General features: G+C 45.5%; 1 protein-coding gene across 3 annotated transcripts; it reads right to left on the bottom strand.

Annotated features, from left to right (window-relative positions):
- Positions 1 to 31,030: 31,030 nt before the first annotated feature.
- Positions 31,031 to 103,356, bottom strand: LOC144822997 (3-galactosyl-N-acetylglucosaminide 4-alpha-L-fucosyltransferase FUT3-like). Of its 3 annotated transcripts, none has more exons than XM_078681097.1 (4): positions 103,313 to 103,356; positions 85,751 to 85,805; positions 35,025 to 35,067; positions 31,031 to 34,915 (listed from the first exon to the last, which is right to left on the bottom strand). In XM_078681097.1, the coding sequence occupies exon 4, from the start codon at positions 34,905 to 34,907 to the stop codon at positions 33,849 to 33,851; it is 1,059 nt and encodes a 352-aa protein (XP_078537223.1). In that variant the 5' UTR covers positions 34,908 to 34,915; positions 35,025 to 35,067; positions 85,751 to 85,805; positions 103,313 to 103,356; the 3' UTR covers positions 31,031 to 33,848. The 3 variants fall into 3 exon arrangements, with proteins under 3 accessions (XP_078537223.1, XP_078537222.1, XP_078537221.1); XM_078681096.1 differs by lacking the exon at positions 103,313 to 103,356 and adding an exon at positions 94,796 to 94,913; XM_078681095.1 differs by lacking the exon at positions 103,313 to 103,356 and having other exon boundaries at positions 85,751 to 85,852.
- Positions 103,357 to 144,179: the final 40,823 nt, after the last annotated feature.

Here is a 144,179-nt window from a genome sequence, read left to right as displayed (position 1 = left end):
CTTTCTGAACCAAGAACTACCTCTTTGCCAAATTTGGTGTAATTCCGTTCAGCAGTTCGAGCTGTAGCCGTGTCTAAAGTTTCCTATGGGAAATTGCATTGGGAAAACACGTTTTGGGACCTCCTTTTTTTCTCGGCCCCTGCTTGACGAATCATCCCGAAGCTTTTAGGATAGGAGCGGACCGGAGCGCCCCTGGAGTTTTGAAAATTTTGCGAAGATTTGTCAACCGGCGCCAAAGTAATCGGAAATAGAATGTTGTGAATTTCCTATGGAAAATAGGTCCTATCTATAACTACCTACTGGCGACCTTCTTTATATCCACGTAAAAAACTTTATAATAATCTCCATCAATTGGCATGGTATAATTATATTGTCTCGCTCTTTAGTAATAAATAAGATGCTACAGACTCAGTACCCACTCAAAGCCCACAGGTTTCAATAGGTTGGATGGTAGGTAGCACTGAGACTCTAATAACAGAAGTCAAAATAAAAAATGTCAGGAAAGATCACACAAGCACAATAGCTTTATTCAGGAATGCATAGTTTAAACCCTCCTTTACAGTCAGGAGAGGCAAGGCTTGGAAAGTAGTAAAGATTGGAACTTGGAAGCTAGGCTAGGTTTTACTTCTAGGTTGTGGGCAAGATTTCTGAAGTCTTAGGAGTCAGTGAGTATAAAAGGCTGATGCAGACCCTGGGCCATTGCCTGGCAATTTTTCCCAGTTGTTTCGGTTTACTTTGCTTCCATCAGTTTGTCAGTCAGCATTAGCAATACCTCGTTTTTGGTGGTTTTAGAAGGACACCCTACGGGGCTTATTTACAGACACTTGCGCCACTTTTGTGTCACTTTTCCCATGTTAAAAGTGACGCAAAAGTAGCGCATGGGGCTTGTAAATAAGCCCCTAAGTGTTTAAGTTCCCTTTTGTATACTTAAGCTATTTAGATAATCTGTGATACGGGGGCGTGGCTTGCAAACCGCACGAGATGGCGGCGTAGCTGCGAGTCTCCTTCATCGACCTCTGCTCCTGCTCATTTTTCGGCGGCACCATCGGGCTGTTTCCAGCAGCAAAGCCACATTTCAAGGTCTGAAGATGAGGTGAGCCCAGCGCTCCCATATTTGACACGTTTTCAAGTCTCCTGCACCTGTAATTCGGCGAGATTCGTTCCACTCGATTCCGGCCGCCATTTTGTTTCCTCCTTTGCGCTATTAAAGCTATTGGCGCGATGTTCTGTGGAATACTTTCTGCCTCTAATGACGTTTTTCATTGGAAGGTATTTGCCTCTTTCACCCTTTCTATGCTGTTGTCTGCATTTGGTGCATTTTTTCTCCTCAATATGATTTATTTGAAGCTGGACCTACCGACATTTTGAATATTTTCTTCATGTTCTTCTTTAATATGCGCATTTTAGTCTCTTTGGCACTGTTTTTGCAACCTGTGGATAGGAAATAGAGCTTATTTCAGACTCCCTATTTGCATTTTTATGGGGAAATTGCGCCATATTAAGCTTTCTGCAGCTACAAAGTCTACTGTTTGTTCAGACTCTGACTCCAATTTACAAGATATATAAGATAACTCTACGCCAAAATCTGATTTTGCCTCAGGATTAACTTCTAAAATGCAATCTTCCAGTAAACTTCCAACAACGACAGCGGCTACCAAGCGCTTAAAGAAAGACCCTCCTTCACCAGGCTCTGCTTCGACCTCGTCCTCCATGGATCTAATTTTAGAGGAGATTCGTGCTCTCAAACCATTCATGGAAGAGACCACGAAAACGTTACAATTTTTGCATGATAAATGGTCTACACTGGAATCTCGTGTTCTTATTGTAGAACAATCAACAGAATCTCTTCAGGCCTCGTGCTCTCGTATTTCTTCAATGGAGGCGGATATACTTCAACTCAAAAGACAAGCAGAGGATTTGGAAAATCGAAATCGCAGGAATAATCTTCGCCTTTACGTACTTCTGGAACTTTCTGAAGGGTCAAATCCCACTGCCTTTTCCCAATCCTTCCTTCCAAAAATTCTAGATTTACCCACTTCTTCTTCTTTCAACATTCAGAGAGCCCAGAGGCTTGGACCCAAGATATCTAATAAACCCAGAGGTGTCATTATGCTGTTTCTGCAATACACTGATCTTCTACAGGTCCTATCAGCCGTCAAATCCAACAAACAGATCATGTGGGAGGGTCACCACCTTTTTCTCTCACAGGACATAGCTAAGGCCACAGCTGATCGTCGGAAAAAGCTTCTGGATATGCGTCCACAGCTACGAGCCCTTAATGCCAGATTTGGTTTGCTTCATCCTTGCCTCTTCAAGGTTACTTATAAAGACAAGACTACCACATTTGAAGATCCAGCGGCCTTACAAGAGTTCCTTCGTCACCATGGAGCGGATTTTATGGACACCTCAAGAATTGTTTAAATTGTTTCCCATGAAGTTGGTCTAGTGACTGTTTTCTCGTCACGTTGGTTTTTCTTGTTTGTCCATTTACTTACCCTTTATATAGTTGTATTTTAATTGTTGTCTTTTATCTCTCTTTTTCCATGTTTTTTCTCCATAATTAGTTTTCTTTTCTTTTCTCTTTTTCCAGGTGTTGTAACCCTTCCACCTCTCCCGATGTGCACCATTAGTTACGTACATTCCTGATGTTTTTTGCAGCGGTTGTTTGGTGATGTCTGCTCTCATTGTTGTCATCGTCGTCTTCTGGCGCCGTCACCCTCGTATTGGTTTTGTATTTGTAAGTATGTTTTTCAGTCGTCTGTATTTGACTTGTACTGTCTCCTTGTTCCTTGCCTTTTTCTCTTCTCTATATATCTCACCGCTTTTCTCCTCTTCTTGCTTGCTTTGCTCCTACCTTCTCTTCTCTTTTATTCCATCTTGTTTCTCTCCACATTTTTCCTTTATAAGATTTCTTGGATGCTCTAGTAAGCATAATTTTTTGTTCATACTGTCTTATTGATCTACATTCCGAGTAGTTACTACCTGGAACGTTAAAGGTTTAAATAACCCAATTAAAAGGCAGCGGGTGTTGTCTCATCTAGCTAAGCTTAGCAATGATGTTGCCCTAATTCAAGAATCCCACCTTTCAGAAAACGAGGCCTCAAAACTCAAGTGATGTTGGGTGGGTCATGTATTTAGTTCTCCTGCTGTGGGTAAGAAAAATGGTGTTGTGATTCTGTGCCATAAAAAGTTAAATGTTTTTGCTATTTCTCATGAATGTGATATTGATGGTCGCTGGGTGATTGTTAAACTGCATATAGATAAGATTCCTATAGTTATTTTTAACATTTATGCTCCTACTGGTGTTGACAAATTTTTTTGGCCTAAAATTTCTGAAAAATTGTACTCGCTTCATGATGATTATATCATCTTTGGTGGTGATTGTAACCAAATCCTTAACCCCATAATAGATAGAAATTCCAAAGTTAAATTTTGTACATCCAAAATGCACAATTAATTTACTGCTTCCATACATCATAATGCTTTAGTAGACATTTGGAGATTATGTCACCCTGACCTTAGAGAATATAGTTATTATTCCCCTTCCCATCATTCCCAATCCTGCATAGATTACCTTTTTCTAAGTAAATCATTAGCTCAACATGCCACTTCCTCTGACATTGGTTCCATTTTAATTTCAGATCACGCTCCTGTCCATGTGGATATTGACCTCATTCCCTTTTCTCCCCACCCAGGCCGATGGAGGGTTAACAACTCTCTACTCCTTGACCCTAAGTTTTGGGCCAAATTCAATGCTTTTGCCACTGAATTTTTTATGATTAATCATACCCCAATTTCTTCCTATGTTATGGTGTGGGATTCTTTTAATGCGACTGCTAGAGGTTTTATTATTAACTTTTCTCCCAACGGAAAAAGCTTATGGAAGCTAAATCGTCTCAACTTCTTAATAAAATTAAACTTCTTGAATATACGTATTATCACTCTAACACTGAATCCTCCCTTAAAGAACTTATTGACGCTAAATTCACCTTTAATAAGTTAACCACAGACGCGGCCTCCAATTTTCTCTTAAAATGTACTTACCGCTATTATGGAGGACAAAATAAAATGGGCAAATTATTAGCCAATTATCTGCAGGTGTGAAAAGAACGGACTAAAATTGAATCTATTTTAAGTCCTACTGGTGTCTCTTTATTCAAAGACAAGGATATCCTAAACGAGTTTGTTACCTTCTATCAAAATCTTTATACTCCTGAGTCCGTCCCAGACTCGGCTGATCTTCTTTCCTTGTTTCAAAATGTACCCTCACCTCCCTCTACCCATGTAGATTTTGAACCCTTGGAAGCGGACATTTCTTTAGCTGAAATCTCGCATGCGGTTTTGGTTTTACGTCATGGGAAAGCACCTGGTCCGGATGGTTTTACCATTGAATTTTATAGTCATTTTGCTTCACTTCTATTGCCAAATCTTTTACTTTTATTTCAATCCTTTCTGGCATCAGGCTCTTCGCGAGGTACGTTTCAAGAAGCCTTGATTTGTTTAATTCCTAAAGAAGATAAAGATCATTCTTTGTGCAAAAATTATCGCCCTATTTCTTTAGTAAATACTGATTATAAGATTTTTGCCAAGGTCTTAGCTCTTAGAATGGATCCACTTTTACCTGATTTAATTGGTCCAGAGCAATCGGGTTTTGTCAAAGGTAGACTTTCTTCTGACAATTTGCGCGTCTTTTTTAATGTTTTAAGTAAAGCTTCTTTGCTTAATCATCCTTTGGTTGCTATTTCCCTAGATGCGGAGAAAGCATTCGATAGGATTAGCTGGGATTTTATGATCAATGCTCTCAAATGGGCTGGCTTTCCACCTAAATGTATTTCTTTTAACTCTTTACTGTATTCTCGTCCTCAAGCTTCAATCTTTGCTAATGGTATGGTTTCCGATTATTTTTCCTTACACAGAGGTGTTAGGCAAGGCTGTCCTTTGTCCCCTTTATTGTTTGTGTCAACTTTAGAACCCTTTCTCACTAAGATCCGTCTTGATGATAATATTTCTGGTTTTCATTTTGGTTCCCAACAAGTTAAAATTTCAGTTTACGCAGACGATATTCTTTTATACTGTTCTAATCCTCAATCCTCTCTTCCTTTCTTCCTTCAACAGGTCTCATCTTTTCGAACATTCTGGTTTCTCTTGTCAACCTTCGAAGATTAAATATTTGGGAGTTTAGTTCGCTCCTCTTTTGTCTGACACTCTAAAAATTAACTTTGATTCTATAGCCCAAAAATTGGATACGGCTATTTCCAGATAGAACCCTCTTTTTCTATCCTGGTGGGGTTGTCTCGATTCAATTAAAATGATGTTATCACCTCTTATACTATACACCATCTCCATGATTCCTATTCATATTCCTGACTACTATTTTAAGAAGATCGATTCTACCCTTCTCAAATTCATGTGGAAATGCAAACGTTCTCGTATAGCCCTTACGGCCCCGAAGAAGGATAAATCTCATGGTGGACTGCGCTTCCCTGATTTTAAATCTTACCATCAAGCTTTTTCCTTGAAACAGGCTGCCTATTGGATTTCCACTGATCTCACCTTTTATCCTCCTCTCTGGCTAAAAATAGAGTCCTCCTTTTTTACTCCCTTTGAGTTTCGAGAAATTCTCTCCTTCACTTCTAATATGGCTTCTCTTCGAAACCCTGTTATCCCCCATTCTCGTAATCTCCTTATGCCTTTTCTATCCTCCTCTTATCCCTCTTTCAATTCCATTCATCTACAGCCTATTTGGCATAATAAACTTCTCCGAATCCGTAATCGTACCATATATTGGACGTCTTGGCATTCCAAGGTCTACGATGGATTTCTCAACTTCTTTTTAACAACCAACCTCTTCCCTTCTCGGTCCTCCAATCTCAATTCTCCATATCTTCATCATCTCGTTTACAGTATAATTTACTTTGTCCTATCCTTGTTCAATATATTCAATCTTTACCTGTTACCACTGATATCCCCACTGTATTTCAACCTATATCCTCTGCATTGGACCATTCTCCTTCTGCTTCCTTTCTTTATAAATCCTTTCAATTTCTTTTAGACAGACCCAAAACTAAAATTGAGATAGCTTGGGAAAAAGATCTTTCTCAGGTTTGGACGGTTCCTATTTGGGATAAGATATGGTTAAAGATTCATAAGACCTCTAGAGCTGCTAATGCCACACAAACACTTTTTTTCATTTATAATCAGATTTTATTTACTCCATTGATTCTGTCCACCTTTTCATCAGACACTCCCTCTACTTGTTGGTCTTGCCCAAACTTTTCTGCTGATTTAAAACATATGCTATTTGAATGTCCCCCATACTCCAGTTTTGGAAACTTGTTTGGTCCCAAATTCAGAACATTTTCAATGTTCAGATTCCTTTCTCCACCATTCATGTTTTCCTAGGTACTCTTTCCCCTCTCTGGCCCCATCTCCACAATATAAGCTCCTTGACCGTTTAATAGCTATTGCATTCCATCTCATCACCTCTAATTGGAAAGAAGCAAATAATGTCACTTTTCGCGCTTGGTGGAACGCGGTTTGTTTCCATCATCGGCTAGATACTAATTATGTTTCCCCCATTTCCTTGGCAATCAAAAGAGATCTCCTCTGGCTTCCCTTAACCAATTATTTATCTTTAGTTGCTTCCCCGTCTACGAATTCTCAGTCTCACTCAGATGATGTACAGAAGCCACCTTAATTTCCCCCATTGCCTTTTTTACCACTTCTCTAATTTGCTTACCAATTATCTTTTGACAATGTATTGTTTGATCTCCTTATTTTCAGACATAGTTATGCTTACGAGGATATTTCTATTTGTACATTTTGATTGACTTCTTCTATGAACTTATATACTTTGTATTACTACTATTAATTAGGTTTTTATCATACAGCATGTACAGTTGTATCAATTTTTTCTGTTTCTTCATTTTTATTTTCTGTTTTGTTTTTCAATAAACTCAAACTTAAAAAAAGATAATCTGTGATACAGCTTCATTTACCCAAGAGGTAGAAAATACATTTTTTCCAGGTGTCCTGTATCAAACCTGCAGTGAATACGGGAGGAACACCACTGCCTCACATATTGGTTAACAGGTCTTAAGAATATGAGGTGGAAACTAATATTAAATACAATATTCATTTTGTCAGCTCAAGTATTTAATAGGATTTAAGATCCTGGAAAGGATACGATACCTTGAAGCCTCCCTCCTTAGCCCGCATTCCTCAACTCGTGTCTCCATTGCATCAACAGTATCCAAAGAAAACCCCTCCTTTAAGTTCAGAAGAGGTGAGGTCTGGTGAGTAGGGAAGGCGGGGACATAAAACATAAGCTAGTTCTCACTTCCGGGTTGTGTGCAGGATTTCTGGGCCTTATCTGTCAGGGGCTATGAATGGTCAGTGAAGGCACTGCATTGGTGCCCATCAACTTCTCCCCTGTATTTTACCTTACTTTGCCTCTGTCAGTTAAAAATTCAGCATTTGCAACACTTCACTCTGTGTAATTTGTAACCGTCTCGGTTCCCTGACACTGATTGTCTTCAGAACCCTCTGGTCTCTATCCTCAATTACTTTGTGTGCCTACTGAGGTCTTTTGCTCCTTTACTCTCTATCCAGTGGTGAACTGCTGCTCTCCATCCCAGCAAGACCTCTGTCTCATTTGTATCAGCTCCAGCGCTAACCGTTGCACCATCATCCTACTGAAACAACATGCTACCTCACTCTATTCTTGCAGTCCCAGATCCTTTTCACTGTCCTTTGGCCACGCACCAAAGTCCTGGTAGATTTGGGGCTGGTCACAATACGAATTGGCTGAGTGAGAGTTGAGCTATGAATCCCACTGATGTGATATATTCAGTGTTTGATGCCTCATGCTGTTTCTTTGCCCCTGTCTCTCAAAGATGTTTGAGCAGTGGTTCTGAGAGGATCCAAGTCTGCTGGTGGAGCCATTCAAATGCTGTGTCTCCGGTACCTTTGCTCTCCCTCAATTTTTTCCCAGGTTCCTAGCCGATGTATTATTCACAACTTTGGTTGGAGCAGGTGGACAACTGGCATTGTCAAATATACTCCATAAGAGGAATGACACTATTCTTTTATAATCCTGTCACCAATTGAATTTGTATTGCATTGATTAAACCAAGCTCTTAATTTCATGCCCAATGACTTTCTATTACATTTCAATCAGTATTGATTTCGATGGAAGTATCTGAATCTCAGAGGAGCAGTATTATTGTGGCAATTTTTAATAATGCTACAGGTATTTTATAAAATTATAGGCTAATATAGTTGATGGATGCAGAAAGTAATCTCTTTGCAAAGGCACTTCTTTATGATCTGGAAAACTAGAAAGAAAAGAAAAAAAAGCAATTTCAACCTTCTGATCAACTGGATTTAGATAGGTGCTTCAATCTCGGACAATGTGTTAACGCTACATTTCATAGCATCTTTGGCACTGTCTGCCCAACAAAGGCTGAATTGTTTTGTTGACTTCAGTGTGGCTTCCGATTGGGTAGACAAGGCCATTCTTTGGCACAAACTAGACAAAAAGCTACAGGCTCTGTTTCATTGCAACTACTCTGTGCCCCACTTTCTGATAATTGGCCTTGTACAAGATTGCCTATTTAATTTTTATATATCAGGTCTTACAAATCACCTGCCAGCTGCAAAAGGTTTTCCTCATCGCTTTGGATTAAGACATATTTATTTACCTGCAAACACCTGTTGATGGTTTATTTCTTATTCACCAGGCACCAATTGGGGTGCAAAGATTACTGGATTCATTAGTGAAGTAACGCCGCTGCTGGGGCAAAATCATCGAGAACCAACTGACCTCCGCCCTCGCCCTGGACCCTCCAACTGACCCCACCGACCCAGACACCGCCGCCCTAAACCTCAGACAGTGGATCGAAGACTGCGCCAACACCCTCGCCCCGCTAAAGAAGCCCTGCATCAACCACTCCAGCAAGAAAGCTGCCTGGTTCACCGAAGAACTCCAGACCTCCAAACACACATGCCGGATGCTAGAGAAAAAATGGCTCCAAGACCGCACGTCAGACAACCACGCTGCCCACAAGGACGCCATTCGCAGACACCACCAACTCATCAGAACAACCAAGAGATCCTCCTTCAAAGCCAGCCTGGACAACAATGCACACGATTGCAAAGAGCTCTTCAGCATCGTCAAGGAACTCTCCAACCCCAGCGCCAACACCAACGACATCCCGCCCTCGCAAGAACTGTGTGACTCACTGGCCACCTTCTTCCACCGCAAGAACATCGACATCTACGACAGTTTCAACGCACCGCCAGCCCCGACCACGATAGACCCCACCCCGAACACCACTTGCACCAACCAGCTGACCTCCTGGGCCCACGTCAAAGACGACGAGACACAAAAGATCATGAACTCCATCCAGTCGGGATCGCCAGCAGACCCCTGCCCACACCACGTGTTCAACAAAGCAGACCCCACCATCGCACCCCAACTACGAAAGATCATCAACATCTCCTTCGACTCAGCGACATTTCCGGAAAGCTGGAAGCACGCCGAAATCAACGCCCTCCTCAAGAAGCCCAAGGCAGACCCCGAGGACCTCAAGAACTTCCGCCCCATCTCCCTGCTCCCCTTTCCGGCGAAGGTCATTGAGATAAACACCAACATACAGCTGACCCACCACCTCGAGGACAACAGCATCCTAGACCCGTCACAATCTGGATCCAGACGGAACCACAGCACCGAGACAGCCCTCATTGCCGCCACAGACGACATCCGACGCCAACTAGACAACGGCGAAACCTCAGCCCTCATCCTCCTGGACCTGTCAGCCGCCTTCGACACAGTCTGCCACCACGCACTAAGAACACGCCTCCAAGAAGCCGGAATTCGGGAGAAAGCCCTGGACTGGACCACTTCCTTCCTCTCCGACAGAACCCAGAGTGTCCGCCTCCCACCTTACCGATCAAAAGCTACCAATCTCATCTGCGGCGTACCCCAGAGCTCATTCCTCAGCCCGACGCAGTTCAACATCTACTTGGCCCCCTCGCACAAGTGGCCCGCCAACACGACCTAAACATCATCTCCTACGCCGACGACACCCAGCTCATCCTCTCCCTTACCAAGGACCCACATACCGCCAAAACCAACCTCCACGAGGGTATGAAGGCCGTCGCCGAGTGGATGAGGAGCAGCCACCTGAAGCTGAACTCGGACAAGACGGAAGTTCTCATCCTCGGCCCTACCCCGTCTGTCTGTGACGACTCCTGGTGGCCAACAACACTAGGAACAGCACCGACGCCCGCGGACGACGCATGCAACTTGGGATTCATCCTCGACTCCTCCCTCTCCATGTCCAAGCAGGTCAGCGCCGTCTCCTCCTCCTGCTACAACACCCTCCGCATGCTTCGTAGGATCTACAAGTGGATCCCGATCGAAACCAGAAGAACGGTGACCCAAGCCCTCGTCAGCAGCGGCTGGAGTACGTCAATGCACTCTACGCAGGAATCCTGACCAAACATCTACAGCGACTACAACGCATCCAGAACGCCTCAGCCCGCCTGATCTTCAACCTCCCCCGACGCAGCCACATCACCCCCCACCTCAGAGACCTTCACTGGCTCCCCATCAACAGGAGGATCACCTTCAAGCTCCTCACCCACGCACACAAAGCACTCCACAACTCCGAACCAGCCTACCTGAACAACAGACTCAACTTCTAAACTCCCGCCCGCCAGCTCCGCTCCGCCAGCCTCGCCCTCACCGCCGTCCTCCAATCCAGCGTACCACCTCCGGAGGTAGATCCTTCTCCTTCCTCGCTGCCAAGACCTGGAACACCCTCCCCACCCACCTGCGGCAGACCAAGGACCTGCTCACCTTCAGGAAGCTCCTCAAGACCTGGCTCTTCGAGCATTAGCAGCAGCCACCCTCCCCCCCCTCAGCGCCTTGAGACCCTCAACGGTGAGTAGTGCGCTTTACAAGTTCATTGATTGATTGATTGATTGATTGAAGTACGATTCATTTAATTTTCTGGCAACGAACAGTATAGAGACAAGGGTTTTTACTTCTGTGAAATGCCATTGCTGTCCCTCTTGGTTTGCAGGTGGGTCATAGTTAGAAGGAATGTTAATGTTATCAATTACTTATAGAGCGCACGGTCACCAAAGGTTTCATGGCGCTAATCATGACTCAAGTAGTAGCTTGAGGACCCATTTAGAAGGCTAGCCCAAACAGCAATGTTTTAAGCGCCTTTCTGAAAACAAATAGGTTATCACCTCATCTCATTGTTAATGGAAAAGAGTTCCAGAGAATGGGTGCCAGGTAGGAAAACCTGCCGCCTCCATAGCGTTTGAGTTTAATAGTCGGAACAGAGAGAAGATGGAGGTGAGATGACCGTAGATTACGCCGAGGGGCATGCTTATTATTCAAGATATTGATACATTTTGGACTATTACAATGTAATGCTTTGAAAGTTAGACAGCCAGTTTGAATGCCGCACGTTGCTCCATGGGTAGCCAATGGAGCTTGAGCAGCAAAGCCTTGGCCGAGTGCCATTTTGGCGGCTTATAAATTAATCTTGCCGCCTGGTTCTGAACTATTTGCAAACGTTTTAACAGAAACTTGGGCAGACCGATGTTAAGGGAGTTAGAGAAATCCAGACGTGAGAGGACCAATGCTATCACCACTTGGATTAGGGCTGAATGGGTCAGCAAATGAGCGATCTTCCTAATTTTACGTGGTTGGCATAGACTGGTGGAGATCACAGCACCCACTTGTCCTCTAAGTGAGAGGTCCACGTTGATTACAACCCCTAAACTTTTTACGGAAGAGGACACGGTGGGAGGGGGTCCCAGTTTACTAGGCCAGAAATGCGGTCCCCAGCAGTCCTCACTCTTCCTAGGCAACACAAGTTCTGTCTTGCCTGGGTTGAGATGGTTGCTATTCATCCAACACTGAATGTGAAGCATGGTGCTTTGAAATTCCACAGCAGCATTGGGAGAGTCCAGAGGGAAAATCAACTGCAGGTCATCTGCATAGTTGAAAATAGTTACTTTCCGATTTGTAAGTGAGTGGAGCAGGGGCCTCAAGTAGAGATTGAATAGCAGTGGCTACACGGATGAGCCCTGCGGCACACCTCAAGAGGTAGTAGCTTTGGGTGCGGTAAGGGTGCCAAGAAGTACTGTTTGCGTTCTGCTAGTAAGAAACGACTTAATCCAGTTATAGGCCGGCCCTTGGACGCCTGCTTGTTCAACACGTTCAACAAGATGTTATGGTCGACCGTGTCGAACGCTGCCGACAGATCCAAAAGCACCAGGGCCTGGGGGGGTCCCCCTATCCGAATTAGCTCTTAAAGTATCCACGACAGCAAGGACTGTGGACTCCGTTGAATGGGCTGGCCGGAAGCCCGCTTGATTTGGCTCCAGATATTCCGTTTGTTCGATAAAATTCGATAAACATCTGGCCACATGGGCCTCCAAAATTTTGGCCAAACATGGGAGAAGGGATATGGGGCGGTAATTAGAAGGGATTAGAGGATCTGCCCCGGGCTTTTTCAGGAGAGGAACTACCGTAGCATCCTTAAAGGTCCTGGGTACCATCCCCTTGACTAGAGATTCATTCAAGAAGGGGAGGATACTATTCGGCAGTGCCGAAAATACGTCCTCGAGGATGGAGGGTGGACATCAGTCATTGGGAGAACCCGATTTAACGCGGGTAGGAAGGTCGGACAGGATTTTAGGGCTAACAACTGAGAAGTGGTTCATAGTGACTGAGTTTCTGAGAATGTCATCCTGGGTTTCCATATTAATGGTAAGGGGAATACTAGACTTGATGATGGCAATTTTTTCCAGGAAATAGTTATTTAGAGAATTACACATCTCTTGAGTGGGGGCCTCATTGGGTAATATTCTCTCATCACTACTAATGTCGTTGACAATTTTGAAAATTTCCTTGGTTTTATTATTGAGTATTCTTGCTGAAAAATAAGCAGCTTTGGCGTTCAATATAGCCTTTTTATACTCCGTACGTGCTAGCAGAAACTGATGTCTATCTTCCATGTTATAATAGTGCCTCCATTTCCTCTCTAGTTGTCGTAACATACGTTTTTGAACTTTTAATTCAGTGGAGAACCATTTATGAGCCTCGTAATATCTAGTACGAGAAAATTTAGTCAAGGGGCGTGTCTATCACTAGCCAACCTTAACCAATCCGCAATATTGGTTTCCATGGCATCGACATTCGGATTGAAGGTGGGAAGAGAACCGGCCAACGTGTGAATAAAATCTTGTTTATCAAGAGTTCTCCACTTTCTTTTTAGTCCTACCGCCACCTTGGCTGTCTTCAGCCTGCCATTGAGGCTAGCAGTAAAATCAATCAAGTGGTGGTCTGACCAAATGCAAGGTGATATCAGGGGTACTGACAAAGTGAGATTATGGGACCAGATTTGGTCCAGTATGTGCCCTTTTATATGGGTTGGAGAAGATAGGAGCTGAACCAAATTTAAGCAGTTCAGCGAGTTCTATTGCCTGAGGTCCACCGCGTTCGTCATTGAACCAATAGTTCAAATCCCCTATAAGTAGAACCCTTGAATAGTTTGTGACAAGATTAGCCATTTGTTTACTTAAAAAGAGCGGAAAAGAGGACATAGTCTGAGGGGGACGGTAGATAAGCACCAGTGCAAAGGAACCCACATTAGAATCAAGTGAGATAACCATACTCTCTACATCTGGCAGTTCAAGTAAAGTCATAACAATACATTTAAATTTCTTATATATAATAGCAGCAACACCCCCGCCCGATTTTCCTGGGGGCCGATTCACATTCAGAATATAATACTCAGAAGGGAGGGCTGCTAAAATATCTGGCACAGAATCCTGGGTCAACCAGGTTTCAGTAATCAGCAGTACATCTGGTTTTTCTGCAGAAAGCAGCAGAAATATATCTAACTGGTGCTTAACCAAGGACCGAGTATTGAGATAGAGGAACCGGAGATTAATGGCATTGACAGGAGCAGGACAAATAATGGGGGAAGAATGATGATCCAGGAAAGGAGGGGTGGAAGTGCCAACTTGAGCTCGTGAAATTCCGTTAGTCCTGACGCGGTTAACTACCGCTTTAGGTAACTGGGTGTGAAGTGGCGCTACGGCTCTTAGGGCCGAAGACGAATAGGTAAGAATTTGACCAGGATTTATGGCCCCTGGACTCGTTAGGGCGCGGACGGGCGCAGACGGGCTTGCCTTTGGCGTGCCTTCGGCGCGCCGCCGGCGTGCCCGCTGCCCGCGTCTGCTGCGCTTCCGCGTAAAGATGTCCATTTATGCACCGGCCCCACCTCCAAGCTCCTCCTCCTACCGGCCGATTGGTCGAGGCCTATCGTGGGGAGCTGGAAGCGTCAGGGAGAGGCAGAGAAAAAGCGTACCATTTTTTAAAACAAAGTTCGCGATTCGGGTAAGTTAATTTTAAAATTATTCCAAATACAGTTTCAGCATTTAATCAGAAGCGCCAGCAGGTCAGGTACGCGCGGCTACCAGAAACACAATGTCTCGTAATACATTTCTGAGCATTATCCTTGATAGCTGGACGAGTTGACATGCACATTAAACGATTTGTCTATTTGCACTTTCAGAATTTGTTTGAGAATCTTTTGTTTTAATTCCAATCATCACCTTGGTACCCACTATCTATACTTCCCCCACACTGCACAGGAACAGCTGGAGACCAAGCAAGGCGTCTACGCTATAGCTGGCTTCCCACACATGTTGGGGGTAAATGACTGCACACTTGTCCTACTTGGGCACCCTGGCAACACTGCACACAATAACCGCGACAGAAAACACATGTATTCCATCAATGTGCAGGCAATAGTGGACCACTGGGGACACTTCACCATCCTGGACGCCAACCACCCAGGCAGTGTGCATGATTACTACATCTACCCGACAGTCCATCATCAACTGGAACTTCCAGGATAGCACCTAAGGAAATGTACTGCTCGTTGGCAAGTACCAAATGAACACACCACACACCTCAACTCCACATGCAACTCACAACACTGGGAATTCACATGTTACAAACACACATACAACATTCAAAACAACGTGCCCACTCACCAGACACAACAGTACAACTTACTGTGGGGACCTGGGCCAGCCATGCACATAAGCCATCAATGACATGGCACCTCAGCCACATAATAGCAGAATGTGGGGAAAGGTGGGGACCAGGCTCGTGCGAAGGAGGCAAGTGACTGATGAATGAGAATGTACACCATGCCAAGTGTGTCGTGGATGTGCTGGACAGACTTCAGTATGCAGACCACACACATATCCATGACGACATACACCGCTGGTGGTTTGGAGTGTAGTGGACAGTGGACGCACCCATGTCACCCCAGCCAGTGGGGAAGCTCGCGGAAATGTAGCGTGAGCGGAGTGGCTGGCCCAGCATACACCAGGCCAGCGTAGGGGTGTGAATAAAAAGCACTTATCTCTGGGTGTGGTTCTCTTCCGGAATGCCAAATGTCTCTGCCAGGGCGGCGCCCCTCACCCCTCCATGAGGCCAACGCCGTCGTCATGAGCGGTGTTGGCTGCGATCCTGTGCGCCTGCTGCACCCCAGGCTGCTGGTCCCCAAACCTGTCGTGCCTGCCACTGCACATCCAGACCTCACTGCTCACCTGCCGACACCGGCGTGTGTCAAAGAGGGCCCACCACGTGCCTGTGCAAACTCCAAGCCCGAGGCCCGCGACCCTGGCAACCTGCTACGACAATCACGGCCTCTGCGAGCAAAGCCCGCAGTACTCCTTTCTTGTTTACGTACTCTACCGGCATACACAGCATACTAGTAGGTCACACATTTGGAACTGAGTCTTGATTACACTATGGCAGAGAACATTATTTATGGCTGATTTTATGTCACTGTACCACCTTTGCTGTTGGAAGTCTGTGCATAGCATTCCAACCACACGTGTCTGTAGGCCCACGCGGACTACTGCCCTCGGACCACACTATGCTCGAGTAGGTCACACATTTGGAACTGAGTCTTGATTATGCAATGGCCAAGTACACATGGCAATGCAGACTTTAAATTACTATACTCCCTTTGATGTGGTGCCACCAAGTCTTTGTATAGCATCACAACCACATGTTTCTGTGGCCCCTTGCTAGAAACGCCTTTTGCATACACTGCGGTTGAGTTGGTCTGAAATTTGGAACTGAGTCTTGATTTAGCAATGGCAGAGTCCATATCATTGTACCGGCCTCATCGCAGTCTGCATCCCCTCTCAGCCCCGGTGCCACTGAGTCTGTTTCCCGACATTCATGGCCACTCTCTGGTTGAACTTTTGTGGCGTCTGAGTCTATGGACTGGGGTTGTCTTCATCCTCATGTAGCTGATACAGACTTGGTGATAAAAACGAGGCAGTAGCATTCCACTACTCAATTTGCCGCTTCCGGATGGCTTCTGCCTTCTGCATCATGCCCTGGAGGACACCTTCCACTGTCCCCCACAGCCCTCTGCCACATTCCCCTTGAACGTCGACAAGGACATGCTCAATCCACGTGGCCCTACCTCAGTGCACCGCAAGTCACCGTCCCGTGGCGGTGTGCCTGTGCTGGTCGCAGTGCATCCGGGGTCACTGCAGCTCAAGTCAGGGACCCTGTCTTCTGAGATATTGGATGGCCTCTGAGACGATGGCCTTGGGTCATCAACTCCATGTGTCTGTGGCCCTGCGCTGTCTGCTGCCTCCGGCCTACACTGCGGTCCACCAGGGCTCACACATCAAATCGAGTCCTGACCGGCCAGGACGCCGCATCGCCGCAGGAGGCACACGCCACTAACACCAGAACCACCTTCAAACGCCCACTGCCAGAGTCGAAACAGCCGTACTGGCAGACGAACGGAGTTGCTCACACCGTCATGGATGCCATCATCTGCCTGATACCCTGCTCAGCATTCCAGGTGCCACTAACTCAGTGCACCACGAGTCATCATCCATTCCTGTTTTGGTTATGTGCTGTGGAGAGCTCATGCAGGTCTCCCACACCTCAGGCAGTGTGGGAGACCTGGGACGATGATGAGGAATATGATACAGGTGTGACACCCCCCACTGCAGCTGCATCAGGAATATCCTAAAGGGACACAATCCTAGACATTTTCTAGATTCCCAACCTCAGTGCAATGCAACTCACGGACACTTCTGTTTGCTCATTGGGTGACCTCTGTACTTGCTCCGGCTACCACCATGATGCTCCGCTGTTGTCTCTGAAATGCTGGTGTTTTCTGTTTCCATTTTAATAGTGTTCACTGTTGTAGTTGTTGCCAGCACCAACAACTCCGTGAGGGCTGTCTTACACTCACCCCGCACACATCCAGCACAGGCATCACTGCTGTACATGTGACCCTGCCAATAAAGGGGCCGGGCGCACATGCCCATAGCCAGTCCCACCATCTATATAAGTGTGTCCGTGTGGTCATAATGTATGCATTCGGGCCCCGGGCACTACAACATTACATTGTGCTGTGTACAGTGGACGCAACCGTGCCCCCGCTGGCAGCAGGTATGGACTTGGACATTTAGCTTTGTCATCAGCCACTCAATACGTAAGAGGAGTGGACCGGGAGCGTGGATATGTGAATGGTAATTCCGACGTTCTGGGTGTGGTTCAGTACAGGAAATTAGCAAATGCATGTGTCTCTGTCGCAATGTGGGTCCCCTTTGTGGGGTGTAGGTGGTCCCTGATGGGACTTAGACACCCCGTATGTGATGTAGTCCGGCTTGCATGAGCTCTGACCCCACCTGCACCTGTTCGACACCTCCTGTTGGCATTCTGAAACCTGGTTTCAGAATGCGATATGTGCCTCGGTGGAGTGTTGCCAAGCAAGCGAGGTACATTTTTTAAAACTCGCTGGTGTCTGTTCTGTATGAAAACTGTATGAATAATTGACTTTGCCAAAGCCAAGGAAGCGAGGTGAATTTTTACCCGCTGGTGTCTGTTCTGTATGATTCCGCTATTTAATTGTCCATTGCAAAAGACAAGCAAGCGAGGTGAGTTTTAGGAACCCGCTGGTGTCTGTTATCTGTTTTTAAGCATGCCGGTCAGTAGTAAATTCAAGAGGTTATGTTGTTGTATGTGTACACAGGACTCCTAGCTGGAAGAGGCCTGCTCGCTTCCTCCAGAAGGAACTCCTAGCCATACTATGTATATTAAATATGGCCCTGCTGCCATAATGTTTTCCTCGTTGTGGGTGAAATACACCAAGAAAAGTAGCGCGGAGTTACAGTGGCCATTTTTTGGCTCCTTTGATTCCCAAGTCCTTGCAAACTTAGAGGAACAATTAATTAAAAGAAAAATGCGCCTGTCCATGCTTGAGTCTGTTTGATTTTGGAGGGAAGAGGTAGAACAGAGAACTAGGAAACAAAAGGCGCAAGAAAGAAAACAAGAACGAATGTCTATGGCCGACCACGCCAGAGAAAATTTGCAAAATAGAATGACCAAATCGGTAGAAATAGCAGATAGGGAGCATGGGGCCCGGGTACAGAAATGTTATCCAGTCCGTGAGGAAAAAGTAAAGGTCCATGTAAAGGGGGGAGAAGAAAGCGATTCTTTGCTTGATACCATGCTAGAAAGCCCTCCTGCCCCAATGTACCCTGCCCTGACGCATCACACCCCGCATGTCCCCCTACCACCACCCGCTCCAGCCCCCACTGCCCCTCCTACCGTTTCCCCTGTCATACCAGCCCTCCCGAGTTTTCTCATGACTTCGACCACACCCATTAACTCTGTCCTCGCCGAGGGAATGACAACAAGTCACCACCAGTCCAACCCTAGCGGCTTTACCCCTACCCGTCCTTCTCCTGCTTCCCCGTGGTCTACAGTCAAACAAGAATTATGTAAATTATTCAATTCCCCCCGATTAGCCTCTTTACGCTCAGCAGTCAGCTTTTCGTCCCTTCAAGAGAAATACCTACAGAGGCAACAATGTGAATGTTGGATGAATAACAAAAATATTTATTCTTTTAAAGAAATATGGTCCACCTTTTCACAATGGACAATTATGGAACAAACCACCTGGGCTGAATACATATGTGTTTTGATCATGCAAACATTTGAAAATGTGTCTGTTCAGATACCTACCGGATTGATGGACCTTAGCTCACAAGTAAAAAGGGGTGATGTTCAAGGAGAGGGGATGTTTAGTGCTATATCTGTTTTAGTAGCTTACAGTGACATGACTACCTTTTCAAATGCTCCTTTAGAAACAGCTATGCCAATGAGAGAGGCGGCCCCTGTCTTTGTTAGTGCACTTACCGACGCCCAAAATAATGGTCGAGGGGATGTCAAAGCACACTGGCGCAGGCTTTGGGTTCATGTCCCTTGGAAAAGTTCAGAAGTAATGCAATTAAAAGTTCAGTTACCAGATCCCCGAAAGAATCCGGCTGCCTTTTACCGAGAGTTAGGCCAGATTATATCCGCAGGTCCTCTTGTTCTGGAGGATATAGATTTACTTTGGTACGGTTGTCCCCACTGAAATTTGGGATAAGATTCGGCATACCGATCATGAAGTGGCATTGGGAGGTAAATGAGCCGACCTAGAGGCTAAGGAAGAAGCAAGGATATGAGGGGCTAAACCAGAAGCTGTCATCCTGACTTTGCCCCGAAAAATAATGACGTTGATGAAAACACTTTTACCGGAAACTGTCATCAATTGGGATAAAATAAATGCCTGTAGACAGCGAAAAGATGAAAATGTGGCTGACCTCTTTGCCCGTTTTGAGACTGAATACAAGGGACATAGTGGTCTGGATCCCCGGACTCCAGGTTCTGGCCCAGTGTTTGTCGACAAATTTGTCAGCAACTTACTTCCCAAGATCTCTGCCAGGCTTAAGAAGGTTTAGAGTACATGGTCTGCTCAAACTATGACCGGTATCTTGGCTATGGCTCAATACCACGAGAATAGGGAGAACGAAGATAAAGATAAGGAAAGTAAGAAGGTTAGGGATCTTAAGACTAAGGCTCTTTTACAGCAAGCTTATCCTCCCCGAGGTCCCGATGCCTGCGGAAATTTTAGACTGCAATCCCAACCCCCTCCAAGGGCTCGCCAGTCCACCCCCTGCAGTCCTCAAGGTACGGGAGCCCTCCAAACCGATCAGTGTGCTTATTGTAAGGGGTACGGCCGTTGGATAGATGAGTGTCCTGTATTAGCAGAAAACGTAAGAACAGGGAGAACTCGGCCTCACACTCCCAGGGAAGCGAGGCCGACTCGGGATCATGGCTCGCCCCACCCACAGGATAAAGAACGTAGGCCCAGGGATAACGCCCCCATCCGACAGCGCCCGACCAACAGGTTTGATGGGAACGAAGCAACACGTACTTATTATAATGATGATTATGATGCAGTTGATGAGACAGGATCCTACCAAGCATAGGACAGCCAGGAAAGGGGTATTACCAGAGTGCAAATTCCAGTGGATCAAAGGGGCCAGTATGTTAAAATGTCAGTTGTGGGGAATGTTAAGAATTTTCTTTTGGATACTGGGGCCACCAGGTCTTCTATTGCACGTCTGTCAGTCCCGGAGGCACCCCTTTCTGGCAATATGAATGTCTCCGTGGGTTTTGCAGGGACACCCGTGACCAGTCCTGTCTCTGAACCCCTCCCTCTCGACATTGGCCCTGCACCTGTTGACGCTCCCTTGGTCCTTACTACAGGTTGCAGTGAGAACTTGCTAGGTTTGGATTTACTAAAAGCCCTGTATGCGACCATATCATGTAGTCCCCAAGGTGTATCCCTAACAATCTCCCCGACTGCAGCTTCCTACATGTATCTGTCCGGTCCTCTCCCACTAGAGTTGCAGTCTTTACCTTCCTCCCTCTGGGCATCATCAGACACTGATGTAGGGTGTCTCAACATTCCCCCTCATGTGGTACGCATCCAGCCAGGTGCACTTCTCCCCCGCCTTCGGCAGTATCGACTGCCGGCGGAAGGAGAAATGGCCCTGTTGACAATAATATCCGAATGCTGGACAAGGGCGTAGTAGAGGAGACATGTGGCAATATCTGTAACAGTCCCATTATTCCCGTTCTTAAAAAGACTAATGGAGATGCTTTCTCCCCTAAAATATACAGATTTGTGATTGATCTAAGAGCCCGTAACAAAATAACAATACCCCAATATCCTGTTGTCCCCCACATCACTGCCCTCTTGATGATGGTTCCCTCTGACGCCACACACTTCTCTGTCATACACCTGAAGAACGCCTTCTTCAGCATACCCATACATCCTGACAGCAGACAATTTTTGGGTTTCTCCCTTGGTGGGCAGAGTTCCAGATTCTGCCGCGCCCCCCAAGGATTTACCGAGAGCCCGAGTATCTACAGCCAAGCCCTAAAAAGCCAACTAGATTCCTTGGAACTTCCTGACAAGTCAACACTATTGCAGTATGTAGACGACCTCTTCATTGCTGCAAATTCTGCCCCAACATGTAAAGAAGCTACTCTCTGTCTGTTACGCCACCTTGCCCTCCACAATCACAAGTCTCGTTAAAAAAGCTTCAGTTTTGTCAAGAGAAGGTGACCTATTTAGGTCATCTCCTCTCGAAGGAGGGAAGGCAGCTCACCGTTGATCGTATAGCCATTATTAATGCTATGACGGCCCCACGAACACAAAAGCAGGTACGAGCTTTCATAGGCCTACCCTCATACTGTAGACAGTGGATTTCAAATTTTTTGGCCATGGTCAAACCCCTTCTCGCCCTCACCATCAGACAGTTCTTTTCCATGGACTACAGAGCATGCGCAGGCCTTCGAAGATTTGAAGAGGGCCCTGTTTACTGCTCCAGTCCTCGGTACGCCTGACTATAGCAAACAATTTTTTCTTTTTGTACATGAGACAGATGGCTGTGAATGCCCATTTCTGACCCAGATGTTTGGAGGTCACCAACGGCCATGTGCCTATTTTTCAGCCACCTTAGATCCTGTTGCGAGGGCTCTCCCAGGATGCCTACGGGCGACAGCTGCGGCCGCCCTCATGGTCCGTCAGAGTGCGGGAATCGTCATGAACTCCCCTCTGACCCTGATGGTCGACCATTCTGTAGACACCCTCCTTAACAACACCAAGACACAATACCTCACTAGCGCACGACCTACAGGGTATGAACTAACACTCTTTGCCAGCCACATTAACATCAAAAGATGCACTGCACTAAACCCTGCCACATTACTCCCACTGGACACTCCAGATGCCCGCTTAGACCCACATGACTGCATATTAAGGACAAAGGACGAGACAAAGGGACGGGTTGACTTACAGAATACCCCGATAGAGGACCCAGAAGGTACACTATATGTAGACGGATCATGTCTCAGAAGGCCAGATGGTAACACTTCAGCTGCCTACGCACTCACAACATTAGAAAAGGTAGTCGAAACAGCTCAAATTCCGCAGTGCTCTGCACAGGCAGCAGAACTAGTGGCCCTCACTAGAGCCTGTGAGTTAAGCAAGGGTATAACGGTAAACATCTACACCGACAGCCAGTATGCCTTCGGGGTGGCCCATAACTTCGGGAGGTTATGGAAAAAAAGGAATTTCCTTACTTCCCATGGGACCGAGATCCAACATGGCCTCCTAATACACCGACTGTTAGAATCTCTGTCACTCCCCAAAAAGGTGGCCATTATGAAATGTCAAGCCCATAAGGAGGTGACAGACGATGTAGGGAAAGGCAATGCTCTTGCTGATCAGACAGCCAGACAAACAGCGCTGAGGAAGAGGGAATGAATGTATGTAGGAGGTCCCGCTAGGTGGGTGACAGAAGGGGGCATGGTTGAAAATACAGTACAGAGTGTGCTGGACATCCAGTCCCATACTACTCCTGAAGAACTAAGAGTGTGGGAAGATCACTTAGCAAAGGAGGGAAGTGATGGTTGCTGGGTCCATACAACCACGGAGAGACAATGGATGTTGCCAGACAGTCACGTGCTGGCCGTAGTTACAATGGCCCATGGTCCCGCCCACATTAGCGCGAAAGGAATTTGCAAACTATTGGAACCTACATGGCACAACTCCAAAATACCAGCCTATGCTGAAAAGCTGGTTAAAACATGTATGGTTTGCCTAATGTACAACCCTGGAAAAGGCACCGTTACTCCTAAGGGAGGATTCTCTCCTCCTACCTTCCCGTTTGAAGTCCTCCAAATGGACTACATCCAGATGGACAGGTGCGTATATGTCCTGGTAGTGGTCTGTGCATTTAGTCGATGGGTGGAAGCCTACCCCGTCAAAGACTGCACTGCTATCACTACTGCCAAAGTACTACTCAAGGAGTACTTCCCACGCTTTGGTTTGCCCCGCTTGGTCTGGAGCGACAATGGGACGCACTTTACAGCTCAAATCATGGATCATGTCTGTACAGCACTAGGCATAAAGCAAAAATTTCATGCAGCTAACCACCCCAGTCAGCAGGTCTAGTGGAGGTATACCATGGCATCCTAAAAACTAAAATGGCCAAAATAGTAGCTGAGTGGTGACCGGTGTCACTTGGGTTGATGCTCTGCCCTTGGCCCTACTGTCCACTAGAACAACGGCCCACACCAGGATAGGGTTATCTCCACACGAAATTGTATTCGGGAGGCCTGCCAATGTCTGGGGTGTCCCTCGACCTAAGAAACTGTCAGATGTTGAATACCCTGTATTGACTGATTACCTGTACAATCTAACCCACAACTTTCGTACTCTTTATCACCAGGTGCACGAGGCCAAACCGGACAAAAGCAAGGGCCCAGGACACGTCATCCAACCTGGCGACTGGGTCCTGAACCGGAATTTCCAGCGGACCAAGAGCCCCGAGCCCTCCTGGACACAACCACGCCAAGTCCTGTTGGCCACCCGCACCGCTGTGAAAGTGGATGGTCGAAAAAACTGGGTCCACTCTACCCACTGCCAGCGTGTCCCTCTGCCTCTCCCCTATGAACAGTGGGTGAGGGAAGGACTGGGAGACACAGAGACAGAGACAGTTCCAACCTTCATCCCATTCAGCGACGCCAGGCTACATTCCACATCCACTGAAGCGGAGAGTGACAACATTCTAAAAGGAAGGGTGGAACCCTCCCTTAACACTGCTCAGCATCACGGACAACTGTTTCCTGATCATACTGTCCCTGCTTCCGACAGATATAATCTACGTTCCAGAGGGAAGGCTTGCCCTTGACTTCGCCAGGTGCCAAAGGCTGTAGGGCTGTGATCCTCCCAGGCTGAGAGTAGTGCCGTTTTTAAGACCGAGGTAAACCACAAGGGCCCTCAGCCCTCTGCATTCAGGTGAAGCCTACCACCAATCACAGACAGCCACTAGGGGTCCCTGGCTTAGCACAATGGCCGCCTTCCCGTATCCAGAAACGAGATGCCAGTCTCCGACATAGCAGATGCTTCCTGGTCACCGTGGTGACGCTGTTTGTCTCCCTCCTCCTATCTATCCTTGGTTGGCTCTTACTGATCTTCCATCCTGCTACATCACCGACTCCTATCCCAACTCCTGCAGAACATCAGTACTATTCCTTGCCAGCCCACGAATTACCCCGCCGTGCAGAATTTTTCAATAACACCTTCATCCAAATGTTGCATCACCACCAACTCATCATGAATACTTCCAACTGCTGGGTGTGCGGACTGATACCACATTCCATGCTACATCCTGTCCCTTTCTTTCCTTATCCATTCCCATCTCTGGGTCTTGCCTTGCATGGTGGATATTGATGCAGGAGGCCTTCACTGTCAATGGCACTGCCCATCCTGTCCTTGGAACATTCTGTGAAGACTTCTGTCGGAACAGATCTGGCAATACCAGTGCTCCTTTTTGCCCCACCAGCTCTTCCACATTGCTACTACCACCAGATGAACTCTGTGAGATGGTAGTATTCAATTCCACCACTCGACAAACATTTTCAAGGTTCCGCCCAAGAAAGATACTGCCCAATGAAAGAGACACTTTGAACGTCATAAATGTACAAGGCCGTGTCTGCATCAATGGCCTAGGGACTAAGACAGTTGGCACCAGTATATGTGACATCACTAAGACACTGAACTCCACATCTCCTCCGAAGTTGGTGGCATTCCCCAGCACCTACTTTATCTGTGGAACTGCCGCCTACACTTGGCTCCCCCGTAACTGGTCTGGTACCTGCTATCTGGCCTTCCTCCTTCCACCAACATATTCCAGCCATGGAGGTTACCATCTGACAATGAAGGGCACCCTGCGCCGCTCATGTAGAGGTGTCATATCAGCCAAAGATACAGCAGGCCAGGAAGCTGGGGATTTCTTCAAAGGTATGCTTCCATTCTGGGGCCCCATGGCAAATAGTCGAGCTATCCGAGGACTGACCAGGGTCCTTGAGGCCCCCATCACAGTAACAGCTGGTGCCCTCTCCAACATCACTGCGGAGCTGCAGGCGGACCGCCTCATAATGCTCCAAAATCACATGGTCCTGGACGTCATCCTGGCTGATCGTGGTGGCGTATGTAAATTGATCGGCTCCAGCTGCTGTGTGTATATCCCGGACAACGCACCTACAGTGTATGATGCCATCCAACGTCTGCATCGTCTCTCTCCCGAAGTGCCTCTGTATGAAGGCAACTGGTCCCTCACTGGCTGGATCTGGGGCCTTCTTTCCCAGTGGGGTTGGAGGGTCCTCATCTTCCTTGCCCTAGGAGTAGCTGTCCTGGTCTCCTCCTGTGATCCGTGTTTTCAATGCCTGCCAGTGCTCTGTACTATGTGTGCCCAGACCATCAAGCCTCCGCCATCAAGCATTCACAACACCAATATGATGGTAATGGTCCAGCAAGAAACAGATGGGCTTATGAACATTGGCATTTCATAACGTGCCAAGACGCCCTTGGGCATTTGCGCGCTCTATAAATTCTATAATCGAATCAAATCAAATCAAATCATGAAGTATTTGCCACTCTATGGCAAAAGGAGGGTCTGAGGAAATGTATTTTTGAACGGCAATCATTTTCTATAGGACTCCAGTGATTTTTACATTGCCATCTCGTGGCAAACACTTTCCACACGACCCACCTGGTCATTTCTCATGATGTACGAGGAAAATCTGTCGACACGACAAAAAAACATTTCTGCAGGCCCACATCCCTGATCAGGAACCGTCACCCGCCCAAGCCCTCTGTTCTCTGCAAAGTCATCAGAAAGTCACATGACCCTCACCCTGAGTAAATGAATCATTCTTTCACTCCTGCTCCCAGCATGATAACACATCCTCGTCACCTTGATCAGGTTATCTGGACAATGGTCTGACTGCTGAACTTTCATCCAGACAATCGAAGAATGGCTCGTAAAGCCGGGGCTTTTGATCAAGACACTTGGGCAAAGAAACCTGAGGAAACCAAGCCCTGATCAAAGCAAAACTAACATTTGGCTGTGTACCTTCCCTTGACCAGGTCACCAACTGCAAACACCACCTGGATCCGGCTAATCAACAATAAACACTGCTCTGATTGTATAATGGTCTTGCAGCCAAAAGGCTGGAGTATGAAATGTATAAAAGGCTTGTTAGCTACGGATTTAAGGAGCAACCTCCTCTATCGTGTCTTTGACTGGCTTTGGACTCTGTTCCATAGCCCGGCTATTGAAATAAATCTGGGTTCCTCCTGCAGACGAAGGCTCCTGTGTCTCTTTTTACTACGTATAAAGGGTATGGGAGATTTGAGCGGTTCCCCCGCTGCCGAGACCCTGTAAGTGGGTTATTCCGGTTCTTCACTTTCCTTGTAACTCCGATACAAGACGGCTGGCCCACTTCTTCCTATCTAGCCATGCAATTAACTTCCCCGCCTTATCTCCCTGTTCGTAAATTCTGCTTTGTCTTTCCCTCCCTTGAGCCTTGGCTCTGTCAGGTGCTAGGGCGTTGAACTCATCTTGTTTTAGATGCAAGAGGTGCAATTTCTATGAGGTTATTGTCAGTTCTAGCTCTTCTTCCAGTCTAAGTACCTCGTCTTCTGCCTGCCCCATGTCTTTTTGTTTGTCTTTTTTCTTACCCGCGATCAGGGACAGGGCTTGCTTGTGGATTACCGATTTGTAGGCTTCTCACAATGTTTGGGCAGATTCCACTGTACCCTCATTTTCATGAAAATAATGGTCTGTGGCCTGGGTTATTTTCTTTTGGGTGTTAGTACCACGGATTAATGGGAGCGACTCTCCCAGTACTCGTTTGGCCTAGGACCACATGTATCCAAAGTGGTGAGTGATCGGAGATACCCCTGCCTAGGTGGCGGATCTATCAAATATTGAGTGCTTGCGATGCTGGAACTAGGATATAATCGATGCGGGAGAGGCTACGATGAGCCCCCAACAAGAAGGAGTATTGGATCCTATCTGGGTTATTTATCCTCCACCCATCCACCAACCCCATGGCCTCGAGGAAGTCGGTTAGCCACCTATGCAAAGGTCTGATGTCTCGTGGGGGGTGCCGATCCAATACTCCAGAGACTACTACATTAAAATCCCCCCCATCATAAGGAGACCCTCTGGGAGTGACAATAGGATTGCACCCAGGTCTCTAAAAGTATCGCTCTGGAAGCCTGGGGGTAAGTACACTGAAACAAACGTAATGACTCTACCCTCCAAGAGACCTGAAATTCCTATATATTTGCCCTCGTCAACGGACCATGTGGATTGTATGGTCAAAGGAAACGAGTTCTTGATTAATATGCCTACTCCTCGAGACCCGGTTGTGAAACCTGCGTGTGCCGCCAGTTTGTATCCTCCCCTGTTCATTGCCTTACATGTGTTGCCCACCAGGTATGTCTTTTGTAAGAGGATAATGTCAGGGGCCTGTCTCTTTATGTACTGTTGAACTACGCTACGTTTGACTTTATCGCCAAGCCCGTTGATGTTCCATCTGAGGATCGTAACCCCCGTGTCCCACTGTGTACCCATCTGGATTCATGCAAGTGTACTGCTCCTGTGCTACATTTTGGTGTTGTCGATAAAACAATTACCCAATAAAATTTAAAACTTAACAACTTTAACGTCCCTTCCCAACCGCCCCCCTCCCTGCGTCCCTGCACTCTAGGCTTCAAACTGCCCATGATTCAACTTGCAGAGAGCCTGTCGCCCCACAATTTAACTAAATATAGAAAAGTGGGGTACGTGATGCTCCCTCCCACTTCCCCATTACAGATATGACTATCGTGCGATGCCCTTATGTGCAAGCTGGAATTTACTCAATTTTGTACTTTAGGAAGGTTCTTATCTTACGTATGAGTCCCACAGCGTGTTCCAGCGCATGTCCCGATACCACGTCACGTCCTGATATACCTTACAAGCCAATATTGCCATTACCTTTGTCCGTCGGCTCACACCAGCCCGTCCCATTATTGTTACCCCACATACTGCACGGATGGCTGTTCAGCGGCTCTCCAACCAGTCCGCTGCTGATTCTGGATGTTCGAAGAACCAGGCCTTACCATCAGCTTCCACCCAAAGCCTGGCTGGGAACAACATGGCATATTTGTATCCTTTGTCCTTCAGTGTCTTTTTGATTCCCAGAAAGGAGTGTCTTTGTCTCTGGACCAGCTGGGTAAAGTCTGGAAAAAAGGATATGTCCTCGTTGTCGTACCGAAGTGGGGGTCCCTTTTTGCATGTTGGAGTATTAAGTCTCGGTCCCGGAAATTGAGGACCCTAGCCAGGATTGGACGAGGAGGGAACCCAGGTTTCGGACGGCCCCCAGGGACTCTGTGGGCCCTCTCGATGACAAAGAATTCCCAAGCTCCTTGGGTGGCAGGTGGTTGAGGATGAGGTCTTCAGCGAAGAGATCCAAGGCCGACCCCTCCGATTTTTCCAGGATTCCTGAAATTCTTACGTTGTTGTGCCGTAGACACCCTTCATAGTCATCCAGTTTGGCTTTCGCGAATTTCCGAAAAGTTTGCAATTCTTTGATGTCTGATCGGAGCTGGGATCTATCTTCCACGAGGCTCGCAGTTGTGAGTTCCACTTGTTTGACTCGCTCACTATTTTTGTTTAGATCCGCTCGTTGCAGGTTGACTTCCACGGTGATTGCGTCCATTTTATGTCCCAACGATGTCTTGATCCCCTCAATTGCCTCCAGGACGTCTTTGAGTGTGAGCTCTGGGTCCTCCTTGCCCTGTGGTCCTCTGTTCTTGTCCATGGGTGAAGGATCAGGCAAGCGTGTTTTGGGGAGAGTGTATCGGTCCAGCTTGTTCTGCTGCACTGGTTTGTTGCCTCTAGTGGATGACATCGCGCCTCAATCAAATGTCTCAGGTGTTCTGTTAGTGAGAGGATGCGGCAAGGCCAGCAATCTGTGTTCACTCTAGGCGTTGAGGTCGACAATTTCACCCTGCTCGGGGCTGCCATTGGTATCGTGGGATTGGTCTTGTCTTAGAAGGATGCCAGGCAGATGGTTGCAGTTGGGTATAGTACCTTGTGTATCTTTCCGGCCACTAGCGTGAGTTGCTGACGCTTTTACCTGAGGGGGTCTGGAGTGCAGTGGCAGTAGGACGTTATATCAAAGGGGGAAGTCAGTGGTGTTTTTAGAATGGTAGAGCCCAGTATTTATGCCCTCTGGATAGTCACGGGCTGATTATTGCTCCAGTCCAGTAGCCCATGAAGTGTACTGGCAGCTATGTACTCAGGGGAAATGTGGTTAAGCGGAGCTCACTCTGGACATAGCGTTTTTGTATCCATGGCAGTCCTGATGTGCGAGACTACCACGTAATCTCCATTGGGGTTGCCGTGTGGTGCTGGGTAAAGCGGGCACTTCTGTTCTTGTTGTGGGGCCACACGGCCACTGCTCTCTCTTGGCCTGCCTTGAATTGATGGCCTGTGAGCAGATGGGATTTGGAGCCAAGCGGTGCCGCGGGCGCAGGATACGTGAAATTGCCAGGTGAGGTATGTGCGCACGCACGCTGCCTCTGCCTCTACGCAAGATCCCGGTGCTTGTTACTCTAGCAGGCCGCAGTCTCGGTGCGCTGCTATCTGGGGAACAGAACACTTCACAGCTGTCGCTGCCCTGGGAGGGGACATCGGATGCTCACCGGTCGTCAAATTTGGTTGCTGGCTGTGCCGATCCGAAGTTTGTGGCTCTGGCTTCCGGGGTGCCTGGGCATGCACGTCATCTCAACCTCCATGCATGGTCAAGGTGCGCGCACCATCAGCAGGCTGCAGTCGAGAACGTGCCGTTTTCTGGGTCTCTGGTCGAAGCACAGAGCCCGCTACTGCAGGATCGAGTACCGGAAGCCTTCCATTAGAGAAATTCCATTGCTGGACTACGGATAGATGTAGCGGATAGGCGGGGGAAGATAGGGAGTCACAGAGCATTGCTAAGCTGCGGCCATCGCGCTTCGCAGCTTGGCCAAGCCCCCTTGCACAGTATTCTTAATGTAATTGATGATGTTTAAAAATCTATATGTGCATATTTTATGTATCAGTTTTAATGGCACTTTTTTTGTTTGAATCAGATTTTAATGATTTTCATTAAACAAAGCAGACATACACAGTGCAAATCACATTCTTTTTTAGCAATCTTTCGCGAATTATTTAGTAGACAATTTACATTAGTACAGGGGCGACACGAAATATCTGCACCACTAGTGTTGGCGATCATTTGAGCATACTGAATTAATATACACCTTTTATGCTGACCTCTGGTGCTATGTGCAATTACTTAGTTCCAAGGTGCATCCCATTTGTTTTCTCACTAAGTGCTGACTGTGTGGTGGTCTGCTAACAGCGGAGGTGGGCAATAATGAAATGGGACAAAGTAAAAACAAAACAGGTATTTGTTTGTCTAACTGGAGTGCTTCCTGGTCCCCCACATCAATGTATCGTCTCTGCTCTTGTTCGTTGGATCATTTTGAAGTTCACCCTTAACCCCTTCCACGCTCATGACGAGCTGGGCTCGTCATGAGGTAGCCTCCTGCTACGCTGATGACGAGCCCAGCTCGTCATGGAACATTTGTTTTTGCATTTTCCAGCACACAACGGGAAAATGCACCGCATCGATGCGGTTAAACCTGTGTCAGGCGATATATGAGCGCGCCCACCAGTAATGGATCCTCAATTACATCTGTGTCAGGGCCTATGTGTCTGCCCCAATCTGTGCTCGGGGCGTTGTTGTCATTTGGGGTCTGGGTGCCTACTAAGGTGTTATGGCTGCTGTGCAGCTCACTTAGAATCGCATCCCAGTTTGTGGCAATTGGGGTCCTACAAATGCCCAGTGTGTCCTCCTGATGTAGCACTGCGCTTTCTGCTTTAGCCCACGTGAGTAGAGAGCGCCTCCAGGCCAGTGTGTGAGGGGTCTCAGGGGACTTACATTTTCTAGTGATGAGCCACTTAGCTACTGTCATTCCCAGATCTGAGAAGCAGGAAGTCACCTTGTGCTTTTTGCTTCTACGGTAAAGGTGAAGGAAAAAGGTCTTCCATTCAAAGGAAACGTGCATTCCATGCAACGAGAGAGGGCATCCGCCACCGCACTCCAGTATCCCCGAAAGCACGGACATCCGCCCAACATGTGCAGCAGGTCTGCATCTATGAGCAAGGGCAGGCAGCATCTACACAATTGAAATAGCTATTGATTTTAGCTGGGGTGACATATGTTCTCTGCATGATGTAGTATTGTATCTGGTGGAAGCGCACATTCCTAGGGAAATGTACAGGGCCATCCAGTACAGAGACCCACACGGGGTCCATGAGTGGGTGCTTCAGGTCCGTCTCCCAGTGATGTCTCAATGGTGTCCATATGATTGCAGTGTGCTGTCCAAGGGAAGTGGCAAACCACAGAGTGAGGTGTCCACCTTGCCCCATCACATGCAAGTACTGCATTGTGAGATGTGGTGCGGGCTTGTTGGTCATGTTTCCCCCTTTGTCGGCTAGGGCTACTAAAAGCGAACAATGCGACAGGAATTGGCCTGGGTGCCACCATTAGCGTGGCATATGGTATTAGGGCACCCTCCCGATACAGGGAGGGTCTTCCATGTTTAGAATCCCCACCTCCCACACAATTTAGTTGCCGTAATTATCGATTGCCTTCTAGGCGTGCCCTGCAGCGGCAAAGCAGGTGCATATGGTGTAACACTCCGGGTGATATATAAGCACCTTCGATAACATCTGTATGCCGTATTGAGCTGCAGGGGTGTTAGTGGCTCTGAATTCGCACAGGGGTGGAACAGGGTAACCAGGGGAGTTAGGAACCATGGCCAGCCACCGGCCCACCCATTGCAGCTGTGCCACAAGATAATATTATTCCATATTTGGCACCACAAGACCTCTTTGTTCTGTCGGCAGGTAGAGTTTCTTGATAGCTACCTGGTGGCAGGAACTATCCCAAAGGAAGTCTCTGATTGTTTTCTCGAGAGCGTGAAAGAAGGGCGGAGGGATATAAATGGGAACGTTTGCAAAATAGTAGAGGAATCGCGGTAGGACCACCATTTTTGTGAGAGCCAGCCAGCCTGCCACAAATAGTGGCAGCGTCTCCCAGAAGAACTTGTGGAGGCAGACAACTCTCAACGCTCTGCCCAGGTTTCCTTTCTGTGGGTCTGTCTGCTGACGGTATTTCCCTATGCCCAGGTAGGAGAAGGCATTGGACTTCCACTGTATGCTTACCCCATTAAGTGTATACATCAGGTCCGGACATGCGCTGTTGAAAGGATACAACTATGACTTTGCTACATTAACTCTCAATCCCGACAAGGCAGAAAAGTCTCCCAAAGCGCGCACTAGTAGAGGGGGGATCGATTGGATATCTCTAACATACACAAGGATGTTGTCCGCGTACAGTGAAATCATGTGTATGCTATCCCCACGAGGGATGCCGCAGTCTGCTCCTCCAGTGCGAATTGCCCCTGCTAGTGGCTCTATGGCTAATGAAAAAAGGAGCGGGACAGCGGGCATCCTTGCCTAGTTCCCCTTCCCACCATGATTGAAGCCGATATATATGTATCAGTCCTACCCGCACCATAGGTTCCCTAAAAAGTAGCTTATTCATCCAGATAAAGGTTTAATCAAGGCCATAGTGGGTTAGTGCGGCAAATAAAAATTCCCATTCCACCAAGTCAAAGCTTTCTCAAGATCTAATAATAAGCATCCTAAGTATGGCCAGCAACTAGCCGACTATGCATCGCCTCTACTCTTTCACTTGAAATAGGGTGGACAGACTCGCAAACTGAAAAATAAAGGTATTTTCTAAAAAAGGCTTCAAATGTCTACAACTGGGATTGGGAGGGCAGAAAATAGTGGCACTCACATCCATCTATGTGCTCAAAAAGTGCCTATATAGAACAATGAATCAGAAATTTTAAAATGGGTCTCCCTGTGCAGACCCACATGCATAGAAATCTCTATGCTCTGCTGGAACTTGTCTTGATCCTATGAAATGCACCATTCAGAAAGCTATTTCATGCTACAGCTTGAGCACATCCAATGAAACGTGCTGTCCTTTTTCAGATGGCAATTTGAGCAAGTAGGAATATGACACATCTGTAAGTGACACGCAAGTACATAGAGCTATTTTACCTGCCTTGAGCAAGTTGAGCAGGCTAATGTGTTACAATATACTTCACATTATAAAAGAGGCCTTACAAATGAGGTATAAGCAGTAGAGTGTCCTGCAACCCCTCAAGTATCCCAGCGTGCTTGCCTCCCAACCAATATGCCCACCCGTAATCACTTACTGTCGCTGAGATTTATCAATAATAAGTTTCCTCACATAGTCCTCTAATGCTCTGTGCTTATCTCCTTTACAGACAGTCACTTAGATCATTATTAGTGTTCAGCATGGATCAAAGCGTCCAACATTGATCAGAGTTAAGGATGACTCTTTCTCAAACCTGATGGAGTGACTTGACTGATCATACAAACCACTTGGCCACGCTAGGGATCGTTTTGTATGATGGATTCTGGCTCAGGTACTGACATGCTTTGCAATAATAAATACTCCAGTCGAATTCACCTATAACTTTAAAATTCCTTCTCCAGTCAAAATAGCGTTTGTACCTCTCATCGTCTGAGTCTAATAGTGTCAGGTAATCTGCTAGTTCCTGGGCACTTGAAAAGTCATCAACATGGATGAAGGCCTCAGCAGGCAGGAAGCGCTCATAGTTTTCCCGTGTGGGACCGAGAACAACTGGCACCGTTCCAGAGAGCAGGGCATTGTCCCAAAGCTTCTCTGTAATGTAATCCTGGTGCTCAGAGTTCTCAAAAGACAAGTAGAATTTGTACTGGGAAATGGTGGAATGTTTCAGGTCTTTGTCCAGTGGTTGAGTCGTCCGCCCAAAAACATCTACTTGTATGTGCTTCTTCAGCTCCTCATAGTACTGCACACGTCGTGAGGCTGGGTTCCAGTTACTGACCACCCATGACACGAGCTTGGATTTGGCCGGGATGCTGAAGTTCTGAGGTTCTTTATGCATCACCAGCCAACCATAAGGGGTGAAAATATCAGAGTCCTGTCTGTAGCTCATGGTGATATTAAGAAGATTGTTCATTTTATCTAGGTTTCTGACATTGCTTGGGGACTCCATATTGTACCAAACCCACCGTTGAGTGGGGAACCTTGGCTCTAGGAGGAGCTGCTCTCTTGAATTGAACACATCCCGGTGATGGAAAATCACAGCATCTGCTCGATTGTACCAGTTTCGGTCTTCTGTCAAGAAACAACCTGAAATCCCAAAAAATGAATAGCACTTATCCAAGGGAAACCTCTCCCCAAATGGCCAAGTCCACAAAAGGATGTTTACCTTTGTCATCCCTTCATCCGTGACAGGTTTGTCCATTTCGGAAGGACAGGCAAAGAGCCTAGAGTTACTGGATATTTGAACATAAAGGAACACACAGATGGCAGTGACAAACTGCAAGAGGAAAAGGAATAAGATCTTTCGTGTAGAAGGTGTGCTCGACGCTAATTCCATATCTTGGCCTGGAGAAGAGATAGAAGGAGGATTTAAATCATTAATCAAGCCAGACCGACCTTCAGCATTTAGAGTCGCTAAATTAATTTTCATTTATTTTCAAAGTACATTACTCACCTGCTCAGCACCCATTCAAAAGTGGCAAGTCTCAAGTGGTTGTCTATTGAAAAAAATGATAAAGCTTTGTGAAATTCTGTAATAACTACAGAACAGTCAAACATAGACGTTATTAGCATAACATAACTATTAATATTAAAAGCTCGGTTACCAGTAGGACAGGTTCATCATCCGATCCGTTAACCCATAAGTAAAAGGTAACTTTTAAACTCCACTACTGTGCTTGAAGTGTTGTCTAAATATCCAACCATTGGAAAGACTCTCCCCTCCCACACCGATTGCAAATGGAATCAGTATTTCAAAAAAATGCCCCTCCAGTTTTTTTGCCATTTCAAATTTTGTAACTGTCAGCCAGAAGAGATACTTGTCCCTGAAACCCATGGGCCCAAATATGATTTTAGGACAGACAAAGGGGCTTTAAGATGTGCTGCAATATGGTTGAGGCTGGCTGACTTTGAACTAGATGAGGCAGGCAGTGTAAACCAACAAGATGGAGCAGGAAATGCGTACTATGATCATTCTTCTTGGTCCTAACAATACCTACAGAGGAAGGAGGGGTGATTTTTGCAGAATGGACAACTGGAAAATGGATCAAAGCTATCTCCGTCTGAAAGTTTGAATGCTGCATCATAGAAGGCTTCCTAAATCTTGTTGGTTGAGCATAGTGCTGCAGCGTTCTCCCGAAAGCTGATGATAGCAGTGGTGACCTGGTTATCACGAGGTTTCCTGACAAGCAATTTGGTGAACCCAACAGTGCAACGAGTACAACGGGAGCGTGGGACAGCGCCTTTTTTTAAAGGTGAACTCAAATGTTAATTAGCATTTCAGTGTGAATGGCTCCTCTATGGCAATGTGACCAGTTGACAGCTACCATCCCTGCCCCTTCTGTGGGTATTGAATATTACATATTTACCTTCAACTGCACTCATTTCAATAATCATGCTAGATTATTTCAAACGTCTGGCTGATATGGTGAAATCTGTCTCTCATCAGGTGAATGTGGCAACAGAATATTTCAAGGATACATCATGAACTTAAGGTGTGTGACTTGGAAGTAATTCACAAACATGTTCGTCAGGGCTGCCTGAATGAAATGTAGAAGGGAACCTGATAAAGTGATGCTGATGACCAACACTGCTTTCAAATGTGTGGATGTGCCTCTGTGAATCCAGGCGGCTCACACAAAAAGAGTGAGAATAGCTGAAGCAGTGGATGAGAATAATCAAGGTATACACTATTTGCTCAAAGTCAATCTTGAGTTGACAGAGTGAATCGGGAGGGGGTGAATATTGTTCTGGAACTGGTGAATATGAATTGCAAAAGCAAAGGTCTGAGGTGAATGGGCATTCTGATAAAGAACCTGAAACTTCTGAAGTCCAGTTACAGACTAATCACAGTGAACAGCTGTTGCAGTGCAAAAGAGCAAAGCATGAGTGGCAGCAGGAAGAAGAATCCTCAGATCGGAGCAATGACAAATTGAAGTTGAAAATGTAAGTGACAAAGACCCCTTTCAGGAAAAAGAGATTCACTGTGTATGAAGCAGAAAGAGATAAGACTAATCAAAGTGCAAGTTTAGGTTCAAAACAGAGTTCAGGACTGGGCTCAAGTGAAAGCCTTTTAGAATACCAAGCACTAAAAACTGTTGTTGGAAGAGAAATGACTGAAGACAAACAAAAGTACTGTGAACCGGAGAGAGATCCAGAGGGACAGCTTAATTCATAGACTGATGGAAGTGAATCACCACTTGGCCGAGAGTGTACACTTCCCTGGGCATTTGCTGGCGCCGGCGACCTGGGGCGGCTCCTCAACTGAAGGAGATTGCGCTGAGAATGCCTGCAGGGACTCAATCTACCAGGAGTCCCTGCTTCATCAACACCACCTGGTCCCGCGTTGTGACTCTGCCCTCTGGATCCCTCCTGTGACATATCAGTAGCCCGGGCACCCGCTGCGCGGGAGCGTCCCGGGAGAAGCCCGGGACAAGGGCGGGCCGTCTGTGGCCGTCTGGGGCTGCCTGAGGCTGGGCTGGTCCACCCCCCCCAATTTGTACTCTAACATATTTCCATTGAGTATTGCATTTGTGATACATCTTGCAGCTTAGCTGTCTGGTGGTAGTTGTTTTGAAGCTTAGTGTGCCTGCTGATGCCAATGACAACTCGATCTGGCAAGGGAAAGGGGGCTGGGGGAGGTACTGTAATTGGTGTGATGGACCAGTTTATTACCAGAGCCTTTTCTGTTATTGAAAAAGAGATTGCCATCACAGAGGGCCGTCTTTCACATGAGGTCCTTAGTCAAAAGCGCTCCTCCCTAGGACCCCTGGGTTTGGTTGTATCCCCAGTGCAGATAGATGAGCTGCCGGACGAAGCCACATCTGGTCCAGATCTGACAAGAATAGGAGCTATCAGGGCCAGCCTGGATAGGCTTAACGCCCTTAATTGTAGCATTTATCCGTCTTCACAGCCTACATTGGGGCTTGCTCTGAGTCCATCTGTAGGGGGCCAAGTTCCCCATAGCAATTTCATATCCTCGAAGGAACCCCCTGTTATGTTATGTTATGTTATGAGGCATTTATTGAGCGCACTGTCACCATGAGTTTCCTGGCGCTGATAGGATCCTAAGATTGGACAGAAGGAATTTAGTGGAGGTGGGAAAAAAGCAATGTTTTTAAGGATTTCCTGAAAGAGAGGAGGGAACAGGAAGTCTTAAGTGAAAGTGGGAGAGAGTTCCACAGCTTAGGGGCCAGACAAGAGAAACTGCGACCACCAGATCTAGTAAGTTTAAAGCGGGGAACGACTAGAAGCTGGAGGTGGGTGGACCTCAGGGTACGAGAGGGACAGTAAGGAGTAATTAGGGACTTCAGGAAGGCAGGGGAGGGACCAGTGAGAGCCTTGAAGACCAGGCAGTGGACCTTAAAGACTATTCTTTCACTGACTGGTAGCCAGTGGAGTTGATGTAATAAGGGTTGGGCCGACTGCCATCTGGGGATTTTGAATGCAAGCCTAGCAGCCTGGTTCTGAACGATCTGTAGCCTGGACAGCTGGGATTTGGGGAGGCCGTGGTATATTGAATTAGAAAAGTCCAGCCAGGACATCACCAAGGCTATTAAGACTTGTAACAAGGCTTCGGGAGTCAGGAGGTGGGCAACTTTCCGGATCCTGTATAGCTGGAACATACAGGAGGATGTTACAGCACTCACCTGGGCCTTGAGAGTGAGCCCAGAGTCAATGATGACCCCGAGGCTCTTTACGCACCCAGCCGGAGAAGGAGGTGTACCGAGCTCAATGGGCCAGTACTGAGGGCCCCAGTAAGGGGCACTTCTCCCAGGAAGGAGGAGCTCAGTCTTGCCCGGGTTGAGCTTTAATTGATTTTGATTCATCCAGTGCTGGATGTGTGTCATGGCCGTCTGAAAGTTGGTAGCAGCGTCAGGGGAGGTGAGTGGGAAAATAATTTGCAAATCATCCGCGTAATTGAACACGGTGACGTCCCATCTACCTAAAGAGTGAAGAAGGGGTTGGAGATACAAATTAAAAAGAAGGGGGGACAAGGAGGATCCCTGAGGGACCCCGCAAGATGACGGAACGCTGGTGGCGCTAAAAGGACCCAAGCTAACTGCCTGAGACCTCTCCTCTAAGAAGGATTTAACCCAGGACAAAGCAGGCCCACAGACTCCGGCGGACTCGACACGGTGGATTAGGATGTTATGGTCCACCGTGTCGAATGCCGCCGATAAGTCAAGTAGGACTAATGCCTGGGGTAATCCTCTGTCAGCGTTGCTTCTGAGGTTGTCCAGCACGGCGAGAATCACAGCCTAAGTAGAATGGGCTGGTCTAAAACCGGCCTGGTTAATTGCCAGGAAGTTGGACTCCTCGATGAATTGCGAGAGGCAGGTCGTGACATGAGCCTCCAAGATCTTAGACAGGAAGGGCAAGAGGGAGATGGGCCGATAGTTAGCGAGGACCGCTGGGTCAGCACCAGGTTTCTTTAACAGGGGCACCAGTACGGCCTCCTTAAATGACCTGGGGACTATGTCGGAGTTAAGGGAGGAATTAAGTAAGGGAAGAATGCATTGTGGAAGGGTGTGACAGATATCGCGGAGCAGAGAGGGGGGGCAGCAGTCCTTGGGGGAGCCAGATTTCACACGGGTAGACAGCTTGGCAAGAGATTCCGAGTCGAGTGTGGGAAACCGGGACAGGGTAGAGTTATTGACGGGGGAGGATGCTGCTGTGGCAGTGGGAAGGGAATGAGGAATGGAATTTTTAATTGTGATGATCTTGTCGATAAAAAAGGAGTTTAAAGCATTGCATGACTCTGAGGAGGGAGGCAGATTCGGGAGTGTCCTGGCGTCCGATGTTAATTCGCCGAGGACCTTGAAGATCTCTTTGGATTTGTTGGGAGCTGTTAAAATTCTCTCGGAGATGAAAGCAGACTTGGTTATGATAATGGCTTTTTTATAAGCTTTCCGTGCGGACACATACGCTTCCCTGTCAGAGCTAAGGTAATTACGCCTCCATCTACGCTCCAGTTGGCGCAGCTCGAGATGTTGTTGTTTCAGGGCAGGGTTGTACCATTTGTGGGAGTTATTGAGACGGGTTCGAGGGAAGCAGGACAAGGGTGCGAATAGGTCGCTAGCCATCGTGAGCCAATGGGAGATGTTGAAGTCCATGATGTTAACATCTGAGGTGTCAGAAGTTGGAGGCTGGGTCTCAGCAAGAGAGGAAAGGAAGGCAGATGAATCAAGGGTCTTCCATTTCCGAGAGGCCCCTCCATCTAAAGGAGGAGGCCTAACCAGACCCTTTACAAAAATGGAAGATTAGATCAATGAATGATCGGACCAGACACAAGGGGAGATAGTCGGGCCAGAAAGCGACACCGCGACACCCCCTGTGTCCAGATGTGGTCTAGGATATTACCCCCGGTATGAGTAGGGGAGGTGACGTGCTGAGTCAAGTTAAGGCTAAGAAGCGCCTCGAACAATTCGATGGCATGAGGGCCAGCGTCAGCGTGATTGAACCAATAGTTGAAATCTCCAAACATGGCGACACGGGCTGAAGAAGTCATTAAGGCAGAGAGCTGCTCGCAGAGAGTGGCGGGAAACAGGGGCATAGGGGTAGGGGGACGGTATAGAACAATAAGGGTCAGGGCACCAGCTTCAGTTGCCAGGCTGATGACGAGATTCTCGACATCAGGGAGACATAGTGAAGAAGACGTGATGAAAGGTAAGTCTTTGCGTATGACTGCTGCCACCCCACCGCCACAGCGGCCGTTAGGCCGGTTGGCGTTCAGCATGTAATAATTAGGGGGTAGGGCAGCCAGGATGTCCGGGAGGGAAAGATCAGACAGCCAGGTCTCAGTAAGCAGCAGGATATCAGGATTCTCGGCCGTCAACAGAAGAAAGATATCGGCATGATGTTGAGGGAGAGACCGTGTATTGAGATACAGGATACAGATACAGGTTTCGGGCGGGGTGGGGACAGACACGAATGCCCGGGTGAGTCTGGGAGCAGGCAGGTCGGCCGAGATGCCGAGAGACACCAGACGATCCCAAATTGTGGATGAAAGGGCACAAGAGGGCCGCTGGAGATTTCTGAGAGAAGCAGGGGAGTAGGTGATGGAAAGGGCGGCATCTCGGGCCCTGGGCCCGTCCGGTCGCAGACGGGCGCAGACGGGCTTGCCTTAGGCGCGCCTTCGGCGCGCAAACGGCGCGCCCGCTGCGCCCGTCCGCTGCGCGAACGGGGGAAGCACATGATATATAGGGCCGTTCAGGGCGTGTACCCTTAAAGGCAGTGTCTAATAGCGGACCTAGATTTACACCCATTAAACGGAAAAGAGTTACAGACTATGAAAGGGTTGGTCACTTAAAACCCTCAAAGAAGTTTAAGGGCAAACGTTTTAAGGGCAGTGTGAAATCGACAGTGCGGGGGGAGGATGGGAACCACCACACTAATATTTTTCCGCAAGGGTTTCCTCCGACTGGTGCTCAGGCGACACGTACCCTGAGAGAGCCAGAGAGCGGAAAGCTAGCGCCCACTACCACATTGGCTACCCCTGTCCAATTGCCCCCTTTAGACCAAATTGAGAAAATGTTGAAATATCTTATACTCCCGGTTCTCGAAAGGGTGAAAGTTCTGACCGAGAGGCTTGATCGATTTGAGCAGGCCACCCTTGATAACTTTGTTTCACTTAAGTCCTTACTACCTAAAGACATGCAGTTGGATTTAACATCTCCAAAGGAGAGGGGGCGAATTGTACCAGAGGAAGGTACAGGGCTCCCGGTGTGCGTCAACTCCCCTACTCAAGGTGGATCCACTCAAACCAATGTCCAAACTAGTAAGACTTCTATTTTGGATAAAGGGTCCAAAAGGCGCCGCCAAAGTTTGACTGTCCAGACAGAGTAAGGTCTCCAACATTGCAATGGGAAATAGCGAGGGCCTAAATGGTAAACAATCTGATCTAACACATATCCCTATCATAGCTAATAAAGGCAATATTGATCTCCCCCATATTAACTTACCTCCAGAATGCCAGCCGTATGTAGTCGTGCTTACTGGGGTACCACCTCGCAAGCCTGGCTACCAGGAATCGTACAACGAACTTAAAAATAAAACGATGTTCTGGCTAAATGAAAATAGACCTCTTCCCAATTCATTTGATGGTCAGGTTCTCCATGTGAGAAGTGTTAGTTGGGTTGGGAATAGGACTAGGGATCTGTCAGGAGATTGCATTTTGGCTAACTTTAGGGATCCTAGGGTGGTTAGGTATATCTGCAACCTTCAGCCTAGTTTAGGGAATTCAGGAATTGGCACATACGAACTTAGCCACTTCCAAACTCTCCCCGGTTTTCAACCCATTGCTAGTTACCAACCTAGGGGCCTGAGGGACAATATGTTCCATCCTCAAGCTGATTATGACTACCATCAGTGTCATATGCCCAAGGGAGGTCGAGCGGTACACAGGTTGGGCTATGGCTGGTGACACGGTTCTCATTCCACTGTTAAGCTAGCTGAGAGCCCTCCAAAGGATATGGATTTGTATGGGGAAATTGAGGTGTTCGAGGTCCCTGAGGGCTGGGTTTCTGATCGGCCCAATCCTGTTGCTGGACCGCTGGTTCCCCAGAATATTTGCAGGACTAGGGAGTGGAAGGACACGTTTATGGAGACTGGTGTTGGGCCTATTCCGGTTGCTACTATGCACCCCGCTGAGGAACCAATTGTGAGTAATGATGTGAGGATCCTCAGTTTTAATATAGCAGGCATCTCTAGGAAACTAGCTGTTCCTGATTAGAACCAATTTATCGAGTCTTTTGGGATATGTATCTTCCAAGAGACTTGGAGTGTGGAACCCTGCCACAAGGTTGGTTACACTACGTTTTTCGTACCAGCAACCCTCCCCCACTCCCGGAGAGGTCGCCCTTCAGGAGGCCTCCTCATTTGGATTAGTATTTCCCTGGGCTGCCACGCCAGACACCTTGTATCCAAATCCCCTGATATACTAAGACTGTCAGTCATGGGACCACGTAGAGGGCGCACACTGGAGATATTTAACATTTACGCTTGAGGTATTAAAGGTGGCTCTCAATCTCCAACTATTTCCATGCTTGGAGAGGAGCTTAGCAAGTGTAGCAAGAACTTATATGTCCTGGTTGCAGGGGACTTTAACTGTACCTTTGAGCCCCTTGCAGCTGATGACATTCTGGGCACTTCCGATGCGGATGCTATAAGGGGTATTCCTGCCCTTACTATTCCGCCTATTAAGAGATGGTCCCAACGGTCCATTCAGCTTAACATCTTAACCTTAGAATTTTGTTTGAGGGCAGCGAACGGTAGAACACCATCAGGCCCTTCAGGTGCCCATACGTTCAACAGGGTAGACCACTGGTCACGGATAGATTACTTCTTACTCGATCTGAAGCTCTGGAGTTGCATGCGTGACATGGAAGTCTTGTCTGCCGTGGATAGTGATCATAATCCGCTATCCTTAAGTTTAAACTCGTTGTGGCTGTTCACAAATGATCTACATGAGCCACAATTAAAAACTACCTCAGAAGTTCGCCCTTCAAATGGAGGGAGGCATCTTAACCGCATGCGTGCGGGCGGAATTCCGCTCGCACGCTGAGAATTTGTAAAGCGCATGTTACATGACGAGCTGGGCTCGTCATGAGCGTGCGAGGAGGCTACCTCATGACGAGCCCAGCTCGTCATGAGCGTGGAAGGGGTTAAATGATGCACGGTGGCCCTAGATATGGGGTTGGTGCAGAATATAGGGGCTTTGATGGAAACGGCCATGACCAGGCTCGACACTTTCACCTTGGATCCCTCAGAGGTTTTTGGTCTCTTTTGCTATACCACCAATGCTTTGGGAAACCTATTTATAAAACCATGTAGGGATTCCCCGGCAAGGGGGCACCAGAAACCAAAGTCTAATTCGGGCTGGTTTTCTAAAAAGTGCCGGAAGTCGAAAACAGCCCTGGTAAAGGCTGTTAAGCTGAAGGATCCAGAGCTGATTCAGGCCGCTAGAAAAGATTATAGGCTCGCCATTAGGGAGGCAAGGAGGGACTTGGATGACCAGTTTTGATGCGATCTAAAGGCAGCCAGTGCGGGGAGGGATGCCGGTGGCTTTTGGAACTTGGTAAGGACCAGGAACAGGCCCGATAGCACTCTTATTACATGCAACATTACTGGGCAAGTATGGTTTGATCACTTTTCCTTACTCTATTCTGCCCATCTAGTTGATGGGCAGGGGCAGATTACATTACCATCTCTGGGCCCCTCTGCGGAGAGCGAGGCCACGCCCTTTACAGCTAAGGAGGTGGAAGATGTGATCAAATCTTTGGTGCCAAATAAAGCAGCAGGCCCGATGGGTTACCGGGCGATTTACTCCGCCTTAATTCCAAAGAATGGGGAGGCTTATCTCAACCCTACTTAATGCTACCTTTAATGGTGCAGCGATTCCAGTTTCTTGGAAGGGGGCCGAGGTCGTCCCGATTTTTAAAAAGGGCATTCGGGACGACCCAGCAAATTATCGCCCTATAAGCCTTATAGATTCCACCCAGAAGGTAGCTGGCAAGGTGATTCTTGGGAGAGTGCTCCAGTGGGAGATTGAGAACAAAATCCTTTCGAATTTCCAAGCTGGATTCAGGTCAGGCACGGGGACTATCGAGCAGGTTTTTAGACTGATGCTCATATACTGGAAGGTGGTTGTTCTAGGCAAAGGCAGTCTTTATCTCGCTTTTATCGATTTGAAGACTGCCTTTGACCTGGTGCCTCGGGATCGCTTATGGGGGATACTCTCTAACTTGGGGATCCCTGCATACATTCTGTCCTTAATGGTGAAATTGCATACTGGGAATTTTGCTCAGGTAAGGTGGGGTACTCAGGGCCAGAAGACCGCTAAAATCACAGTGAATAGGGGTGTCCGCCAGGGTTGTGTTCTTGCCCCCACTCTGTTCTCATTGTATGTGAGCGGAGTGGTGGAGCATCTTTTAAATAAACCATCTGATGCTCCCTCCCTGGAGGGCAAGAAAATACCAACTCTCCTATTCGCTGATGATACCCTGCTTATCTCCAAGTCCCCCATGGGCTTACAGAGCCTTTTGGACAATTTTCAGTCTTTTTGTACCAGCAGGGGGCTCATAATCAATGCCGATAAAACCAAGTATGTGGTATTGAATCCACCCAGGAAGCTTGGTCGACCACCTGTATTGAACCTCGTGCCCCTGGAAAGGGTAAGGAATTTGACTATTTGGGTATCCGTTTATCTCATTCCATGCAGTGGGGTCCTCACCTCCAGAAAATGTTGCTGGGCCATAAAAGGGTCGTGGGGGCTCTACTTAAAGAGCAGCGCTCGTCATCATTTAGACCTATTGCCCCAGTTTTAGACATCTATAGAGCAAGAGGAGTTAGTGCAGCACTTTATGGGGCAGAACTCTGGGGACTAAACAACATTGATCATCTCTCCAAATCGAAGAATACATTTTTTAAGTATTTGATGTCCCTCCCCCAGAGCACCTCTACGTTGCCTCTGCTGCTTGATATGGGCTGCCGCTCGATTAGAGACCAGGCCCAACTTCGCCTGTTACTATTGTGGGCTCGTTTGTGGAGGGTTCCTGAACTTGCCAGTTATGCAGAAGGGCTGCTGGAAATATTGTCACTGCCTAGCTGGTCTACAATTGGGTGGCTCAATGATGTCAAAACATTGCTTGATGATCTGGGGCTTGGGGATGCTTGGGTATCTAGAAGTGCTCCCCCTAAAGCTGTCCTCAAAAATATGTATTGGCAGTGGGTAGGTAACAAATTAAGCTCCAATTCCAAGCAAAGCAGGACAACCACTGAGTTCCTTAGGATAAAGGATGTGGCCCTCTGCGAACCTTACCTGGACTTGATCTCAAAATCCCTTGATAGGGCCTTGTACTTTAAGTTTAGGGTGGGTTTGTTACCATTGAGAGAATTGTCTGCTTGCTGGAATATCCCGGCACAAACTTCTCCCTTTTGTATATTTTGTATTTCCAGAGTGGAGTCTGTTGCCCACTTTTTATTTGAATGTCCGGCTTATAAAACCCCAAGGTCTAGGTGGCTAAAACCCCTATGTAGGGAGCTAAGCACCAGACATCATATAGTCGCTTTGCGAATTTTGATGTCTGACACCCGGCCCCTGTATGCTTGTGCCATGGCCAAATACCTCGGCTCGGAAACATCCTTTACAACGCAACTTTTACCACGCAGTGCCTCTACGACACAACTTTTACAACACAAACCATTACAATGCATTGCGCTGGGGGGCGCTCTAGGATAGGGAATAGATTTAATTTACTATCCAACACCTTCCCTACTATCCATGGGGACTGGAGTTGGAATAGTAAATTAAACTATTCACTATGCAGCACCCCAAAGCGCTATGCGTTGTAAAGGCATGCGTTGTAAAAACCGCGTTGTAAAGGCATGCGTGGTAAAAGCATGCGTTGTAATGTCATACATCCACCTCGGCTGGGCTTGGTCAATCAGATTTAAACGGCTAAAAGTAATTGTTTAATTGTGGTCATGTATTTAGACCTTTTTTTATCTAATTTATTGGAAAGTACATATTTTTAATCGATTAGCCAATGGACTGTACATATCATGGTTTTTAATTGTTGTTTGATGTAATGCTTTTAAGATATTTTTCTTATCGAAATAAAGCTGATTGACTTGACTAGTAGGTGTTGTGTGTGCTTACCTTCCTATATTAGCTGGAGAAGTCTCATCATATGTCCAGACAGAAATGTCATATTCACTATCCTGTAATATGTTTGCTGCTGTTTTTTATCATGACCAGTTTCCTTTTCCTTGACTGAATTTAATGTATCTCTAGAAAATGTGCCCATTAATGAGAATAGAGAAATTAAGCATAGTGAGTATATGAGAGTGCTTGAACAAAAGAGGCTTGATACTAACTTGGAAATACATTATTTATGTATTTTGAGCAATGACCAGTGTGATTTTATTAGAGAATATAATAAAAGAGGAGTGAAAGTGAAAAATATAGCTGAGCAGAAAGTTGTTTTGAAAGTAATGAGTGAATAATAATTAGGCTTTCAGGTTTACATCCTAGATTGAGAAAGGAGCAAGAAAAGAAAAGTGAGATGTGTATGGTAAGGTGTAGTTCTATGAAAAAGAACAAAGTAGAGTTTATAGGTGAGTGTGTGTGTGTGTGACAGATCTTATGAAATCAGCGGGGATCATTTGTTTAGAGGAGAACCCACTTAGGGGAATCTCTTATGTCTGTGAGAAGGCTACTAATGGGGTAATGTTATTTGGCTTTAGTTTTTCCTAGAATAGATCATGCAGATGGGTAGATGGATGAAGATAGTTTGAAGAGACTGAAACAAAGATGTGGACAAGTAGTTTTCGATATTTTTGGGGCTATTTTTCCTTTTATGGGTGTGGCATTGAATAATGTGAAGATTGGGTAGTTGTCTACAGTGGTAGATAGACTGGCTGTAAATACAGCAGATTATTTTAAATTAGTAAATATAGAAATGGTACCAACTGGGGCTATGGTTATGCAGAGTCATTTTGCTTTAGCTATTCTTTTGGCGAATAAAGGCTGTGGGGCAGATTTATGATGACTGGCGCATCCCCAGGGATGCGCCAGTCATATTGGGCCGCTGCTCCGTCTCCCATGGTGCGCCGCATTTACAATGCGGCGCACCATGGGCAAAAACGGCACGGATGCGTGACGCATCTGTGCCGTAAAGGCGGCGCATTGCTGGAGTTGCGTCGGAAGCGCGACGCAGCTCCAGCAAGGCTCGGGGGTGCCCTATCTGACCAATGCTGCATCAAGACCTACGCCTGCTTCAAGCAGGCGCAAGGTTTTGACGCAGCATTGGCCTGAAAGTGACTGAGTGAAATCTCATAGATTTCACTCAGCCACTTTTGCGAGGCGCACCTGCCCCGGAACGCCCACCCTGCGCCGGAACGCCCACAAGTGGCGCAGGGCTTTACAACGTGACGCATCTGTCTAGATGCGTCACGTTGTAAATGGGTCGTAGGGATGCGCCACGTTTACGCCGCAGTTGCGTGACGTAAACGTGGCGCATTACCATCATAAATCTGCCCCATAGTTTGTAAGGTAACTAAGGCTAAGAGGTGTGTTACTCACATACCTGATAATAGTGGAGCTATTGATTTTCTCATTACTTACATAACTACTTCAACTCACAAGATTAGATTCTTGGAGGAACCATGTCCATGGGAATCTGTAGGATCTTGGATGAGTGAGGTAGGAAGCAGTTTTGGTAGAGTAGGTGAATGGTTAGGTAATATTGGTGGTGGTGTTTTTCCATCAGTCTTAACACCTATAATAATCATAGAGATTTGTGCAATTATTCTATTTCTTTGATTACATTTGTTGAAGTGTGTGGTTAGCAGACATTATAGTAGGATTAAGACTAAGAATACATTGAGAAAAAGGAAGAGATTGAAGGATTTGGAAATGGAAGATTACAAGGATCGAGTGTATCAACAATTAAAGATGATGGGGGAAAATGTTTGACTGCCTAAAAAGAATGAGATATCTACTAACTAATGGCTGATTAATCGATGGGATATTTAGTGATTATTGAAAAATAATGAGAGGGGGGAGGTTGTCAAAGTTTTTTATGTGCAAATTTAGAGTGACAAATTATTTGAGCAAGTAGTGATTTTAATGATGTATATGGTCATAACTGATGACCTAATGGAGATGCACTTGAAATAACCTGATTATATTGACAAGAAGTGTGATGAATAAAACAGTATAGTTATGTCACATTTTTGTGCAAGACTCCATTTTATTAGAATGGATGAAATTTCTTGCGTTCTGCTCATCTTGCTCCTGCTCATTCTGCTCCCTGATCAGAGACCCGTCATGAGTCTTCTCTCCTCGCCGTTCCACAGAGCACAGAGTGCTATGATGTAAATGCTGATGGTCTTTAGAAATCATGTATTGTGAATAAAGCTTTCCTCTATGTACTCTATGTATCAATTTGAAGGATTTCCTCTCGAAATTTCTATGTGGGCTTGGAGTAAAACATAATTCTACGAGCTTTTGCTTGTCAAATGTTTCATAACGTATTATACATCTCTGGAGTGCAGTTGCTGAGGAGGCAAAATGAAGGATTTCTTTAACTTTAAGAAATAAGTAAAGTGCTAAGAATTTTTAATTATTATGAAATTGATTTTGATTTGCCAATGTAATCTGACTATGATTATCCTGTGCTGGAACCGCAGCTTTTTTTGATTGTTCATGAATAAAATGTGTATAAAAACCTCGTGTTTTGAAGGTTTAGGGACAACTTCTCATTTTTCTCCCAAGACTCTGTCCGACTGATTTGAGACTTTCTTCTTCTTCCTTAGAACGCTGTCAGGATTCTTTATAAGTTTGAGACTTAAAATCTGTAGATATTTAAAAGCTTAAATACAGAATCTGGATCGGGGTCTGATTGTGTGTTCTATATCTCAGCCTTCATGACAATCTATATATTTGTCTGTATCATTTCTATTAAGAATTCTGCAATAAATCTTTTAACTTATTTTCAATCTAGAACTTAGATTTTGAGTGGTCCCAGTTCATATTTGGATTTTACTTTGCTAATTAGTTGGTTTAATGCCAGCATGGGTGGTCTACTTTACCGCTAGATCAACATGAACAACGGAGCTGGATTGCCAGAGGTAAAAACTGGGGTGCATAAATTATTGGGGTTCAGTAGATTATTGGGGTTCGGCTCTCACAGTACCTGACAACATTTGAATCAAGGGTCTCATTACCTTCCTACTAGAATATTCTACAATGACTGCATCGACAACACATTTCAAGAGCCTCCATTCTAGGCATTGATTTTTAAGGGTAAACATCCTTTACAACGCAACTTTTACCACGCAGTGCCTTTACGACGCAACTTTTACAACGCAAACCATTACAACGCATTGCGCTGGGGGGCGCTCTAGGATAGGAAATAGGTTTAATGTACTATCCAACACCTTCCCTACTATCCACGGGGACTGGAGTTGGAATAGTAAATTAAACTATTCACTATCCAGCGCCCCAAAGCACTAAGCGTTGTAATGGTATGCATTGTAAAACTTGCGATGTAAAGGTAGGCGTTGTAAAAGTATGCGTTGTAACGTCATACATCCATTTTTAAGGCATAGCAGGGTCGAACCTCATGGCTTAATCTTGGGAGGTTGGTATGATGGTTGAGCATCTAGTTGGGGCAGCACAATCACTCATACTAGACTGCCATAGCAGTGTCATTTTCTAAAAAGATATAGGATTTCTAAAAAGATATTAGATTAGAGTAGTAAAAATAACATTACATTGGCAATCTATCATCTATTGATATTTGTGCAGCCTGAAGCATGTTAAGCAAACATGCGCAGTAGCTTTAAGATCTAGGGCACTGAGTTACTTGGGGTTATGACAGTAAATATATGTCTTACGCCTTCAATGATAAGCAAGGGGGAACAGGAGAAGGAAAACTGGCTTAAAAGTATCAGTTTAGCAGATTCATTACTTAAGCGCAGAGTTGGCTTCCTCCAAACGCTTTTTTTGTGTGATTGTCCATAGCATGCTGCTGTGCAACTTGGCTTAAAGTAAAATAAAATAAATGATGGTGTTATGACGTGGCCAGAATTGACCACATCATACCTTTGTTCCCTATAAGCCATGCTGCACAGTAGCCTGTGCTGCTGTGCAATATGTACAGGAATGGATAGGATGAGGAGGGCATGGGGTGGTTAAATAGAATGGACAGTGGGAGCAGGGATGGGGTGGCTATACAGAATGGGCGAGGTAGTGGCTAAACTGAACGAACAGTGGGAGGAGGACCTGGGAGTGATTAAACAGAACAGGCAGTGGAAGGAGGGTGGGAGTAGATAAACAACAGATAGCGGGAGGAGGCCGGATGGGTGGTAGAATAGAAAGTGCAAGGCTGAAACAGAAAAAAGACAGTTGGAGGAGGCTGAGGTGGAGGAACAGAATGGACAGCAGAGGGATGGGGTGGCCAGTGAACAGACAGCAGGAGGACAGGGTGTAAGAAAGGGAATGCAGACACATGCAATCTATAAACGTGCATGTAAAAACATAAAAGAAGAGTGCCGGCATTCGCTTGTGGCCAATGGAAGGACACTGGACCGCAGACAGGAGGCTGTACTTGGTCCATGCTCCATCGAAGGTACACACACGATCCCCCAGGAGGAAGCTAGAGGTGCTGACCAATAAGAAGCAAGGAAATAAGAGTGATATGGAAGTCAACTAATGGTAAGTAATGGGTGGCAACTAACCCAGTTTAAAGCAAGCGCTGTGTAGGTCAGAACTAAACACCTGAGCAGACTTACACCAAATTTGGCACGCAAGCAGAACACGTCTCATAAAGCATGCTTTTTTATTTGATGTAATACTGATCAGTGTTTTTTACAATAGTGATCGAAAAACTTGATAAACAGGCAGCAAGGAGTTAAAAAAAATTAGAGAATGTTTGGCTGTTAATCTTACAATCTTGAAATATGTGAGTTCTTTCAAACACACTTACATGTCTTGAAAAATTCTATTGACTGATTACTTGCTTCAATTATTTTTCCGCCATTCTGACATTTGCAAATTTGGCAATATGTGGGAGTTCTGCATGGGAGGGAAAAACACTTTACAAATGAAAGGGGTGGCATGATGACTTGTTCTAAGTGCTAATGGGGACATAGGATTAATCACAGAAGTGTGGACCATTTGTATGAAAAAAGTAAAAAATGCACTTCTTGTCTGGGAAATTCACAAATATTGTGAAATTCTGGAGAATTTGTCTTTCATTTTACATTCAATATTAGGCACCAATATCCTGAACTTTTGAGTTTCTGAAAAAACATACATTTTGGAATTCAAGATATTCATGAAATTCACAATGGTTTAAAAAATATGTTATCAGCCTTATCTTCAGGGCCTGGGCCTGGTTAGAAGAAACAGTGGTTGGGTGCGAGATTTGGCCAAAGAGCAGTTCGTTGCTGAAGTATTACTATGGTTCTTTATCAAAGAATATAGACCCTTGAAATTCACTATCTATGATCTGCTACACAAACTTGAACTATTTTGCCCACCATAAAAACTATAATTCTCCCCAAACATGGACTTTCATCATTTCACATATCATGGTACAAATGCATTCCAAATGATATTGATGACATCACTGGTGACATCAGAAAAATTGCTGAAAGTATTTGCCCCAAATTTGGGAGGAAGCTAGATCTTGGTCTGTGGGTTGTGCTTTTTTGTGATTTGGTGTAAATCTGTTCAGTAGATAACAAGGGTAAAAAATACCAATATTTGGACAGTTGGGCTCACAAGAGTCTCGTTAGCATCCTGTAAGAGTGAATTAAAAAATGGAGCCCTGTGATTGGTCGAAAGGCCCATTTTCCCTTGAGCCTTCATGCTCTCATGGAGTGTGAAGGCTCCCACTGGTCTAGTGAGAGTGAACACTCTGATTGGCTGGCTGTTAGAGTTTAGAAATGAAATGCCCGCTGTTACTGTTTACTGTGAAAAAATGTAGGTGATGTGGAAATGAAGTAAAAAAAGCTGTATAAGGGAGCACCAGAAAGGCATCCTGTCCCACTAGATTTGGAAAGGATGTCTCTAAGGCATAACAGCTGTGATGAAAATAAATGTATATTGCTTTTAAAAAAAATCCGGATCTTGCGGAATCGTGAATAGTAAAAAGGATTAGGTGAGTTCTCAATATACTCCACTAGTAGAAATGCATATTGTTGACCTTGTTATTGAGACCAAATGTGTAAGACATAAGTACTGTGATGAGTTGACGGAGAAGCCAATCACTCCCTATGCACCTTACTACGCACACCTGTCATCTGATATTGAAATCTCAAAAGAGAGGCCAGTCCCTCCCCACACCCTACTATGCAAACCATTCATCTGAGAGAGAGGTCTGAAAGGAGAGGCCAGTCCCTCCCCACACTCTACCATGCACATTATCACAGAGGGTATGCGTAGTGTGGGGTTGCTTGCCTGCTGGGGTTTCCACAAGGCCAAAGCTGTGCACGGCGGGGGTTGCATTTAAGTATGGTAATGAAGTATCACTTTATGTTTAAAAAAAAAAACTAGAAATTCAATGAAAAACTAAAGGTTAAAGTGACATTATAGTTAGGTGAAATTTTCAGTGACAACATTAAAATTTGGAACAAAAAAAACTGAGAAATTCACTAGTTATAGTTCGCAGCTATAACTGTAACATGAGCCCCCATGCACTGCTTATGATCTCACATATGATATCGCTCATGACATGTTCTATGACATCATTTATAACATCACTGATGACATCTCAAATGACATCACTGATGACATCATCCAAGTTTCGTTTCCAGAAATATTCTCGATAAATTGCTATGGCAATAGACACTTGAAAGTAAGTACAAAATAGCTCAAAAGAATATCAGGCATCATTAGTGCCATCATCAGCAATCAATGACAGATGTATGGGAAACCCTCACTGAGTAGAGTGTTCAATCTGTACATAGCCAAGCCAAGTTCCTACACATAGTGAATGTCAGTTCCAAAACAAATGCCCTACTGCAGACAGCTGTTATCTGTATCCAACCCCTGACAATCACCAAACCTACATTGAGATATAAAGTTGATATCAGTTGAGAATTGGGTACTGTAGAAAATGTTTACTCTATGGAGAGAGTCTATTCTATACCACACTGTTTGTAAACAGTGAAACTCTCATGAGAAATACACCAGAAAGTATTAAAAAGAATCTACTAAGAACAGTGTGCACTGTATACAACAATTGTCAAAAAGGAAACTATTTGCTCAAAAAAAAACAAGACAATGCTGCTTTCCATTTGGAAACTTTTTCTGAAGAACCACAAAACGTGTGTGAAAGATAATTAATACAAGTCAACTGTCACCTGCACACAGATAGACATTTAAATGCAAAGATTTATAACATGTTCAATACCGCTGCACATCTATGTTGCATTAGGACCACATGTGGTTTGTAAACATTTACACACATTTGCTGGACCCAAGTTGTACAAAATTAGGTAGAGATGTTGTATAGCACTTACCAGCCACTATGTTAACTATAAACAAACTAACACACTAATTGGAAGAGGCCATCAGTGTTGTCATCAGTGATGTCATTTGAGTCATCAGTTATGTCATAAATGATGTCATAGAACACAGCACGAGTTGTGTCATATGTAAGGTCATAAGCAGAGAATGGCAGAGGCACAAGTTATAGTTAGCACTGCTAACTGTAACTGGTGAATTTCTGTGTTTTTTTTATTTCAAACCATTAATGCTGTCGCTGACAAATTCACCTAACTAGAGCATTACTTTACCCTTTGTTTCTAAGAGAATATATATGTTTTTTCACTGATAAAACAAAGGCTACAGGGACCTAATAGTTAGGTTCACTTTTTACCCACACAAAACCATAGAAATTCTGCAGTTCTAGTAATTTTTAATTTTATATTTATGCTAGGAAACTAGAACTCATTACTTAAAATTGCTTAACCGCCCGAGTTAAAAATTCTTCAGATGAGTATAACTATAATTATAACTGCAGAAATTCTATTTTTTTCTGCTGGGAAAATGTGGCCCTAAGTATAACATCCCTGTAACCTTTGAGTTTTTTCAGTGAATTTATTTTCAACGTAAAGTAATATAATTATCGTACATTGAGACAGCCACCACTGCATGCGGTCTTCGGTGGAACATGGTAGGGTTGGCCGCAGCCTGCAGTAAACTACCCCACATGCACCCAAACCCAAGATGCGCATGGCCTCTCACAATGTGCAGGTATCAGAACCACGGACCCATCACAGATTTTCACTGGTGATCCCACTGAGAGCTCTGGTGGATCAGTGGATAAGAAAATTAAATGTGGACAATCTTTCACCCATGATGGGTCTCTCAGAGACCCCTCCATGTGTCCTACTGGGTGATGATGCCTCTATCCTGTCCCATTATGTGTGGTTTTATTTATGTTTCTCCCTGAGGGCCTTGCCAAGAACCAAAATGGCAGCCTCTATTTATTCAGGTTGCAGCCAGCCAATGAGGGCCTTGCTTATGGCTCTGGATCAGTGGATCCCCATGAGTGGAACAGCATCCCTAGATATACAATGTTAATGTCTTAATTAACTAAAAACATACTGAACAGATTTGCACCAAATTACAAAAAGATCTTTCTAGACCAAGATCTAGCTTTCTGCCAAATTCGGTGTAAATCCGTGCAAAAACCTTTTTTTTTAGAAGTACAGTCGCCCGCGCTTCTTTGTTTTTCAGACCCCGGTTTGGGCCTGGGTCTGGGGGCATATTATAATATATATTTTTGAGAGGCCGGTGCATACAGCTCCACTCCCTGTGGCCGATATCACACCAGGAACCGCCTACTCCCTGGGGCCAGGCCAATATAGTAAAATGAAGGAGGTGGACCGCATGGTTCTCCTCCTCAGGACACTTACGGCCCTGGGGGATGTCACCTCCCTGGGGTGAGGCCACAAACATGTAAATGAATGGAGCGGGCCGTGTGGACACCGCTCCATGGCCCTTTCAGGCACTGGAGAACACCACCTACTTGGGACCAGGCTGATAGTACAAAAAGGGGGAGGGTGGCTTTGCGGCCCCCTCCTGGGCCATTTATGGCCACGGGGACCACCACCTCACCGGGGTAGGCCCTGTAATGACAAAGGAGGAGGACCACGTGGCCCCCCCTCTGAAGCCATATATGGTCCTGGGGACCGCCACCCCCTCAAGTCCGGCTCCCTACTTCCAGAGGAACCAGCCCCCAGGACATTGCTATTTGCTCTTGTTTGGCGGACTCCCAGTTGGTGGGAGCAGGAAAACTCCTCCTGCTCGCTTGGAGCAGACTTTTCATCGAAAACAGATTAAAGAACTGCTCACACATGCTGAGAGCAGCATTTTTAGCTGCTCCTTGTGTGTGGAAGCAATGTGGCTCCCACTGGATGAGAGGAGGCAGTAGGGACTTCAGGGGCATTAAGGCTACCCCGTGGTCCTCAATGCTGCAGAATGGGTGCCATAGGTGGGCTTCAGGGCACCCAGGAACAAGAGGCTGGGCCCTTGGGGATGAGGTCCCTGGGCCAAAACCTGCCTGGGCAGGAGGGCCGCGCAGTCTCTCTTACCCATTAACTTTTGGCCTGGCCCTGGGGATGGAGTCCCCGGGGCTGAAATCAGCCCAAGTAGGGGCACCACGCAGCCCCCTCCCCTTTTTAATTTATAAGACAGAGTCCATGGATCTCCCTTTAAATTACCCTGAGTATGCAAATGCCCCAAATCATCTGCAAGCTACGCTCGTTTGGCCCCACCCCAGTATGCAAAGATCTTCTCATCTTTTCCCACGTTGATGGACAGCTTACCAAAAGACAGCCGAACGCGTTTCCCTCCGATTTTGGTGACGTGTTTTTGATCCAGAGGAATGCGAGGACATCTCCAGACAAACAAGAAATTACTTCATATAGTTAGGAGAGAGTACCCTTGTTTGGTAGAGATTCACCTCTCTGTAGTCTTGTCGTCTTCTCTTGAGGAGTATTCATTTTATCAGAGATTAATAGTTGAAGATGCTGCAGGGACAATCACATTGCCAAAAAAACATACACACAAGGGTACTGGAGACATTGCCTTGTGGTTCTTTACACAGCTGTAGTGTAGATTATGTACTATACATTTACCCAACGAGGTAGAACTTACTAATTAACCAGTAGAAAGTACTCCAGTTTGGTAGACAATTTCGGCATAACTGTGGACTCTTCTTGGAAAAAATGAGGGGTATATTATCAAGGGGTTTTATCTCTGCTTTTTTGGCTTTAAAAGCCAAGAAAGCGGAGATAAAATTATCTCCCTATTACCAAGCTGTCGCTAACACCAGTTAGCGACAGCTAATAGGAGATAGCGACCATCATGGGCCCCACTTTGCATGTCAGTGATATTTATCACTAATGACATGCAAAGTGGGCGTGCCAAGATGTTAGCCACTGGAAACAGTCGCTAACATCGCTATCTCCTATTACCAACTTTTGGAGATATTCGCGCTAAGCGCGAATATCTCCAAAAGCTAACACCTGCCCTGAGCAGTTCTTAGCCATGTTATCCAATGGGAGGTGGATAACATGGCTAAGAGCATTTGCTCGATAATGCATGAATATCGCTGACTTTTCAGCGATATTCATGCATTGCGGCCGTTTTTTATCGCATTTGCGATAAACCTTGCTAATAGCAAGGTTTATCTGCGATAAAAATCGCCGATTTGCGGCGATAATTTTTGTCTCTAAACAAGTTAGAGACAAAAATTATCGCTAGTTGTTGGTAATATACCCCTGAGTTTCTATTCCGGCCTGGATTTTCATTTCACTGAAATTTAACCTCAACAGGAATCACTTACAAATATATACACAGCAGGTGTCCCAGTTGAAGCTCCACTTCTATAAAATTCAAATGATCCCAACTTCTTGAGCTTGGTGAAGGCAAAGCAAGTATGTTCCCTCTTGAATTTCCATGTTGAAAAATAATCAGAAATCCTTAATGGAGGTGAATGCATTGTTGATCTATTGGAGCGCAATCTGATCTGTAGTGACTGTAATGAGTGGTTTCTTTCTCGTCTTTAGAACAGAGTCCATGGTTCTCCCTTTTAATTACTGTGAGAATGCAAATACACAAAATAATCTGCAAGGTCCGCCTATTTAAACCGCCCCATTTTCCTTAGCAGGAAGGGAAGGTCTTCCTACCTTTTCCCACTTTGATGGGACAGCTTACTAAAAGGCCTCAAAGCACATTTCCCACCAATTTAGGTGACACGTTGTTGATGCAGAGGAATTTTGAGGACATCTTCACCAAACAAAAAAACAGTTACTTCATATAGTTAGGAGGAAGTACCCGTGTTTGGTGAGGATTCCCCTCTTTGTAGTCTCGTCCTGTTCTCAAGACAAGGATTCATGTTATCACAGATTTGTGAATAAAGACGCTCGAGGAACAATCACATTGCTGAAATTACATGCACACAAGGTCAATTGAGACATTTCTTTGTGATCCATTTAGCAAATGTAGTGTAAATATGCACTAGTTATTACCAAATGAGTGAACACTTTCAAATTAACGAGTAGAAAGTACTCCAGTGGGGTAGAAATGTTGTGCAAAACTGTGGACTCTTGTCTTGAGATTCCGTTCTGGCCCAGTCACTCACACAGCTACTGGCACACCCACAGAGACACTGAGAGACCACGTATCCATTCAGCCACTCACACACCTTCTCACACCTGCGAAGCCACTAACACAGCCACTCAGAGACCCATACAGCTTCTCACACACCCACATAACCACTCACACACCCATTCAGTCACTCACACACCCAGAAAATTACTCATTCACCCACTCATACACCCATATGACCACTCACACAGCCATTCAAACCCACAAAACAAGTAACACAGCTATTTAGAGACCCATAGAGCCACTCACCCCCCACTTACAGATCCATATAGACACTGAAACACCCATTCACAGACCCAAACAGCCAATCACATGCCTACTCACACACCCATACAGCCACTCGCATAACCAGTTACACACCCACACAGTTAATTATGCACCTACTCCAGGCCCATAAAGCCACTTAGACACCCAGACCCCAATCCATACAGCTACTCACACACCAACTCACAGACTCATACAGCCACTCCCACAACCAGCCACTGATCCATACAGCTAATCACACACCCACTCACTGACCTATACAGCCACTCACACCCACTCTCAAAGGTTACAGTTAGGAAATATATTTTGTTTAAAACCCTTAGTAATTCACAATAAACTGTTTCAGGGATGTTATAGTTAGGAAATAACATTTAAAAAACATAGAAATTCACTGAAAAAAATAAAGGTTACAGGGACTCTATAGTTGAGCTGAGATTTCACTTGTACAAAAACAGTGAAATTTAGCAGTCATAGTCACCTGAGCTAACTATAACTTACGCCCCCCCTAATGCACTGCTTACGACCTCACATAATGCATCACTCATGACATTGTCATTGACATCACTGATGACATCTCAAATGACATCCCTGATGACATCAGCCACAGAACCAGTCACACACCCACACAGATCCATACAACCACTCTCACACCCATAGAACCATTCACACACCCACTTACATACCCAAACAACTACTCGTGTACCCACTCACCCACACACTCACACAACCACTCACACACCTACAGAGCTACCCAGACACCTGCTCACACACCCTTAAAACCACTCACAAACCCACTTACACACTCAAACAACCACTCACACACCCATACAGAAACTCACACACCCACTTACAGACCCATACAACCACTCACATATCCAGAAAAACACTCACAAACCCATATAGCCACTCACCCAGTGACACAATCATACAGCCACTAAGACACCCACTCACTCACTGATACAAACCATCAAAACACCACTCAGATGATATATGTTAGAAACAGTATCACTCATTAGTAGTACAGAAAGAATAGTAATTTAACATATGCCGTAGTTTAGTATATATCTTTAAGTCACAGAAAAGTCTCAGAAAGGAGTATGAAACACTTACACTCACTAGATGATGTCATCAGTGATGTCATTTGAGATGCCATCAGTAATTTCACTGACCATGTCATGAATGATGTAATATGTGAGGTCGTGACAGTGCATTGCAGGGCAAGTTATAGTTAGCTGAGGTAACTCTAACTGCTGAATTTCACTGGTTTTGTATGTGTGAAATATTAGCCTAACTATAACATTCCTCTAACCTTTGGCTTTTTCAGTATATATAAAAATAATAGAGTGGTAGCCACTGTGAAGTTTTAGTTAGGATTCCCAGAGAAATAATTCCTCAGATTTTTGCTCATTAATCCCTTTGCTACCGTTTGACAAATCTCCAAAAACCCTTGCAGACTTACTGCTTTTTCTACGTTGCCAGATGAAAAAGGGGCCCCAAAACATGTTTCTCCACCAATGTATTTTCTATGGATTTTTAGACTGATGAAGTGGCAAAAAGGCTGAAATGATTCTCATGAAATTTGGCAGGAATATAGATCATGGTCTTGAAAGATTTCTTTTTACTTTTTCATGAAAATCCTTTTGCCAGTTTTGTACTTATACTGTGGCCTGAGATAGCACTAAGTTTCTGTGCCTTATAATACTTAATTTCATGGTAATTGCCAATGAAAAGGAAGCATTTGATTGGCTAATGGCTGTCTTTACACAAGTGAAAGGCAGCCTTGTTGTTTTTACCACACTTATGCTGTGTTCTGGGTTAAAGTCTTAGATATGGGCAAGTAGTAGTTTTTATATGTTTCCCTACCCATTCCCACTTTATTAAAGGGATATTAGGTAGAGAAAATTATTTATATTTTTCTATGTATTAAAAAAACGTTTAAGCAGTACCATGGTATTTCCTGGGAAATTATGCGGCATTTGAAAGAAAAAAAACAATGTAAAGAAAATAAAAATACGCTACACTATATTTTATAAATATATTATATTAAAGTGTATTTTCAAACTTAAACATATTAACTTTAAAAAAAATGTTTATGAAGTATCGCGGTACTACCCATAAATCACTGCCCTACTTGAAGTTTACAAACAATTCCGTATGCAAAAAGTTATGTAAAAAACACTACTACATTATATTTAAGTGGCAGGATATTGTACTACAGTGTTTATTTAATTGTGTCCCTTTTTTTAACTTTACTTTACATTTTACGCATAGGGGCCTATTACGATGTTGGTCATAACTCCACTGACCTCAGGTCAGGGGCCGTACGATCGCCATCATCTATTTCAATTCCGACCCGCTGATTTTGATTCAGCCAGTCGGAATTGAAACCGTCCAGTCATTCCGGCTAGCTTCCGTCGGGCTCAGGGAGCCCATTGGCCAATTGGAACCATCCCGTAATCCAAATGGACGGCAGTTTATGCTGTTCGGATTACGATGCATGGTTTCCGGCAGGGTCTCCATACCAGCCTTTCCGACATGGAAACCATGTCTGGAAGCATGTTTGGGGGCTCCTAGAAGGGCCTCCTTTCCTTTACGGCATCCGGTTGGTTGCCGAGGAGGCACCTATGGTGACCTCAATTAATCCCTGCACCCAGTGGCAGGCACCTTGAGGTGCCAGCCACAAGGTGCAGGGATTAACACCACCTCACATTTCCCTATGGGAGCAAGTGCTACGGCTGGTTTACGGCCGTAACACATGATCCCCTAGGGAAATGTTGGAATCCGACTGCACTATGTGCATAATAATGAGGCAGTTGTGACCGTTTGCATCTGCCCAACATCGTAATAGACCCCCAAAGTCTGTGTCTTAGGTTTTAAGGGTAAATATAGTGTAGTGCGGTGTACTTAAAAATAATAAAAAATTGGAACATTTTTAGAAACACTGTACTACACTATGTTTCCTCTTAAAACCCACACTAAGTCTTAACTATATTTTGCACTTTTAATTTTGGAAGGTTGAAATATTGTTTAGACCAGACAGTCTGCATTCTGGGTTCTAAGGGGAAATATACTACAGTACAGTGTACTTTAAAAAACTATAAATAACATGTACACATTTTTAAAAACACTGTATTACACTATATTTACCATTAAAAGCCAGAGCGCAGACTATATGTGGTCTGAACAATATAGTAGTACTGTAGTACTCTGCAAACTTTAAAAAAAATATTTGAAGAAACTAAACAATTTTTAGGTACTTTTACACACTTATATTACCGGACTCATTCCTTCCTATACGCTAATAAAACAGTAGGGCATTATATTTACACTTACAAAACAGAACACTGACAAATTATGATCTGAGCACTATGGCTGCCTTTTACTTTTGTATAGGAATTCATTAGCTAATCATATAGGGCCTCATTTATGAGGCCCTGCGTCAGTTTTGCGCTTCCGATGAGTCACTTTTTGTGACGCATCGGCGGCGTAAAACATGCTTCCTGTTGCGCACTATTTACAAAGTGACGCATCTAAGCAGATGCGTCACTTTGTAAACCCCTGTGCTGCATTATACCTGCGCCTGGTATAATGTATGCAGTAGGGGGGTGGGCGTTTCCCCGCAAAAAGCCTCGTAGAAGTGACGCAGTGAAATCTATGAGATTTCACTGCGTCACTTCCAGGACGCCATTGCATCAATATCTTGCGCCTGCCTCACAGCAGGCGTAAGACTAACACAGGCCCTTTCACATGGGGGTTGCCCCATGTGAAAGGACACATTGCTGGAGTTGCGCCTCTTTTGTGACACACACCAGCAATGCGTCACTTTTGCGCTTACAGATACGTCAGAAATACTGACTTATCTGTAACTCCTTGCGACATGATGCGTCATACATTAAATATGACGCATCCAGTATGTCGCAAGGAGTGCGCACTGAGAAGTGACGCATCACTGCTTTCATGCAGCGATATGTCATTTCTCATGAATGAGGCCCATACTGTTTTGTTAATGGCATGTCCCGCGATATACCGCGGTCCAATATATCAGTATGTTTGTGTGCATTATGGGCATGATTCACAATGTCAAACTTACGCTTTTCTATAAGTTTACCACTGTTTGCTATTTAGAAAGTTATCTAAATGGTAGTATCTTTAAGACTGTGGAGTCTCGACACATAAAAATGATAGGACTGTCCTATCTGTTTATGTGCAGAGACTCAGTAGTCTTAAACAAACTACTCATAAAGCACCCTTGTGAATAACTCCACTCTATGACATGCCACTCTACTCTTACACTCCACACCACTCCACTCTACACCCCTACACCGGTACACCCCTACACCCCTACACTCTAAGACACTGTACCACACACCACTGCATGATACATCTCCACTCTGTGATATGCCACTACATTCTAAGCTATTCCACTCTTCTGTACACCACTCCACTCGACTCTATGCCTCACCACTTCAAACCATTCAAATGTATGCCACTCTACCCCACTTCAATCTACCCTATGCCATGTCACCCAACAGAACGCCAGTTGGCGCCACTCCACAGAATACCACTCCACTGTATGCTGTTCCACTGTACGCCACACTACTCTACTGTATGCCTCTCCATCGTCTGCTATTCCACTCTACTCTACTCCACTCTACTGTTCGCCACTCCACTCAACGCTACCCCATTCTACAATATTCCACTGTGTGCCACTCCATTCTATGCAATTGTATGTAACTCCATGCCTCACTACTGTACGGCAATGCATGCTACGACTCTATGCTACTCTACTCTAGACCCCGCCATTCAACTGCATGCTACTCCACTCTACTGCATGCCACTCCACTATGCCACTTCACGCTATTCCACTCTACACCACTCTTCTCTACGCCACTCCAGTCTGTTCCCCTGTGCACCACTCCACTTTATTCTGTTCCACTGTATGTCACTTCACTGTACACCACTCCATGCCACTCTACTGTATGCCACTGCACTCTACGCTATTTCACTGTACGACACTCGACTGTATGCCAGTACACGCTATTCATCTCTATGCCACTCCACTCAAAGACACTCCACGCTATTCAAATATATGCCTCTCCACTAAATGCTATTTCACTGTTTGCCACTCCACGCAACTCAACTGTACGCCACTCTACTCTATTCCACTTTACGCCTCTCCACTCTACGCTATTCCACTCGTCGCCACTCCACGCCATTAGACTCGCTCCACTCTACGCCACTCCTTGCTATTCAAATTTACACAAGTCAACTTTACGCCACTCCTCGCTATTCTACTCTATGCCACTCTACTTAACAACATTCTATTGTATGCCACTCAACTGTATGCCATTCCACTCTATGCCACCATACTGCATGCCACTCCACTCTACACTATTCCTCTCTGTGCTACTCCCCTCTATGCGATCCCACTCCACTGTAAGGTACGATATTCCACCTAACTTCATTCAACATACACCACTCCACTTTACTCTATTCCACTGTACGCCACTCCACTCTAGGCTATTTCACTGTACGCCTCTCCACTCTATGCTGTTATACTCTATGCCACTCCACTCTATGTCACTCCTATGCCATTCCTACACCAGGCCACTCTACACCATTCCACTCTATAGTATTCCTCTCCACTGTACGGTATTCCTCTCCACTCTATGCCACTGCACTGTGTGCCATTCCACTTTGAGCTATTCCACTTTATGCCACTCCACTTTACTTGATGACACTACACTGTATGCAAATTCCACTGTTTGTTACTACACTCTATGCCACTCCACTTTACGCCACTCCATTCTATGAGATTCCACTGTATGACCCTGCACTGTATGACACTACTCCACTGTACTCTATGACAGTCCACTTAACGGCACTCCACTGTATTATTTATAACACATTTAAATAAAAAACAAAATACAATACATTACAATTCAATGACAAACAAAGGTTAAAGATTAGTTATAGTTAGGGAAACTTTATTTATTCTTTTTCTAGGGCCTAATGAAGCTCAAGGAAATGGATTCCCCATGGCTATTTGAGGGTTGAGGAGGGAGGGCCACGTGGCTGCAACACAGTCATACTCAATCAACACTAAAATGAACCGACTCAGTCAGTCAATATCAGATGACAATACAGTGACAGATCAGTTATTTTCACTCCGCCATAACTTACGTCTCATGCCCCAGTCTCCCCTTGCCAGACCACAGGACACAAAAATGAGACATTCAGGTGTCCCTATTTCACCAGCAACAACAACAGGTGATCAACTACTGTAAAATCAGCCTCATCCCAAAGTCCACTTACTCAAAACCTTCATAGCATCACACTATTCTGTCAAGTAGACTATGGAGGTCTAGTAGTAAATTTCCCCATCTCTATTCCTGTGCCCAGTGCAGTGTCCTAGTAGAAAGGGACAGTGTGTTTCCTGGATCCATTCTGCGGGATTGCTAATTCAAGACATGTCAAATAATTGTACACAGATTCAACTCATGGGCTTTGGTGCTTAACTTTTTTTTTATAATTGTCTTCATGTGTGGCCTGGCCTGACTAGTTTTCAGGTCATCCCCTGGTTTGAGAGCAAACATTTACCAGAACAAATTGTGTTATGCTTTGGTGTTTGGTCCAACCCTCCCCTGGTGAAGTTGTTTGTGTAAAGGGCCCACAGAATACCAAGGAAGTTGTTTATGTTTAAGGAGCAAGGCATAGCTATCACAGTACGTTGAGGTTCTGTGCAAAATAGTCTTCTATAAACACCCAGAAAGTGTGGCAACCGCTAAAGTCACTTGCTATAGTTAACTGATCTGGGGCTATATTATACATACGGTGCATTTCTCAGGACTGTGCTGCACATTTTTAAAAGTACACCTGGCACAATCAAGGAAAAGGCACCGTATTAGGGTGACTGTGCTGCCCTCAGGGCAGCAGTAAACCTGCATTACCCTGGGGGCAGTGCATTCATGTGAAAAACAGGGCGGCTGCTTTGAAGTCGCTCTGTGTTTTCACAGTTCAGGCAGCACCCCTTGCACTTTTAAAATGGTTTATAGATCCCCCTTGCAGGCAGGTGCACTGAGTGACACCCATCTGCAAGGGGATGTATGGGTGGTCCATGGCAACCCCTTTCCTCATCCAAAGGGCTTCCTTTAGGGGGTGCACTGACAGTGCACCAACTTTTGAGTGGTACACTGTCAGTGCGCCTCCTTAGAGCTTCTTTGCCTCTGCGGTCTCATCTGTAATACAGCGCGGGTACAGAAGCAAAAGGAGTGCCTCATTTGCATGGGCCCCTCCCCTATGCAAATGAGGGAACGCCCTCTCGAGGAAGCACTGGCGCTGTATGTGTGCCAGCGCTTTCAGTATTGCAGAAGAGGAAGCACAACCGTCTGCTGCCCCTTATGCAATACCAAAGTGCCCCAGGGGAGCGCAAAGCCGGCACCAACTCCCGTTGCGCCCCCAGACCCTTCTATATTACAGTCCCTAGTATCTCATTTAGCTAGAAGAGCTCACAGGCCCTTTAGAACACCTAGATGAATCTTCCACAGCACATAGGTTTTTACAGCTGACCTGAGAGTGCAGAATAAGGCAATGAGCATTGGTGCAACTTACCCAAAAATGATTTCTCTGTGACTTTGAAATGTTCAAGGTACTTAAAGAAATGAGAGGAGTAGCCATAGCAATGCCCCTCAAGCTCAGGATTGACCCAAAATGTTCCAATATATCCATATAAGCATACTAAAGTACACGGGTGGAGGCTTGTCCAGTTATAGCCCAAAGTGGGCTCTCTATATTTTACTGCTTAGTTAAGATGTGGTAATCAACTGCATTATTACTTGATAGGCCTCTTGGTATCTGTGACTCACTCCATAGCAACGTCACATCTTTCTATGATATTCATCTTCTACACGGAAAGAGTGTTGTATTATACATATAATTCACTCCTTCACTTTAATTTGTGAGCCAGTTGCTCGTTGTTGACTGTATTGTATTATACAACTGCTTTGAAACTGTAGCTTATTTCTGTATTACCCTGGGTGTGCTTGCTATTAAAGCCCGGAGGAAGTCTAGGCGATCATACTAGCCAAAACACGTTGGCTAGATGTTCAGAAGAAAAAGGAGGAAAATAAAGAACCCGCTATGGTATATACCTGACAAGACTCTATTGGTGTTCTTTCGTGTGCTAACAAGGACTTATTGTAACCTCTAAAATGTATCTAAGGTGCAAGGGGAAATTATTTCCTGCAGTGAGCAAAACAAAGAAACTTTAAACAGAAATGTTTGACATAAAACAATGGAAAGGAATGAATGAAAGCAGCCAAAGTACCTATCAACAGTCTTTTTATGTGAGTGGTAGAACAATGCCCAATTTGTCAAAAACAGGCCGTTGCGTATCCTTGGTCCCCTCAGTTTCCAAGATAACAAAAAAGTTCTGGACTAAATAACTCCTTCAAGAGAGCTCCTTGTCCCAATTGAGTTCCCATTGTCTTGTTTAAAGACAAATTCCTGGTTTGGAACATAGTTGTATTGAAGAACAATGCAGATTAATGGAATATTAATGGCCTGACTGTTGTTTAACGTGATATCTGTTGCAACAGCCTTGTTCATTCTGCCCTATGTACAGCGCTCGGAAACCCCTGGATCATGTGCACGCTATAAAAATATACTCTAAATAGATAAATATTGGCCTCCAGATTCAGTTTTGGGGTCACTTGCTAGTTGCAAGATTTGCAAAGAGGTTCCATCAGGTTTCCAATTTGCATAAAAAGGAGCCCGTGACACCAGTTCAATTACAGTCTAATAACTGTTTTATTCAGAAGCTATAATTTGTTCTAAACTGGTCATTCAAGACCAACAAGACTGGGCTATTAAGAAAGAGGTGTTTCTTGTTGTTCAGACAAGGGTTAAGCAGGAGGAACTGGAAAGACATTTGGAAAGTTTAGACAAGAAGGCAATGGACACTTAAAAAAATAAATAAAAAAAAGAACAATGTGAATGTCCCTGAATCCCCAAAAACATGGACTCGCTATTGAAGAACACATGAAGAGGCCGAACTGGCCAAAGAAGTGGACAGACCAGAATCTGTCACTAAAAGATGGGCTGCTAAACATTAACGTATCAGGGGATTTTCTCCCTGGACAGAGATAGGAACGAATCCAGGCTCCTACAAACACCCTCAAAAGGCGGAGGAGACGGTGGACTTTGACGTTTATTTTCCTTTTGTTGATCTCTATGAGAATGCTGTGGGAACCACTTTGTGTAATATGACTCAAAATGCATGGTTTATATGTTAGACGAAGGGGAACTGCTTCGTGTAATAGGACAAAATGTGTCTTACTAATATTATGTTAGCTGTTGGAAGACTAGGGGGCACTCAGTACTTGGCACATTGTGCTTAACTCCCCGCCCACCCATGTGCTGATGGTACTTCCTCACGTAGGGGGCAACTGTTCCAATCTGCTATCATGCTGGATTTAAAACACTGAATCCGCTATTTTGTTTGAGTGAGTGGTCGGGTGGGTGGCCTGGAGTGTGTAGTCAGACACTTCAAAGTTAGGATTAATAGGCAGAGGATGCTTGAAAGGGTTCTGGTGGTCATGACTGCCTTAATAATCTTGATTTATTTCTTCTCACTATACAACACCTGAGTTCTATTGACTGGTATTATGTTTCACACTTTTTCCACTGTGTATCCAACCCGCCTTTTCCTTACCTTGTAAGGGGTTGTCACAACTGTTCTTCCAAGAGCAGTGCTGACATATATTCTATTGAAAATTTCAAACAAACAAGGGGGACCCGAAATAATGGCCAAGGACCACGGGTTACAATTCTATTTCAAGGAACAAAGGTCCTAAGCAAATAATAATGTACACAAAATAATTAGAATATAACCAACGATGGGTTACTCTAGCAATCCAGTGTCCAGCCGGACATGGAGTTTTATTTTTACAATTGAGAAAGTAAAGTCAGAAATACTTTGAACGGCATAAATAGTGAGGCACAAGCCTGTACCTTTTAAGGACCGGGAAGTGTGGGGGAATGGGGTAACAATACAGACAATCGAACCAAAACAGAAATACAGGCAAAGACTTTGAGCTTTGGCCAACTGCATGCAGTTTTATATAGCAGCAAGTTTGACCAAAAATAGATACCACAATAGTTAAGCACAGTGGACATTGGATTGCTAGAGTAACCCATCGTTGGTTATATTCTAATTATTTTGTGTACATTATTATTTGCTTAGGACCTTTGTTCCTTGAAATATATTATATTGAACGCAACCCTTCTCGCTTTACCTAATATATGGGGTGGAGCTGCCTTGACCGGTACTGAATATTTCTAGGACTCTACCACAAGGGAGCCCCTTGTCCTGGGCTCCACGGTCCTGTCCTTGTAATTACTCATGTTTATAATAAGACATCCAAGACAAGACTGGCAGTGTCCTCTTATTCTACTCACTCCTCAGGGCCTGTAACCTTATCTACATTACCGTCAATGGGTTAACTCACTACATAAAGCAAAAAAAAAACTCGTCCTACCTGTCCACCACGGCACCCGACACTTCTCTGTTGGAAAAGGCCCATCTATCCCCCGAGGCCATGAAACTAAAGAGAGATCGGGTGACCCATGCTATTAATATTTCCACGTCTTCAGGGCAGGGCTCGTCAGATCCTGTTGGGTACAAATCGAGTGGGGGCCTACCTTGTTTTGGAAAACTAACAGTTTTTGTACAAAAGTCTTGGCTAGATACTGAAGGTCACTATATTTTCACAAATGTATCCATCCAAGTGGGCTCTGTCTAAGCTGCCAATGGGTCCAAAGTCCCTTTTTTCTCAGGGCTATCTGTTACCTGTTCAGAATTAGACAGATGCCAAACAGTCATGGGGAAACAGAATATGATTACTAACAACAGTCTGGCCAGATCAAGCAAGCTTGCGTGAACCAATTCTGGGACTGTGGCTTTCTGGATGATATCTTGGAGGTTAACCCGCGTTATGTTGTCGGGCGGCCTCTGCATGTACACAAAATGGATTACACTTTTGAGTCATGTGTGCACAGAACTTGCACACAGTCTGATTTTTTTTTTTTTACCTCGTTACGAATTTGGTCTTGCCTAACATTGCTTTATATGATATTCTGGATCACAGTTGTTGGATCACAATCTGGTTAAGTTACAGTTCGAACTAAATCTTGATATTCCTTCCTCGCACCCCTGGCATAAGAACACCTATGAATATGAGATATTAAAGAAAATAGAGGACCTATTTTACAAACTTCCATCTGTATAATTAGGGTTCTAACCTTCTGCTAAAATGTTGTAGGACGCTATTAAGGCGTAAGTATGTAGCCTCCTGATGAAGGACTCAGCGTTGAGAAAAAAAGATGAACTGGCATGATCAGTGGGCCCTTGAGTCCAGGCTCAGAACTGACAAGGTACTATGTATGACACCTCTCCTTAAACCATCTATTGCAGAATCTAACCAGAGTTAAGGACAACCTTAATTCACTTTCACAGCAGAACACGCTTTGTCATGTCTGAAAAGGAAGAAATATGAAGACAAGAAAAAGCAAGCATGTTATTGGCTCTCTAGTTGAGGTAAAGAGAAGATATGGCTGCCACCCTGGTGCTTTGCAATGTATGAGGCAAGCTTTCAACGCACCCATTGGACATTCTAGCACAATTTTTGACATTCTCTACAGACTTCTATGAAGTCACACATGCATTCACCACACGCCTAGGACAGATTCCTCAGGGACAGAACTCTTCCCAGTTTGGATGCAAAACAGAAGCCATCCCTCTATGGCAGCATCTCAGAAGGCAAAATTGTCATCAGCACTGATGCTATGTGCACTAGGAATGCACTGGGAGGTAAAGGGTCCCTGTGGTATATTGTAAATTCATTAAAACCAAGGTATACCAACTGATGTGCAAAGCCCTGAAGGAGGCGGAATCCTTTGGTCGCATTTGCCCAGGTTTTAACAGAGTGATGCTGTCATTTATCCCTAAACCTGGCAGCTGTCCTCTCCTGTGACCCAGTTATAGGCCCTTTTAAATGCTGAATACGGACATAAAATCCTTGCCAAGATCCATGACAATAGACTTGGCCACTGATTCCAGCCCCAATGCATGCCACACATCTAGCCTTTGCATTAGGTTGATCCTCAGGAGACTATGAGTATTCTTTTACACCTTGTCTGGATGGATATGATCAGGAGGCATAGATAGTGTTCTCCTTGGATATTAGAAAGTGTTTCATTAGGTGAAGTTGGGCTATCTCTTTAGGTGCCTTGAGGGAACAAGTATAGGCTCTGACTATTGTCATGATGAGTGACTCAAATAGTCTGTAAGGGACTTCTTTCAGATGCATTTCCAATTAGGAGAGAGAAAGGCCAATGCCCGTCTTGCAGTTATTTTACCTCTAGGACCACTGGCTGCCAATATACACCAATGGGATACTATTAAGACAATTATGTCTCCAAGCAGACTGTAAAAATCTGGCTGTAAGCAGACTATGTCTCGTTAAAGCCTTTGGACCTGGTAAACTCAATTCCCAGTGTGATGGCTGTAATTGAGGACTTTTCACTTTTCTTCAGGTACTTTATCTATTGAACAAAGAGGGTGGTACTCCTGAACTCCAAATGTGCATACAGATCTGTATTGGGCACACATCATTTTAATTGGGTTCCCTTTGTCTGTACTACCTAGGTATCCTAAATAATCCTAGTCTTAAATAGAAGCTTTTGCGCCGCCGCTGCGTCACAAAAGTGACGCAACGGCGGCGTAAAAGACACGCAAGGGGCTTGTAAATCTGCCCCTGTGTTTTTATCATATTCCACATATGGCGAGGGTGCCCCTAGAGACTGCACCTGGCCCATATGAGCCCAGTGGTAGAAGTGCACTCAGATAAGGTGTGACATTGTGCTTATTCTCTGGTCCTGCCCTAACTGCACACATTACTGGTCAAAGATTTGGGCAACCATGAGGTCCTTCTTTCGGGTCCCGGTACCCAGATTCTGCATCACTAGTGATGCTAAATTACACATCTTTAATTCCTGGGATTTTGATGAACTGGCGCTCACTGTGGCTAAATTGTGTTTACTGAGACTTTGGAAATCTGTGTCTCATCCCAACACATGTAGATTGGCTTAGGTAGATGATAAATGCAGCCGATCATGAATGGGCTATCTATAATATGAATAACCAGGTTGAGGTTTTCAACAAGCATGGGGACACGGTTAGGACTCCTAAGTGCCACTGAGGGTCTGACCAATTCCACTGAGCCATCATGTCGTATGAAGTGGAGTGACCCTTTCTATTTCCCACCTTCTAATGAGTTCTGCTACCCTTGCCAGTGAGTGACTGTGGATCAACTTTCCCACCACCACCAACAAATCTACAACCTCCCGCCCGCTTCTGATGTAGAGACTGCTCCAATGGGTGGCTCCATGTCCCTCACCCATCTTTCCAGGGCTGCCCAACCCACCACAATAGCACACAAAGTTGACACTCAACATTTGAAATGCCACTGCATGTCGGGGCACTTACCCATACCCCGTACTTGGGTTGGGAGGGGAGTAGCTGCTGAACTTGACGAGACCACTCCCACACAGATTTAATAATATCATCCCTTCAGACAGCGGGACAGATGGATGGGGGTCTTTGACAGCACGGATGCCCTCCTGGCTGGTGCTTCCTTACATTACACCAGCCATTGGATGCAAAGCATTTCTACTACTTACGCTTGATATGACCTCTTCTAGTTCTGTAAATTGTTGCATTGGTGTGATCCCCACCTGCGTGTAGCTGGGAAGACAGCACGACAGTGAGTCTCCTATATATTTAGCTCTACTGCACTCCAATGTTACTTTTGTTAAAGTGATCATTAAAGTATTGTATGGCAAAGACGTCCACAATAAACTTTCAACAAATATAGGCAGTGCTTTATTTGTACAACAATAAGTGCCAGGCCCAACGTTTTGCTCAGAAGCCCCGGTCCTGGCTGCTACTGAACGTTGGGTTGCCCGAGTGCCAAGGCTGTGTAGTTTTGATTCTACCTAATGACTCATTAATGGTTCCCTTCCTGTCTCGTTATCTCACCCTTCTCGCAGATTCTTTTTTCATCCTTGCTTTCACTTCATCTCTATTTTCAGGCTTTCTCTTTCTTCTTCCTTCCTCTTTTGTATTTTCCTCTCTCTCGCTTATGGTCAGAGTCTGATGAGAAAAACTAAGTAGCAGTCACCAAAAATAAAAGTCGGTGGGCCCCACCTGCTCAACTTAAGCAAAATATAGACAAAAGCCAGAGGCTTAAGGAAGCTGGAGCTGCCCCCCTAACCCACTCCCCCCTGCAAAGTACATGGCGGCGCCCCCACGCTCCGGAACCAGTCAGGAGCTCTGGGGTCAAGGGCCTGCCGTCGTGCACAGTGCTTGAGGGGGTCCTCGCACGCGGGGGCTTTTGTTACGCTACTGGCAAAGGAAAACCCAAGGGCCTCATTTATGAAAAGTGACGCATCACTGCGTGAAAACAGCGATGCGTCACTTTTCACTGCGCCCTCCTTGCAACACCAATGATGCGTCATATTTACAATATGACGCATCATTGCGCAAGGAGTTACAGATACGTCAGTATTTCTGACGTATCTGTATGGCACAAAAGTGATGCATTGCTGGAGTGTGTCACAAAAGTGACGCAACTCCAGCAATGTATCCTTTCACATGGGGCAAGCCCCATGTGAAAGGGCCTGCGTCAGTCTTACGCCTGCTGTGAGGCAGGCGTAAGAAATTGACGCATTTGTGTCCTAGAAGTGGTGCAGTGAAATCACATAGATTTCACTGCGTCAATTCTACGGCCCTTTCTTGCGTCAATACGCCCCCCTTGCATACATTATACCTGGCGCAGGTATAATGTGGTGAAGGGGTTTACAAAGTGACGCATCTACCTAGATGCGTCACTTTGTAAATATGGCACACCAAGGCGCATTTTTTACGCCACTGGTGCGTCACAAAAAATGACGCACCAGCGGCGTAAACGTGGCGCATAGCCTCATAAATGAGGCCCCATACGTTTTGGGAAGAAAAAAACCTAGAAAATAGATTGAAGGTAGTGTAATGGCATCTGTCAAATCTCAAATTCTTAGGAAGGAAGCTGAAACCTAACTTGCAGCTGCAGTGAGCATCTGGTAAAACTAATAACTATGGCTGTCCTGATCCCAAGTACTATGGCAGGGCTTTATAAAGCTAAACTCTTGCGCCTCATCTGCTCTGGTTTTAAGGTTGATAGATTCTAAATGCTATTCTTTGTTGCCATGTGGTACGGTTTACACTTCATGATAAAATCAAGGGTTTCTTGTACAGAAGTCAAAGTGGCTGCACACTGACCACTCACTGTCAGGTCGCAATGAAGTGAAGCTCTACCGTTGACTGGGCCAACACAAGTGCATGAGACAGTGGCAGGGTAGCTAGGCTAAACCATAGGAAGCATACTATAGAAGAGATATATCCCTTCGCGCCAAGAGACGCTGGTAGGCGGATACTTGAGATCTAATAACTCAAGACAAATGATCATTCTCTTGTACTCAGAGAGACATTGTATCTATTAATCACAGATATAATCTTCTACACATCAGGTTACATCACACATCTGCTCTACTACACAGACGGAACATGAACACTGACCACATTACCCAGAAGTTTTTTTTGTTGCTACCTAACTGCCAACACAACCAAGGCGCCTGGCGTGAGACATTGCCAATGATATCTGAGATTATAGTATTTGAGCTACAAGTTATGCGCCTGGTGGCCCGATGCTGCGACACAGCCGAGGACCCTTAAATAGTCACGAGACTAGCAGCTTTATTAGGGCTATTTGCCAAATGCTGAGTGGCTCTATGCTGGTTGACAGACCCAGCACCGGTGGTGAAAGGAAGCTTGCAGGATGTGACACAGAGTAGTGCGAGTGCAGAGACATACTCCATACTGGCAATCAGCTGTGGCTAAGCCACAGGCAATATAGGTTCCATTTCTCACCGTACTACGACTCAAAGAGGGTGTGTGAAAAATGGGCAGTCTTTCAGGGTGCCTTCACCGTGGCTCTGACAAGTTCGTATACCAGTGATCTTCAAACTTTGTAATGCTGCGCCCCCCCCGTAAAATAATTTAAAAAACTCCATGAGCCCCCCTTTAATTTTTTTCACAATAATTCTGCTAATTTGGCATCGTTTAAATGTGTCTGAACATATTTAAACATTGCAGGTAAGCTCTGTCCCCCCTTTTTACACATACTCCCAGTCAGGATATAAATGCCAAAAGTTGTTAGGGATGGCCCATTACAAGGTGGCTTACTGCCGCTCATGTTTTTAACACTTAAAACAAAGCATGATACTTCTCTTGGCCAGAGACTGGCACCCACCTCTGAGATCACTTAAGGCCCTCCCTAGGGGGGGCCGGATCCCCAGTTTGAGGACCTCTGTCTTATACTGCAGCGGTCGCCTTCCTACTGTCTACCAAATTTGTTGCTATATATACTTGATATAGTAGAAGGAAAACCATTACTAGACTCTCTTTGACCACATTGTCATTAAGGGATTTATCCTTCTCTGTAATGCAAGCGGTCTACTGATGGCTATATTTGCAGCTTAAACAAGTCATTAAATTCTGTGATGTTTTTTCCTTTGCTTTCTGGTGAGCACAGATAGATATATTGATTGTATTGCACAATTACTTAAAATCATTGCATAATTGCGCATAGTTGTGGTTGGTCTATAGAAACGTAGGACTACAGATAACACAATGCGAAGACAAAAATAAAAAACACCCACGAAACTGTTGACAACTGGCAAGCACCATCTTGATTAACCTGGACTCATCTTTTCAGGTGAAGCAGGGTGAAAAGCAAAAGTTTCATTAAAACTTGTTCATCGACTACAGCGCTTTAGGGGAAATGATGGATCTAAATTAAGCCATTTCTCGAAAGCCTCTAGTAACGATATGTGAGCCAAGGAGTTCCTGGATCGATGCATTCATCAGGAGTTGGAGAGCAGTAGGGAGGTGGAGTGTGGCGGACGGGGTCAGAGGTGGTATAGGAATAGTTTTTCTGGGAGTATCCAGAGATAGACATCTGTGAATAATGTCATGTGATCCAATGAATAAACAACATAATATAAAACAATGGTCAGAATGTATATCAGTTACTAAAACAGTGTGCTCTACAATGTACCAAATATGGATACAACGCAACTGAGGGTTTATTTGTGTTGTGTAATGCTAGTAAGGCGCTCACAAATTGCGACAAATACACTCATGAAAGGCACCCTGTAGGTTATATTTAGATGTCCATGAGGATGGCCATCAGCTCTATCTTCAATACAAATATGGTCAACAGTGACCCAGATTTCTACCAATAGCCTTATCAATGCCTTAAACCCCCAGAAAACAAACACATCCCTTACCCAAGCGTTCACAAAACCCCACAGGTTATGACAAAAAAATGATTGCCTGGTGCCCTAGTTCTCATGAAGTCGACCACCAATGCCCGAAACCTCATTTCCTATTGAAAGCCAGCCCAATTTTGAGAAGTCGTACCACCAGGGTTGTTTCAGTAATTACAGCAGTAGTCTGGAGGCAATACCACAAACATTGTGGTCCACTGTTTTCTCCAGATAACCCCCAGTTGACAGAACATTAAAACTAGAAATCTGAAAATAGTAATCATTTCAAAATTTCAGATTAAAATGCTTGTGCCTTACCGCCCACTTCCACATAAAGCCATTCAATGCTCCGATCAGTGAGGGGCACCAGTGTGCACACACATCACAATCACTGCCAGGTGCCCCTCGGACGAGTGACCTCTGTCGCCACGCCCTATTACCCGGAACAGGAATGTCCACCAGAGAAAGGTTGTGATAGGTTCCTGATGAAAGCCTAGCATAAGCCAGGGTCTCCAACAAATACATCTTTTTACCTGATCAGCGTGCAGTGTATATGTAAACAGCTCAGTGGAATCTTTGATCAAGTTTCCAATGATATGCACGCAACTACCAGCACAGCCCAGGCCACAACATACATTGTATGTACATAAACACTGTGTGGTTCATGTAAACATCCTTGGAAGTTCACACATTTCCTATGCAAAGGATTTCACCCCAAACCAAGAAACAGGTCGAAGATGTTCTCAAGGTCAGCTTGGGCCTTACAAAACCCTAGATCAAAACACTATTGGCAGCCTTACTGCCTGTAGAACATCCTTGCCAGCCCTCTTCTCAGTGTTTGTCAAATGTTACATCATTACACCCTAAAAATACCAGAAGGGCCGTGGCTACTAAAGAAAAGCTTGTAGTACTAGTGTTCTACACTTTTACTTAAGCACCCTGAAGAATCAACTGCTAAAAATAATAATTGCACAGTTGTAATACCAGTAAAGAAATATAAAATGGAATGATCCCATGATGTCCACTGTAAAGGAAAAAATAGAACATCCTTGTTGGACCTGACATCCTTAATGTGGTTTTCCCCCAACATTTTGCCTTCCAGCCTTTGGACATTGTTTTTGCTTGGTTTAGGACTCTGCACACTTTATCACAGCTAACCAGTGTTAAAGGGCTTGTGCTCTCTCATTTAAATATGGTGAAATCGGCTTACACCCAATTAGCACATTCAATTTACTTGTAGGTCAATAGTAAAGTGGTACTACATGTACCCAGGGCCTGTAAATTAAAGGCTACTAGAGTGCCTACAGAACTGTTTGTGCTACTCACCTAAGTGGCCCTTTAAACAGGTCTCAGGCCTGTCATTGCAGCCTGTGTGTACAGTTTAAACTGCCACTTTGGAAAATATACAGCCCAAATGGAAAGATGCAATGTATTTAAAATGTTGGACATATACTTTTAAGTTTTACATGTTCTGGAAATGGAAAACTCCTAAATTCGTTTTTCACTACTGCAAGGTCTACCTATGCCATAGGATAACATTAGGTTACCTTATTACATTTAATAAGTGCTAACTTTCAGTTAGGAGCAAGTGGTAATGCCGAGTTTGGTGACTAAATAATTGCAATTTAAAACCATCATTAATGGTAAAGTCTGATTTTAAGTCACAATTCTCAAAATGTCACTTGTAGAAAGTTCAGGAAAAAGAGGAGTTAGGCCCAAGGGGGCAAGGCACAAGCAGGGCCGTATTATAACTTGTTAAAGAGAAATGGAATTTGGAATTTGGAATTTGGAAACAGATTTGTAGAGCGCGTAGCTACCCTAGGGCGTCCCAGCGCTGTTGGTCAACCTATGTTTCCGGAGGGGGAAGAGTACTATGGGAAGAGAAAGGAGCCCCTTGTAATAATTGTTTTATGTCACATACCCTTACAGAAATCGCCATTGCTGTTTAAAAACAATTGCTCAGATGAGTTTGCTGGTACCTCTCGCCCAGGAACAGAAACCCGTCGGCAGATAAATATACAGAGGACTACTGAATAATTTAATTTGTGATTAGAGAGAAAAATCTCCAGTTTTTCACAAAAAAACAACTTGCCCTGTATAAGATTGGATATCGAATATAGACATTAAAGAGTCTTAAGGATCATAATCAAAAGCATATCACCAATAGCGATATATGTACTGGATGTTTTTTTGTTAAAATGTTTTTCATGTAAAAAGTGTTTGTGACATATGTTACATTGCACATTTATGTCTTATTTAAGTATGTTAACTAAATTGTTTTGAGAACAAGGATGTATTGATATGACACAGCATATGTCTTTTTTCAGATTGAAAGAAATAATTAAGAATACAAAATAGTGATAATAAAAAGGTGAAAATAAATACACTGGTTCAAACTGAAATCAATGAGTTTGGCTATTTAGCAAAGACATTTAGCTTTCAAAAAAACGCGAGGCACAGGCACATTTCTCTTTAACAACTTGTAGAAAGTTGGCACATTTTCTTGTCCTAAACATTTGTGGCCGATTCACAGTACTAATCTAAGATAAAATCCTAAAGTTACTACTTTTGGTATTCACAGAAGGCATTTAGTAGTAGTAAAGTTAGGACTACTAACTTTACTACTACTAAATGCCTTCTGTGAATACCAAAAGTAGTAAGTTTAGGATTGTGTCTCAAGTTAGTATTAGTAAAGTTAGTTATTAGTCCTAACTTTACTACTACTAAGTGCCTTCTGTGAATACCAAAAGTAGTAACTTCAGCGTCATTCTTATTTGCTTTTTTCTCATTTGCTTTGGTCTCATTTGTCACAACATGCCTGGCTCTTCTTGTGGTTGGCCCTCCCCAAGAGCATGGATCAACTGCTTGTGCCCTTCCTCCATTCCAGTTTTGGGAGCTACTTTTTTGTGTTAAAACACTCCATAAAAAGTTTGTGTTTCAGGTGATTTTCCATACCCCCATCTATGTTCCTTCTGTTACCCTCCCACGAACCTCATGGCCCATGTTGCTTCTTTTCTCTCCCACTGCTCTGCCCCAGCCAGTTTCTTATCCACGCCCACCCTCCCTGTCCCTATTTCATTTGAAGCCGCACACCCGTGTTCATGGTCGGCTTGTACTTCTGTTAAAGGATGATGGGATCAGCTGCTGAAAAATATAGAGTTTGTTTTTCTTTTTTCTGCTGGTTACTTTTATCCGGGATTCTTTTAGGCATGCTACTGAGAAGCTATAGAGTTATGTTAATTGGCATCCTTAGGCAAACGTGTTCTTTCTCCTGTATGGAGGAGTCTCCCCTGCCCCATACCCCGGTGGGGGAGGGGCGGGGGGTAGAAGACGAGGTCAGAAGGTGAAGTGTACAGTAAACTGCCACTTCTCACTGCTCATCTGGTGCTGCTCACGGAGGGCTGTGGTTATTGAGACATGAAGGCAAACAGAGTGAGGAGGCATTTAGAACTGTACAAGATGGAGTCAGGGGAGAAGCCAACACTGAATGTGGTTTCAGTGTTCTATAAAAGTTGAATTAAAAATCCATTAATGTTTAAATGCACAATTCTGTGATTTGCTTCAGAGAATATTGTGTTCCAGCCTACCTCATTTGTCATTCATTCACGCTGACTCTCTCACTTGCAAGGAATACCTCACTACTGGTAAACATAATTTTTAAAAAGTCATATTTAATACAGGATGAAAAGATCTCTTAATGCGCATTAGAAGGCAGAATTGCTCATGTACGGTCATGGTCTGTTTGGTAAAAAAGTGCTTGTTGGGAAAGGGACAGCCTCAGTTAGTAGTGTCACATCACTAGGCATTTCATTTTTCTTTTCTAGTTTTTCATAGCGTAAACTCGACTTAAATGTATTGAATTGCTTTATATGAGCACTGGATACATTACCCAAGTACACATTCATTTTTAGGACTTGGCTAGACAGCACATGCACTGTCTCTTCAAGACATTTTGTTTACACACAGTGGGCCTACAGCCCACCCATAACTTACCAATTGATTAGCTTCCGCATAGCACTAATTTGCTTTGTTCCCGTTTGTCATGACATGCCTGCGTCATATCCTCTTTCTGCGTTTGTCCCTCCCCAGGACCTTGGACCAACTACTTGTGGCCGTCCACTGCTCCAGTGTTTGGAGCTACTCTTTTTCCTGTTCATGCAATCCATGTGTGTGCTAGTGTTTCGGGCCATCTCCATATCCCTATCCATGTTTCTTCTTCTAACCCTTTTATTAACACAGAACGCAGACTCCGGTAAGATCTGTCACAATAAAGGAGCTTTAAGTGGGCATTATATATGTTTAGTACGCTGTGGTGCTTTCGTGTGACTTTATATTGAACCCTGAAGCACGCTTTTAAATGATATCAAATTAGCGTCAAACAGATTACAACAGTCAGTGTGCTGGCAAGAGTGGGCAGCTTGTTTTTTTCTTATTTGGTGTTTCTTAAGTTTTTTTTAAATTCCAAATGTAATAAATTATGTTTATGAATATACATTTCTTACACGTACCCCTTTATTAGTCACTGTGTGTGGACTTCTTAACAAACGTGTGCAAACTTGAATCACAAAGGGAAAACACAATTACGAAACAAAAGAGATGGTTACTGTTCTGCGGTGTTTTCAGAGTGCATTGTTTTTTTAAAAAAAAAATTAGCATTTTATAAACCTGTCCTTATTGTGCAAATAATGAAAAAGTGGTGAGGACATATGTACTTTAGTTTTCTTTATTTTTTGACATCAAAAAATGAGGACGGACTGTAATTTTGTGGCGTAAGGGACCCAGCCCGCACAGGCGTTCACTTTTAAAACAAACAAGACGTATGGGTTATGATTAGTTATGGGAGCACATGGATGGTTCTTTACACAGCATTATTATTTTTGGTGCTTGCTGTAAATAATGAAAATCGAAACCTGTAACCCCCTCACTGGCCATGTATGCAATTTCGATAAAAGTACTGTGTGATGAAAAAATACATTATGAAGCACGTGTCACAGTGCTGTCTGGTCCCACAGTCATCTCGAAGTCACAGGCTGCACAAATGAATAGCATGGTGAAAAAACACACAGTCAACAAGGATCGACAAAGCCAAGCAGTAAAGTAAAGTTAAAATGAAATTACTTTTTACTAAATTTACCTTTAACTATGCTGCACAGCCACGTTGCTGTACAACTTGGCTAAAAGACATTGGCAAGGTCAAAAACTCTCACATAGGCAAGACCTATTGGCTTTGCCAATGCTTGTTTAATATACCATTGCCTTTAGAGGGTGTTAGTTCAATTGGATTAACTGATATGATCACGAGCTACAACAACTATGATATATTACCTTGTTAAATAAGACCCAGAACAGGACACTGTACTCCTGAGACTTGGGTCATCTGGTAACCTGGATAACAAAGTTGTCTAGCATATGGCAATTCCGTCGGTATTATAAATGGCATGGGTGAATGTTTTTTTAAGAAAAGCAAGGGTGTAGGAATAGTGGTAGAGAGATGGGATCACTGTGCAGCCACTCATCATCCCCAATTAGGACACTTTAGATTTTCTGGGATTTCGTTTTAAAATCAAATAGTATGTATGCTGCCACCTTAAACCCCATACTTATGGGAAAAGCAAAATTACAAGTCACAGAAAGAATAGTGCTTTTAGAGAAAAACCTCCAGTACCTAAAAGTTGATACTTGTATAGCGCACTACTCACCTGCAAGGGTCTCAAGGCGCTTGTACGAATACCGCTGTGGAACCCATCCTGGCTTTCCCTGTGAGGTGTCCACTCCTGGGTACCCCCAAGGTGGAGGCCAGGCATCCTTAGCGTTGTGGGGGCCATTGTGGAGATTAAGCAAGCTATTGCCCAGAGTTGCAGAGTGGGACTCCATGATTGGAATAGGCACCGAGGCGAGAATGATCACGTCCGTGGAATTTTGAGCCCAAGACCCGCTGAGGCGGGGAATTGAACCCTGGTCCCGGGCTAGACCTCTGCATCAGGGTCTGCCGCTCTAACCATTGAGCCACACTTCTCCACCTAACAGAAAACCATGCACTAGCCTCAACCACTTAGAAGCTATGAATGCAGGTGGCCAGTGGAGGCACATACACGCACCCGGTACGAAAAAAAATAGGCTTGGATGAAAGCGGCTAATGAACATTAGTATTTTCAATGGGTAGACACTGTTAGACTTGGCATCTTTGGTGTGGTTTCCCCTGACTTTATGCTTTACCGTTTGTATTTTTGATGATGTGCTGGATTTAGTTTTTGCTGGCTTGGAGGCTTTGGGCACTTTGCCACTGCTGATCAAGGTCAACGTGCTAGTAGTGCTCCCTGTGTAAATTGTTGTTACAATTGGTTCTCCCTCATTGGCATATTTGATTTACTGGTGAGTCCCTAGTAAAGTGTACTGAATGTGCAAAGGCCTGTAAACCAAATGCTGCTAGTGGGCCTGCAGCACTGATTGTGCCATCCACATTAGTAGCCCTGAAAAGCTATCTCAGACCTGCCATTGCAGTGTCTGTGCACAGTTTTAAAGTGCCATGTCAACCTGGCAAGTGCATCCACTTGCCAGGCCCTAGCCCTTCCGTTTCTTACACGTAAGGCACCCCTATGGTAGGCTCAAGGTACCCCCATGGGCAGGGTGCAGTGTATGTAAAAGGCAGGACATGTACTGGTGTGTGTGACATGTACTGATAGTGAAATACTACATTTTAGTTTTTCACTATTGAAAGGCTATCGGTCCCGTAGGATAGAATGGTGGATTCTTTCTAACAACTTACAAGTATAACTTCCCATTGGGACAAGATAGAGAAATAAGGTTTAGAGTCTCTGAACTTATTTACAATTTAATAACACATCTTTTAGTAAAGATGTTTTTGAATAGTGCGTTTCAAAATGCTGTCTGGTTTTGGAGTGACAGGGGCTTGGGATCTGCATTTACTGCAGACAGCCACTGGCTGGGGGGAGTGAGAGGGGAGGGGAGGTTTGAGGTGTCCCTGGCCCTTCCGGAATGACTCAGAACTGGGTTGAATTGGGATTGGCTGCATTTAGAGTAGTGGGAGGAGTTTTCCTTTCACCGGAATAGGGCCAGTCGGTTTGGAGTTGGCTCAGAGATCGTTGCACAAAGAGAAAAAAGACAATATGGGATATAAGTAGAGGACCTTAAAACCCAGAACTTTAGATCACTTCTGGACTCAAGAGGAACCTTTGCCAAGGAGAAGAGTTGGGGAACTGTAAGGAGGAGTACTGCCCCTATGCTGTGTGCTGTGTGGGGCTGGACTGCAGTTGCTGTTTCTGCCAAGAAAAGGACAAAGACTGGAACTTTGCTGTGAACCAGCTTGAAGAAGAATCTCCAAGGGCCTCAATCTGCTGGCCATCTGTTCTGAAGTCTCAGGGACCAAAGATTTTACCCCCAGCTCCCCTTAACTCTATTGCTGAGAGTTCTGATCTGCCAAGAGGTACATTTTCCAGTTTTGGGCCTTTGGAGGTTGTTCCTGCTGTTGAGAGCTGGAAGAAAACTAAGAGAAGTAAGAAACCCTGTCTTGGATACCTGCAGTTGTCGGCATTTCCTGACGCCAGCGTTCACACATACACAGTCATCGCCAGCGCCTGCATCCTGTCACCACATCACCAACAATCGCCAACATCGCATCGTCACTGGAACCGACGCCTCACCGCTGATGCAACAGACTTCCCTTGTCCTGGATTCGACACATCCCCTCATCGCGGACACAACGCCTCACTCATGGTAGCCAAGGAGCTGGCCTCGACCTCGGCAGAGATGCATCACCTCCACGTTGCCGTGTATGATCATAGACGTTGTTTCCAAGGGACTGTTTGTTTGCGGGTCCGTGTGACTCCATGCCCGATGCTGCACTCCTCGTGGTCGGCGCCATACTTTGTATTTATTGCTGACACGACATCGCAATAGTCCCAGGTGGAGCTATTTGTTTTCTACAGGCTTTATTTTTGCAATAACTGTCCTAAAGTCATATCTTATCATATCAATGTTGGATTTTTGTCATTTTGGTCTTGTTGAGTTTAGATGAAGATATTTTATTTTTCTAAACTGGGGTGGCCTCCATTTGTGGTGTTATCACTGTATTACTGTGTGTCTTGAGTACAAATACTTTACACATTGTGTTTGGGATAAGCCTGTCTGCTCCTGTCAAGCTACCTAGGGGGTGAGTTGGGGTTATCTATAGTGTGTATCCCCTCTACCCTGACTAGAAGCAAGGGTCCCTACTTGGGCAAAGGTACCTACCCCTACCTACTAGTGACCCCCATTTCAACAGGTAATGATAGGCTTTGAGTTTGTATCTGACTTGTCGCAAAATATAACATCGTTTCATACCCATCACTTTGTGATTTCTGGGTAACATTCATTGGTTCATTTGGACTCTGATCCTGTTATCTTTGCACTCTTGTTTCTAAAAAACGTTTTTGCTTGCTGAAGTCTGTAAAAGGCCCTTCCTTTTCGTCTGTGCAGCCTCTGTTGTTTCCTTTTATCTTTTGCTCTACTCTTTCCCTTTCCACTCACCCCTGTGTGATACTCCACTATCCATTTTACCCCCTACTCCTGTAGAAGTACCGGGGTTGTACTTTGTACGCCTCCCCCCTATCTGTTAGTACCCAACCTGTAAGTCTTATAAATCAGGACGGCATGTTTACTAGACTTGGGGTCTTTAAAAATGCCTTCTCCTCTCAGAAGGCGGTATGGCCATCAGGTGATGCCGAGAAGAACACTGAAGTAAAAAGGGTCAGAAAAGAAGAGGTCGTTGTCTTCAATGCTGAGGAGAAAGGAACTTGAACGCTTCGTCAGGACGACTTGAGTACCAACCACAAGGAAAAGAGACCGAGCAGCCTCAGGCCCGCATTGGGACCGCCCTGCCGTCAGCGTTGACGCGGACATCCTGGAGGAACCTGCCAGTATGGAGAGCCTTGCCACCGACAAAGATAGATGCTGCTGGTTGGATGTACATGCCAACCGCATTCTAGGAGGATTGTAGCTCTTGCATATCTATAATCACTTGATACCCTGAGGATGGGGCGCATAAGTGGGAGGGAAGCCACTGTAGACAAGGCTTTGAGGGAGCTTGGTTAAGCGGGTCCCCCTTGTCACAGTTGTAAATGTGAATGTAGTTGAGCTTATATAGCGCACAGCTACCCGCAGTGGGTTTCCCAGCGCTTGCTTAGGGAACCCTTCCTGGTATTCCCCTGTGAGATAGCAGGGTATCCACAAGGTGAAAGTCAGGCATCCCGCCGAGAGGGGCTGTTGTGGAGATTAAGCAAGCTATTCCCCAGAGTCGCAGAGTGTGAACCCGTGAGTCGAGGAAGCACCGGGGCGAGAATTATCGAGTCCGTGGAATTTTTAGCCCAAGACCCGCCGAGGTGGGGAATTGAACCCTGGTCCAGGACCGATCTCAGCTTCCGGGTCTGCTGCCTCTAACCCCTGAGCCACACTTCTCCTTGTTTAAACTATATTAGTGAACTCAGTTCTGGGGCTACAGCGCGTCACATCCTCAAAACACAGATTGCACAAGTCTTCTTTTTTTATAGTTTGAGCACAAATGGAGGTGATTATTTGGGCTAAGGTCATATCCCTTCTCCCTAAAGAAAACACATGTGGTGTTGTGAAGGGGAGGAGGGCTTTCACAATCCAGTGCCTTGGCCCTTCTCTTCCGCTCAAACACCCAAAGACATGCTGTTTATCCATTCACAGGGGATAACGGATGCCTAGGACTTTAAAAACAGCATTAGGGAGCAAGAAGGGGCAGGACTCGACCTCTGGCCCCGGAAGGCGGAGACCTATATGACTCAGCGGCCAGACTCTGGACTGCTAAAACACTGAAAGAGGAATGCCAAAGGAGCATCTGATAATGCTGCACCACAACGGACAGGCCGACTGACACCCGAGGATACGAAGACACCGATCAGTCCTTACAAAGATGACCCCGCAAGTACCCTCCATGGAGAGAAGCCGATGACTCAGCCGAAGGAGTCAACCGCCAGTCAGCCCAAGTTCCCAACTACGCACCTGGAGGTGTGTGGCTAATGCGGGTGCATGAAAAATTCTGGGTTTGGGGTTGGAGGGAGAGAAGTAACCGGGGATCCACTTAGGTCACAGAACAGGGTGAGCCACTGGTAGCACCTATGCCTCTGTTTGCTGGGACATCGTAAAAAGAGCCAACCCCATATCCTACTGTTGAGCACCAAATCATCTCGAGCACTATTCCCCCTGCACGCCTATTTGTAAATACACCGTGGAAAAAAGGTGGCGGTCAAAAAAATATTGCAGAATAGTTGACTTACCGGCATTCTCTTCTTTATCCCAAGAGTAACGGAGAGAAGACTCCTGACCTCAGACCTGGGAAAGAGAAAAAAGACCTGCATTTTGTGATAGAAACAATACTGAGTTGTTTAATTCTTAAAGCAATAAAGCAAGTATCTTGCATAGTACCTCTGGTCTCACCCTGGTTGTAGCTTGACCCTGGTTAAGGACAGACATATAACAAGTGCTGGAGAATGCGGGCATAAGACAGTCTGATACAAGATGGAGAATATTATACACCAATTCAGAAAGAATGTATGACGTTACAATGCATGCTTTTACCACGCATGCTTTTACAACGTGGTTTTTACAACGCATACCAATAGAACGCATAGCGCTTTGGGGTGCTGGATAGTGAATAGTTTAATTTACTATTCCAACTCCAGTCCCCGTGGACACTAGGGAAGGTGTTGGATAGTAAATTAAATCTATTCCCTATCCTAGAGCGCCCTCCAGCGCAATGCGTTGTAATGGTTTTCGTTGTAAAACCTGCGTTGTAAAGGCACTGCGTGGTAAAAGTTGCGTTGTAAAGGATGTTTCCCATTCAGAAATAACCAAAGCGAGCTAGAATGGGTTCTCGAGATGCACATTACCCAAGAGGAGATCAACCATGCAATGTTCTCAAATGCCATCCACTCTGATGGAGAAAATATCAGAAAACTGTCAGGGCTAGGGCAAGGAAGAGGACTAGCCATGCCACGTGCTGTAGTTCCTTTACAGAACTATGTCTAGGGTAAAGATCTGGTGGCATTCTTTCTTAATTTTTAACAAGCTGCTAAAGTCAGTATGTGACCAGTGGACCATTGGTCTTTCTATCCCACCCCTTTGTTGATAGAGAAGGCCTAGCAGCACATCAGATTGCAAACAGGGATAGTATGGCAACTTCTGCTGAGTTGTAAAGATTTATTATGGACTGATTGGAAGTAGAAGATAAAACCCATGGACTTGAATTTCGTAGAGAGACGGAAGCCCTAGATAATACACCAAAGTCCTATTTTATAAAATGAAAGATGCTAACTGTAGGTGGGAAAAGCCCCTTGAATCCACTAGAGCAGATAGTATGGACAAAATATACCTGGAATAACATCTTGAAGATCTTCCTGCTCCCTTTACATACTCAACAGTGAATAAGGCAACATGCTGGACTAACGCTGGAATAAGCTGTAGAAATGGCCACTGCTTTTGCTCAGGCTCAGTCCCGCGGAGTTCCTTCAGAGTTCGATAAACCAACCAAACCTCTACCGCCTACCGGACAGAGGGTGGAGAGCAAACCTTACAAAAGAATCCAAGAATAGGCAAAAATCAAAGCCTTCAGACCAGACCCTATAGCAAACTCTGGCCCTCAGTGTTACAAATGTGGGGAGTGGGGACACATTGCCCAAGTCTGTAAAAAGAGGAAGGAAAAGGTAGAAGAATAACCTCTAGGCATCAGCTATGTCACTCGATCCATTTTTTATGCCCAGGTGATGGGACCTACATAGTATGTGAGTTTATGGCTTAATGGTAAACGACTTCCTTATTACTCCTGAATCCTAGGAGTTGGACCAATGATTTAGAGTGGCCCAACTGAATGATAAAACATTAAAGAATACCTGGCAAAATGCAAAGAGACACAAGATTCTCCTAATCTCATTTATCCTACATTCATTATTCAAAAGTGTTTGCTTTATCTTAAGGTAAAGCAGATGGAAAACCCCCAACTTTTGGTACCTCTAGAATTCAGACACAAAGTCTGTTTTTTTGCGCACTCTCACCTTTTGGCCGGGCATTACAGTATAGAAAAGAACAGCCAAGCCACATTACAATATCTCTTTTAGCCAGCTATGTATGCTCAAATTAAACAATATTGCCCCGAGTGCGCCATATGCCAGTAGAACCGATATCAACCCCCCAGAGTACCCGTGCAGCCTTTGCCTATCATAGGGAAGCCCTTTGATAGAATAGGAATGGATCTCACAGGACCCTTACTACGCTCTACAAAAGGTTTTCAGTACATGTTATTCTTAGTTGATTATGCTATACGTTATCCACAGGCAGTACCTTTTTGGGTGGTCTCTACCAAAATCATCGCCCAACACCTGCTAGATGTATTTTCATGCATGGGGTTTCCTAGGCAGATCCTCACGGACCAGGGTACATCCTTTGTTAAGAAGTTAATAAAAAAAAGTGTGTAAGCAACTTTATATCAAACACCTAAAGATCTCTGTATAGCATCCTCAAACTAGAATTCTTGTTGAGAGATACAACGGAAGCCTCAAAGTGATTCTCAAAAAATCTTATCCAAGGATGGCAAGACCTAGGAGCAGTTGGTACCCCTCACTCTATTTGTCCTACAAAGTCAAGTGCAAAGTAGTCTAGGGTTGCACCTTTTGAATTGCTGTTCGGTAGGCAAACACGTACCCTTTTTGAAATCACAAAGAAAGCCTTGGAAAAGGATGCAGGTTCTCTTTTAGAATTTATTAGCCAACTCAGATGCCACATCGGCAAGTTGAGGGCTTTGGCTCAGGAAAACCTAGAGAAAAGGCAACAAAAGCAAAGCCTTTTTATGATAAAGGGAAAAGATGGAGGGAGTATGCAGTGGGAGATTGGGTCCTGGTTTGCCTACTTTCTTCCAACAGGAATTTGAGGGCAAAGTGGCAGGGTCATTACTAAATCACTGAAAAGATTGGGAGGGTCACATACCAGTTACGATTCTCTTTTAAAAAGGAGCAGATTTAACATATCAATCTGTTATGGAAATCACTAGGACCCCCTTCTCAGATGGTGCAAACAGTCATACCCCTAGAACCATCAGGGCACACCATTGGAGATACTAATATTAACCCTGCTCTTACGAGTGAGGAGCGATCAAGCCTTCTGGTGCCCTTAATGACATTTAAAGACATTTTTTTCTGATGGACCAGGCAGAACCCAATTGGGAGTACATTTTATTCCTACCCAAGAGGGTGTTGGAATTACACACCAACCCTACCGTGTCTCATAAGCCCGCCAAATCGCTCTTTAGGCAGAAATAACACAAATGCTGAACATGGGGGTCATAGTCCCTTCCAAAAGTGATTGGTGTACTCCAATCATTATTGTACCAAAGGCTGATGGAAGCATACCATTTTTTAGAGATTTTAGAGCTGTTAAAATCTCCATATTGGATGCGTATCACCTCCCCATGGTAGACAATCTAATTGAGAAGCTAGGTGATGTCTCTTTTATAGCAATCATTGACCTACCGAAAGGCTATTGGCAAGTCTCCTTAAATCCCCGGGACCAGGAAAAAACAGTCTTTGCCACCCTTGACGGCCTGCATCATTTCATGGCCTTGTAATTTGGTCTTCACGGAGTTCCGGCCACCTTCTAGAGGTTCATGAACACCCTATTCAAAACCACTAGGGGTATTAGTCTGCCTACCTGGATGACATTGTTGTGTACAGTAGGAAGTGGTCGTACTACCTAAAATATCTCAAGTTAATCATGTCTCAACTGCAAAAGACCCATTTACACATCAATGCAAAAATATCCAAGTTCGCCCACCAAAAAGTCGAATACCTGGGCCACCTCCTCGAGGAAGGAGTCATAGAACCTCTAACAGAAAAAGTCAAGGCCATACCGAAGCCCCCTTCCCAACCATGAAAAGAGAAGTGAGAGCTTTTTTGTGTCTCTATAAGAGATTAATTCCGCAGTATTCTGCATTATCAGCTCCCCTAACAGAACGAAAACAAAAAAACTGACTCCCTTTCTGTTTTTAAACACACTCCTCCCTCTGTGTTTGTCACCTTCCATAAATTGAAAACTGCCCCTACCACAGGTCCCGTCATTTGTTCATCCGATTTCAACAAACCATTTATCTTGCAAACCTACGTCTCCAATGTTAGGATTGCGGCAGTCCTCTCTCAGCTGGACCAGGAAGCGAATACACGTCCTGTTGTGTATATCAGTATAAAGTTGTTCCCTCAGAAGTGTGTATACCCAGCAATTGAAAAGAAATGTCTTTCCCGGAAGTGGAGCATTGAGAAACTTCGTTGCTACCTGGATGGTAAGCCTTTTGTACTGTACACCGACCATGCTCTCCTTACCTGGCTTCAACGAAACAAAGGTTACAACGACCGTATCAGGTGGTTTTTGTCCCTGCAACCATACCAGTTTGAGGTATGGTACAGAAAATGCAAAGAACAGGGCAATACACATTTCCTCTCCCATATTCGCTCATCGGTAAACTCCTAGGTAGGTGGTGAGTGATGGGGAGGAGGGTGTTCACGACACGATGCCTTGGCCCTTCTCTTCTGTTCAGACACCATAGACATTCTGTTTATCCTTTCACAGTGGATAAAGGATATCTGTGACTTGAAACACCATGCTACGGAGCATGAAGGACTTGGACTTGACCTCTGGCCTTGGAGATGGAGACCTATGATTTAGTGTCCAGACTCAGGACTCTTAATATGCCACGAGAGGAACTCCAAAGAGAAATCCTTCATGACGGACCATCCTATAACACCGCACCACATAGGAGAAGCCGACCAACATCTCAGGATACAAAGACACTGGACAGCCTTCATGAAGATGACCCATCAACTCCCCTCCATGGAGAGACACCGACAAGCCTGCCGACAGAGTGAACCGCCAGACAACCAAAGCTCCCACCCATACACCTGAAGGTGTATAGCTCACACAGGTGCATAAGAAACTCTGGGATTGGGGTTGGAGTGAGGGCGGTATCCTGGGGTCCACAAGGGTCACACAACAAGGTGAACTCTTCCACAACCAGGGACCAATGCAGAGGCAATTTACTAGTGAATTTAAGCGGCTGGACTTTGACGCCTGATGAACAATTGGTACTAAACAGAGGTTTTGGATTTGTATCCACGTTTAGTGGAGATCCTTTCCAGAAGTTTCGTAAAATACGCTTGCACTACTTTTTCAAGGACAAAGAAGAAGGATTGCCAACAACCGAGGATGTCAACACTGGCCTGAAAAAACGTTCGACCCTCAATTCGCCGACGCACACAGTGACGTCTCAGGTCTTAACTTTTGAGAAAGCAGTTTTGGAAGATGTGACCACATTGTGTGCTACGGAGAAGAGGTCATACAACAATCTCCCGTACCTTGCCAATTGATGACCAAATAACTACAAAACCAGCCGACAAAGGCAGGCCATTGTCATTTTGGATACTGATACGTACCGTACAGAATGCCTATGGCAACTAGGAGACAAGAGGTTCTATGGCCTTCTCAAACAAGATCCTACAGAGAGGATCAAAAAAGCGATCTCTGATATAGTTGAAGAAGCCACTAATTAAGACTAAGTAGTCTGTATCCATGTCAAATTCCACTTGCTGAAGCAGGCGTCTTCCGCCTTTTACGCCTACTTAGTCTCATTTGATGTCGAATAACCCTATACTTCCCTCCCTCAAGATGAGACTTTAGACACCATTGGTACACTACTGACCAACAGACATCTAGATTCTATTACCCCTGTCCATTTCATCATGGCTTGTGCCCAACTAGCCATGAACGAGATTTCTTCAGATTTGAGGAGACCATCTACCTCCACTCTTGGGTACCGGCATGGGCAGCGTTTTTGCGCCTAGTCTGGCGAATCTGTAGGTACATGCATTTGAACAGGAACACATTTTGACTGATGACAATCCCTTCCATGATTCCATTCGCTTATGGAAGTGTTATATTGACAATGTGCAGGACGTATGGAGAGGTGACCCTGATTCCATCCTTCGGTTTCAAACGTGGTTAAACACTAGGAATAATTTCCTCAGGTTTACAGTAGAGTTTGATAGAAACAGGTTACCATTCCTTGATTTATCAATTTTCTCTACACCTACGGGCCTGGAGAGCGAACTGTACCGGAAGTTGATGGCTAGAAACTCCCTTTCTGTGTTACGACAACTATCACCCCAAGTCACTTTGTGACAATTTGCCGTACTGTCCTTTCCTTCGATTACGGAGGAATAGCTCTACAAAGGAGAAATATGAGGACCATGAGAAATCATTATCCAAGCAACTCCAAGCTAGGAAATATCCGAAGAGACTTGTACAACGCTCCCTAAAACGAGCTACGAATAACAACCGTGAAGCACTTTTAGATCCACCAGTTTCAAAATCTCCAATGAGTAGACTCACTTTTGTCAACACCTTTAGTACACTGTCCAACGGGATCCAACGAAGCGTCCGCAAACATTGGCACATTTTGAATATTGGCAGAGAAAATATTCTGTTACCTTCATTCTGTTTCAAGAGAAGTACCAATTTGTGTGACAAATTGATGCATACCAGGCCAAAAACACAACTGGCTCGGCCGTTAGGGACGTTGTGGGACCTCCCAGCTGTCCAAGGACACTTTCCATGCGGGTCGTGTGCAGTCTGCCCACAAACTCAACATTATAAAAAAATAGATATTGGCACAAATAGACCTTCGGTGCAGAAGAGTTTCACAAACTGCATCAGTGACAAACTGATCTATTTGATAACATGCCCTTGTAAATATCAGTATGTAGGTATTACCACTCTCAAAGTTAAATTGAGAATATTGGAACAAAAGAGCACTATTAGGTGTAAGAAGCAAGCTACCAGATTGACTAAACATTTTTTGGACTGTGACCATAAGGCTGAAGAATTTACATGGACAGTCCTTGAGAAAACATTTATACCAAACCACATTAGTGATGTGTTTAAATTCTTGTTTGTCAAAGAGCAGAAATGGGTCTTCAAATAGAAGAGCGACAAACAAGGGCTTAATGACGAGATATCATGGAACACACTATGAATCATAACTGTTTTCTCAGCAATATATTGCGTTCACTCATCCAAATGACATACTGAATCAGATTCAGACATTTGTCTGCATGACTTTATCAGCTAAATTGAACTACACACCATGAAATGTTCGCAAGGGTTCCCGGCGTCGTTTGTCATCAAATGTAAATGTAAATGTAGACGTATTTGTAAAGCGCACTGATACTACGGAGTGTCCTGGCGCTGTACTCATACCGCCAGGGAACCCTTCCTGGTTTTTCCCCGTGAAATGTCCACTCCTGGGCATCCCCAGGGTGCAACCAGGCATCCCCAGCGCTGTAGGGGGCCGTTGTGGAGACTAAGCAAGCTATTGCCCAGAGTTGCAGAGTGGGACCCATGCTTAGAGTAGGCACCGAGGCGAGAAATCAGGTCCGGGGGAATTATGAGCCCAAGATCCACGAGACCAGCCGGGCCAGACCTCTGCATCAGGGTCTGCCGCTCTAACCATTGAGCCACACTTCTCTACTATCAACATCAAGGTCCTTTTTAATTCCCTTTATGTAAATCCAACCGTCTTTTGTATATTTAATTGCATTCACATTATTTCTTAAACAAGAAATTATAATTTGTATAATCTCTATAAAGTCACAATTTTCAATCGCTTCTGTGCGGGAATAAAACTTTATTTAGTCCCATGGTTGAGATTTATATTAACACCGAGGGACTATTAAGTGGGTTGGTGGTTCCCCTTTTAGAACAAGACACAGTAGCACGGAATCGACCACGTTAAATCATGCATAATAACGGACGTCATTTATATTGTCCATTGCCAAGATTCACTATAATTATTAAACGTAATTCTGTTAGTTTCTAGTTTACATCATTGATTGTAAACAAGGAGTGCTGAATATAAGCATTTGAGCTAAGTTGAAGTGTAGAACAGACAATATTACCGGAAACTACAATTCCCATTACCTGTGAAGTCAGCCTGTAGTTCGTGGAGAACTGACATCATCTTTGAGGGCAATCCATGGAAGAATGCTCTACACCTGTGGAAGACTCCACTTTAAAAGATGGACTCGCCATGTAGTCGGTACCCCCACATACAGCTCAGTTGGAGCCTGGAGTACCGACGGACAGGTAAGGGTTTCCGTTTTTGGCTTAAACGTAGCTTTTTGCCGGGCACCATGTGTGTTAATTCACAAACTAGGCGTCCAGGAAAATTGTTTCTATCTACGGTTAAATGATATCTTTCTAAGCATTTTGCAATAAACGCTGATACGTACGCAGGAAATACTAGAGAGTTCTGTGCCTCTGCATAGCAAGTCAGATCTTCCTGACTGGCATAAGTTGTTTTTAAACACGCAAATGTCTTGATCTCGAGTTTGGCCTCTGGGTATTTCCCCGCATAACTTTGTGGCGGAATACGATCATGGGCGCTAAATGTTATTTTTTCATTACTCTTTTGTTAAGATAACGAGTACATTTTGAAATAACATTCTATATAATTTCAATAGAAAAGGTTTCTCCTTTCCTATTTTTATATGCACCACTTCAAAACTGGTATCTGCCTTCACGATTTTTAACAGAGTTCTTCACAATGCAGGTTTTGGGAAATAAGAGTGAATGATTGGTCAGACTTGAGGCAAAGCTCGTTGTCTGCATACCATTGCTAGTTCTCGCTTTCTTCCATAGACCAAGAGAAACAACACCACCGTAGCAGAAAAGGCCACTTTTATTTATAAGATCAGGCAATTATATTTTAATATCCAAAACTCATATCACATGTTTATTATATATTTCCGAAACCATACAATTTTAAAAGTTATGCCAAAACCATCTAATTTCATTTCAACTTATTTCTTTGTAACTGTTTTACCAAAAACCTTTCATAAATTTCATTTTATTAACTCACCCCATATTCCAAAGATTTCAACTTACTTTCTTTTTCCTTTTCCTTTTTCCCATCCTGATCCTCCCCCCACCCTCTCTCGTGAAGGACGATCAATGTCCGCTCTAGACATTGACCTCCCCCTCTCCCGCTTCAAAAACTTGGATAACAAAATTGCCTGTCCTATCGTGGCATTGTAACAAAAAAGTTTCTTCTTTTTTTTTTTTTTTTACATTTATATTATTATTATTTTTTTTTTTTTTAAACAGGGTGGTGGGTGGGCCTCGCAACAAAATGTTCCTGTCACCCAGCCGTTGCGCTAAGAAGGTGCTCTCCCTCTGGCTCCCGTCGCGCGCTGCCGCCCCGCCGCCCAATCACAGCCCTTGGTCTGTACCAATCGGGCGAAAACCCCCGGGGAGACCGCTTGCCGCTCTGCTCCTCCGAGGATCTCATTCTCGAGCTGTCGCCAGGTGAGGTCCACTCCTCGTAAGATACGGGTGAGCATAAGCACCTATAAGTAATTTGTACACTTTAACGTGAGGTTACATAACGTAGAAATAATTATACATGAATAATTCACAAGTGAGCACGTTACAAACTCATAACATGAAGTTACCTGATGTAAAGTAACAATGGTGAGCACACTAACTACGGGCCATTCAGGGGATATAGGGTCAGCGTGTGCTGGCTACAAGAGAAACAAAGTAAAAGCAGAGGTATAATACGGCAAGATATGGTAGCCACTCAAGCACAAGAACCAGACACAGCTATCATGCCTTGAGAATGGGGGGATTGTGAATTATGAGTTTGTTCCAGAGGAGAAGGTCGTTAAAATTGTTTCTGCTTGTCCTTCCTGGTGATTCGTCGTATGAAGGGGCTGTGGTAGTTGTTATGTTTCACCCTGAGTTAACATTGGGGGGGCTTAAGCAGTTAGGTCAGTGATCAAGCCATGAGCGAAGTTGTTACCACCCCTTTAGTTCAGCTGAGCTGTAATATTATGGGACGAGAACCTGTCAGCTGAGCTGTAATATGTATGGGACGAGAACCACTCAGTCCCAGGCATGCCGTCTTGTTGGAGGCTGTGAATGGAAAGAATTCCCATTCTCGCTTGACGTGAGCTTCCTGGGGGATGATGGGGTGTCATGTGAGTCAGCTTACAGCTAGTTTGAAGGTCACTTATCCTGTGCCTTGTCTGTAGCCAGTGCCTCCTATTTATGCCTTATATAAGTGCAGTCTTTACCCAGAGATGTCAGAGCCTTTGCAATAAGGAGGGGGGCGAGTTAGGAAGTGACGCTGAATCACACACTCCAAAGTGCATTGTCATTAGCAGATTCAGCATGTGAATAATTGACTTAGTTTCAAGAGCATACATTGATGCATCTGGCTCCAAACAGGCTTGGCCTGGGTAGCATGTGGGACACTGTTGCCCCCTGTCTCATTTCAGAGAATCCGGATTGATAGATGAGGGGGGGGGGGGGGGTCAGGGCTTCTAATGGATGTTTTTCTGGCTCTAATGCAGGAACCGCGCTGGCAAACCGCCCTACTCACAAGGAGGGCCATCTGCTACCAACAGGTATAAGGGTCGTAGCACACTGGGGGCAGTGTGCCAGGGTCGGGGGGGACCCAGGTTCTCCCCAGTTGTCATTACTGTCCCTGGTGTGGGGCGCGCAGGTTACACTCATGGAAGTGATACGTTGGTAGTTTACTGGTGTGTCGGGACATATTAGGTAGCCCCTAGGCAATAGTGTGATGTTCTATCTTTAAAGGACAACTGTTGAGTCTGGACGATTGGGTTTTGCTGGGCAATAATTGGGGTGTTCTCGCAGCTGTGGCAGAGCTAAGGTGAATCATGCATGCCTTCCTAATAATTTGAAAAGCGTTTTCTTTTAAACAATGGGTGGATCTGGGCAGAGTATGCACCCCATGGTGCGTAGGGAATGTGTTGTGTGGAACAGCAACTGGGGCGCAAATAATGGGCTCGGATCCTGGTGTTCGAGTGAGCAATAGGCGTACCTGTCAGCACGGGTTGGGGATGTTTTCATGGATTTGTTCTTTCTTCCAGAAACGCACGGGTTTCGCTCCAGAAGGGTCAGATCCCCCCTAGCTGGCTGGCATGCTAAGGCCGGGAGCCGGTATACTGGAAGAAGACACTGGGCCAGTGTGTGGGGGCTGAGTCAGAACGTCCAGGATTAGATTTGAACTTTTCTAAATTACGGGACAAGCGGAGCAAATACACAGGCACCAATCTGAGTAGGTCAGATGGTAACGTAAGCAGGAAGAGCCAGGATGGGCTCCGTGCTGGCAGCCTGAATGCAGTTCCTGGTTAGGGGCTCTAGGGGGCAACCATGTTATGACTGCTTGTAGGGGAGAGTGGAAGCAGTGTTAAGCGTAGCGATAGCGCAATTTACCATGGCATCTGCCCCAAGTGTGCCCAAGTACTCTAGGCAGCGGCTGGTATCAGCTCTTAGGTGACAGGAGGAGTAACCACAAGGGTAGACTGTCGCCCGGAATATTGCGGATATGTTTGGCTCACGTATGCACAATCCAAGATCAGGATTATCTCACAAAGGCTGCCCCAAAGCATGGGCTTCTTAGATTTTCTTGCTGGTTTATTGGGAGTAATTACTTTAAGGGGTCTCCCTCACCCTCATTGTTTTAATTGATCAGCAATAAAGTGTCATTCTTAGTCTTAATGTCACTCATAGCGCACCTACAGGGTGGAAATGTCACGCAGGGAAGTTGAGACCTGGGCAGACATGGCGGGGTCGTTTAGCTCTCAGTTGGCTAGGTAAGGAAGCTATATGGAAGCTTATTCATGTTATGCAACTACGAAGCATGGACTGAGCCAACAGTTGGCCTCGTTGAAAATGTTGTGCTCCTTTTGTAGATGTGGGCAGATAATAACAGTCTTAATTCGACCAGCAGGGTTCACACGCAGTGGAGGGCCCTGGGCTAGGTGCACTAGTAAGCATGCGGCCTGAGTCATATTTAATTAGTGGTTATTCAGGTTCTAAGGTGGGGAGATCTTAGGCAGTATTTCCATGCCCGGAGGTGCATGCTCCAGGTTGCCCAACTTGATTTTCACTGGATAGGGTGCTTGTTAATAGCCGCCTGGGGTCCAATGGATGCCCAATTGGGGTGACTGGTCACGAGACAGAGGTAATAAGTACTCTGCACGGTGTACTGGAATGATGATTGTCTAAGTAAGGCTCAAAATAGCGTTAAGCGCAGGTTGGAGGCAATTAGTGACAGGCCTAGAGAGGTAATCCTTGGTTAAGAACAAGACGCCACGGTAGATAGCTTGGTCGGCATACACAGGGAGGTAATTTCAGCAGGGGCTTAGCTAAGCTTGTGCCAGGCAGGGGCTTGCACAACCAAGGCGATTACATGCATGCACCAAGAGATGGAGGCTCAAGCCCATCCAAGACCGTCAATAGCACCTGTGCCAGAGCCAGGATCTAGGCAGTGGTGGTAGCGGACAGTTAATTGCGGGTGGTGGTGCAATAACCTGTGGAGAACGTGGGGGCAAAATAATTTGGCTACAATGATAGAAGGAGGTTGTTGTGGTGTTCTGACTGCCCAAAAAGGGACGAGTGTGTTGCGTTCAGGTGCTTCCCCCTCTTAGATGACAAGGACACAAGGACACCCGTTTCGAAGACACTTATCCCATGGCAGGACAGTCCTCAAAGGGGAAATGGCCATTGTTGTGGGGAGCCTTAGGCGGTATTTCCATGCCCGAAAGTGCATAGCGAGGAAGTAATGGTGTTCCAAGTTACCCAACTGGATTTTCACCTGGTCAGGCTGCTTGTCAAATAGCAGCCTGGGATCCAACGAATGCCCGATAGGGTTGACTGGTCACGAGACTGGATTACACAACTAAGGTGATTACATTAAGGTTGCAAGTAAGTATGGGCAAAATTTGCGAATTTGCGGACCGCTAATTCGTGCGAAATTGCAAAAAAAGTCTGCGAGTTCGCGAATTTTCCCGCAAACTCGCGGATTTTTGTGCCATTTGCACAAATATGTGACCACGTGTGCCTGTAACTTTGCCAGCGTGCCAAGAGGCGCCGAGGTCTCTTGAGTGAGCTGGCCATTATAGTGGGGACGGGCGGGAAGACGTTTCATACTGCTAGTGTGTGGTGGACGGGGCCAAACAGGCGGGGCTTCTATGCGAGTTCACATGCATCTTGTTCATAAAGGGTAAGAGACCGAGCAGAGCAGCAGATGAGGAGAAAGCAGCCTCCTGGTCACAGGAGCTTCATAGGGATGGCGCTCGGGAAACTCATGGATGCAAAAATACGTTTGGCATAGGACCCCAGAATCCTTCAGATGTCCAAGATAGCTCTGCTGCGCGTGTTGGTACAAAGCCATTCTGATCCTGCTCAGTGGGTTCAGGCGCATGCAGCTGCTGCTGCTGGACAATGTCCCATCTCATACTAAACTGCCCCGTACAGGCATATGCTGGCGCTGGGCAGTAGGGTGCAGTGGCATGCGGGTGCTCCGTGCCTGGTACATGCGCATACCGGTACCAGGGGGGACACGTGTTTATTGGTGTTGTGTAGCAAGTTATGACTTTACATTTTGACTGCACCAGACGGTGGAACCACCTACACGGATCAGGAGCATCCAGGCACCAGACTTCATGGTGCCAGAGCATAATGGTGCTGTGCGGTACGGGTATATATGTACTGAGGGCAGGGGGGCACTTAGCACAATGTGTGCTCACACCCAGAGGGCTCCCAGGCAATTGAGCACGAATGATTTTCACACTGAGAGGGCTCTGGGCCCTGGGGCAGTTCAGTAGCGCGTGGGCTCACAACCCCTGGGCAGCTCAGCAGCGCGGGGGCTCACACCCACAGGGCTCCCAGGCAGTTTAGCAGCGCCACCTCTGGTTCACCACTGCCACCCTCTGGTTCACCACTGCCACCCTCTGGTTCACCACTGCCACCCTCTGGTTCACCGCTGCCACCCTCTGGTTCACCGCTGCCACCCTCTGGTTCACCCCTACCACCCTCTGGTTCATCACTGCCACCCTCTGGTTCATCACTGCCACCCTCTGGTTCATCACTGCCACCCTCTGGTTCATCACTGCCACCCTCTGGTTCATCACTGCCACCCTCTGGTTCACCACTACCACCCTCTGGTTCACCACTGCCACCCTCTGGATCACCACTGCCACCCTCTGGTTCATCACAGCACCCTCTGGTTCACCACTGCCACCCTCTGGTTCACCACTGCCACCCTCTGGTTCACCCCTGCCACCATCTGGTTCATCACATCACCCTCTGGTTCACCACTGCCACCCTCTGGTTCACCACTGCCACCCTCTGGTTCATAACTGCCACCCTCTGGTTCATCACTGCCACCCTCTGGTTCATCACTGCCACCCTCTGGTTCATCACTGCCACCCTCTGGTTCACCACTGCCACCCTCTGATTCACCACAGCACCCTCTGGTTCACCAGTGCCACCCTCTGGTTCTCCACTGCCACCCTCTGGTTCATGACTGACACCCTCTGGTTCATGACTGCCACCCTCTGGTTCATGACTGCCACCCTCTGGTTCATGACTGCCACCCTCTGGTTCATGACTGCCACCCTCTGGTTCATCACTGCCACCCTCTGGTTCATCATAGCACCCTCTGGTTCACCACTGTAGATTATGGGGAGAAAGCACACCTGCCCAGCCTTAACCGGGGGCTGGTTAATGTGTTCTGAATCTGAGCTTCAAGTCCGGCACCTGCTTCCTTATCTGTAAGTGCTTCCTGTTGTGGTTTAATTTTTGTGACAGCCTGGAGCATTGTGCCATACTTGTAACTATTCTCTGACCCTGCTTCGAGGGTCAGAGCAGGGTCAGAGAATAGTTGCATGTAGGCAACAACTCTGGAGGCGCCTCTCAGGAAGCACTTACAGGGTTACAGGAGGTGCTCAAGTTGAAGATAATTTCTTTGTAACCATTTTGTAAATGGTTACAAAGAAATTAGCTTCAACTTGGGCACCTGCTGTAACCCTGTAAGTGCTTCATGTACTTCAGTTTTTGAATATCCGCCCCGCACGTGATTTCGCGGATTTTTCTGCAATTTCTCAGGATTTGCGAAACGCGAAATTGCAGAAAATCCGCAAATTCCGCAAAGGAACGGATTTTATGCCCATGCTTAGTTGCAAGCATGCACTAAGAAATGGATGTTCATGCCCATCGGCAAAGTCGGGATGGATATGTTTCTCCTGGGTGCAGGATGCCCTTGAAGCTGTGGGATGCAAGTAGGGAGCTCAGAGGTGGGGGGCTCTGTCATCGACGGTAGCCTCCTCCAGAGCTGTGGCGGAGTTACAGGGCGATCTGGAGGCAGACGGGTACAGTAAGGGTATCTCTGTGGCAGACGGGTACAGTAAGGGTACCTCTGCGGCAGACCGGTACATTAAGGGTACCTCTGCCTGGCACAGTAAGGGTGCCTGAGCCAAAGACCTGGAGCCGCAGCGAGGTTCCGGGAAAACCGCGACGGCGCCCCGTTAGTCCTGACCAACCAGGGGTGTGCCATACCACGCTCCGCCCTGAAAGGGGCGGGAGTATAAGACATGATCACGGGATTCGTAAGGGGATCAGCAAAGGCTGCACTGTCCGGGCGTCGACCCACCGTGCCGGCTGGCTCATAAGGTGGGCGGGGCAGCGAGGGGCTGCCTGCCCTGGATCGCCCGTAAGATAACCCACTAAACGTCATACTTTTGGTTGTATGAAAATAAACCTGCAGCAGTTCTTTACCCATAACAATGTGTCCTGTGTAATCATTATATGGGCAAGTGTATAAAATGCTAGGGGGAGCGGATGACGGTGTGGGCACTATGCCGCTGCCCACGTCCCCCGCAGGGGGACATCAGCAGGGCAGCCTCCTTAGTGTCCATTAGTCGGAGCACCTCCTCCAGTCATCGTAGAGGGGGAGGCTCGGGCAGTTCACCAGCCCCTCCCCGGGCCGGGTGCACCAGTGATGTGCATCCGGGGGTGGGCACGGTGGGTGTGGGCTGGGTACTTAGGCCCCTGCCGCCCAGCATTTGACCTGTTTGCCGGTTGTCTGCCCTCCCAGCTGCTTCCTGTCCGGCCTCTGTGCTGGTCGTCCTGCGCCTGCCTGCCTCGCTGCACCCACCCTATCCTCGTACCCAGCAGCTGGGCAGGTGGCATGCTGATTTGGACGTTCTAATGTTTTCTTTTGTGTTGCAGGCGGAGTTACAGGGCGATCTGGAGGCAGACGGGTACAGTAAGGGTACTTCTGCGGCAGACGGGTACAGTAAGGGTACCTCTGCCTGGCACAGTAAGGGTGCCTGAGCCAAAGACCTGGAGCCGCAGGGAGGTTCTGGGAAAACCGTGACAGCGCCCCGTTAGTTCTTCGGGCGGTTGGGTGGCCTGACCAACCGGGGGTGTGCCATATCACGCTCCGCCCTGAAAGGGGCGGGAGTATAAGACATGATCACGGGATCTGTAAGGGCATCAGCAAAGGCTGCACTGTCCGGGCGTCGACCCACCGTGCCGGCTGGCTCAGAAGGCGGGCGGGGCAGCGAGGGGCTGCCTGCCCTGGATTGCCCGTAAGATAACCTACTAAACGTCATACTATTGGTTGTATGAAAATAAACCTGCAGCAGTTCTTTACCCATAACAATGTGTCCTGTGTAATCATTATTTGGGCAAGTGTATAAAATGCTAGGGGGAGCGGATGACGGTGTGGGCACTAAAAGTTTCTCCTTTCCCATTTTTATATGCAGCACTTCAAAACTGGTATCTGCCTTCACGGTTTTTTAACAGAGTTCTTCAAAATGCAGGTTTTGGGAAATAAGAGTGAATGATTAGTCAGACTTGAGGCAAAGCTCGTTGTCTGCATATCATTGCTAGTTCTCGCTTTCTTCCATAGAGCGGGCCTCTTTTCTCGAGCTGTCGCCAGGTGAGGTCCACTCCTCGTAAGATACGGGTGAGCATAAGCACCTATATGTAATTTGTACACTTTTGATATACATTAGAATTGATGTTGACTTTCTTGCACAACAGTATATAACTTATTTGTATTAACATAAGACTCATCTTTCTGTGTTTTGCTGTTTACGTAAAAATATTTGTTTCTACAGGTGCCATCAGCATCTTGTGGACTACGGAGGATTTGAACACCTGGAAGCCAGGTTACATGGTTGTATTCATTCCAACCTTGCACGTTTTTAGGTATGTTTTTGCAGTAGCAATATAGTTTAATGTGGTCCTGAAGAAAGCTGAGGATTAACAAGCCGTTTGGCTGAAACATGTAGACCTAGTTATAACATCATTGCAGTTATTTTGTCAAAACTGCTTTTGCACTGTTTTTAATGTGGATAACAGGAGATACTCATTAAAGTCTTTTTCTCTTGCTACCCATTTTTAACCTCACTCTCACTTTCATGCACTACGCCCCTCACGCATACCTTCCTCTTCACATCTGTGAGACATTAGAGAGATTTCTCTCTTCTCCTTCTTCACACTATTTTGAAAACATCCGCGAGCTCCCCTCTCTGACTGAGAAGGTTGTAGCCCTTAGTTACACTAGTGTGTGACTAGGAGGAGACCCAGATAATGAAGTAAGTCACTTGGGTGAGTGATGGGAATCTGTATTTTTTTAAGGATTTTCTTTTGTAAAGGTCCCTTGTCTTGAGGACTGTCCTCCTGTTGACAGCATTCCAGCTTTTTAGGTCTTTAGCTACGATAAGAGTCTTGGTTGACTCAGTAGACCCACAGATTTTTTCATTGTTGGAACCACTGGTAGCACCTACGCCTCCGTCCACCCTAAAAAGAGCAAATCCCTATTCTTTATTGCGCAACAATCATCTTGAGTACTAATTCCCCTACACACCTATTTGTAATTGCACGGTGGAGGTTAAATAAATATTGCAGAATAGTTGACTTACCTGCTTTCTCTTCTTTACCCCAGGTGTATCAGCAGGAAGACTCCTGACCTCAGATCTGGAAAAGAGAAAGAATACCTGCATTTAGTGATAGGAACTATACTAAGTTTTGCTTAATGCTTAAACCAATGAAGTGAGTCTCTTGCATAGCACCCCTTGTCTCGCCCTGGTTGTATCTTCACCCCAGTTACAGACAGACATGTCACAGGTGTATAGATTAGGGTTACTTTACTTTACTTACCTACTCTTTAAGTTTCTTTTACCAAGGGTGAACCGGTGGACCGGACCAAAGAAGAGAACCAACCTAAATATGTCCTACTCAAGGAGAAATTAGGCTTTTCACTTGCTACCCTCATGTCTACATAATCCACAATAAATGAAAACATCACAGTACACTAAAGTCTCTGGGCCTTTTCCACTCTAGGGAGGACCCCTACCACATACTCCCTTTGCCACTACCCACCACAAACACGAAAATATAAAAATGTCCTCCCTTTACAAATCATGTTATTTAATGTATCTCTCTCCATGTAACTGATGAGTGGATGACATGGAGCCATCTTAGACTGAATGCCTCCAAAACTAAAATACTCACATATGGTGACTGGAATAGGTATTCCCCACACTGCTTCTAGCCTAATGATCTAGGACCACTGCCAAAAAATACAAGGAGGTACAATACCTTGGAATTATCATGGACTCAACGCTATCCATGAATGTTCAAATAGATAAGCTCTCCAGATCAAACATTTCTACCATGAAAATGATGCAATACATCTTCTATCACCTAGGATTCCCCCTCAAGGTCCCTATGACAATGTCTCTTTTCCTATCAAAACTAATGGTCTATATCACAGCTCACCATTACCAACCTATAGGTAGCTTACCAAGAATTCAAACAAACAAAATTTAACTTTAAACTGGCACCTAGTCTAAAAATTTCAGTTACAAGAACAAAAGCATGGGCATCTTTGTGCAGATAGATAACCTATGGAATTCCTTGCTCCAAAACAAGATCCACTGAGTATCATCTCAGCTACAGAAGACTAGCCAAGAGTGTGCTCTTCTCTACATGATTAAAATACTCAAAACACAACAATGTACAGCGATAGCATGCACAAAATATTAAAACAATACATTATTAAATACAAAATATTTACCTCTGGTATGCAAATGACAATGCATGTATATTTATGCTCTACTCACATACACACGTAGCTCTTGGGATAAATATATTCTAATGGATATATACATAGGTGTAGGTATATGGGTGTGTCATTTGTATAGAATGGTACAAAAGGGGGTGGTGATGGACGGAGCATCTGAACCAATCAAACACTCACACCCAGTCAACAGATCTGGGTTTAATCCATCACCGTTCTTTAGCCCACTCTGCCACCCCAGTTCAGACATGGCCATATGCAAATCAGTCTGACCATGTGCCTCATGTGAACAGTCCAGCCCGAACTGCCAAGCCATGTCTTCCCTGGACCGGAAACAAGCTTCCGAGGACCGGTTTCTGGCATTGCAGCCATCTTCAGCCGGCTTGCTTGAATCCAGTGGCAAAGTGAGCAAGGGACTCACGTCTGAGCATACCCTGCCAACTTATGGCGAACAAAGTGGTACAAAAGGGGGTGGTGATGGACGGAGCATCTGAACCAATCAAACACTCACACCCAGTCAAAAGATCTGGGTTTAATCCATCACCGTTCTTTATCCCACTCTGCCACCCCAGTTCAGACATGGCCATATGCAAATCAGTCTGACCCTGTGCCTCATGTGAACAGTCCAGCCCGAACTGCCAAGCCATGCCTTCCCTGGACCGGAAACAAGCTTCTGAGGACTGGTTTCTGGCATTGCAGCCATCTTAAGCCCGGCTTGCTTGAATCCAGTGGCAAAGTGAGCAAGGGACTCAAATCTGAGCATACCCTGCCAACTTATGGCGAACAAAGTGGTACAAATGGGGGTGGGAAGTCAAGCTATCCTGGCTGAAGACGGCTGATAGCCAGAAACCGGTCCTAGGATGCTTGATTCCGGCCCAGGAAAAACACTGGCTTGGCAGTTCGGACTGGACTGTTCCCATGAGGTACAGGGTCAAAGCTGATTTGCATATGGCCATGTCTGAACTGGGGTGGTGTGGAGTGCAAATAAATGATGGATTTAGGCCCAGATCTCTGTACTGGGGTGAATGTATGAAATTGTTCTGCATTCTGTCCATCACCTGTTGTTTTGCATTTGTCAACCCGAGTGGGATGGGTATGCTCAGACGTGAGTCCCATGCTCTTCACACCACTGGAGTCAAGCTATCCTGGCTGAAGACGGCTGATAGCCAGAAACCAGTCCTAGGATGCTTGATTCCGGTCCAGGAAAGACATGGCTTGGCAGTTCGGGCTGGACTGTTCCCATTAGGCACAGGGTCAAGGCTGATTTGCATATGGCCATGTCTGAACTGGGGTGATGTGGAGTGCAAAAAAACCCGATGGATTTAGGCCCAGATCTCTGTACTGAGGTGAATGTATGACATTGTCCTGCATTCTGTCCATCACCTGTTGTTTTGCATTTGTCACCCCGAGTGGGATGGGTATGCTCAGACGTGAGTCCCATGCTCTTCACACCACTGGATTCAAGCAAGCCGGGCTGAAGATGGCTGCAATGCCAGAAACCGTTCCTCGGAAGCTTGTTTCCGGTCCAGGGAAGGCATGGCTTGGCAGTTCGGGCTGGACTGTTCCCATGAGGCACAGGGTCAGACTGATTTGCACTGGGGTGGCAGAGTGGGCTAAAGAACGGTGATGGATTAAACCCAGATCTTTTGACTGGGTGTGAGTGTTTGATTGGTTCAGATGCTCCGTCCATCACCACCCCCTTTTGTACCACTTTGTTCGCTATAAGTTGGCAGGGTATGCTCAGACGTGAGTCCCTTGCTCTTCACACCACTGGAGTCAAGCTATCCTGGCTGAAGACGGCTGATAGCCAGAAACCAATCCTAGGATGCTTGATTCCGGTCCAGGAAAGACATGGCTTGGCAGATCGGGCTGGACTGTTCCCATGAGGCACAGGGTCAAGGCTGATTTGCATATGGCCATGTCTGAACTGGGGTGGCGTGGAGTGCAAAAAAATGATGGATTTAGGCCCAGATCTCTGTACTGGGGTGAATGTATGACATTGTTCTGCATTCTGTCCATCACCTGTTGTTTTGCATTTGTATAGAATGGCACTGTTCATTTGTAGATATATGATAAGTTTATCCACATATATATCTGAATATATCTATGACATAGCAAAAACTAAACACATTTTTAAATTATGTATATGAAAATGTATGAACATTTATGTACTACATGGACATGTAATTGTTGTTTTGTGCATATGCATGTGTGCATCAATAAGCGCTTAGCCCTTGCATCAAGGTATATTTGCATACGTGTGTTAGTGTACGCTGATACGTATATAATTTAATATGTATATATATACACACATATCTATATATATATATACACATACCTACACATACCTACACACACACATTCATACACACACACAGAAAAAAGCACATACAATTGGGACAACCCATGCATGTTCATGCATTAGATGGAGACCCAATATCAGTCTATATAAATATGGCTATGTGCATGTAGATGTATCTATGTACTTGTGTTTATGCACTGTATAAGAATAATGTAGCCCAAAATAATTGAACATCTGTTACGTGACAATAATGTATGTTTAACATATAATTATATGTCACATTATATAGATAACATATATACACACACACACACACACAAGCGTCTGTACATAGGGTCTTATGCTTCTTTGTACGATGATATATGCACGTGTCACTTAATACGATTATATGGTTTTCACCTCTAACTACGCATATCGGTTTTTATGCTTTCTATAAGGATATAACAATATGATATATATATTAACCACTGGCGGTCGCCAGTAGGTAGCTCTAATTAGTACCTTGTTTCTATTCCAAAAGCGCTTTTTCTTTTGCCAATATCTTTGGTGCTGTTTTGACAAATCTTCGTGAATTTTTCAAAACCAACGGTTCACTCAGTTTAGCTCCTGTCTTGAAAGTTTCTGGGTGATTCAGGGCAGGTGCCGAGAAAAAGGGGGGTCCCAAAACACGTTTTCCCCATGTTAATTTCCGGAGGAACTTTAGACACGGCTACAGCCCGAACTGCTGAACGGAATTACAAAAAAATTGGCAAAAAAGGAGCTCTTGGTCCAGAAAGCGACTCTTTTTTAAAAATGCTGCATATCCGTTCAGTAGTTGCTGAGAAATAATAAAAAAAAGTTATATATCTGAGCACCGAGGAGGAGTTGCGACTCCCGAGCATAAGTTGACTTCTTATTGGCTGCCAACACTCCAAACCAGAATGGCTGGCAGCCATCTTGTGACTCGGTAACCAAGTCACAAGAAAACAGTACAAAAAGGTGAAAAACAAGAAAAGGGGGCAGGGTAGAAACACCCTGACCCCTAAGCATGCTCAGGGGGTCCCACAAGGACCCCATGGCCAAATAAATCATATTATTTTATAAACAAATCGGCAGAATTTGTGATGGGTGCGCAAATCCGGCCGAAAAAAAATAAAAAAATGAAGAGCGGGCTCCCGCGCTTCATTTTCCTTAAGCCCATGTGGGCCTGGTCCCGGGGGCAATGCCCAATTATGTAGCGGGGGCCCCTCATCCCCCTGGGGCCGCCACCTCTGCTGGCCTTCATTCATGATGTGTGGGGGGCATGCAGCTTCCCGCAGCCCTGCGGCCCACCACCTACCCGTGGCTCATTTATAAAATAAAATGCATGGGGTGCTCCTTGCCCCCCACACTGCCCCGGGAACTGCCACGTCCCCAGGGCTTATTTATAAAATATGTGGGAGGTGCTCCTGGCCCCGCCCACGCTGCCCCAGGGACCACCACCTCCCCGAGCCACTAATTATTTAAATATGGGAGTCTTTTGTGGCCCAAGCGGCTACCACCTCCCCGGGGGTTTAAAGAGTTGGGAGGGGGGGCACGCTGCCCCCTCCTTGAGCCCCTGATGACCCTGCAGACCGCCACCCCCCCCCCCGGGCCGGCTCCTACAATGTGCCGAGGTGCCCACCCCAGGTACATGGAGCATGGCTCCCGCCCAGTCATAGCAAACTCTTGCTTTGCTTCGTTGAAAGCAATTCTGCTTTGCTTTGTTGAAGCAAGGGGAGCTCCATGTCAGCAGCTCCTCTTGCCCAAAAGCAATGCTGGCTCCCGCAGGAGGCGGGGAACCGGCAGGGACCGTGGGGGCAATGGGGTTCCCCCCACGGTCTCCAAATTGAGGGCCGGCCCTGGGAGATGGGGTCCCCGGGGCCATAATTGCCTTAAGAGGGGTGTCATGCGGTCCCCCTCCACAAACAATTCCAGGCTGGACAGGCTCCGGGTGATGGGGCACCCGGGGCCAGAGCGGGCCCAGGGGAGGGAGGCCACTCAGCCCCCTCCTGGAATTTTCTTTTTTTTTTAAAGTAGGCTAGGCCCCGGGGGCTGGGGTTCCTTGAGCCAGAAGGGGCCCAGGACAGGGGGGCCACGTGGCCCTTCCTGGTTTTTTTAAATAAAAAAATGCTCAGGCCCTGGGGGATGGGGTCTCCAGGGCCCTAAACATGTTAAGAGAAGAGTGGCTACACAGCCCCCCTTCTGACAAAAAAAAACAGAAGCTGGCACCACGCCGGTTGTCCTACCCCCTCCCTGCACCACTCTGTAAACGCACCTCCTGGAGCGTTTTGGGTTGGGGAGGATTTCCCTAGAATTGTATGGGTCCTTCGGGGCCAACTAGCCCACCAGGTACCTCCAGTAAGCACCACACAGTGGGATTGCTGAGAGGTGGTACGGGCCAGGCCCCTTTTTACACCACTCTGCAAACAAGCCTCTTGGCGCATTGCTGGTCGGGCAATGAGGTCCTCTTGTGTCCTGAGGACATCAGGATTAAAGTGGACTTCATCCCCCGAGCAGCAGTGCGCCAGGAGTCATGTTTACAGAGTCATGTAAAAAGGGGGGTGGCCTTTGAGCACTCTCAACAATCTAGCTGTATGGGGCTTACTGGAGGTAACAGGAGTGCTAGTTGGCCCCCAGGAACCCTCAGGAAAGGAGACTTCATCCACCAACCAAGAGCCCACCAGGAGGCGCGTTTGCAGAGTGATAGAGAAAGGGGGTGTGGCCTGTGTCCACCTCTCAGCAATCCCACTGTGTGGGGCTTACTGGAGGTAAGAGGAAGGCGAGTTGGCACCTAAAGGACACCCTTTCTCCACCACTCTGCAAACCTCTCTTCCCTCTTTCTGCACCACTCTTGCCCCTTCCTATACCTCTGTTGCTTCTTTCTGCACGTCTCTTGCCTCTTTCTGCACCTTTTTGCCTCTTTCAGCACCTCTGTTGCTTCTTTCTGTACTTCTCTTCCTTCTTTCTGCACCCCTCGTGCCTCTGTGAGCACCTCTTTTGTTTCTTTCTGCACGTCTCTCCTTTTTCTGCACCTCTCTTGCTTCTTTCTGCATCTCTCTTGCTTCTATCTGTACATCTTTTGCCTCTTGCAGCACCTCTGTTGCTTTTTTCTGAAGACCTCTTGCCTCTTTCTGCACCCCTCTTTTCTCTTTCTGCTCCTCTCTTGCCTCTTTCTGTACCTCTGTTGCCTCTTTATGCACTTCTCTTGCTACTTTATACACCTCAGTTGATTCTTTCAGCAATTATCCTGCCTCTTTCTGCACTTTTCTTCCTTCTTTCTACACCCCTACTGCCTCTTTCTGTACCTCGCCTGACTCCTTGTGCACCTCTCCTACCTCTTTCTGCACTCCTCCTGCATCTTTTTGCACCTCTGTTGGTTCATTCTGCACTGCTCTTGCTTCTTTCTGCTCCCCTCTTGTCTCTTTCGGCACCCCTCTTGCCACTTTTTGTTCCCCTGTTCCTTCTTTCTGCACCTTTCCTGCCTGTTTCTACACCTCTTGCCTCCTTCTGTACCTCTGTTGCTTTTTTCTGCACTTCTTTCTCTTTCTGCACCGTTCACGCCTCTTTCAGCACCTCTTTTGCTTCTTTCTGCATTTCTCTTCTTTCTTTCTGCACCCCTCCTGCTTCTTTCTGTACCTCTCTTGTCCCTGTGTGCACCTCTCCTATATTTTTCTGCACCCCTCTTGCCACTTTTTGCACCTCTGTTGGTTCTTTCTGCACTGCTCCAGCTTCTTTCTGCAGCTCATTTGCCTCCTTCAGTACTTCTCTTGCTTCTTTCTAAATCTCTGTTGCTTCTTTCAGATATTTTCTTGCCTCTTTCTCCACTTTTCTTCCTTCTTTCTGCACCCCTCCTGCCTCTTTCTGTGCCTCTTGCCTCTTTGTGCAACTCTCTTGCCTCTTTCTACACTTCACTTGCTTCTTTCTGCACCTCTCTTGCCTCTTTCTGCACCTCTGAGTTGGAGGTAGTTTTAATCCCCCTGACCTATTATGTACTAGGGCCTTACAAGTGAGATCATGCCAATCAAAGGGGTACCCCAACCCATAGTGTACCCTAGTGTATGTAGGTGTTTTACCGTATTCTAAATGTCTTTCAGCATTGCACTGGCTCCAGGCCTGGTTAGTGAGAGTCAGTTACCACCGGTACCAATCAGCAAAAAGTTGGGGGCACCGGATGACTTTGCAACAAGGCCTCTTTCTGCACCTGTGTTTGTTCTTTCTGCATATATCTTGCTTCTTTCTGCACTTTTCTTCGTCTTTCTGGACTTCTGTTACCTCTTTCTGCATTTCTCTTGCTTCTTTCTGTGCCTTTCTTCCTTTTTCTGCACATGTCCTATCTCTGTAGGCTTAGTTAGAAATCAGCATTTAAAAAACCTTTGAAATTCACTGAAAAACCCATAGGTTTAAGGGACATTCTAGTTAGAAATTAGCATTTAAAAAACCTTTACAATTGTAATGAAAAAAACATAGGTTTCAAGGATGTTCTAGATAGAAATAAGCATATAAAAAACCTTAGAAATTCACTGAAAAAAACATAGGTTTCATGGACGTTATTGTTAGAAATTCTCACGTATAATCACTTATATACATCAATACTCACATATACTAGATTAAAACATATGTAGTTACTCGTAAAGATACTATTGAGACAGTCATTCACTAACACACCCACACACACACTCATCCACCCATACAGTCCTGCACACATGCTGTCTTCAAAACATATACAAACAGTGAGTCACTCATTCATGCATCTATGCGCTAAGTAATACTCCCCACTGAACCATACAGACACTCATACTGATACTCAAAAAAACAACTAATAACCCATATAGACACTCATGTAGCTACTCACCAACCCATGCAGCCACTTATAGACAAAGTGAGACACTGATACAGATATTTACATATTTAAACATTACTCGCTAATACATGTGTTCACTAAGATACACTTAAGTGTTAAGATACACTTAAGTCAGTTATGCAATTATTTTTACAAAAAAACATCCACTTAGACACTTATTTACCCATTTATTCTTCCATCGACCTTTAGATATACATATATAAAAAATATTTATTTTTCAGAAAGACACACATTCACTGGATGATGTCATCTGTGATGTCATTTGAGATGTCATCAGTGATGTCATGAGTGATGTCACTGACCATGTCATGAGTGATGTAATATGTGACATCATCAGCAGTGCATTGCGGGCGCGCAAGTTATAGTTAGCTGAACTAACTATAACGGGGGAATTTCAATGGTTTTGTATGAGTGAAATGTCCAGCTAACTATAACATGTGTGAAACCTATGGTTTTTTCTGTGAATTTCTAAGGTTTTTTAAATGCTAATTCCTAACTATAACGTGGCTGAAACCTATGTTTTTTTCAGTGAATTTCAAAGGTTTTTAAATGCTAATTCATAACTATAACGTGGCTGAAACCTATGGTTTTTTCAGTGAATTTGAAAGGTTTTGTAAATGATAATTTTTAAATGTATTGTTATATTTTTTATACTAATTTACTACATTGTTTTAAAGTATTTATTTTTAGATATTTTATTTTTTAAATTACATTACATATTTTTAATATAAATTGGAAAAAAATTGTTTTTAAAAATTTTGAAATTGTAATTTTTTTATTTAATATTTCTTTTAATTTATATATATTTAATATAGCAGGCAATGTTAGCCTATGGAAGGAAATTCAAGTTACTGTAACTACGATTAGAATTACTTTTCAGGATCAGTAGTGGGCTGAAAGATGCAGCACTGACGTCTCTCCTGATAACAGGTGAGTAAATCGGAATACGTAGTTCGGCTGATTTTAGAGGAAGTTTTTAAAGTTCCAAAACTTCACACTTAGAAATATTTCCAAGTGAAACCAGTCAATGTTAACCTATGGAAGAAAATTCAAGTTACTGTAACTAGGATTAGAATTACTTTTCAGGATCAGTAGTGGTCTGAAAGATGCAGCACTGAGGTCTCTCCTGAAAAGAGGTGAGTACATCGTAGTTCGTAGTTAGGCTGATTTTAGAGGAATGTTTTTAAGTTCCAAAACTCCACACTTAAAAAAAATTCCAAGTGAAACCAGTCAATGTTAGCCTATGGAAGGAAATTCAAGTTACTGTAAGTATGGTTAGAAATACTTTTCAGAATCAGTAGTGGGCTGAAAGATGCAGCACTGACGTCTCTTGTGATAACAGGTGAGTAAATCGGAATTCGTAGTTCTGCTGATTTTACAGGAATATTTTGCACAATAGTGAAGGAAGGGGGCGGGGCCTGAGGTAACATGTGTGCAAACACACCCTGTGGCGTGTTTTAGATTGGGGAATGAATTCCTCTTCAATCCTGAGGTCCCCTGTGAGCCAACTAGCCCACCAGGTACCCCCAGTATGCACCAGGGAGGTGTGTTGCAGAGAGGTGTTCAGAGAGCACGCCCCCTTTTTACAACATTCTGCAACACAGCTCCGTAACACAGCTCCGTGGCGCTTACTGGAGATACCTGTTGGACCTCTGGATTGAAGAGGAATTAATTCCCCAACTTAAAACGCGCCACAGGGCATATTTGCACTCACATCACCTCAAACCCCGCCCCCTACCTTCACCACTGTGCAAACGCTCCCTGTAGCGTGTTCTAAGTTGGGGGATTAAGTCCCCTTGCATACTGGCGGCCAACTAGCCCACCAGGAACCTCCAGTATGCGCCAGGGGGCTGCCTTGCAGAGAGGTGTAAAAAGGGGTGTGGCCTCATTACACCTCTCTGCAACGCAGCCCCCTGGCCCGTTTGCAGAGGGGGAACTAATTCCCCTTGCATACTGGGGTTCCCTGGGGGCCAACTAGCCCACCAGGAACCTCCAGTATGCGCCACGGGGCTGCGTTGCAGAGAGATGTAATGAGGCCACGTTCCTTTTTACACCTCTCTGCAACGCAGCCCCCTGGCGCATTTGCAGAGGGATAATTAATTCCCCTTGCATACTGGGGGTCCCTGGGGGCCAACAAGCCCACCAGGAACCTCCACTATGCGCCTGGGGGCTGCGTTGCAGAGAGATGTACTGAGGCCACGCCCCTTTTTACACCTCTGCAACTCAGCCCCCTGGTGCTTTTTCAGAGGGGGAACTAATTCCCCTTGCATACTGGGGGTCCCTGGGGGCCAACTAGCCCACCAGGAACCTCCAGTATGCGCCAGGGGGCTGCGTTGCAGAGAGGTGTAAAAAGGGACGCTCCTGAGCTGAGCTGTGGCCCTGTATCTGGTGTGGGCGGGCTGCAGAGTGCTTGTCACTAGATCTGTGGAGACCAACTCAGAGGCTGGACCTGCCAGGTGGGATATTGTGACTTGGGGTTCCCCCCCCTCATGTTCCTAGTCGGTGGGAGCCATCCATTTGCGCTGAGCATTGGCACCTGCATTGCCTCTCATGCTCCTTGGCCATTGCAGGGCAGTGTACCGGGTGGGGACTACTGCCTTTCCATGGGTCGCCTGCCTGGGTGCAACCTGCAGATCCTGGGTCTCCCCATTGGAACCCACCCGTGGGATCAGCTATGTGGGCGGGGACTATCATCCTTGGTGACCTCGGTGGCAGGGGACACCACTGTCCTACTCTTACTGCTGACTAAGACACTGTTTGTGGACGTCCACATCGTGACTGGCTTGGACCCCGGGCTCTGGGTGTCTGGGGTTAGGGCGGGCAAGGTCCTGCAGCATCTATCGGCTCAGACTACAATGGAACAGTTCACTGTTCCCCTGACAGTTTCCGGCAACATGGGAGAAAACTCACTGGATCTAGGACCTGGCGCAGCGTAGCAGGGAACAACAGGCCTAACCATGGTCCTCAAGGCCATACAGGACTAGAGAGAGGCTGTGGAGTCCAAGGTGTACAGCCTCAGCATAGACCTACACTTGCTGTGGCAGGATGTGCGCAACATGGTGGATAGGACCACAGAAGTTGAAAACCGGGTCTCCACCACCGAAGACGAACTATCCTACCTCAAGAACCTGATGTCAAAATTGTCTGCCCTGACAGAGAGGACAGAAGATGCAGAAAACAGGGCACAGCAGAACAATCCTTGGGTCATCCGCCTGCCCAAATCCTTGGAGCAAAGGGGTTTAGCTGGGGTGCTGGAGACCTGGTTCAAGTGTGAATGCCCCACAACAAGCTGTCTCCCTTTTTTGCTATTGAGTGGGCGCACCATTCCCTAGTTCCAAGATCTCCGCCTTTGGGCTTCCCATGGACTGCGATCCTTAGGCTACTTAACTTCAAGGACTGGGATGGGATACTGCAGGAGGCCCGAGCCCATCCTGACCTGTGGTTGGAGAAATTGAAAATACTTTTGTTTCCAGAGTATACAAGAGCAGTGCAGCAGCCGAGGTGCTCCTTTACCAAGGTGAAACAGAAGTTGCGCGCTCAGGACTTGCGCTGCATGCTTCTGTTCCTGCCGCCTTGAAATCTTTTTGCAGTCCTGCACCCTTTTCTTTGATATGCTTGACCAGGCCTGTGAGTGGACTACAGAACACTGGCTGTAACTGAACCCTCTCACCCTGCCCCTGAGCAGTGCCCACCACCAAGTACCAATATTCAGGCATGATCGCTTCCCCACCGTCGGAGGAAAGGAGGGTGCTCCCAGTCGCAAAGGTGTAGGACAGAGCGTGGGGCGGGCTCTGGACTTGGTCTTGCCTACCCAAAAGGAGACTTGTCGGCCACTCCACTGGTTTTTAAATCCGCAGAAGATGGCCTAAGTTCTTCATCCCAGCCTTCAGATGCATCATGATCAAGCTGCTCCTTCTCCGCTTCTCTGACACTGGTTTTGGGTGGGGGATCTACAAACTTGTTAGGAGTGGGGTGACTGTGTCTTCCTTGTCTACAGGAGGTAGCGGCAATATGTGACATACCTTTTGCATTGCCTGCTGCCTTTGTAGAGGCCCTAAGATGTATCTCCTTTGCATGATTGGTGGTTCGTTTTCAGGTACTATATCCCGTTCCCAAAGCATTTATGGTTTTCAGTAACCTCCACCTTTAGTTAGTGGTTTTTAGTTGAGACGACAGATGCTTCCTTGGGTGATGTATGGGATGGGGGCATTTGGAGGTGGGTTCTTTTATCAGGCTATTGAGCCTGGTTTTGTTTACATCATGTTTTGTCTTAACATTTTATCTTTCCTTCAGGTTAAAATCAGCTATTACACTGGCTTCAGGGATTGATATGCAGTAGCAGGGCATGGTGGGCTTCTGGGGATGCACCCTCCCTTCCGGGTTGAGTGTGGGTAGCTAACTTTCAACTGTGCTATGGCCGCACCTAAAATTACGGTGCTCTCCTGGAATGTGAACGGCCTCTTTGACCGTATTAGGCAGGCCGCAGTGCTGAGATAAATTAAGCGCCATAAACCAGTGGTCGTCCTTTTGCAGCAGATGTACCTACTGAGTACGAGATGTCCCGTCTTAGGCCTCTTCGGCTATGACGGGGTTTACCATTTGGGGTTCACACGTGGATCTAGGGGATTTGAAATACTGCTTCACAAGGCCTTTTCAGTGGCGGTTACTGCACACCATACAGGGTTGTTACGTAGGCGTTGAGGGCCCTTTTGAGGCGAGACATTATAACTTCATCTCTTGCTACATTCTGCCATCCCTGTTGCAGCCATCTCTGTACACATTGAGATCCTTTCTTCTGTCTCTCCCACTAGTCACAATAGTTGGGAGAGACTTCAATGCACTTCTGGATCCTGATCGATTTGTCTCTCCTCCTGGGCTGACTCACTGGGCTTTTGTGATGCGTGGCATTCCTGGCTCCACTGCTATTGTCACGAGGAGCACAGCCTGTGGCGTTGCACCCGGCTTGGCGGTTTAGTGCCTGGTATTTGCAGGACTCTGAATGAGAGGTCATTGTTGAAGAGGAAATCCATCAATATTTTGAGCTTAACACGGGCAAGGAGAGTCAGTAACGACACTGTGGGCAGCTGGTAAGGCATCACTCAGATGTCAAATTAAAGGCTATATTCACCAGGTTGAGGCATATCGAGCAGCACACCTGACTGATCGGAAATTCCAGATCCTCCAAGAGGAGGCTGCTCTTCAGTGCCAGGACAGTGAGCGGTCCTGTCGTCTTCTTGCTAGGGCCTGTATGGGACTGCGGCAGGTTTTGCTAAAGGAGGTCAGACAGTGCTGGAAGGTCTCCTTCCAGAGAGTCTATGCCTCAGATGACAATCCCGGTAAATTACTTTATTGATTGGTGACGCATGGAAAATCCTACCTAGTGGTCCCTGTGATTCGGGACCCCTCGGGTTGTCCCTGGGAGGATATCCCGGCGATTGACCGACCTTCGCAGAATTTTATTGGGGTTGTACTCGAGATGCTCTCTGCCACCTGAAGAAATCGCTAATCCCCTCCTCTATAGTATACCTATGATGACTGTGCCGGATGCCTTGACCCAGGAATTGGACCAGGCTTGTATGCTAGAGGAAGAGCACACCGCGGTGGCAGGGGTACAGGCTGGCAAGATGGATGGGCCAGACGCGTACCCCATGGACTTTGCGGAAGCCCTCTGCCCCATCTTCTGAACCTTTATGTGCTGGCCCTGCAACAGAGTTTCTTCCACTCTGAACTAGACCGGGCTATAATTGTTGTCCTACCCAAAGGGGAGCTCCCTAGAGATCAGTGTTCCTCTTACTAACCAATTTCATTGATCAATGCCGATATCAAGATTTATGCCAAGGGGCTGGCCGAACGGCTGTGCAGAGCCTTGCGCTACCTAGTCCATCCAGACATGTGCAGTTTCATGCTGGGCTGTAGTAGGCATCATTGTATTAGGAGGGTCTACTTGGCGCTGTCCCTTGCTGGCACTCTAGCCCTCCTGTTGACAGATTTCACTAAGGCGTTCGATATGGTGTTGTGGGGCTTCCTAGATTGGATTCTTTGTCGGGCTGGTCTTGGGGAGTGGTTCCGCCAGATGGTTCAGCTCCTCTACCACACCCTGATGGTTCAGGTCAGAGTAAATGGGGGTTCTATCCCTATTGTTCCCCAATGAGCAAGGCACGCGCAACGGGTGCCCCCTGTCGCCCCTGCTATTTGCCCTGGTGATGGAACCCCTGTCACCGCTCATATGGTTTGATACTCAGCTGTGGGGCTGGCAGTGGGGAGTTGGACTCGAGGACCTAGTATCATTATATGCAGATGATGTGCCCTTGTTCTTGAGTAACCCACAGCGCTCCAGCCCTCAGTGTCCCCAGCTTCTTCATGTTTATGGAGAGGCATCCAGGCTCCAGTTTAACGAGGGCAAGTCTCGCCTGGTAGAGGTCAGAGGTGTCGCTCTAGGGCAGATTTAGTGTCCCAGCATTCCCTCTCGGTACAATTCATTTAAATATCTAGAAATCCACCTTTCTCTCTTGCCGGACCTGGCTTGGGTCCTTAACTTCCGAGGTCTGGACTTGCAGCTTGACCATAACTTCAATCGTTGGGCCACACTCCCACTGAATCCCATTAGGAGCATGGCCCTCTTTAAATGGTTTGCCTGCCATGCTACTTGTACGCGTTGAGCAACTATCCATACTTCATCCCTCGCAAATGGTTTCACTCCTTGACTGCAAAAATTACGAGATTTGTGTGGGCCGGGGGACGATATAGAGTAGTGTTTCATGCATTGCATAAGTCTCCATTTGATGGAGGTCTAGGCCTCTCCGATATCAATAATGATGTGGCAGAAGCCATCTTAGGACTCAGGGCCAAATCCAGGGTCTTATAAAAAAAAATATGGGAGCAAGGTTGTTAGAATTTGGCAATTTATGTACTTATATGGACTTGTTTTATGTTATGTTATGGTAGCATTTAGAAGGCTATGATCAGCAGTAACAGCTAAACATAAAATGTACCCCACTGAGATAACTTTATAATTTAGGTTTAGGTAGGCATTTGCGGCTCCATATTGTAGTTTGTAGGCCATGTTAGCTGGTCACTGATTCAAGTTTGCTATCTTTATTTCTTACCTCAGTGAAAGACTATGTTCCACTATTTCTTTCCTCTGTTGTTCAAGGTTGGATTTCGACTCACTAATGAATAGGCCATTCTGCCCTTGCATGCCTATCCTTCCTTGTAGCCCTGCACCCACGTTAGGAGGAGCCAGGCTCCGCAAGGCAACCTTGAGATAGTGATAGTGGTGGTAGCCCATCCTTCTTGTGCCTTCTTTGTTCATGTACGGCTCAAGCCAGTAACTTTCCACTGGGGGCGAGGTTGGGGTTTGTCAGAAGAATGAATATGCGTTACCAAGTGTTGGGGAACCAGTCCCCTTGACAGCCATCTCCGGGTGCTGATCTTATTGGGCTCCGCTGCAGTGGATTTTTACTATAAATAGGCTGTCCGGAAATCGGTTAAAACCGAATGTACACGACAATACACTACCGAGTTGAAAATCAGCTGGCCCGGTTTAAACCGAGTGTCACTGATTTTCAAAGTTGTTGCGCCACTTGGCCACTTGGCGGAGCCAAAGTATTATAAACCATTGGCCTATTGTGGCCTGGCACGGAGTTATCAGGTGAAAACACTGCTTATGCATATGGGGGCAGAGGTGTTAATGGTTCAAGGGCCAGAGTAACACCAGGCCCCCTGCCTGGCTCACGTGGTGGGAGAGGAGCTGTTGTGGTCTGCCGTCAGTCTTACTGCAGCCTCTCCTGATTACTTCACAGGTCTTTCAAATGACCATTTACTTAACAAGGCTTTGTTGTTAATAAAAGAGTGGGAGGCAAGGAAAGAGGCTGCACGCTCAAGTTTCATCAGGCAGGAATTAAACCCACAAAAAGGACTGTCTCTGACACCTTCCTCAGCCTTTCAGACTCAGTCCGCCTGTTAAGATGCAAGGTTGGTGTTTTAAATGCATTTTTATTTTATTGAACAACATGCAGTTATTTGTCGATTTCACTTTGTAGAGTTGTGTTCTGAGATATCAAGAGATCCAGGATGTATAGCGGGAGAGGAAACAGGCACCTGAAAGACTCAGTCATCGGGGACTCTGCCACTTCTGTCCCTGGGGGTTGGAGCCCTGATGCTTAAGCAGCCAGGACGTCCGGCACGTTAGTGTTTAACTCGCTGTGTTATCCAATTTCACCCTATCAGAGTGACTTCAATGGAGGTGGACTCGGGAAACATTCAGCACGCATCAAACACAGAGCTAAAACGTCCCGGGCTTCCGCCGTCAGACTTTCATCTTGATAGACCTTGCGTATGAAAAGCAGAGCGGGAGAGAAGGGCTCTCTAGCAAGTTTGTTTTCCTTGTACTCGCTGCATCCCCTCACAAAACGTGCGCAGAGAAGTTCCGAAGGCGCTCTAGCCTGCTCCTGTGGAAAGCCTTCCCTGTAAAGCCAGAAAGGAATTTCGGGTTAGGGACATTTTCATTTATAATAATCAACATCACTCTGTCTAAATTAATCACATAAAAAAAACTTGTATTGTGATGGAGGATTTGACTGCTTTGTCTCTGACTGCAGTCTAAGCATTTCACCCAAACTGCTTTAAGGCCCCTACTGATTTTTCCAGTCCCTCCTGCCCCCTCATTACTCTCCTGTAATGTTCAGCATTACTGCAATACATCGGTCTGGCTGATAAATGTTATCGCACTGTCTCTGCGAGGAGGGTTATTACTGTTGCGGTTCTTTATGGCACAGAGGTGAGAACCAACTCACATCTTTTAAAAAAACACTTAATTCCTGTTAGATTAGTGAGAGTTCCGGACTCAGCCTTGCCCACGGTATAAAACTGTCTCTAGACTCTGTTAGCTTGTTCAGAGATGTGATTTCATTACCGAAGGATCCTCTTAGCCATAAATGTCAAATAAATTCGTAAAATAGCAAAGATATTCATTAAAAAAATGGGCACTTTTTGCCCTGCTTGGTTTGGGCCTGCGTTTGTCATTTGCACTATTCGCCCTTAATGTAGAATGGGGGAGTTATGTTGTGTTCTTAATACTGAGACTGCTACAGTTTTAATGACTAACATTAGCATAGCAGAGTCCTAGTCATGTATAACTTTAGGAATCTGAAAAACGTTAGTTATGTCAATTACACGTATATTTAGCTCTAAAGGGAACATCTCTGCAAGATGCAAGAATGAAACATCCTCTTCTGATATTTGGACATTGGCTAAAAATAATATCTTTATTTTATTTATAATCATAATAAAGCTTGAAGAAGTAAGAAAAGTAGTTCAGATTATATACAATCAACGGCATTTAAATAGCTCTATATTAAAGGGACCAATTTAATTTATAATATTTGCACTTTAGACCTAAGGAGTGAAATGTACTAATATTTAAAAAACCTGATTTTTAAGGTTCAGAGTCCGTTGCATTTACTCATAAGCTTAGTGCTTTGTAAAGTGCTAACATGTTGCCTCACATGCACTGTAAGGTTCCACCCTGGTAATTAACAATGCTCGATTACAGCACCATTTCAATCAATTAAACCCTGAGCCAACTAGAGTCTTTACATGATTGAATACATCGTTAGGGCTAGGTGCTGTTCCTCAGAGCAATAGAGAGCGATGAAAGTTTCTAATATAGTTATTATGCTCTAAAGGCGACTTCACCAGCCTTCTATCTCCAAGTCAATTTGGACAGAGGTAATATCTTGAAAGTGAATGGGAAAATGCAGGCTGTAGGAAATGGGAACGTAAGTGTCTGACGGAGAGGCAGAAGAAATATTAATGTGACCCAAGCCATAATAATAACTTATTGACATGTATACTGCATGACCACGTACGGATGGTGGATTTAGAAAAGCGAGATTCAATATTAACACATCGTCCGGTTTTATGCGGGGGGTTACACGTGGCAGCACATGGTGAAAACATGCGCAGGAGGTGCGTCACCGGTGTTCAAGGAAGGTTCTACTTCTATGCAGGTCTGACTTTCATGTTTACTTCCTCTGATTTCAAAGTATAGAAAGTCCAACCGTATACGCACAACACAGTCAAGTCTCATACATACAGCACATCCATTCCCGGGGTGGGATCTCTCTGGGGGACTAGCACTTACTCACACTGGGCTCATGAGCGGAACTGTCTCTTCTTCAGATAGTGTAAGTAAAGTGAACCTCTCTTCCAAGTATCAATTCACTTTAATAACAATACAAATTGTAGCTTGTTTAATGTGGGATGTGATACCGCACTTCTGCCGTTTCTAAGCACTGTACAGAAAAGGGCTTTAATTGAAGTACACTTGTATTTCAGAAACCTCACGGTTGCAATAGACCTCACGCTCCATTCGCTTCAGCAGCCACGGCAGTATTATATAGGTGGAACTCGACCCAAAGGTATTGGAGCTATATGTGGGCTGGGGGAGGGGCACCATATTAAGATATTGGCTCCTATGGCACAGGCGGCCAATGGTACCCACGTGTAAACAACGCAGAAAATGCAATATATGCACAGTCAGCCCTTCCTTTGAAAGACACCAAATGAAGTGCCAAACAGAGCTTCACGCACACAACACGTTTGAGGGCGCTATATCGATGATACAATGCAATGCAACACTCTCTGAGCAGGAGAGGGGTAGCGACTCTGGAACACAGACTGTAATTTCTAACTTGCTGTATGACCAATTCACGCTTTCATTTAAAACAAGCATTTGCAATGCAATAGGTCACGCATATACGTGAGTTTGAGCTATTGACGTTGCAAATAACAATGCCTTTTATTTTTGTTTTTATTTTTAAAACATAAATAAAAGGCTTTGTCATTTACAATGCCAATAGCTTAAACTCGCAAACATGCGAGACCTATTGCATTGCTAATGCTTGTTAAATCTGAGCTGCAGAACTAAAGGACAATGGAAAGACTTTCATGACTGTATTAAGCTTCTGAAATGTAGAGCAGTATACAATTTCTGAAGAAAAATGGAAAAAGCAATAATAAAAGCAAAGAGTTTCATAAACACCGGTAAAACACTGTTTCAGTTGTTTTTTAAGGCGCAAAAATGAGTAACCACTGAAAAGCACTGTTTTTTTGAGGTATTGGAATCACTGGAAAACACTGAAAAAATACCACCAGAATTTCCCAAAAATAGAAACTGAAAACAGGAAAGCCTAACTATAAATGACTGTTTGTATTCTCTGCTGTATGACCAACTCTTCACATCTTTTGGAAGGCTATGAGGTGGTCGTTAGTGACCCAGTGGCCCTAATTGGGTCACTTCCCTCAGTTGGGTCCCAAACAGGGACTCCTCCATCGGTTGTCCCATTCTCGCCTGTAATCGGGTGTGAGAAGGACGGGGTAACGTCTGTTTGGATGTGCGGATCAGGGTACCTTGCATGATAGAGCTTTGCACGCGAAGCTGCCCGCCTGTCTGACTGGGCGGCTTCTCGTTTAGCGGTCCCCCGGGCTGGGGTCCTGAAAAGGCGAAACCCTTGGATTTGACCATTTGGTCCAAAGAGTCAGCAGTGGAGAATAACTTTACTTGCCCTGTGTGTACCAGCAGATTTTATCTTATCTTGTGATGGATATGGCGCCATTATGAAGTTTTGAATTCTAGTTTGTTTGAACTTGATGGGTCTGAAGACCCTTGCGGTACATAGTGTTTGCGAACGCTCTGCCTGGTCACTTGGAAAGTTGGTCTATTTTGAAAAGGCCTGGGGCAAGAGCCTATCCTCTTGTCTTGTTACAGTCTTTGGACTGTCTGGTGCAGTCTGCAGACAGCCTGGTGCGGTTTTCAGACCGTCTTAATTTGTTGTGTTTGGTATGATATCTGTTCAGTGTGGACGGTGAACGTGTCTCATAGTAAGATGCTTTGTTTAAGTAAATTGGGGTATTTTGGATGTCGGTGTTGTTCTACCGAGGCTCGATTTGAAGAGAGGCAGCCTGCACCTCCAGAAGGTACCCTAAATTTTGACGTATATGTCAAGCATGGTATTGGCCCTATTATATTTAGCACGCTGTGGCATAAGTATAGGAGGCACAATGCCGACTTGCAGTGGCCACATACGGGCACATTCGATGAACGAAAATTTAATTTCCTGCAGGACAAATTATTTGCTAAACGAAGTAGAGAGTCGATGTTTGACAATCTTCAGGTGTGGCAGAAAGACGCAAAGCAGCGACATACGAGGGCAGAGAAGGAGACCCCGAGGGGCAAGGTGCAGACAGTGACACAGAAAGCCATGGCTTATGATAGGGAGAAAATAGAGAAGGGTATAGAATGTGTAGATAGGAAATTTTGTTTACAGAGAGATAAATGTAATGTTGCTTGAGAAGAAGGTGATGTTTTTGTGGCAGAGCTATTGAATACCTGACCCCCACCTCCTTATGCCCCACAGAGGGTGTACCCTGTTGTTCCGGAATCCCTGCCTCCAGACCCTGCATTTGCTACTGCTGGTCCTTCTGTCTGTGGTTTGACTGCTCTGGCTTCGGCCCCGCCTGCTTCCTCTCTGTCTGTGTCAGCTACAGGTGGGGGGGCGCCAGCTCTCCTGTTCGGTCTGATGTTCCTACACCTGTTGTCTCCCCTTCTCTCATCCCTTCTTCGCAATCATTGTTAAAGTTGAAACCTGCATCTTCGTCTGTTCTGATCCCCTCGAATGTGTTGACTCCGGTGCTGCTGAGTGCTGGGACACCTGTGCGTGGCGAGGCTGAGGGAAATTGGGCAGCAGCACGAGAACAAATGGGAAGGGCATTGATGAGTTCTGATGTTGGAAATGAGAAGAACATTTTTTGGTGCCTGACCAGGCTGCGCAGTGGGCCCGGAACCCAATTTACAGTGTGGACGATGTGTGGAGAGTGATGAAAGACTATGAGCCGTTTGTGCAGCAGCATGCTCTTAAGCACATGTCGGCTGTGCTAATAGGATTGTGGGAACACAGTGTTTCAATGGTGTTGCACCACAGATCATATATGATATTCTCTATCTGTATTTCTTACCTCAGCGAAAGACTGTGTTCCACTATTTTTTTCCTTTTGTGTTCAAGGTTGGATTTTGACTCACCAATGAATAGACCATTCTGCCCTGTTCCCACATTAGGAGGAGCCAGGCTCCACAAGGCAACCTTGAGATAGTGATAGTGTGTACCCACTGTGCAGGTGGCAGCCCATCCTTCTGTGCCTACTTTGCTAATCTACGGCTCAAGCCGGTAACTTTCCACTGGGGACGTCGTTGGGGGTTGTCAGAAGAATGAATATGCGTTACCAAGTGTTGGGGAACCAGTCCCCTCGACAGCCCTCTCAGGGTGCTGATCAGATTGGGCTCATCTGCTGCGTATTTGACTAATAAATTATTGTTTGTATTCTTTGCTGTCTGACAGACTCGTCACTTGTTTGGAAGGCTTTGAGGGGGTCGTAAGTGACTCGGGTGGCCCTAATCGGGTCACTTCCTTCAGGATAAGGACTGTAACTCGTGCCCTCGCCATACACTGCTAATTACTGTACGTATTACATCACTCATGACATGTTCTTACATCATTGATAACATGACTGCAACATCTAAAATGACTTCATTGATTAGAACAGAGTGCATGGTAGTTGTGTGAGTTGTAGTTATTTTAGGCCACTAGTTATATTTAATCGATAGAACTATAACCAGTGAATTTCAATGGTTTTGTTGGGTGAAAATGTCAGTTAAAGGTACAGTTTTAAAATAACTAATAGCTTCTCTTTCACCTTTTTTACTTCAGTTAGTTCTAAAGTTTTTTTTTTTTTTAATGCTAAATAAGATAATATTACCATACCTAACTATAATGTCACTTTAACGTTTGGTGACACATACCCCACCACCCGCCCCCCTCCTCCTGTCTTCACCAATCAGGAAGAAATGGCACTCTCAGCACTGGATTTGGAAAGTTGATTTATTTTTGCCTAATGCAATGCGTTAGCTTAAAATAAATAAACTTTGCAAATCCAATACTGGAAGTGCTGTTTCTTCCTTATCAGCGAAGATGCTCCTTCATTTGAAGCATGCAGTCACGCGGTAACGTACACCAGTGACATTTTGGTGCACGCAGACACTGCTGTGTTCGTTTTGAAAATAATTTTATTTACGTTTTTATTTTTTTTAATTTATTTTTTTTACTATTCCTTTGCCTCCACTCTCTCACTCATCCCAAACATTTCTGTCTCCTATGGGTTCCCAAATATGCTTCACAAACTCTTCCCTATTTTCCATCCAGTTCATCCAACTAACAGGCACACATGTCCACCACTCCCATTAACATCCCACATCTTCCCTTTGCTAATCCACTTCAATGATTCTATCCCTATTCAAAATGCTAAATGGAATGCATGAGATCTCAAGAGCACAAGATTAACGCAACTAATTCTACAAGGAAAAAGAAACAAGGAAAAGGAAGCTCATATTACTTAACTACTACCCAATTACTTCTAACCGTGGGTCGCAAGTAGGGTGCTACTCACTGCAAAGACTTCAGCCCCTTCTTCAGGGGTAGTAAGCGCTATATAAATAAAAATTTTAATTACAGTGAAGGGTATCCGAAAAAACATAAAAATCATAAAGGGGGGATAAAAAGAACTAGCAAATAAAAGTCATTAATAACAGCGAAACTGAACCTCAATTTAAACTTCGGTGCCCAATTGCTTTTTCACAGCTCCTGCAGTGTAATAACAGCACATGGTCAATCCTGTTCGAGTTGGTGGGGAAAGTCAGGTACAGTTGTGATGAGTCCCATGGGTTTGAAGGCCCACTCTCTTACTCTGTATGTGAGCACTTCGAACCCCATGCCTTCTCTTTGTGACAGACCTCTCCGACTTCTCTGTCTTGGCCTATTTATTTGTCCCTACTCTCACCTTTAAACTCAGTAAGTATAGCATCTCATGCTTGCGCAAACTCATTTCCCTCAACCTTCTTTTGGATTCCATATGGAGAAGAGTGCTCCCACATTCTGCCCTATCTTTAATGTGCATTGACATTTGGCAGTGGTTGGGGCTCTGTACTGGTCTAGCGCATTGATATCTGCCTTTTCACTAAGCCAGGCACCAGGCCAATGACTCAGTTGGTGACTTTTCCTTAGGGTGAGGGTACATGGTCGAACTGGGACAAAATATGGGTCTGGCAACAAAATAATAGTGGCCCCCATTAACGACCCAGTTGGCTAAAAAATAGTCGCCCAACTTTGCAAATCAGGCCGTTTTACACTTCAGACATGCTGTATGGGTATTTTGCAAGGCGTGGGAGACTGTACACATTTGTGTTTGCTGCAGGCAATGTTTTTGGTAATACCATCCGTTTCTGATGGGAATTTGGCAGGCGGCTTCCGAACTGCAGTTCCAAAAGAAACTAAAAACCTGGTTCTTTTGTTTAGAGTAAGCTCAATCTTGAACTCGGTTACCTAGTTTTTATTGTGTCAGCTCCCTAGCGCTGGGTTACCTCGTTCTGGAGTAGACATGCGCTTTACAAACTGTATTGTTTATATATATATATATATATATATAAATAATACAATTTGTAAAGCGCATGTATATGATAGCTCCCTGTTCCCGCAACGGGGTAAGCTCATAGGATTCATTTATTGAACTACTGCAGAGAACAGACGCGTTTCGGCTATCGCCTTTGTCAGTGTCACCAGGCGTGCCAGAAAAAAACATAAGTTAACGTATTACTGACATTATTACAGACATAAACATAGACAAAGGACTCGTAAATAAGTACATACATATATACAAAAGCAGCACCATCTTGGCTTATTATCAGATCTGCTAATTCCGAGTGGTCCCCATGAAAATTAATTCATTAAAATAATCATAAATGCATGTCCCGAAACATATATCAGCGGAGCACAATTATAAGCGTTCCCGCCAGGATATCTAAAGCGACAACAATCATTTCAATGTATTCCTCAATATTCCGCCGTGGATGGGCTTAATATCCTTGCATATTGGAAATTACAACACGATGAGGAGCATTCTGCCCCCAAATGGGCCCACCTGAGGTAATCGTACATGCACAACTAATATCACAGCACAGTAGACACCATCTGGCCCCAAATGGGCCTACATCGAATATTCATGCATGAACATTCGATGTAGGCCCATTTGGGTCCAGATGGTATCTGCTGTGATATTAGTTGTGCATGTACAGGAAAAAAGGTCTCAGCTCTAACCACTATGGAACACCAATGAAAAGCACAGTAAAAAGTTCCAGAACATGTATGTAAATGTATTTGAGCTTGTAAAGCGCACTGCTACCCATCCGTAGGTTTCCTGGCGCTGTATAACTCTGGGGAAACCGTCCTGGCTTTCCCTGTGGGATGGTCCCTGCTGGGAGTCCCCAAGGTGGAGCCAGGCATCCCCGGAATTGATGGGGCCATTGTGGAGATTAGGCAAGCTAATGCCCAGAGTTGCCGAGTGGAACCCCTGATTAGAGTAAGCACCGAAGCGAGAATTATCGAGTCCGCTGACCCAAGTCCACGACCCTGCCGCTTCGGGAATTGAACCCTGGTCCCGGGCCGACTTCTGCTCCCGGGTCTGCAGCCTCTAACCAGTGAGCCACACTACTCCACAATCCATATCTCATTCCCACAGCCCAGACCCAATCCCATGTCCGTATTTGCTGGAAGTCATTACCCACCTAAATTCCCATCCTAAACACAATTAGGTACACATCTGATCGTCCTTTAGAGATGCATCTTCCTGGTCCGTCGGGTACAGGAGACTCATTTTATCGCCATTTCTCCACATCTGCTACCAACTTTTCATCTTCATGCCTCACTATCAATCTGATACAAAATAATAAGCCTTTCTCTAGCAAACAAGGAACTTGATAATGCTCCTGCAAAGAAAAGAATAAACAGCACACTGACAATTACAAAATGTGTAGCACTCTGTTAAGGCCTAATGTCAAGCTAAGTTAGCTCGAGAATCAAAATGAAAGCACATTATATAATTATTGATCATGGGAAAGCAAGTTATCATCTCTATAATGTGGATATCCAATAAATACAAATACATGTATTATTTATTCACTCCAATACAACTACATGTGAATTCTAAATGTGCACAACAATGTTGATCTAAGAAAATACATAAAGGTGAAACACATGAGTTAATTAGGTAAGGCGCTTGTTGAATATCTACGGATTATGTATCGTAACATATGAATACAGTATATTTATAGGGTGAAATCTGAAGTACGCTGCTCCAGTGGTAATCCTGGTTATAATGCCATCACTAGCCATCTCACATTACAGTGCAGTATTTCTGGGTCAGTGCGATAAGTTTGCGCTCCCAAGTATTTTATTGTAGTCCCCTCCCACTGCACTTCTTTAACTAGTACTACGAATTCTCAACAGGGTTGCAATACTTTTATTAGGAGAGCACTGGAAACTCGCAGTAGCATAGGGGTACTCTGGGATACAAATACCTAAACTTCTATAGTTCCATTAAGGGTGCTAAGCTCAAGTCCTGGGATTTCAGTTTGTAAATCACAGCAATTGCTTCATTTTAATCCAGGTGCTCTCATATAGATGTCAAACAAGAGCTAAAATGCATGGGTTATTAAAAAAGCCCTTGATTAAAATACGTCCCTGGTTGAATCTAACCTTTTGATAAACAGACAGGGAATATACAGAATAAGTTAAAAAATATGTAACCAAATTGTAAAGAAATGCCACGTTTTTACGGCCAGGCTCAAAGTTTTGGACTGATGCTGCTGGTGTTTTTCAACTCCAAGATTGCCCTAAGGCCAGCTAACCAGACCTCAGTACCTGTGCCTGGCCTTAAAGTGTGTATGTTTGATTGGCTTCTTTCCGATTTGTATACGCTAACTTACCTGCAAGTCCCTAGTATATAGCACACGGGCCTGTAAAGTTAGTTGGTCACCCTGGGGACTGCAGCGTGCTTGTTCCACCTTAGATGTGACAACAGTAAAACATGGTACCCAGTCTGCCACTGCAGATTGGAAGAGCAGTTTTAAATTGCTAACTCGACATTGCCATTTAAAGTAATGACAAAGTCCAATCCCCCCTTTATTAATAGAGGTATGTTACTTTTCAGGTAGGCCTAAAGAGCAGCAAGGTAGGGTGCTGTATGTTAGAAAGTGGAACATGTACTTTTACAAGGTCCATCAGTAAAAACCCACAATTATTGTTATACTGAGACATTGTCATTTAAAACGCCAATAGCTCAAAATCGAGCCAATGCGAAACCTATTGCACTGCAAATGCTTGTTTATGTATTTCTTTCCCATGTTCTGGATGAAAGTCTGTCAAGGAAAACTAAGCGCTGGTCCCTTAAATGAGTGCCGGTGTGCCCTTCCAGCTCAAATTAAGGAGTGGTTGAAGCTTATTAAAAGAAAAACTATAATTCCAAGAATGCATTTTTAAAATGGGAATCTCAGGATTGGAAAATTGAGACCCTGGTGGCAGGGCACAAGTCCTAACAAAAGAAGTGGGGGGCCGCTGTCACCGGAAGTGACGTCACGACAGGAAGTGACGTCACGAAAGGTGGCTTGCACCATCAGGCTCATTGCCTCCCCTCGCTCACCCCTTAGATGCGATTGCATCTGAGAAGTCAGCGCGTGGTCAGCGTGCTGTGGGCTCCGATCTCACCCTAGAGAGGCCAAAGAGTGAAGGCCAACTGTTTGGCAGGGGGGACGGCGTCCACCCGGTAAAATAAGTGGGGGAACGCCATCCACCCGCGTGGCACCCCGACTTGAGCCCTGCCTGGTGGCATGGAGTTTCTGGCTATGCTGAATTCTGGGCTTTCACCCGACTATCACGTCTCTATTACTGGGCTTCTCTGTTATTAATCGTTATCATCAGGTGTGCGAGTCAGGTCGCGTGAACGGAACTAAACCAAGCCTACATTCGGATATAAATGATGAAATGCCAGGATTAGAAACATTGCGCTCCACCGACATCAAGCTGCATAGTTCCACTACTCGAGCTCTTAAGTTACCCAGTTCCACGCGTGCTGAGCATCCAGTACAGGTATTTTCGTTGCATGATGGGATGTGTGGTCCTGTCTAACCCATTATAAAACCAGAACAACATCTTCCAGAACGTATTCAAAGTATATTCCTGAACTGTCTGACCTATTCACGCATGGAACTGGGAAACCTGAAAGGTCTCCCCTACTTGGTCGGGTCCAATGTGTAAAGTGCTTTTATGACTCGGAGTCATTTAACAACTAGACTGTATGTGCGCGATCTTATTTTGCTCGGATGTGCTGAAGTAGCTGCAAGGAAATCATCTGCGTTACAATGTAAGTTATTGTACCCCCCACTCTGCACATTAGTACATTTAGCTTTGGGAATGGGAAGGGGCGTCCCAGGTGGGCCCTTGCGGTGGTGTGCAAGTCTAAGGGTCCCTGCAGCCGCGTTGATGAGGTCTCATCTGTCTCGTACAGGCCTTGTCACCTTGAGAGGTGTCCATGTGATGGGATCTCTGTAAAAGCACCTTCAGGCCTCTGCATCCGTTTCAGTCGCGCTGTCCCTCCACCCTATGACAAGCGGGCGTTGGCGAGCCCTCGGCAGGTGCGGTCAGCCAGAGACACTTGATAGGAGGAGATCGAGTGTCCCGGCTCACACCCTGACTCCTCGTTTACCGTAGTAATGCGACCGCTGCGCGTTCCACGCGGCACCTCCAGCAGGTGCGCAGCAGGACCCATCGAGGGTTTGCAGCCAGCCCCGGGAATGGAGGGGCGATTCTGTGCCTCAAAATGTAGATCATCTCAGAAAAAGGCACCGGTGTCATCCCCAAAGGGGGGAGGGGAGGAGGGCATTATAAAAAGAAGATTTTCAGCTCACTCATCCTTATGGAAGCGGGAGAGCGGCACTTACCATGGAACCCAACAGCACTATAGAAATATTTATATATAGGGGTCTCCAAACTTTTCTGTGGTGGAAGCTACTTGTGAATGATGAAAAGCATCCTGCGCTGTTAGATGACGGTACATAAAATCCAAGTAATGTAAGCACTGCCCCTAGAGTATTTCAGTACTTCTTCAGTGAGCGTATACCATTAATACTACGAGGTCTACAGCAATGTTAACTTTTGGCCTCCCCTGGGATCAGTTTTCTTCCTTTTTTATGAATCACACAGAGGTAGGAATTTAATTTAGACCTGCTCTCATTTTCATGCAGTACATACGACGACACTGTTCTCATTTGGAGAGTTAGGCCACAAAGGACCATTGGCCATAATGCATTTTGTGTGGCCAATGCAAACTTTATAGGTATCTAAAGGTAAACATATCCCGGCAGTGACCGGCACTCTGTACAGCAGCAGACAATAAGTACACACAAATTAGCATTTTAAGATATTGCTGTAAGATGCTAGGCACTCTTTAAATAAAGGATGAAAGAAAAGAAGAAAGGCAGAAATAAAGAAATGGTTAATGGAGGAGAGGAAGGAAAGGAAGAAAAGGGAGAAAAAAGGAAGTAGAGGTAGAATGTAAAGGAAAATTGTGGGGTAAAAGAGGAAACTAATAAAGCAAGAACAAACTAGATGTAGAAAGAAAGGAAGGAAGGAAGAGAATGGCAGTGAAAGAGGGAAAAGGATTGAAAGATAGAAAAACAGTAAGAAAGGTGAGTGAATGAGAGAAAGTGATAGCATGAGAGTGAAGGTGAAAGATGAGAGAATGAAAGAAAAAAGACAAGGAAGAAGAGGAGAAACAAAGGCGAGAATGAGAGAAAAGGAGAAGGCAGAACAAAGAACAAGAAATAAGTGAAAGAAAAGGAAGAAATAAAAAATAATCTGAGCAGAGGAGAAAGAAGAAATGAAAGAGAATAGCAAAAAGGAAGTACAAGAAAGAAACAGAGGAAGAAGTAAAAGGAGAAGAAAAAAGAACGAGGCACAAAAAGATAACACTGGACAAGGAAAGAGTAAGTGAGGGGAAAAAACTGAAGGGAAGAGAAAAGTTGATCAAATACAGTACAAAACCAGAAGGAAAGAGGAAAAAAAGTAGTAGAAAAAGTAGTACAAGAAAGGAAAACAAAGTGAAAGAAAACAGGAAATGAGCTCATGGAAGAAATGAAAGAGGGGATGAAAAAAGTAACAAAGAAAGGAGAGAAAATGGATATTTAGAAGATACGACAAAAGGAGAGAAATTGTGCAAGAAAGGCAACAGAAAAGTTAAAACAAAAAAAGGATGAAAAAACAAGAAGACAAGGTTTTGAAAGAATTTGAGACTGGAAGAAAAATAGGAAAGGAGAGAAAGTTGGGAGAAACGAGCAAAAACCTTGGAGAGAGAACAAAAGCAAAGAAAAAAGTGAAGTAACTTACAAAAACATATAAAGATGTGCAGAGGGAAAGGAGAATAAGAAACTAAGCAGCACAAGAAGGAAACGAACTAGCCAAAGAAAGAAAATGAAAGACTATATTTTAAACACAAACCATTACTGACATCGCGTCAGCCAGGAACCACAAAGATGGGCGATCCAACTCTGCTTGACCCCAGCTGGGATTGGTGGATACTCCATGGAGACGGGCTGTTACCATCTAGTGGAGGGGCAGACAATATGTCTGCACACCCCCACCCTACAGTTTTTGGCATTCTTGTTGGCAAACGATTTATGACAAGAACTGCTTTTCTTGCATGAATGTAACCTCCACCCTGAAATGTCCTTGGTACAATGTAATGTAACAAACCTTAAGTGCTATTCATTCCAACCGTTCTTAGCAGGGGCGTAGCTTAGTTAGTGAGATTCGGGGAGTGTGAATCTGAAATTTCCTAACTAAAAAGGCAGTGGGCTACAGGGTGGAGGGGTGTGGTGACCCAGGTTCAGGATGGACTGTTTCTATGAGGAACAGGGTCAGTACTGATTTGCATTAGGTGGGTCTCTCTCTAGAGCAACACAGTGGGAGAAAAATAACGATGGGTGGAAATGCTACCTCGCACGATTGCCACTGGTGGGACTGCGTGCAAGCATTCAGCCCATCACTGTTTGGGTGTTCGATTGCCATTAGTATAGCTGGCAATCATACTGGAACAGCTTTCCAGGGCAACTAATGCCAGTATATGTGAATTTCAAAAGTTGTACATTTGCACCCATTCAAGGTGTACTTCTATGTGTGCAGACTTATTTAGTTTTTTTTGGTAAACCAGTCACTTTACATAATTAAGTTTCCACTAAAAAAATGCAGAAATTAGAGGTATTTAGTGAGACGAGAATTATGAGAAAAATCACCACAGACATAGCAGACCTGACTCGGGGCCCCCAGGCCCAACGGCCAAACCAAGAACGCTTTCCACACCTGCCCATTCCACTCCGTCCTGGTATTTCTTCTTGGGAACTCATGACTGTGTTCACAAACAATGCAACGGCCTTGAGTCCCTGGCCGGGGATCACTTATTTTATTTTCACAGCACACAGTCTTCTTCATCTCTACTCCAAGCAGCCTTGATGGTAGAGTTGTGAAATTATTTTATCAACTCACAGAAAGTCCTTAGTCACATAAGCACTAAATGTGGCCTAGATTCTTATTATAGATGGAACAGCATTAAGTCTATTAAATCTAAGATAAAAGGTGCTTGTACAGCGCAGATCTCAAATATTTAAAATCACTCTTGTATGTGAAAATAAAGAAAAGGGAGATTGTGAAATAAAATGTTTGCCTAGGATCACACAATGTGGTCAAGCAGGGGAGCTGCCATTGATTCCAAGTTATCTGGTTTCACGTTTTGAAATTTAGCCAGCAGATGTGTACCTCGGTCTCGCACTCTCCTGTTTTAAATCAAAGGCCACTTTTAAATTCTTTTATTTTTGGTGCATGATGAAGAATACCAACACAGCCATACCAGACTCAGGGTCCCCTTTCCCAACTACCAATCCCAGAATGCAGTATGTCGGGGGGGAGGGGGCAGTCCCCAAACGCCCCAAATGCAATTTGTGTGATCCGGCATATGATTGTGAAGCAAACGCATTACTGGTTTTGCAAACCCTACGTCTGTTGACAGATATTCAGAATCTTCTTTCGCACATTACTTACAGGTACACTGTGCATTGAGGTGCCGGGTATTTTGCCTATACCTCCTGGCCTTGAAAAAGTTCATTGAACGAAACAGGTGTCGGCTGCTAGTATGTTTTTTATATGAATTTTGAGAAGAAAAGAATAAGAGAATAAAAAGAACGGAATACTTTAAACGGACTTCCTGTGATTACTACATTGGTTACTGACTATGTTACAGTATGAACTAATTCTGTCTGCCTCAGCATATGTGTATGTTATTTGTAACTCTACGGAGACGTTTCTCTCTAGAGTGTGTCTCTTTGAGGGTGGAAGGAGAAATATTGCTTGGAGAGCACCACATTGTACTGTATAGACGTGCTTACGACTATCCGGCCGATTTGGGTTATAGATGTGCATTCACAAATAGGCATTGCCAACTCTGTGTTCGTTTTGTGTAAATCAAGTTCAGAGGCCCTATGGGGGGGGGGGGATAAGAGACTACCTGTGGAGTATCTGAGAGCCACCTGATGGTTTCTGATGGTGAGCTGTTGACAGGGACAGATTGGCTTTCAGGGAACGCGAACAGTGCCCAATGGGCGGTTTGACAGGTCAGTATGTGGGCCGTTTTTTGGCTGTTTGTGGGACTGTTTTATGGTCTGCTGGGCTGTTTTTTTACTGTTGATTCCCCTAATATTACAACAAACATTGCCTGCTGCAACCACACATGCACTCTCCCATACCTTGCAAACCACTTATACAGCATATTTTTACAAGTTCAAAACTGCTCCAATTTACAACATGGGCCACTTTTTCAGCTTTCCAATTCACTAGCATGATCCACTTATCTTTCTTACCGGGCCTACTTTCTGTCCCAGTCCGACCCTGACTGTTGGTCACACAGGACTGTCCGGAAGCAAGCTGCAGGTGAATCAAGACTGGCAGAGGTTTGGGGCTGGCTATGGTTCGCTTAGGGCAAGCTTTGGATCGGTTAGCATTGGTTGAGAATTTGAATCCCTGACTTGGGGCCTGTAAGGGCGAGGGCCTCATTAGGCTGAATGAATAATATGAGCACAAGAAAATCACCAGTGAGGACAAGATGAGGTTCGCCTTAACGGCCGATGAGGAGGACAGCCCTAAAATCTGGGAGACACCCAAAGGACACATGAGAGGCTCATGAGGACAGAATAAGTAATCTAAGAAGCTATTTTACATGCAAAGGACCTCTGAAGGATGGCAGAGTCGTTTTGATGGATGACAGAGACCTCTGCCCTGGAGTCTGCACAGGCCCATGCTCCACCCTCTCTCCAGTATAGAATATATAAAGAAGGGGAGACCACATTTTAGGCCCCTGCTCTCATCCTCTACTCTTCTACAACACTGATAGAAGGATCTTTAGTACAACCCAACGCTCACTCCTGCCTACATACAATTTTGAGAACAGGTTGCAGTCTGTCACAATCACAGGTTGCATACTTCTTTTGTTTACCCCTTATCTTTGGCGAAAAATTGTCTGAATCTATGGTCATCTGTTACACTATATATTGATAGAAGTGCCAAACGTTCTTGCCTGCAATTATCATGTCAACAGGAAGTCCTTCAGCCGCCATGATTTCCTTGTTCATTCCTTTGTCTTACTTTCATATTAATTGTATATTTTTCTCATATTATTGGGTTCAATTCCTACCGTATATTACTCCAATTCATGCATTTCTTTTAAAGCTTCTTTGTATTGCGATGACCTGTGTTTAATTTTATATTCTATATGTTAACACCTTTATTCTTTCAATAAAATTTCTTTTGAAAAAAAGAACAGGATCCACCCCCCCTCCCGCCGACTCCAAGGTAGTTCCCTGTGCTCCCTACTTGTCTCTGTCAGTAATGTTGTACTCTTCTCTGTGCGAGGTTAGCTTGAATTACTGATGCCTATGCTGTACCTATTTAGGTGTTAGGGAAGCTCACACTGTTGCCATCTTACCTGTATCTGTTATGTGCATGTGGGAACGTTTTAAACGCTGCTGCACCTGCTGTCCTTGGTATGTGTTAGGGCAGCTGGTATTGTTCTTTATGTGCTGGATATGATACATTACCTCTACATTGAGGTTTTTAATTAAAAATACGTTTACCATTGTGCAAAGGCATACTTAATGTGTTTCAGTCCAAATGCCATACAATTTGGGTAAAACAAACAGATATGTGTTGAAGCACATTTTTCTCCAGCAAACATAAAAAAATTAGTTAAGACTTAAGGGCTTTAGTTTAAAAAAAATTATAAGTTTCTAGTGCAAATACGTGGATAAAAAGGAATTATGCTTTTACATTTGCATCGTCTTCTGACAGTTGCCCTGTTCTCCGGGTGATAGTTCTTGATAGTTTCCATGCCCAGAAGATGTGGAGGGCCACTTTCTTTAGCAAGGGTTCTGATTCTCTCGTGGAGCATAATGACAGTGCCTCGATGCACCTCCTTACCTTGTACTTAAAAAATAACATTCAGAGGATCTGCCTTCGGAGTCCCAAGATGTGTGTGCAAACTCTTGACTGCCCAGCTTGCATGTGCAATTTTAGATGCTGACCAGGGCCGGATTGGGAACCCAAAGCAGCCCTGGCAATTTTGCTGGACCAGCCCCCTCGGTGGAGGTGGGGGGCAAGTGTGAAGTACTGCTGATTTTGTTACTGGGTGGCGATATTGCGTCACTGCTGCAAAACCAGACCCCAGTCAGAAAACTGGCCCCCATCAGTGCAAAATCGGCTCCCACCCTTCCAGCCTCCCGAGGACACGCCCAATGTCTGAAACAGCCGGTCTGGCCCTGGTGCTGACTGTACTGTTTGACCAGTTTATTGGTGTATGCCAGAACAAGTAAAAATATGACTCTGAATTTCAGACTTAAAGTTAGTTTTGCCTAAGGGAATAAAAAGCTTAGAAAAGGTTTGTAGGAAATATAAGATTTGATGGCCAGGAAGGATTGAAGTCAGTAGTCCCACAGCTGGGCCCTCAGGCTCCTATATAATCCTCATATAGGTTCTTGATGATCTTAGCACTGCAAGCAGTCATTATATTGAGAATATCACAAAAGTGCTGGCATCCTATATTTTTAGGTCTCACCTAAGCAGTGCATGAGCTGTCTCAATGAGACATTCTGTGTCTACTCTGGGCTTCAGCATGCCCGTTGCTTTCCATTCGTTTCATTGTGTGCCTGTCTAAATCCCTTGCTTTTCAGTGGTGAATCACTGTGATTTGTCCCGTCTTTTGGTGTGTTGTTTTCTCCCATGGACATAGGCCCTGTTACATGTGTTGTTTAATTTCTGGCCAGTTGTGTTACTTTCGGCGCACTATTTGTTTTGTTGGTTTCTGGACATAACACAAGCCCTCGTGTTTTTAGTTTCTCCGTTCTTGTTTATTTTTGTGTCTGTAACACGAGCTAGCCCACCGGAGGAGACAACCTCCCATAAAAGCTGCTTAATGACTAATGCTGACGGGATAGGTTTACAGAGGCGGAGGCAGCCTGGCTAGTGCCAGCCTGAGTGTCGCAGGAGCGGCACAACACTCCCACAGACGGCTTATGTTTTTAAACACAGTTGCCTAGCTGTTCAATGTCTTGCAGAGATGCAGCGATACAAAAGGGGATGACGGACGGAGCGTTTGAGCAAATCAAACACTCACCCCCAGTCAACTGATCTGGGTTTAATCCATCACCATTCTTTAGCCCACTCAGCCACCCCATTTCAGACATGGCCATATGCAAATCAGTCTGACCCTGTGCCTCATGGGAACAGTCCAGCCCGAACTGCCAAGCCATGTCTTCCATGGACCGGAAACAAGCATCCTGGGACCGGTTTCGGATTCATAATCCTCTTCAGCCAGGCTATCTTGAATCCAGTGGCCAAGTGAGCAAGGGACTCACGTCTGAGCATACCCTGCCACACTTAGGGCGAACAAAGCGATACAAAAGGGGATGATGGACGGAGCGTTTGAGCAAATCAAACACTCACCCCCAGTCAACTGATCTGGGTTTAATCCATCACCATTCTTTAGCCCACTCAGCCACCCCATTTTTTTGCAATTTGCAGAGATGCAGGCCCGGTTCTAGCGGGCGGGCCGGGTGAGCCAGGCCCACCCAAACATGAGCTTGGCCCACCCAAGAATGAGCCTTGGGCGTCGGATTTGCAAGGCGGGCCCAGGGCCCGAGGCTTGTTGTGAGCCTCCCCCCCACGCCCCATCTGTGTTCGAATTACAATGGGCCAAACCCAGCAGGCACAGCATGTGGTGGGAGCTCCCGCCCTGGCCTTAGGGTATGACAGTAAGGACTCACCACGGGAGATGCTGCTAATGTGGGCCAGAGTTTTCACTCCTCTTGGAACAGGAAGTGATGGGGGCAATAAATAGGGTTCTGCCCCCTCCCTACCAGTGCTTAATTTGTAAAAAATTAAGTCCTGGTGTTTAATATGTTTCTTAGGAGGCTGCAGCCACTTCTTCCAGTTGTCCGCCCAGCTATATTCCCGGCACCACTCAATTGTACCTTTGTCGTGACCACTGTTTACATGGACAATGCGAAAGCATTGAAAATCTGTCCTGTGCCTGTGCTTTCGCAGCCTACCTCACTCAGTTCAAAAAGATGCCAGTCCCCTGATACATTTATTTAATGGGGGGCGCAGACACGGTATATTAAGCAGGCCAGGTGATGAATAGATTAGAGAGCAGTGCACAGTTATTTAGTGATTGCCCAGGGCTGTGACAATAAGGCATGATAACATCACTAGGATGATAAAAAATACACATTCATCATGCCTAAACAAGGGGGGCTGTCTGTGGAGGCATGCCACGCAGTCACCCAGCTAGTTATATTTATTTTGAACCAGACAATGGTGTATAATGATATCCGGAAAGGATTGGTAAAGATGTATACTCAACTCCCATCCACATAGGAGTCAGCAGAAGATTACCAGTGGGTGCTGTGAGACATGCTGGCTCACTCTGATACTGGTGTAATACATGTAGTGCAAGAAAGTCCTGCGCACATACCATTTGTGTCCGCTACGTACATTCAACTATCTTTACATAGATAGGTGCATAAAACATGTAAAAATGTAGAAACGGTATTTGTGGCGTCCTTTTGTTTTGGATTTTATGTTTTACTGGGCGCTTTCTCTACCACCTAAGAGCTAAATGGTGCAATTTGTGAGCGTACATAATTTGCGCTCCGCTCCCAAGAGCTACCAAAACTGTTTTGCACCTATTTGTATACTATCACCAGAGATAGGTGACTGGAATGTACATTTGTTAACTTCGGCAAGCCTGCCCCGCCTGAACCCCCTGACCCTCACCCTCCCCCCACGAGTCATGCCGGCCGCGACTGCCGAAGTGACCCACCCAAATGCACCCTTGGCCCACCCAAATCAAAATTCCTGGAGGCAGTCCTGCAGAGATGGCTACACAAACGTTATTCCAATAAATCACAGCCCGTGTGTAACAATTTATCATCAGGATATACGCTGAGTCCGTGCCAGAGACGACTGTCATCGGAGCACGGAGTTTCTCTCCTGGACCTTTACTTATGAGCCTGGTGCATTATGGAACTTCAGGCCTCATTCACCTCAGTTCGGCCCAACTTCTAGACTATAATGCATTTGTATAATGTTGGTTCTGCCAACATGCTGTTTCAAAGCACTTTAAAGACAAAAAAGCCAGCATGATGGGGTTTAGTTCAGAGAAATCGTTCATTTAAAATGTATAAGAATAAAAAAATGCATGTATTTGCTTTCTATGAAATCAAATATCTGTGTGCGATCATTGGCAAATATTTGTAATGTATAAACAGTAAAAGATAACAAGAGTATTTTCACTTCTGGTCGTATAGGTTACTTTGGGTGCACTATCTTTTGTTGGTTTCTGGCCACAACACAAGCACTTCTGTTTTTAGCCAGTCCTTTCCTGTTTATCGGTTTGTGGCCCTAACACGCGCACCTGTGTGTTCAATCGCTACGGAGTAAACCCATCCCCATTTTTCTTTATCGCAGTTTTATCGAGCGTGAACTCCTCTCACAGGTATTGGAGCGCTTTACATGAGCACCAGTTACATTACACAAAGCCTCAGAGTGATCGCTGTGCAAGATCAAAGGGAGGCTCTTTGGGCCATGAGAGCAGGGAGCCCACCAGAGAAGAGTCCAATAAAAGCTGCGTGATGACTAATTCATAGAGGGTCAGTTTTCACAAACGGAGGCAGCCCAGCTTGTACTAGCCTGAGCGCCGCTGGAACTGTACCATGCTCGCACAGATGCCTTGTCTTTTTAAACACTGTTGCTTTGCTGTTCAATGTCTTGCAGAGCTGTCTAGACAAACCTTATTCCGATAAATTACAGCCGTGTGTAACATTATATGATCCGGACATATGCTGTAGTCTGTGGCATAGACGATTGTCATTGGGGGCATGAAGTTCCTCTCCTGGACCTTTATTTACGAGCCCGGTGCATAATGTGAACTGTAGCCCTCATTCACCTCAGTGTGCCCCAAGTTCTAGTTTAAATTTGTGGTAGCATGGGTGTTAGATTTGGGGGTCTCTTGTTGGCACAGGTAGGTACTTGTGACAAATAGGGACCCTTGCCTCTAGTCAGGATAAGGGGATTACACTCCTGAAATAACCCCTGCTCACCCCCTTGGTAGCTTGGCACGAGCAGACAGACTTATCTCAGAGGCAGTGTGTTAAGCATTTGTGACCATATGCAGTAACCTTGTGACAACACTACAAATGGACACCACACAGGTTTTATATCAAAAATAAGTATACTTTATACAGAATTAACACAAGACCATAAACGACAAAAATACACAATACTGTTACTTTAAGATGGTAGATTTAGCTTAGTTCAGTTCAGTTCTTAAGATGCGACACTTTGCGTCAATGAACCTTAGGTTGCTTTGCGCTTCCACGACAAGCAATGTCGCAGCAAGGGAAATGCTGCAAAGTTCAGGTGCAAAGAAATAAAGACGTGAAGATCTTCCACATGCGGCACACTTCTCAGGGGATGCGAGAAGTTCTCGGTTCGATGCGCGGACTGCAGCGGCGACACCCTTGCGATGCGACAGCAGCAGCTCCAGCAGCGACACTCTTCTCCCACGATGCGTGAAGCTTCCGCTCGATACAACAACTACAGCGGCGACATCTATGATGCGACGGCAGCAGCTCCGATGGCGGCGCGCTTCTCGGGGATGCGAGGTGTTCTTCTTTGATGCAGTGCAGTGCGACAGTTCCAGTGGCGACACACTCCTTCGGAGTTGCGACGGCAGGCACAGCTACGGCGACACGCTCCGACCTCGGTGAGAGACTCTGCTCTCGATGCGGTGCAGTGTGACAGCTACAGCAGTGACACCCTCCTTTGGAGTTGCGACGGCAGCAGCAGCGATGGCGACACGCTTTCTCTTCGTTTGGGCACGCTTCTCTCCGATGCGGTGCAGTGCGACAGTTCCAGCGGTGACACCCTCCGTCGGAGTTGCGACGGCAGGTCCAACGACTGTGACACACTACTTCTCGTTGAGTCGCGCTTCCAGCTCCTTGCGACACACAGTCCCTCAGAAGGCCCAAACAGCAGCAGGCACTTCCAAAGAACTCTGGGGAGCTGGGGGGTGAAGTCTGTTGTCCCTGAGACTTCAGCAGGAGGCAACCTCTTTTCCAAGCACCTGGAGATCCTTCACAAGTTGAAAGCAAAGTAAACAAAGTTCCTTTCTCCTTCCTTTGGCAGTAAGGCAACCACTGCAGGTCAATCCCCCAAGCAGCACTTCAGCTTGGGAATAGTCTCCTCAGTTTCTGCAGGTTCCTCTCCTCAGTAAAGGTTTCTTCTTGTAGTCCAAAAGTGATCTAATTTCATGGGATCAGGGTCCCAATATTTATACCCCAAAATCCTTTGTTCTCTGAGGGGAGAGGGGGCTTTGCCCAGTCCAAACCAGTTCTGAAGCACTCTGTTTACCAGACTTTTCCTTTCCTTTCACAGTGCAGGGCAGGCACATCAGACGCCCACAGAAGGTGGAGCAAGCGTTGTGGAAGGCAAGTACAGTCTTGGAGCACTTTGTTTACAGGACTCCTTCTCTTCTTTCAGTGTGCAGGGCAGAGACATCAGCCGCTCCCCAGGAGGTGGAGCCAGCATTGTGGAAGGCAGGCACAGCCCTATTCAAGGTTCAGGTGCAACTCCTCCCTCCCATCTAGATGCAGATCTCTCTATTCACCACTGGGCTGACTCATCCTCTCTCTTGTAATCCCCCAGCCCTGTCACTCACAAAACCAGACAAAGGAATACACAACCTAGCAGAGGCAGACTTGAAAGGTTAGGCAAGCAAATACCTACTTTCTCAAAGTGGTATTCGCAAACACAGAATGTTAAAACCAACTTCACTAAAAGATGTATTTTATCATTCTGAGTTCAGGCATACTAAACTCGAATTTCTACCATGTTCTCTGAGACAGTTAAGATTATAAACATGTAATAATCTAACAGACCATCTGGCCTATGGAGAATAGGTAGCCTTGCAATAGTGAAAAACGAAAATTGCTGTAATTCACTATTAGTACATGCCACACACATCAGGGCTTGTCCTGCCTTATACTAACAATGCACCCTGCCCTTGGGCCTACCATAGGGGTGACTGATATGAAGAAAAGGGAAGGTTTAGGGACTGGTAAGTGGGTGCACTTGCCCAGTCAGCATGACAGTACCGGACTGCACGCAGGCTCTGCAATGGCAGACCTTAGACACATTTTACAAGGCTGCTTCTGTGGGTGGCACAACCAGTGCTGCAAGCCCACCAGCAGCATTTGGATTTACATGCCCTGGGCACACTTGGTGCACTAGACTAGGGTCTGACAAGTAAACCAAATAGCCAAACATGGAGCCACTGATTAACACATCAATTTACAATAGGGAGCACCTGCACTGTGGCACTGGATAGCAGTGGCACAGTGCCCAAAGCATCTAACACCAGCAAAAATACATGAGGCAACAGCAAAAATGGAAGGGAGACACATGCCAAGGGTGCCAGGTCTAGCAATGGGTCACCCTGTGGTGCGGAGCACCTCTGAGACACATTTCATGGCCGCTTTAACATATGGCAACTTGTAGTGGCTGGTCTTACAAGCCATATCTTATAATTACAAAGGCAGTTTAGGCCTTCTTTTGTGATACATTCAGTAGTGTCAGAGTAGGGCCTCATAAGAGTGGATCTTAGGGCTAACAGCCCCATAAGCTCCCACTGTGTGACGGCTCTGGTGCCAAGCTTTTTCTGCCTTCTCTGCCTTTTGCATACACACTGCCCCCTTTGCATACACACTGCCCAGTTTGCATACACACTGCCCCCTTTGCACACACACTGTCCCCTTTGCATACACACTGCCCGCTTTGCATACACACTACCCACTCTGCCCCTTTTGCTCTCCCATTGTTCTTTGGTCTTTCACTACCGCACAGCCCTTCCACTGCTCCTACACTGCTTTCTGTGATCCTGCTTCTTTTGCTCTCACTCTGTCTGTTTGCTCTCACTCTGTGCCTCCCTTGGACACTCACAGCCTCT

This window comes from Lissotriton helveticus, chromosome 3_1 (genome assembly GCF_964261635.1).
Source record: "Lissotriton helveticus chromosome 3_1, aLisHel1.1, whole genome shotgun sequence".
Taxonomy (NCBI): Eukaryota; Metazoa; Chordata; class Amphibia; order Caudata; family Salamandridae; genus Lissotriton; species Lissotriton helveticus.
The sequence above is the reverse complement of the archived record's forward strand: the minus strand, read 5'-3'. Positions and strand labels throughout refer to the sequence as shown.

Coding starts and splice junctions, on each gene's coding strand:
- LOC144822997 (XM_078681097.1), bottom strand. CDS start 34,907: ATGGAATTAGCGTCGAGCACACCTTCTACACGAAAGATCTTATTCCTT.